The sequence below is a fragment of the Podarcis gaigeae genome (genome assembly GCF_964106915.1).
Source record: "Podarcis gaigeae genome assembly, chromosome: 10".
Classification (NCBI taxonomy): domain Eukaryota; kingdom Metazoa; phylum Chordata; class Lepidosauria; order Squamata; family Lacertidae; genus Podarcis; species Podarcis gaigeae.
Genome location: NC_139686.1, coordinates 37,205,336 through 37,349,514, shown reverse-complemented (window position 1 = coordinate 37,349,514; position 144,179 = coordinate 37,205,336). Strand labels below are relative to the sequence as shown.

At 41.4% G+C, this 144,179-nt stretch overlaps 3 protein-coding genes across 26 annotated transcripts in view; all 3 read right to left on the bottom strand.

The window, feature by feature from the left end:
• DUSP6 (dual specificity phosphatase 6) overlaps nt 1–3,642 on the bottom strand; it is a 7,207-nt gene extending 3,565 nt beyond the window's left edge. The window contains exons 1-2 of the mRNA XM_083699443.1: nt 2,307–3,642; nt 117–554 (exon numbers count right to left, since the gene is read on the bottom strand). Of these exons, the coding sequence (XP_083555569.1) occupies nt 117–554; nt 2,307–2,718 (850 nt within the window). The 5' untranslated portion in view covers nt 2,719–3,642. The remainder of the gene's footprint in view (nt 1–116; nt 555–2,306) is intronic.
• A 32,065-nt stretch (nt 3,643–35,707) lies between these two features.
• POC1B (POC1 centriolar protein B) lies at nt 35,708–61,775 on the bottom strand. 3 transcript variants are annotated; one of them, XM_083699303.1, is made up of 12 exons: nt 61,662–61,775; nt 59,627–59,711; nt 58,384–58,555; nt 57,461–57,640; nt 57,170–57,277; nt 54,943–55,058; nt 50,867–51,000; nt 50,537–50,605; nt 50,085–50,237; nt 47,137–47,217; nt 37,776–38,021; nt 35,708–35,971 (listed from the first exon to the last, which is right to left on the bottom strand). In XM_083699303.1, the coding sequence occupies exons 3-12, from the start codon at nt 58,527–58,529 to the stop codon at nt 35,873–35,875; spliced, it is 1,332 nt and encodes a 443-aa protein (XP_083555429.1). In that variant the 5' UTR covers nt 58,530–58,555; nt 59,627–59,711; nt 61,662–61,775; the 3' UTR covers nt 35,708–35,872. The 3 variants fall into 3 exon arrangements, with proteins under 3 accessions (XP_083555429.1, XP_083555427.1, XP_083555428.1); XM_083699301.1 differs by having other exon boundaries at nt 61,531–61,687; XM_083699302.1 differs by lacking the exon at nt 61,662–61,775 and having other exon boundaries at nt 58,384–58,536; nt 59,627–59,708.
• An 11,840-nt stretch (nt 61,776–73,615) lies between these two features.
• On the bottom strand, nt 73,616–143,737 carry ATP2B1 (ATPase plasma membrane Ca2+ transporting 1). Of its 22 annotated transcripts, none has more exons than XM_083699023.1 (24): nt 143,584–143,706; nt 141,728–141,921; nt 136,595–136,672; nt 114,685–115,115; nt 111,394–111,591; nt 103,506–103,760; nt 103,294–103,419; nt 99,894–100,037; nt 97,288–97,326; nt 95,614–95,769; nt 95,222–95,436; nt 94,558–94,800; nt 92,766–93,007; nt 91,354–91,591; nt 90,157–90,336; nt 89,985–90,072; nt 89,493–89,599; nt 87,387–87,578; nt 86,969–87,182; nt 86,573–86,784; nt 85,487–85,594; nt 80,948–81,130; nt 80,545–80,703; nt 73,616–76,934 (listed from the first exon to the last, which is right to left on the bottom strand). In XM_083699023.1, the coding sequence occupies exons 4-24, from the start codon at nt 114,887–114,889 to the stop codon at nt 76,620–76,622; spliced, it is 3,819 nt and encodes a 1,272-aa protein (XP_083555149.1). In that variant the 5' UTR covers nt 114,890–115,115; nt 136,595–136,672; nt 141,728–141,921; nt 143,584–143,706; the 3' UTR covers nt 73,616–76,619. The 22 variants fall into 22 exon arrangements, with proteins under 22 accessions (XP_083555149.1, XP_083555145.1, XP_083555137.1 ...); XM_083699019.1 differs by lacking the exon at nt 136,595–136,672 and adding an exon at nt 118,834–118,885; XM_083699011.1 differs by having other exon boundaries at nt 80,545–80,631; nt 143,584–143,705.
• Nucleotides 143,738–144,179: the final 442 nt, after the last annotated feature.

The window sequence follows — 144,179 nt, the reverse complement described above, 5'->3', positions numbered from 1 at the left end:
CACTGAATTTAACAGGGATGACTCCCAGGCAGGTGAATTGAGGATTGCAGGCATAATTATGCTACCACAAGACACACCCAACACTCACTTTGCAATTATTATAAACTAAATCTCACCTATAAAAGAGATGGCCTCAGGGAAAAACTGAGACAAGTTTTGGCTCCAGTGGTCAGAGATGGGGATCTGCTTGTATTTAAACTCGCCAGCATTCTCAAAGAGATTAGGCAGGTTGGGGGTGACATTCAAGATGTATTTAATGCCAAACTCTTCTAGAACGTCCAAGTTGGTGGAATCCTTGGCACAGCCCAGGTAGAGGTAGGGCAAGATCTCCACCGGAAAGGAAGGCTGGTTATTGGACAAGGGGCTGCCGTCAGAGTCGGTGGCACTGTTAGGGTCTCGGTCAATGTCCGATTCAATGTCCGAAGAGGAGTCGGAGCTGATTCGGAGGCCACCCAAGCCCAGGACTGGCAGAGGGGGAGAACTGCTGCTACATGAACTGTCCAAGTTAGTTTCGCAATGCAGGGCATACTCTGCCTGGAACTTGCTGAAACCACCTGGGAAGAAAAGAAAAAAAGAAAGGAAATAATTTGGATGAGAGATCAAAGTTTTCCAAACCACCACCACCCCACACACCACCGGGAGTCAGTTCTATAGCTGTAAGATGCAGAAGCAGAAAGCCACACAACAACAGACGTGTTTGTGAAGAGACATAGCTCTGTAGTGGTGTAACTGGTTCAATTGACTTTTGCCTGAAGCCAGACAGTGCAGGCAGCCCTGACCAATGGCCCTGCTCATTAGAAGGCAGCTAGATTCCGCTGTTTCAGACCATTAGAAATAAAACTGGGAGCTAGGGAGGTTGAAAAAAAAAAAGAAGGGGATTCCCCTCTATCACGGCTGTCAGATTAAGGATTAAAAAAATAGTAGTGGCAGATGCTGCTCCTGTGGAGTTCAGTAGAGGAAGGGGGATTAGGAAATGAATGGACAGTCCTGAGAATGACAGAATGGAGATGCTGCAAAATGCAAAGGAGCCATCGCTTATTCCGCCATGGAAAGCAGAATTCTGTTGCCCACCAATAAATACACTGGATCCTTTTACTTGCACAGGAAGGAACATTAGGCAAAGTGAAACAGCCCAGATTCAGACGACAAATTTCAGAGTAATGTTAAAGGGCAGGCAGTTGCCAGCATTTCTGTAATGACACTTTTTAAGGTTTTTTTGCCTAATCGGTGTAAAATGCATATTCCACCCATCATAAAAGAAATGAGCTATAAGGAGGAACCACTGAACAGCCCTAAACTGAAGAGGACAGCACAGAAGGGGTTATAGCTCTTCCCCCACTCCACTTCCTATCCCAAGATTTTGCAAGAGCCTTTGCTCTTCCAAAGAAAGGGAGGGAGGAAGCAATCGGGTTATCAAAACCATCCCTTCAGGGCATGTCTCCTTTGAAGCGGCTGCCTTTTAAGTCCAGGCAATATAAACCAGGCCCTTTTACTGCACCACCGTATCACCCCTAGTCTCCCTATACGTAACACTTTGACCTAGTAACGCCAGACTCATCCCCGGGGTTTTGCCTAGTTTGATTGGAGGGAGGAGGAGCAAGCAGAAGATTTAGAGCCGCCGGCAGATTTCGGAGTGACTTTGCGATAGATCAGCAAGGATTTAAAACGAAAAGGCTCGGCTGAGCTGGGAGGGGGGCAGGCGGGAATGGAAAGGGTGTGTGAGCGAACTGTCCATGAGTGAATATCGGTCTGAAAGGATTGTGAATTCAATTCAGGTGCTAAACATCTCCCGAGAGATGGACCCAGTTCCTTCTGCTAACCCACCCCCGCAAACCCGAGTCGCGGTCGCTCTTTCACACGAGTTTTTTTGCTAGGAAAAAGATCTAACAGCCTTCAGGAGTTGGGATTTTCAAAGTTTGTCCCTCGGATATATTGCCCCATGTTAAACAACTTAGGCAAAGGGGTTTGTGTGTGTCCTGCCCTATGGCTTTCCCTGGCAGGTTTTAAAAGCAGTGAGATTTGCCCAGCATGGGGGTTGGGGGTGTTCTCCTCCTCTGGGATTTCTTTCTCCTTCCTTCCTTCCTTCTCCCCCAATCAGGGGCCATCTGGCAACGCTCCGCTGCGTACAATAGGGGGCGAGGATGTCTTGCGCCCAGACGCAGGGGGCTGGCGTCTAGACACTCCCCTGGCGGCTGGAGGGGAAGGGGCGGTTCCGAAGGCGCCGGGGATAGAGGAAGGGGGGGAGGAAGGAAGGAAGGCAGGACTGGATTCCGGGGAACCCGCTCCCGCTCGGCTTAACCCCTCACCTTCCAGAAAGAAGGCCTTGCAGCCGTCGTCTTTGAGGCGCTTGAGGAGCAGCCCCAGGACGGAGTCCCCGGCCGTGTTCTCGTTCCAGTCGCTGCTGCTCTCGTCGTAGAGGACGACGGTGTCGGTGCCGCAGCGGCGGGCGAACTTCTCGCGCTCCTCCTCGCCGCTGGCGAAGAGGGCGCGCAGGGGCAGGTTGCCCTTCTGCAGGCGCCGCAGCATGATGCCCGGCAGCGCCACGCTGATGGCCGACTCGATGTGCGACGACTCGTACAGCTCCTGCGGGCGGCAGTCCATCAGCAGCAGGCGCTCGGTGCCCAGCTCCAGCTGCTCGTTGAGCCACGCCACCGTCTTGCACAGCGCCATGTCCGACACCACGAAAGGAGGAGCGGCGGGTCGGAGCGTATCTAGCATCGGGGAAGGCGGGCGGCGGCGGGGGGCTGTGGAAAACGCCCCTCTCCAAAGGGCCACGCGGACCACCGGGCACGGGCGCAGCCGGGGCGAAGGCAGCCGCAACTCGGGAACTCCTCGGGCGAGCTCCCGGCCTCCGTTAGCAGTGGAGAGAAGGGACGGAGCAGGAACCCCCCCCCTTCCTCTTCTTTTTGTCAATGAATCCTCGGATGAACCTCCCTAACCGCCTCTGCTTTTTTGCTTTCCCCGAATAAAAATCCAATTAAATGTGCTCAGATGCCTTTCTTCCGTGCAGCAAAAGGAAATGCATTTAAATAACTCGTTAGAGAGAAGAGACAGACCCTACTCTCGCTACCGGTGTTATTGCTTTGCCTGCTTCTCACATCTTGCTTCACGGCCCCCCTTCTCCTCCTCTTTCTTCCTAAGTCCTCGAGATGCGATCAATGTCCCTTTTAATCAGCCCTGCACGCTCTGCTGCTGCTGCTGCTGCTACCGCTGCTCTCCTCCTCGCTTCGCCCCTTCCACCCCGCGCCAGGCAGTTCCTCAATGGATACAAACATGGAACGTCTCAATGGATACATTCTCTCGGCCAGCCAATCAGCGCTCGCGGAAGGGGCTGTTTCCGTGGAGACGGGCCGGCTGGAACAGGTTGTGTTGATGAATTGTTAATGAGTTTGTCATTCACAAAAACGGAAAGGAATTTCCGCTCCGGATAAGCCGAGTGCAAACAAGCAGCAACAGCAGCTCAGCGGGAGGAAGGAGGGAAAGGAAGGCGCGGGGGGAGAAGAGAGGGAGGAGGAGGTGGAGAGCTAAGAGGGGAAGACACACAGCCGCTAGAGCTGCGCGTCTGCGGCTCGAGTTTCCTTCTGTTGCAGCTCACGCAGAGCAGCCCAGCGATTACACAACAAATGGTCCAATTAGAGGAGGAACAAAAGGCAGCCTCTCCTCCTCGGTGTTTTCGCTGCACAAGCGCGCTCGTTAAGGGCACTTCGCAGCCGCGCTTTTCCTCTTTCGGGCTCCCTTCGCAGCGAGGCGAGGGAACATTTGGGACACCCCGCGTTGCTTTTGCAGAGCTGATAAGATGCAAGTGCCTTTTGCAAGCATTAGGGGACCCCCCCCGTCCCTTCCCCTTGCCGTGGATTTTTTCCCCCCGTGGGCGAAACGGGAATAATGACTGACCCACGCGTGCGCGCTTTATTTTCCGCCCTCTACAAACACGTGCGCTGATAGTAACCACAATACATGCGGGCACACAGGTCCTCCAAGTCAGGAGACTGGAATTGAGAAAAGGAAGCGGGGGGGGGGGAGCCCGATCGCGCCAGTGAGTGACCTCAAAAAGTCAGCTACGAAAAAGCGCGCCGCCGGCTTGCTGCGAGAGCCTCAGGTTTTATTCTCCCCTCCGGGCAAGCCGAGTTAATTGTGGAAGAAGGAGCCGGCTTTTCATTAGAGCGGAGCGTGGGCCGGAGTTAATGGGCAGCGGAGCGGACAGAGCCGCTTGGCATTTGCAAGGGTGGCTGCTGGCGCTCGGTAATTGTGACCCATTGTTCCCACAGCCTGAAATCCAGGCCGGGAGAGCGGCTCTTCCTCCCCCTTCGGCCCGGGCGCTTTTCTTGCTATTAACCCTTCCTGGGCTTCCAAAAGGAATATTTCCCACGCATTAAACCCATTTCCCCGCGGAAGTGCCGCGTCTGCCACCGCTTCCTCGAGGGGGCCTTGGGGGAGTCCTCGTCGGAGTCCGATCCCCCCCCCACGCGTGTTTACTCGGAAGGAAGCCCCGCTGGCTATTCAGACGGGGCCAGCTTCCCAGAGGGTTCGCCTGCTCGAAAAAGAGGAGCAAGGGCGAATTCGTTGCGAGGGAGGCGAAAGGCCAGCAAACCACCCCTTAAGTTCGAGTAGGCACCTGACGAAGTGGTGCGTTAGCTCCGCGGAAGCTCCAGCCACCATAAGCTCATCGGTTAGTCTTTAAGCACACGGGGCTCTCTGCTCTTGGCTTTGCTACACGTCCTAAGGGCTGCTACACAGAGTCGTTATTGCGGGGTTGGCTACGTTAGCCCCTGCCAAGGATGCACCAGGTCCAGGCTGGGCGCAAAAAATCCGCCTCTCCGCAACGATCTAGCTCCTTTCTAAGGGCGCAAGTACATCCCTGCTGCTGCTGCTGCTGCTGCTGCTGCTGCTGCTGCTACAATGCATGTCAAAGATACAAGGGTGACAGGGCTACTCTCCGCCATCAAGCTTAATGCAAGCATTTACTGGGCTACCCTGGGAAGCGGTTTTCTGCTTTTTCTCTACTGTCCCACAGTGTTAAGGGGGGGGGGGGTTGAGTTGAGATTTTGCTAGGTATTACAAATGGAGGGAGCTGACCAGAGTGGCTGGGGCAGTCCACTAAGATGGGCACCATATATTATTATTTATTTCATTGCATCAGTGTGGTCTGCTAGGAAAAATGCCCTTGGGTAGCCAAGTCAGGTGCACCTGGGTGATGTTGGCCTGCGGTGGGACACAAACATCGCTATATGGATTTGGCTTCTAAACTGCTGTTGTGATTATGATGGTGGTGATTCATTTGTAAAATGAAGTGAGAGGTCCCTGCAGTCCCCTGACAAGAAAGGCCTTGAACATGGGTAGGCAAACTAAGGCACGGGGGCCAGATCTGACCCAATTGCCTTCTAAATCCAGCCGACGGACGGTCCGGGAATCAGCGTTTTTTTACATGAGTAGAATGTCTCCTTTTATTTAAAATGCATCTCTGGGTTATTTGTGGGGCATAGGAATTGGTTCATTTCCCCCTCAAAAAATATAGTCCGGCCCCCCACAAGGTCTGAGGGACAGGGCCCCCTGCTGAAAAAGTTTGCTGACCCCTAGCCTAGAAGATGGATCATTTCTTTATTTGGGCTGGCTTTTAAGTCATTCCCAGGCAGAAACATAACAGCACTACAAGATAAAGCAACTTAAGATTTCTTGCTACACATGCACACCCTTGTGCTTTCCCACTCTGTCCGCTTTCCTTCCTCCCCAGAGCACATTAGGTCACATCAAACACTAATAGCGGAATATCCTGTTCCCACATAATAGGAGAACGTGTGGGAGCTGCCAGGATGATTGTGTTGTCCATGACATCGGCTTTTATTGCTCTGATAGAAGTTAGTTTCCCCTGCCCCTTCAGCACAGTATAGGAAGGAGGGGGTGTATGCCACCAGGAACTGCTACCATTGTGTGTGTGGCCTGGGTGATAAAAAAAGTTGTGGGAGGGGGGGGTGGGCAGTTGCTTGAAAGGAATGTTGCCCAGCAAGCTTCAACTGGACAGCTAACAGGCGGAGCAAGTCACAAGGACTTTACTCTGAAACAAGGCATATAAATGACCATCCCTTTTGAGACAGTGACAATAGGGAGAAGACCAAACCACCAGGCTGCACAGCTCCTTTGAATAATCAGCATGAATTATATCTATGGGGATCACTGTGATATACAGTACTGTGAACACATAGGATCATTCCAGTAAGCGGTATGGTATGTTGCAGGTCCTAGGATATGCCTCATCTGTGATACCTTTGGGGTAATATTAGGTTAGCAACAGAGAGACAACAATAGCGGGGAGTATAGGAGCATGAATCTGGATTTGTAATAAAAGACCTGTGACCTGACCCAAACCAAATGTTTCTAATTCGCTGAAATTTGCTGAAAAGCTTACACTACAGGATGGTGGGTTTTTCAGCAAGTGTCTATAGTTTCATCAGAACTGATTCTTTATTCAAACTAGGTGTTTTTACCTGCTGAATAGAGGCTACTTAGATGTTTTAAATGGTTATGGATGAGATTAATCAGGGCTGTAAGAGAAAAATGGTATTGGCAAGTTGTGCAATGGAAAGGAAATGACCTAACTCCAATATCACACCCTTTAAACAAAAGTTTCCTGGGTGGTTGATGGGTTTATGAAGTTACAAATAAAATTTGCATCATATATCGGATGTGATGTTGCTTTGTTATTAATTTGTATATCGGCCTTCTTCCAAGGAGCTTAGAATTACGACATAGTCCTGTTCATATCTACCCAGAGGTAGTCCCTACTGAATTCAAGTGGATTTACTCTCTGGTACAGGTGTATAAGATTGCGACCTTTGCCTCACAACAACCCTGTGGGCAATAGTAGCAAGTCCGAAAACAGCCAGTGAGTTTCATAGCTGAAGAGGAATCCAAATCTGGGTCTCCGCAGCTCAAAAACCATGCTCTAAGCAAGGCTTTCTTCTTTCTTTCATTGCTGCAACGGGTTCTGTAGAGCAAAGAATATTTGGAGGTGGCATGGGGTGAAGGAAGACTCAACCAAATGGCACTTCTTTTTGTTCTCAGAGTCTGACTGATTTACATTTAGCTCTGGCAGGGATGTGATGTGACAGGCAAGCTGTCGCGCCATTGGCAGCTGGAGGATGGGACGCTTGGGCAGTTGACTTGCTTTTTAAACAAAAAAATACCCCAGAGGTACAGGTTGTGCTGGAGGCGATGGGTGAGTAGCTGGCTTAGACTGAACCGCAGGATGATGCTGGAAGCCAATCGGAAACAGCGTGTTCTAATTATGAAACATGCACAAGTCCTAACACTGAGGGGGAGGCATATCCACAACAGTCCATAAGATCATAAGAACAACTCTGCTGGCTGAAAACTCATCCCAGCCAATGCTCTGCTTTCAATGTGGCCAACCACATGCCCATGAGAAGCCTCCGAACAGAACCTGAACCACTGCATCACAGTCCCCTACCTGCAAATTTCAGTAACTCGTGTTCACAGCTATATTGCCTCCAACAGGGGAGGTACAGCATCATCACCATGTTCAGTTGCTGTCGCTGGCTCATCCTCCATGAAGTTGTCTCATCCTCTTTTAAAGCCATCCAAGTTGGTTTTTAAAATTCATGCACGTTTACTTGGAAGCCAGTTCCACTGAACTCGCTATTTTGTAGAATTTGGGTTGATCCCTATAAAGCAAGTGAAGAAAATCTTTTGCCCTCTGGTCATTGCTGGACTACAACTTCCATCATCCTTGACCAGGCTTTGCTAGGTTGATTGGTATTATCGCTCTACTATAGATCCGTTGCAATACAGTTCTGTCATTTTAACCCCTACCTTAGAGGGATGTGGCTTGCTCTTCTTTCACCTGGTCCTCTCTAAAGATCCCCAAAGTGTAAACTTCTTCCTCATGACACAGCACTAAAAACTCTTACCTGTTCTCTCTGTAAAAGAGTTGTTTTCTTCTGGGTTTCCAGGCTCCTCTTATTCCAAGCCTCTCTCTAGGTAGTTGCTCTGACCCCTCGGGACTTAAGTCACAAGAGAACTGAAGGGTTGTTTTATAATCTGAAGAAAGTAAACAACTTCCAGTTTTCAACACCAGTGCAAAAGTTAAAATGACAGGAAAAAAAGAAGAATGTCTCAAATGTTGCTTTTCTGGAGTTCACATTAGGGTTTGTGTTCCAACAAACAGGCATTGCTGTTCCAAAATGGGGGCAATTAGGATGCCATCGTAGATAAAATAACCTAGTTTTCATGTGGAAGTTTTCTGTAGGGAGTTGAAATAACGTATATACAGAAGTACAAGCCCAAAACAACCAAGAGCAGGTGTTCAGGGTTGTATAAAACCCTGAACCAGATTGTACAAAAACCTGCTGAATAGGATACGTATGAAACAAAGTTGTTTTTGCTCACCTGTTTATTGGAAAGGACCAACACTCATAAGTTTAGGAAGACTTTTTACTATCTTTAGATTTTTATGGGCTATGTAGCAAATGGTGCTTTATGACAAGTAACAAGATTTTTCATCCCCATTACAGGTGGTGCTGTTACACTGCTCTTAAAACCATTCATTTTTCTCAGTTTATTATATTAATATAGTGGGCTAAGTGCCACAGGTATTGCACAATGACTGGTTGAACTGAGTCTTCTTTTCCCTGTGGATTTTAGCCTAGAGTCAATTTTAAAAAGACAAACTTGTGAGCTCCTTCCTCTGCTCTGCTTCATGCATGTGGCCAAGACGCAGGCCTACCTTACTAAACCCTGGTGTCTCACATCCCAGGGTGAGCCAGCATGGTATAGTAGCAATTAGAGTGTCTGAATAGAAGCTGGGAGACCAGGATTCAAATCCCTGCTTGGGCATGAAGCTCACTGGGTAACCTTGGGCCAGTATAACCTACCTCACAGCTTTGTGAGAATCAAATGAGGGGGAGAAGCACATATGCCACTCTGAGCTCCTTGAAGGAAAAGGTGAACATAACTGCAATAGATAAGTCACAATTAGCTCTTAAATAGGGGGGTACACCTGGTATAACCAAGTGAAGAAAGGTAAAGGAACAATCTGTTTTAGGATAATCTGCCATTCCTTGTTCCTCAGGTTCTTCCACACTTCCTCCTTCTTCCTCTAATGGTCAAAGCAGACAATTATATCACAGTGGGGGTGGGGAGCTCCCTCCTTCAGTTTGGGTTCAAGTGCTCTGTGTGCCCATTCAAAATCATCAGCGGAGATTATGAGGTCTAGAAGCAGTGATTTAAGCCAAAGGGCAATAAATTGTGCAGGATTATTCTCTTCCATTCCCTTGTCAAAAAATGAGTAAATATAAATTCATTCTCCTGTTTCGATTTTCTGCCATCTTCAAGCTTGTTGCATATCTCTATCTCTGTCTCTATCATCTATCTATCATCTATCTTTCTATCTATCATCTATCTATCATCTATCTATCTATCTATCTATCTATCTATCTATATCTATCTATCTATCTATCTATCATCTATCTATCTATCTATCTCTCTCTCTCTATCTATCATCTATCTATCATCTATCATCTATCTATCTATCTATCATCTATATCTATCTATCTATCTATCATTTATCATCTATCTATCTGTCTGTCTGTCTATAATTCTTTGATCTTTTTTGTCATGGATTTTTGGCTTAGTTCTTTTGTTGCTATTGTTATTTCTGTTACAGTGTTCTTGCATTAAATTCTGTCAGTTTCATGCTTCCATTGGAAGCATTCATTCCTTCCAAGTATTTTTAATAAGCTTCTTTATGGATTCTTGTTGCACTGCAAATTCTTCTCGTAAGACAATGTTATGAGGTTGCGGTGGTGGGGGAGTAGGCTATATGCAGAGACTCTTCTAATACCTGGGCTCCCCTTCCAAATCTTGGAATAGCCAGGTTAGCTTCCTGGTGAGGCAATGGGTCATTAAGGTAACAAAGGAAGTGGATCTGTGCTAGACAAATGGGTGGGGGCCCCTCCCCCTGAATTGCTGGTAGTTAGAAAGAGAAAGGTCAGAGCTGAGAACAGAGAGTTGAGTGATGTGAGCTAAGCAGCAATGCAAATAAACCATCTATCATAAAGATACCAGTTTCCACTGACCCTCATGCCGAAGGAAACACAAACTCTGGGTAAGTACCTGGAATCTCATGGTGCTCAGAGATTGGGTTTGCGTGCAACAATATTTTTAACACTTTCTTTCCCCAATGAAGATTTTGAGGAAAGGGTGTCTTGGCTAGTGTCCTTGTTGAAGTGAGCCTTCTATCTTGGGGCAGGCAGAATTGAGCGAGGTCTTTTATTTGCAGCTTTTCTGAATCCTCTTGCGTTCACCTCTCTCTTTCTTCATGGCTTGAGGTGGGGTTTTTTTAGACAGCAGGGCTTTTGCTCTAAACAGTTCTTCTGAGCCTTGGAGCAGAGCTTCAAGTTAAGTGGCAATCTTCTTTCTTTCCTGGCCACGTCTCTCTCCCCCCCCCCCCCAGCTGCCATTCCTTGTTGGTCTGTACGCTATAGATTCTAATCAGGGTGTGTGTAATGGGGGAACTTGCAGACCCCACAGCTCCCCGATGTTGAGGATGCATTGCTACAGGAGAAGGGTCACACAGCGTCTCTTTGCTCATTTTTGCAGAAAGGGATTGAAAGAGCTGGCCAGTAGTTCTCGCGACTTCTGTACAAAAGCAAAATGGATGATACAGCCGATAGGCTGCTGTGAACACGCTGCTTTAACAAATGGGCACTGAGGGCAAATTCCTTGAATGACAAAGCTGGAACTCCGGGCCAATCAATGTATCAATCAATTACAGTTATTTATATCCTGGCTTTTGAGATACTTCCAAGGAGACTTATAAATAACACCCAGACACATTTTTAAAGAGCTCAATAAACTATATCAACATGTAACAAGCCAACAGGACTTCCCCTTAGGCAGATAGCCCAGAGGTAGGATTGCAAAGTACAGCAAGTATCGGCTCTGAGATGGTCTTTACCTTCCGACCTATTTCCTGGAATCCTTCCCAGAGGGTAGTTGGTGGCCGATGGCCCTCTGGGTTGGGAAGAGTCTGACTGAAGTAGACTCTGAAGTGGTTTTCACCTGCTTCCGTCTCTCTCCCAGAATCCTTCGCTGTAACGAGACTTTAAAGCGGCATGACTAAACTTCCTTCAAAAGTCATATAAGACATATAAGTCTTGAGGCAGGAGAACGGCATTCTGAAGGCTTCCTCTAGCCTGTACTTCTGCAAAACTGTTCTTCTGCCCCAGCTTTTTTCTTTTCTGCAGGGCACAGTTCAAGTTTTCAGATGGTGGTCCATAATATGGAAAAGGTTGCGGAACATTTGAGGATTTCTGCTCTTGGCCCTACACTTGCTTTTTCCCCTCGTTGACAATGGAAGAAGTTAAGATTACGGTAGTTGGTCCAGCTCCTTTCTTGTTCATTCATGGAACTTGGACAGTTTTGCAAGAGGGCATGAGGAGTTTTCGGAAATGGGGCCTGTATAAGACGAAGCACTTTGCCAAACCTTTCACATTTGTTAGATGAAGCTTTCCTTGAAGTGACACCCACTCCTTAACTTTCAGCATTATAAATCTTTTCTGGGAATAAAAATTTGGATGGAATTTTGCATAATAGGAACACTCCATGACTCACACATGCAATTTTGAATGGTTTAGGGTCTATTCCAGTGCGTTGGTGTCTGTGTAGGGCAATTATGTAAGTGTCAGGATAGCTAAGAACTTTTGACATTTGTGGCAGCTTAACAGAATTCCTCTCATGCTCTCAAATGCTTGTGTGAGGGATTTTACTCACTGAACTTCCCATGCATCTATTAAATGATTAGCAGGATTTTTTTTTTATTAATGTCTGATTTATTATTGTCTCAACACATTAGGGCACATTGGTTTTAAAGAGAAAAAAATATTTTAAAGTAGTGAGAAGAGAGTATTCTTATACAAATTGTCTAGAAACTGCATTCTAGAATAAAGCTGTTCTATATTCCTGACATTTTCAATGCTAATTGAATTCAGCACATATTTGAAAGAGAATGTTTGGATATATTACATGTGGGACCTGCAACAAAATGCTGCAGCATGGTTGCTCACATACACTATTCCAGCCCTGTCTCCTTCCAGGACAGCCTCATTCTATTTTCCCTTCCACCCCGACTACAGACACAGCATACATTTAAAGCACTCTCATACTTACTTAGGATTTGTGGCTCTCCACAAAGTATTTTGGTAAATTTAGTTTGTTAGCCTTCATCCAATTGTGTGTATTCACATTTAAGAGTTTTGGTGGCGTATCTTCTACCACAATGAGATTTCCAGTGTACAGGGGTGATATTTTGGCCCAAGATATGTCTGTTATGTCAGAAGACCCAGAGCCAGAAAAGACATATTCAGAGGAGGTAGACTTTTTCTGTGCAGTGATGATTTGCCCATTTCTGTTTATTTAATAAGCTTGTGGCTTTAATTTTCAGTTACAAACAACAAAAACTATTAAAGTAAAAAAGTGATGAAAATATTGAAAACTGTTTAGAAACAACTTTATTACAACTGACATTTGATATTAATGGTTTTGTGGGGTGCTTTTCTAACCCAATTCAGAAACCTGCAGGAAAATTCTCCTTACTGTAATGTCCCCAAACAATACGGTTATATGGTTTGTGCCAACATGTTGACACCTCCAAAAAATACATTTAATAGTGCTGAGAGTCTGTGCATGTATGTGTTAGTACATTAGGCTCCCTTGGCTTGTCACCTGTTTGTTTGTTTGTTTGTTTGTTTGTTTGTTACATTTAAAATAATATTAAATATTTCCTGTGAAATCTTGGACACAGCACCTAGTCTCCACGAAAAGCAGTAAAGGAAGGAATGATTTGCTGTTGCATCAATCTGGTTTTTATGACTTTAGTCAACTATTTTTACTGAGGCTTTCTCTTGAGCTCTATAAAATATACTTACACTTTCTTTTCATTTGTTCCCACAGCATGTGGCACAACCATGGGACTTCCTAGACAACAGTCTTACTGGGAAGTGAATCATTGCTATGAATCATCATCATTATTATTTAACAGATGAAAAATGGAAACTGAAGTACTGGTCTACCTGTGGCTACTAAATCAGTTCATGGATGAAGGCAGCTTTGACCCCAGAGCTCTCAGGTCTGATTCTATCAACCTGTGTATCCACTGGCCAAGGCTAGCCCTCCGCTAGCTATTGTGCATCACCTTTCACGGAACAACACCATCCCAAAATCTCTTTGTTGAGTACCTGAATAGCTCCCTTGCCTGGAGGCTTTCACAGAAACACACCTGAGACAGGGGTTCAAGACTTACTGTTCAGCGGTAGAGCACATGCTTTGCATGCTTCAATTCCTGACATCCCTAGTTCAAGACAGCCAATGCAATGCTTTCTAGATGTTGTTCAACTCCAACTCCCATCATCCCTGTCCATTGCCCAAGTGGCTGGGATTTGAAGTAAATATATATGGAGGGCATGATGTTGGCGACCCTCTCCTAGTGGAAAGTGTTAGCATTTCACTCCTCCATTGCTGGATGTGTGATTGTTACATTACATGTCTGTGTAAGTCTGAGAATGGAAGTCAGTCTTATTTCTTCCACTGTACTGTACTTTTGTACTGTTTGTGTGTGTGTGTGTGTCTCCTGAAGGAGAAGTGAGAGGACACCATGGTTGCTTTGTCCTGTATATATTGCTTAATAAATCACTTAGAATGTTACACTCACGCTCCACGATTGTTTCTGCTATACTCTGCTAGAGTGAGAATGCACATGCCTTTTAATATGTGTCGCAAGTGCGCACCGGGACCGATTTGTGAATGTCCCGGGCTGCGCTTCATCAGGAAGATGCCCGGAGAGGTCTGTCTCATTCTGAGGGCTGCGTGTGTCCCCCAGGTGTGTTCCAACAGAAAGGATCAAGGGACAGGTGCTGCAAGCGGCTTCTCCATGAGATCCTGAGATTCTGCCACCAGTCAAAGGAGACAAGGTCTGATAGAAACCAATAAGATTGCTTCCAAACTTCCTATCCTTTCTATAAATCAAATTCAAGCAAGTCACACTGACACCCTTGCCAGATAATGCCCATTCTGCATTTGTAAGAACTCGGTCATTTAGTGTGACAACCACTCACACTTTAGAACGCCCCACCTTTTGAGATTAAGAAGGCTCCTTTGCTTTACTCCTTTCGGCTCCTGCTGAAAACATTCTTGTTTAGACAAGCCTACTTAGATGCTTAGAAAGTTGTGTATGGGCAATCTATCCAGAATATATTTGTATTTCGAGGAGTTAGTGATCTGACATGGTTATCCTTCCTGCCCCCTGTTCCTTCCTTTTCCCTATCAAAGCTGTTTGATGGCTGAGAACAACCTTTAATGTCTTAATCAGTTAGGAAGAAATGATAGGGCTAGGTACCTTCTTTGATGTTGGGCATTGTTTGGAGAAAGTGAGGCACTGGGAGAGGGTGGCGAATGACTAATCTGCACGTAGCCAGTCCGGCAAGCAACACAGGCTAACAGGTAGCTGTCTATAAATCGGATGGTTGTGGGCAGAGTGTAAGGGAGAAGCTCATGCATGGACTAGTGGCCACAGGGCCGTGCAACCTGGGGCTACCTGGGAGAGTCACTTCGCCACTTCTTGAGGGCTTCCAAGTGGCAGATTGAAGTGCTTGCTTGGTATGTATATATTGCTTGCTGTTTAGAACAAAACCTTTAATCTTCTCACTCACTTCTGTTTTGTATTACTTCTGAATCTCATTTTTAAAAGAACCACCTTGCATTCGGCAAGACAAGTTGAGGTAATGTTAATCCGTTTTAGTATTCTAACTTTAGTATGTTTTAATGTAGGGCTGTGGGTTTTTTTCTTGATTCTGTGGTCTTATATTTTGTAAACTGTTTTGAGGTTTGTTTGTTTTTAGCAATCAAGTGGTGCATTCATTTTAATAAAATAAAATAAAATACATAAATAACCTGTCTGTCCCTGTCCCAGGATTGGTGAGTTCTGGGTCTTGCTCACTAAGTGCAATTCACTCGGGGAAGTTCTGTGTTATGACGTGCACAAGCCTGCATGGTATTGTTCTTTCTTTGGGAATTGCTATTTGCACTAAACTGACAGGTGGCGAACAAAGGAAGCTTCTCTTGCAGGATATGCAATAGCCAAATAAAGCAGGGACAGGGAACCTGCGAAGCTCCAGACGTTGTTCAACTCCTATCAGCCCCAGCAAGTGTAGCCAAGAGTCAAAGAGGATGGGAATTGTAGTCCAACACCATTTGGGGGGTCACAGGTTCCCCATCCCTGAAGTAGAAGGAAGAGGGAAATGGGGATTTCTCTTTGATATAAAGGTAAAGGTAAAGGGACCCCTGAGCATTAGGTCCAGTCGTGGCCGACTCTGGGGTTGCGGTGCTCATCTCACTTTATTGGCCGAGGGAGCTGGCATACAGCTTCCGGGTCATGTGGCCAGCATGACTAAGCTGCTTCAGGTGAACCAGAGCAGCGCACGGAAATGCCGTTTACCTTCCCGCCGGAGCAGTACCTATTTATCTACTTGCACTTTTATGTGCTTTTGAACTGCTAAGTTGGCAGGAGCAGGGACGAGCAACGGGAGCTCACCCTGTCGCAGGGATTCGAACCGCCGACCTTCTGATCGGCAAGTCCTAGGCTCTGTGGTTTAACCCACAGCGCCACCCATCTCTTTGATATACGTGTGCCTCAAAGGCATTAGAGTTGTAGCTATGCCTTTTAAATTTGTGAAAAAGTTAAAGTGGGCAGCTTTTTAAAAATGGTTTTGCCATTTGAAAATGTGTTCTAGCATGATGAATTCCTGAAGGAGAACGTCATCTCCCAACAGGGTTGCCTGTACCAAAAGCTCCAAAACCTTAGTTACCAGATGTGAACAGATGACAAAATAAACTACTTGGCTCCTTGGGCTTGCCTGTGTTTCAGTGCTGGGCATCGCTGAAATGTCGAGGATATGAATGCCAGGCTATGCAAGAGCAGGCAAGTCCTTCTGAAGTCAGTTTTTATGCCAGCCTAATAAATCCTTTCTCTCTCATTAAAGAATCTGGGTTGTATCAAATGCTGGTGCTACTCAGAGTGTAGACCTTCTAGCGCCAGTGAAGCTAAGCTAGGCATCTCACTTAATTGCAATGAATCTACACTGGATATAGCTGCCCTCTAATATTTTTTTGCACATTAGATTAATTCTTTTTTCAGCTGTGTCACCATCCCTTTAAAAGCAAAAGCAAAAAACCCACACGCAGTTCTTTCCATCAATAGACAGCACTTAAGAGGACCGGCACGGTAGGAAAGAAGAGCAAGTAGGTATCTGGAAGCAGTAGAAAGGCAGTTCTATCAAAATAGTTGACTGATAATCAAGGGGGATAGGGACCATGCTATATATAAGAAGTAGTAGCTCAATTTAAATCTTCACTTACCTGGGAGTAAGCTCATTTAATTCACTGAAACTTACTTCTGCATAGTCAAAACAAAAAAATTCTTTCCAGTAGCACCTTAAAGACCAACTAAGTTAGTTTTTGGTATGAGCTTTCGTGTGCACGTGTATCTGAAGAAATGTGCATGCACACGAAAGCTCATACCAAGAACTGACATAGTTGGTCTTTAAGGTGCTACTGGAAAGAATTTTTTTTGTTTTTACTATGGCAGACCAACACGGCTACCTATCTGTTACTTCTGCATAAACATAGTTAGAATTGCAGCCTAAATCATTTGTTCATGCCAATGTGTTTGTATACCATATGTTAATCATGTTTTAAGGGCGGTTTACATAACATAACATGGTTTTCAGTACTGCTCATTAAACCCAGCTTATGTGACCCGTCAGACTATCCAGCTCTCTGTATGTTGTGATGGGGGGGGGGGAATCAAGAGAAACAATACAGTTTGGGGGGAAAGTCAGTGTTTCCTAGGATCTTGTAGGGTTCTGCATACCATTCTAAATGACTTGGTTGCGACAACTAAGGTAGGGTGGCTTCCATTGCCTTTTATCGCTGCACCATGCCAACTCAAGATGGCAGGGCTGCCAGAGGATGTGTGCAGCATCCTTCAGGAATTGTGGGTGTCCTGGAATGCAGGTCTTTTCCTTTTCCTGCACCCCTGGTTTATAGTTCCCTTATTCCTGGTGAAATGGTACAAGGCTTTGCTGAAAGAGAGAAAAAAATGCATCTCTAAAATAGAGGATAGGAGAGGACACTGGTTAGCATAACATTTGCACATGCAAATCTAGAAATACTATAGTTTAACTAGAAACACAATACATCTCATTGCAGCGAGGGAGACCTGTGTGGCTGCCTAATCTGCTGCCCAGGTTTAAACCTCTGATGGAAGAAAGATGGAAACTAGCAGGTCTCCTTCGGCGACACACAGGAAAAAGGCCTGAGTCTATCTAATGTGTTGATGACGATGACAACAACAACAATAATAATTTGTTCTTTGTACTCCGCCCATCCGGCTGGGTTCCCCCACAGCCACTCTGGGCGGCTCCCAACAGATTAAAAATAGAATAAAACAGCAAATATTAAAAACAGCAGGGCCTCTGACGTTCATTTTTATATATGGGAGAAGGGGGGGGGTTTCTTATAGCAACATGGCCCAGCTATACAGAGTTGGCCATTAAGGTTGTTTTGCCCTCTCCACAAGTCATGCTCATGAAAGTAATATTGAGCTTCATCCTCTGCATTGTAAGAGGATATTTATCTCACTCTTTCAAAGGTGGAAGAGAAAGGCAAGGAGGAAATCAGAAGCAGGAAGCTAGCCTGTGAGAGGAGGCTGGGGAAGAGAGGAAAGTGCATCTGTGAATGCCAGAAGTCCATTAGGTTTCAGGAAAGCGGAAGGTACAATCGAAGTCACTCAGCCGAAGCTGGTGTAAAGCGGTGAGGCTGAATGGAAGCCTGCCAGTTCACACCATTTGAGTGATTAGGCTTGCATCCTTCGCCCTAAAAGAAAAACAATAAGAACTCACACTGATTTCATTTAAACAGTAAGTCAATATGAAGCAACCCATGCCTTTTCCTTTGCAAGGGGGACTCAGTTGGCATTACTGGCTCCTCTGATCTGCAGCACCTGTGCTTTGGGAAGATGGAGACATTATCAGCTTTTTATCACTTAACAGAGGAAGGGATCCCTGGCCTGATGTTATTTATTCAGCTGGATGTATTGACTTTGTCTGAGAAGTTCTAAGTGGAAGGCTGGGGGTTGTGTAACTTCAGCCTGTTAATTACCAGAGCTTCAAAAACCTTGATTTATGAGCTTATGCCCATGTATGGTTCAGAGACATGAATCTGAATGCCTTTTGCTTTCAATGGAAATAAAGGCATCAGGACCTGCAGTTAGAGAAATTGACATTGTGACCTCCCCAATAACATTACACTAAACCACATTGTTGACAGGCTTGTTTCTGGAACTGTTTGACAGGCAAAGGTAGCTCACGGAGTCCATTCTGATACAGTGGCCTTTGCCATTATGGGTTGTAGCCAAGGAAGTTTTGCTCAGAGTACAGCCATTCAAAGGAATGGAACTCAGTTTGCCAAGTCCATTAATTTCACTGTGTCTTCTCTGAATATAATGTTGGATCACAACCCAAAGTTTCCAGGTAGCACTCGGAAGTTCTGATAAGTTTTCCTCGAAACAAAGAAACGGAAACACTTAATTAACCTAGGCAGGTAGTGGGGATTTTAAAACAAATTACCTCAGAAAACCAGAGCAGGTTTGTTGCTTTTCACTAAGGTAGAAAGAAAAGCCATTAAAACAAAATCCTCTTCAAAGAAGATGAGTGACTTTTTGTTTTTGTTTTGCTGATATGGTACCCATGTTGGAACTATCCTGTAAATAATTTAAAGCAGGTATAGGCAAACACTGGCCCTCCAGCTGTTTTGAGACTACAATTCCCATAATCCCTGACCACTGGTCCTCTTAGCTAGGGATGATGGGAATTGTAGTTCCAAAACATCTGGAGGGCCAGAGTTCTCCTATGCCTGATTTAAAGCAATTAGTTGTTGTTATTAAATAAAGGTAATAAACTAAACAGGGAAACAAATGTTACTGGTTTACTGCTCATGGTTCACACATCACAACAGGCCGGATTCTGGGCTGTGCAGGGTAGCCTGAAACAACAAAGTCAAGAATAGAGAAGGAGCAAAATGTCCATATGCATCAAACCATTATTATATTATTATCATCAATCATCATCATCATTTTGTTTTTAAAGACAGCCCTACCAGGAATTTGCCCAGCATGTTCATACAGCAGCAGTACAATATCATGCCCTGAAATTGTCTTCTGTGAGATCATACCCACATAGCTTATGATGGTCCATCATACCTTTTGAAAGCAGACTGTTTCAGAACATGCAAAGTGTGAGTGGAGGGGAAAGAGGGATGGGATGTCATGCGGTTTTCAAAAGGTCAGCTGCAGATGCTGTTGGGAAAACACCTAGAAACTATTGTTCTCAAGAAGACAGGAACTTTGTCTGAAAACAGGATGGTCTGCCTCAAAAGACACTAGCAGATCCTAGTAGAGTTTGAGAAGGAAAACAAGCTGGGCGCCTCAGTGAGCTGCAAAGGGAAAACATCCCACTGGGTAACAAGACAGCATGTCGGGTAAACAGGAAAGGAGCAGTCAGCAGAGTGAGAGGTCTGGGGGGGTGAAAAAGGCTGGGGAAAGCTCTGATCTACGAGAGCACGATAAGGAAACTTGAAATGAAAGATCTCTTTGCACAGCCTGGCAAAAAGTGGCTGCATAAACAGAAAGAGGCATCGGCCTTCCGACTTCAAGTCATGTGTGCTTCAGGGTAAGCAGAACTAGTCAAAATGAATGTTGGGAAACCATAGATTTCGTTTGCTTTCGTATGAGAGACATGTCCGAATTTCGCATACAGGAGGGTTACAAGTTCAATCCCTGGCATGTCTAGGAAATATGTCTTTCTGAAAGCTGCCAGACAGTGCAGTAGACCAGATGAAGCAATGGTGTGAATTGGCAGAAGGCAACTTCCTATGATCCTATGCGGTTGCAGCACTGAGGTAATCACATTTCCTGTCGAGATAAGGAAACCTTGTCCAATACCTCCTTGCTGTGTTCTGTTTTCCCTCTGAGTTGGCTATTTAAAAACAGGACTGCTTGGAAGTACTAAATTACTGACAGCTACTTACCGCCATGGGCTCTTTCCTTCCACACTGCTTGAAGCTGAGGCTTGAAGATGCAGCTGCTGGTTAAATAGGAAAAAGCAACTTGAGGGGAAAGGGTTGGAGAGGAAAATGGAGGGGCAGGAAATAGTTAAGCAGGAATAGAGAGGCTTTATTAGACTGAGGGCCACATTCCCTTTTGGACAACATGTTGGGGGCCACATGCCAGTGCTGGGCAGGGCCAGAAGCAAAAGTGGGTGGGGCAATGAATATAAATGTTAGCTTTGTACACTAGGTTGGTTTCTCTCTCTCTCTCTCTCTCTCTCTCTCTCTCTCTCTCTCTCTCATCCATACAGGTAAGCAAGAGGCACTATGAGGGTTCAAGCCAAGCAAAAGCATTCAAGGGTGAGAAGCTGAGCCAATTAGGAATGTGTGGCCTGGGGAAGGGAGTGTTTGCCTGAGGAGAGTCCTGAGGGTGAGTTCTGGATGGCCACATTCAGCCCCCAGGCCTCAGGTTCCCAACCTGTGCGGTTAAGCACTCCCACCCCGACCTTTCTTCCTGTACTAATCTCCACATTCACTCCTGCTTAAATGGGGTTGCGAATCACGGATTTGTCTGCACAGCATCTGTAGAGATGGGATCTACTGAAACAAAAGGGTCTGTCTACTTGTGTGAGTCAGTTCTCCAGCAACCCAGTTCAAAATCGTCTCTGGTGAGGAAAAAGAGATGAAACATGATGCTTCGAAAGAACCGCCTGAGCCATGCAACTGGAATGTACAAGAAAGGAGCCAAAACCGACTGGATAACAGCCGTGCTCAAACGATCCTTTGTCCTGAGCCAAGGCAATATTTTGCATTTGGAAGAATGATGTCAAGAATGTGGCTGTAAATGAAGTACGCAAGAAAGTTTTGACTTGAGAGTGCCTCACACTGTGTTTTGAAGAGTTCCTACTAAACTCCCTGCCCCCAATATGCACAAGGGCTCTATCCAGTACTAGTTATAATAGGGTTATTATCTAGTGTTAGCCATATTTAGGGTAGACCCACTGAAATCAATGGGCATGATTATTTTAGGATCATTGTTTTCAGTGGGGCTACTCTGCTTAAAATTTAGGTTTTGGTCCTCCTTTAGCACTAACACCCTCTTCACTAAATCCACAAATGGTGTCCCAAATTGCACACCTGACACCGTCCCCTCCTTGGTCCCCTTCTCCTCTTTGGAATCCCCTCAGTTTTCTCTGGAGTTTCTTCTCTTCCTTGTCAGAGGATTCTTTTAAGGCCTCTGTGGGTGGCAGCTCTTTCTTCCTTCAAACTCCACAAGGCAAGGCTCTAGCAGAGTAGGCCCTTTCCTGCTCTCTCTCTCTCTCTCTCTCTCTCTCTCTCTCTCTCTCTTTCTTCCTCCACACTTGCTCTGGGAAAACTTATCAAGCGCTACAACTCCCATGACCACCACATTTTTCTCCGCATGACTCACTAGCACTCCCACCTCAGCCCCATTCATCATAATCCACCCCTAAACCTTGCTTGCTTGCTCAGCATCATTCTTTCCAGCCATCTCAACCACATTGCCTCGTTTTTTGGATCTCTCATCACTTGCCCTCCTCTTGCCCTCAACTAATGGGATAAACATCTCCCTCCAAAACACTGCAAAATATCCATCATTTCCTCCCCCTCCCCCTGTTCCTGTGGCCTAACTGAGCTCAGGCGTAGCTTTCTTTCTCATCCAGACTAATGCAAACTTTTTCTTTGTCTTTCACCAGTTGCAGATCCTTCACTTATATTTCAACATCCATGGTTAAAAATATCCACTTTAGTGGTGATAAAAGATTCTCTCCAATACTCTCTGCCTTACTCCAATGTCCTGTGTATCTTTGCTGGGCATCACTCACCATTCTTTCCAGCTTACATACCTGTGTGACCTCCATGAAATAATACAGTAATCGCACGTCAATGTCAATTCAAGTTACACAGGAATAGTTTCTGATTCAAAATAAAGGCATGCTTAACCTACTGTGTAGTTTGACCCCAAGTTTTCCCTCCTAATTTCAGATTAATTGGGGAGACTACCCTCTTGCCATACTTATATACTTTGTAAGAAAGCAACCATGTGTTTGGTTAGTTATATTAAATTGTTTTCATGTTGTTTTATTTCTTTGGAGGATCCAAATATTTGAATCTACTTAGAAGTCTATTCTGGCATTAAGCTACATATAGACATAGAATAACAGCAACAAAACAGTAACAATAAATTAATCATCATCATAATATTATTAGTTGTAAATACCCTGTGTTTCAGAGAACATAGTAGCTTATAAATAGGTAAAGGGACCCCTGACCATTAGGTTGAGTCGCAGACAACTCTGGGGTTGCGGTGCTCATTTCGCTTTATTGACTGAGGGAGCCAGTGTACAGCTTCCAGGTCATGTGGCCAGCATGACTAAGCCGCTTCTGGCGAACCAGCACAGCGCACGGAAACACCGTTTACCTTCCTGCCGGAGCGGTACCTATTTATCTACTTGCACTTTGACGTGCTTTCGAACTGCTGGGTTGGAAGGAGCAGGGACGGAGCAATGGGAGCTCACCCCGTCGTGGGGATTCGAACCACCGATCTTCTGATTGGCAAGTCCTAGGCTCTGTGGTTTAACCCACAGTGCCACCCGCGTCCCTAGCTTCTAAATACCACAGACTTATTGATCTGTCATTAGAGGCCACATAAAAACAGAAGTTTAGTTTAGCTTCAGAGACCTGTGATGCTCTCCTTTCTGCATAATATTTAGAGAACAAAGAAAGGTTGTTGTAGGTCATTCCCCTCACCCCAACATTTTTCTTTTTTTGTACTTTAAGAAGCCTTCAGAAGCTGGTATTTCCTGATAGTGTGTGGGTGGTACTGTTTTGGCAGCATAAGCAATGGCACTCACAGCCTGAATATCAGAAAAAGGAAAAGCAACTTCACTCATAACCAAATTGATTTATTTTTATAGAAAGAGCTACCTGTTATCAAATCTCTTTCTCTTTCTCTCCCCTGTTGTCACTGACTCCTCAGATTGAACTAATTCTGCTGATTAACTTAATTCTGTCCTGGGAATTATATATTCATTTATTTTGCTTTCCCTGGGGGAGGTAAATAAGGCCAGGGTCCAGGTGAGAACATGGAATCCTTTGAAGGGCAAACTATATTCTCTGCTGCTCCAGAAGGTCAAATCTAATGGGTTAAAGTTACAGGAGAGATTCTGTTGGCATGTTAGTGGAACCCTCTCAGGGACAGCAGCAGTTGGGCAATGGAAGCAAGTCTGCAGAGAGGTGACTGGGATCTCCCTCACTAGAGGTCTATTGCATTGTTGGACACCCATGTATTCTAGCTCTCGGTTTTCCCCAAAACAATCATTTATTATTATTGATTGTAAGCCATTTTGAATATGGCAGGATATGAATTATTATTGGCAATAAATAAATAAATAAAGTGGCTAGACATGATGGCTTATCTCTAATGGTGGTGGAATGGCTTCTGCTTACACCATGGAGGGCACCTGAATTCCACCCATTCTTCCTTTCTGATGCAGAACTCCCATTGCCCAAGCTTCTCCTTGGCACTGTGAGATCTGCTGAAACAGCATGGAGTATGGCACAGAGCAGGGGTGGCCAACTCCCAAGAGACTGCGATCTACTCACAAAGACTGGCCGTGATCTACCCCCTTTTGGGGGGGTTAAGGTCAACATTTTTGAGCTCTTTTTTTAAGGAAGGAAAGCCCTGTTATGTGGGGTTCAGGTCAAACTTTTTGAGCTTCTTTTAGGGAGGAGGGAAGGCCCGTTTTGGGGGGTGAAGGGCCAAAATGTTGAGCTTTTTTTAGGGGAGCCAAAGTTGTTCAGCTTCTTTAGGGGGAGCCAATGATCTACCAATGATCTACCACAGACATCCAGTAATCTATTGGTAGATCGTGATCTACCTGTTGGACGTGCCTGGCATAGAGGACTACAAGTGCTAGGGGCATTGATGGAAAGAGGCTACTGCTCTTTTTAATATTAAAAAAACCCCCCAAAAACGCAATTGTGCACCAGAATACCTTTATCAACCAGATCTTCTTGGCTCAGGTAAAGTCCTTTTACTTTGATTTTTAAAATTTATTTAAATCGCGCTAATCTCATAGCTGCACACCCACGCTGCCCAACTTTAAGCAGTGCCAATCGCAAGCACCCGAAGTAGTAAAGGCAGGCACAATGGGACTAACGCTCTTATGGCAATTTGGAGCAAATAAAATATTTGGAATCAGCTATGAAATAAGAGCTGGGAAAATGTGCAGCCGTGGTCACAAGCATTTTGTGTCTTGATGTCTCAATGTGACCGAGAATCACCCAAATGATCTTCAGCTTATAGAGCATTGCTTGATATATTCAGAAGTACATCCTGCTGTATTCAATCCAGCTTACACCCACTGGCGGAGGAAGAGGGGTGTGGGGGGAGCGCACCAGCCCCGCTCCCGCCTGCTCTCCACGCCCCCCCCCCACTGGAGCATGAAGCTCCACCACTGCTTACTCCCAGGTAAGTGTGCAGAGGATTGCAGCCATTATCACCTTGAGTTTCTCCAGGGGAAGGGGACCTAATTTTTTATACCTATAGCTCTGGAAGAGATAGAAAGAGCTGTTGAAGGGAGAAATTGGCCATTTATTTCAATTTCATGCAAAGTGCTAAGATGACTTTCTTTGTAAATAGCAAGTACCCACTTGACATTTATCTAAGGGAATTCAAAGAACGCAGAGAACAGAACCGAGTTTGACTAAGAAGAACGCAAACCATCCGTAGGACTTTTGTTTAAAGTGGATTAAAGTGATTGCAGCTTGGCTGCTCTCTCTTTCTATGCTAATAAAACTATAGCGCAAATTCATACCTTCTCTGTAGCTCAATATATGGTGTTCAGTCAGTGCCCAGGTGTCATCTAGTACAAATTTGCAACACAGACTTCCTTCCCCTCCCCTGTCCCAGGGCAGGCTAAGAACATTGACAGTGATCCTGCAAAATAGTCCGGTGAGAATATTGCACAGGGCCGGCTCAACCAAGAGGCAAGCTGAGGTAACTACTTCAGGTCACAGGATCCACAGGGGCAGCAGGCCGCAATGTCAATTTTCATTCTCAATGTAGCTCTCCCCTCCACGCTTCTTCCCTGGTGGGGAGGGGGCCCACCTCAGATTCCAAAATGCCTGATATTGCAGGTCAGGGGTCAGACCAACATGGGTATCTCAAAACCATACATAATTTCATAAACATCATAGCACATTCTCCTTGTATAACATTCCCCCCCCCCATTCCATATATACAGCCCGATCCTATGCATGTTTACTTGGTGTCAGGGAACTGCCATTGGCTCAGGGGCGAGAGGGGAAAAGGCGGATGGATTACAGAGAGCCCCCGAAGAAGGTGGGAAGCAGCACTTCCTCAGTGGAGGAAGGAAGCCACGCCTCTAGGGGGGAGGAGATGCAGGGCTCGGAGGATGCAAGGCAGCGCCAGGATACCTTGCCTGAGCACAGCGGGGAGGAGGGAGGTCCCCCTTAACGCAAGCCTTCCTTGCGCAGTAGGCTTTCGAGTAGAGAGGGGAGGCGCAGACAGGGGATCAAGAAACTACTCTGCTGGGGAAGATTTAAGGACTGCCCACTCTCAGATTCTGCCAGTGAATGAGCAAGACATGGAATAGAGGCGCTAGGCATTGTAAAGGTTTTCTTAGCACCAATAAGAACAGACTAGTGAGGCATCTTGCCTGATTGCTGTCAAGCAACCACCCGATACCCTTAACACTTGGAATAAATCACAGTTATTTAAAAGGGGCTTCCTCCCTACCAAGCACATTTTGGATTGATGCCTAACACACACACCCAAATATACCTTTCAATAAGGGGAAGATACTTCAATTCCCCATTTATCCAAGTTGCTCTTTTCTGTACCTTTTCCAGGTGTTATTGGACTATATCTCCCATCATCCCTGATATGGCCATGCTGGGTGGTAGGTGACCCCACTTGGGGTTGAGCCCTGAGTCCAGAGAGCATCTCCCTGCCCCCACCCAACCCCCTGCTCTACATCATCATTTTTTAGCTGGGGCATTGAGAACAGGAGTATTCAAAATACAGCTGCCCTCTACATTTTTTATAAAGGGACCATGACATTGGCAAGTTCCATCCCATCCCTAACAATTCCCAATATCAAACTTCCTTTCTTTCCCTGCAACTGTTCTCTGAGTTGCCATTTTCAGTAAGCTGTCTGTCACAACCTCAGTAGCTCTCTCCTGGGTAATCATAGCCAGTTTGGAGTCAAACTGGTATATATGAAGTTGGCACGTTTTGACCAAACCTTGTACTGTACTATATGCCTGCTAGACTGAATGGATTTTGCCAGGTGTTTATCAGTAAGAATGTACATTTTCTTCCTATCTGGTGAAACTGTTTGGACTGCTTCTTGCTGGATAGGTGGGAAGGAATCAATATGATCAAGATTACTGCAGCAAGACTCCCAATTTCCATCAGTAGGGATTTTATTGCTACTTCCCCAATATTCGATCTACTTAGACATTGTCTTTGTAACTTTGGCAAGGCGCTGCGATGTTATCTTTATGACGAAAGTGATGCATTATTTTTACATTTGTCAAGGGGAAAATATAACTCAATCATTACTAGAAATTGGGCAACCCAATATTTCCAAATTTTCTGGACAGCTTTAATGAAGGGCATAACAATTCCATATAATATAATATTTTTAAGCTGTACAAATTGAATTATGTATGCTTTTTAATGAAATGAATAATAGTAATAATTATTCTACTGCTGCCCAGACTGCTCTTTTGTTTCTACTGTAGTGTTTTGTTTTGTTTTGTTTTGTTTTGTTTTGTTTTGAAGCAGAGTTTGTGCATTCCAAAGTTTTCTTTATTTGGACAAGTCTTGCACTTTTCAAAAGATGCAATCCTTTTATGGCTTCTTTAATGCCACTGTTTAACCACACTGGTATCTTCTGGGCTTTTTCATACTCTCTCTAATCCATTGTCTTCATTTGTAGCTGAAGCTCTTTTATAGTGGTTTAAAATAGTACCCAACCTCCCTGAAGGGAATGGACTTTCCTGACTCCTCCCTCCACCTACTTTTTAAACAAAGCCCCTCAGTTTAAAGGATTCTTTCTTCTGAAATTGGATACAACTCTGTCAGACTTTTAAGGCAATTTTCCACTTGTATGTTCATTAAACTGTGCATCGTTGGGGGTCACAGTTCCCAAACTGTTTTATAACTGTTGGAATTTTTGTTTTGTATTTGGCTAAGAGGAAATAATACAATAAAATGGTATGATAAAAGGAGGATTCCCTGGTTGCCTAAATCCAGGTTGGGGCAAGTACCGTACTCTTTGGTGAGAGATGTTCCAGGAGAGATGTAAAATCACAAAACATGCAGCAAAGTAAAGCATGAAAATATAGGCTGTTATGCCTCAGGATATTCCCTTCTAAGTTGCTTCCAAAGTACCTCACTTCTCTGAGCATAGAAAGAAACCACCTTTGGTCAGTTAAAATGGTTTGCTTCAAATGGTTTCTGGGAGACAGTGGGGGAAAGCAGACGTCTCTGAATTAAGGAATGGCTTGTTAAAATGATGTTCCCCGGGGTCAAATTTACCTCTCCTCCTGTGCCTTGTAGCCACTGTGTCTGGGGCAACAGACACTTAACAATAGTTAATGTTTGAAAGGTACAATATGTTCTGTGTAACCAGACTGCTCGTTTCCTCTTCCTAATAGCTTGATTGCTATTGCAGGACGTTGAAGGTTTTTATTTACCTCATTAGACCACAAGAAACAATGTCATTAATATTTAAGCCCTGACACATTTTTAAAGTAAAGACAAAAAACCCTTAAGCCTTAGTAACCCATTAACTATTCTTTTTCCTTTTTTTAAGGTCAACATATTTGATTCTAGTGTGAAACAAAGGATGTTGGAAGCACCTCATCCTTGATCACCACTAGATATCACAAGCAGGTCCTTCAAAAGGTTTCAGGGTGGAGAGCTCCTGTCCAGAGTCCTAGGCCAAACAGCCGTGCCCATTTCCAGGATACTCCATTCTACCACCTTCCCTCTCATTTCCCCAATTTCTCTCTCCAAAGTGGCACTTGGCATTCCATGCCCACTCAGCATGCACATTCTTCATTGAACTGTTTGGAGGATTTGCTCTCTAAGGTCTCCCAGTGGGGGGGAAATCTGCAAAGTTTTGGGTTTTCATGACCCTGCTGCTATCTTCTTCTTTTGTATCTTAGACATCTTAGTGGACCAAAAGCTTCACATGAATCAAAAGTGAGATGCAGCAGCAAAACAAGCTAATGCTATTCCAGGCTGCGTCAACAGAACTATAATGTCCAGATCAAGGGAAGTGACAATACCACTTTTTTCTGCGTTGCTCAGACTACATCTGGAATACTGAGTCCAGTTCTGGGCGTCACAGTTTAAGACGGCTATTGACAAGCTGAAACGTGTGCAAAGGATGACAACCACGATGATCAAGGGTCTGGAAACCAAGCCTTATGAGGAATGGTTGAGGGAGCTGGGTATGTTTAGCCTGGAAAAGAGGAGAATGAAAGCCATCTTTAAATATCTTAAGGGCTGTCACATGGAAGATGGAGCAAGCTTGTTTTCTCATGCTCTCAACCTGAACCAATGGTTTCAAGTAACAAGATCTGAAATTCTGACTAAACGTCAGGAATAACTTTCTGACAGCAAGAGCTGTTTGACAGCGGGACTCTCCTTCCTTGGAGGTTTTTAAGCAGAGGTTGGAGGGCCATCTGTCTTGGGTGCTTTAGTTGAGATGCCTGTATTCTAGGAGTTTGGACTAGATGCCTCTTTGGGGTCCTAACTCTACAATTATATGATTCTGGCTACAAGAGGAGCTGCCCTCAGAAAACTGATTACAGTGGTATCTCAGGTTAAGTACTTACCATATTTTTCGCTTTATAGGACGCACCAGACCACAAGACGCACCTAGTTTTTGGAGGAGGAAAACAAGAAAAAAAAATTCTGAATCTCAGAAGCCAGAACAGCAAGAGGTATCGCTGCGCAGTGAAAGCAGCAATCCCTCTTGCTGTTCTGGCTTCTGGGATAGCTGCGCAGCCTGCATTCACTCCATAAGACGCACACACATTTCCCCTTAATTTTTAGGAGAGAAAAAGTGAGTCTTATAGAGCAAAAAATACGGTAATTCATCCCGGAGGTCCGTTCTTAACCTGAAACTGTTCTTAACCTGAAGCACCACTTTAGCTAATGGGGCCTCCTGCTGCTGCCGCACCGCCGGAGCTCGATTTCTGTTCTTATCCTGAAGCAAAGTTCTTAACCTGAAGCACTATTTCTGGGTTAGCGGAGTCTGTAACCTGAAGCGTATGTAACCTGAAGCGTATGTAACCCGAGGTACCACTGTATGTTATTAATATACATGACAAAGTATGCACACAAGTTTATTTTGTTGCTAATGGTCAGCGCCATCCTCAAGGTTTAAGAATGAGCATCGGCTACCACAGGGTTTCTGCATCTCTCTGCCAAATGAGGCCTATTTCTCAGTTTGTGTATTCAAGGGGAGCTGTCACTTATCACTTAGACAGAATGCAGAACAAGAGACAGGGGCCCACTTACAGGCACAGGCAGGCATAAAGCAGACCTGTGTTATGTGTCACAAGTCCAGTTGTCATGCTAACATGCATCACCAGTGGCTTCTCCATGTACAAAATTGCTGTATCATCATTTTGTGTCATGGACATTTTTTGCATAGTGTGGGATTAACATTCTAGTACTGTCATTGGGCAGTGAATTTACCTACTGAAAATGGAAGCATGATCAAAAGTGGGCTTTAAGAATAAGCTTGTGAGAGGAGGCTCGCTTACATATCGTGGAAGATTCCCGCTAATTAAAACATATTCTTCTAATTAATACCACCGTAAAAGCGGCATAGCTGCACTCAACTTAATGAGCCTCCTCTGGTTACATTGGGCGAGCTGGCCCATTTCGATGAACCTTAAAAATACTTCTCTTGTTAAGAGCACTATCTGTGGCAAGGAAAGTGCTCACAGGAGAGCACTAGGAAATATTCTATTGCCATATGTTTACTAATATGGGCCTTCCTGAACATTGCTTTCTGTTACATTAGAGAATCCCATCTTGAATAATTGCCTGAGCACATCCTAAATGGTTGGTTAAAGCAGAAGAGCGCAACAGATACAGCAGGTAATTAAAGGTTTATTTCTTGTTAACCCAACCCAGCAGCAGCACAACTGGGGAATGGCTTCTAAACAGCTTTTAATAATCTTACAATAGGAGGCATGTTATTCCCTTCTTCTGTATGCCCCAAATAGCTGAAGCCAAAGACTGAGAAGAGTGAGTTTGACAGAGGCCTGTACAAAACTTGTGACATATAAAGGTTGTGTTGTCATGAATATCAATACAATCTACCATGTCTTAATGCCCCTCTGAGATAAATTATGATACACTATAGCCTGAATTTACTCCATGGGTGGGGGAGTATGAAAAAACATGTAGAGAACCCCAGCTTATGGCATGAGACTGAAGAAGACGACGTTCCATTCCTTCCAGCCCTATAATTCTGCACATGATGGTCACAGCATTACCGGATCTGCTTCTGAAAAATGGCAAGAGCCATTTCTCTCATTTTTCACTCCAGCAAGCAAATGGGTTTTGACAACAAGATGCAGAATTTGTAGTTCACTGAGCAGATTGTTTGCAAGGATGAAAATAGCCACCGGAGGCAGATGTTCCAAATACTCTCCAACATTCATTCATACCTACTTCCAAAACAGAGACTCTCATTTCCTTCCATCATGTCTCAAGGCATAGAGGGTTGAAAAGAAAAAACCCCCGAAACCCTACAGTCATTCTAACTTAAGATGGCAAAACAAATACTCTGCCAATCCGACAGAAACTAGGGGACTAGGTCATAGGTAAAGGTAAAGGGACCCCTGACCATTAGGTCCAGTCGTGGATGACTCTGGGGTTGCGGCGCTCATCTCACTTTATTGGCCGAGGGAGCTGGCGTACAGCTTCCAGGTGTACATGCTTAGCCAGCATGACTAAGCCGCTTCTGGCAAACCAGAGCAGTGCACGGAAATGCTGTTTACCTTCCCACCGAAGTGGTACCTATTTATCTACTTGCACTTTGACGTGCTTTCGAACTGCTAGGTTGGCAGGAGCAGGGACCGAGCAACGGGAGCTCACCCCATCGCGGGGATTCGAACCACCGACTATCTGATCGGCAAGCCCTAGGCTCTATGGTTTAACCCACAGTGCCACCTGCTTCCTGTCTAGGTCATATACTTGACTAAATAATTCCATCTACAAGTGTGGACAGAATGCTCACAAGCTCCAGGCACACCTACCAAGCAATGTAGCCATGTGTCTGCAGGATTCATAGGGATGCCATACGTCTTGGAGTTTAAAGGCGGAATTGACGTTGGGGGGAAATTTCCCAAAGGCGGCACTTTGTTGTGGATCTTAGATCAGAGAATTGCCTTTTTTTGTGTTTTTGAAAAATAAAAAAGCTCAACAACTTTCAGGGTGTTGTGCGTGTGCACACAACATAGATGTGATAATGCATGAATGCTTTCCCTCCACAGCTATCTATGGTCAGCGGTGAACTAGCCATAGCATTATAGAGATGGAACAGATTATGGACACAAACCTGATTTTCTACAATGGCTGAATTTGCTTGACCTCAAGAGCATCTCCTCATAAGAAGGTGGCAACTAAAAACAAACTCTTGTTGTTGTATTAGGATCTAATGATGGGGAGAAATTACAATTACAAATCAAAGCATTTCTGCAGCAAAGTCCCCAAATCTGCCCACTGCATACAACTGCAACTCCAGCTTCACTCAATCAATTTACTCCTTGGGCGCAACTGAATTAGTATTTGGCAGTCAATTGGGAATATTACATTTTATATCTGCATTTAAAAAACAAAACAAGACTTCTATCCAAGCCTGATGATCCTTCTAGTCATAATATAGGCCCCAAAATATATTAAAAAAAACAAAACTGCAAGCGTGACAGATGTTTTCATCGAGAAAGAAATACTACCTGCCACAGTCTGTCCTGTTTCCTGCCTCAAAGGGGCCGGCAGCTTTAATGTTTTGTTGACAGAGATGTGAGAGGAGGGAAAGGAACATGAAGCAGCAGGCCTGTTCCATGTGCCTCCACTGGAGTTTACCTGCTTAAAAAAAAACAAAACCCAGCTTACAGATGCTTTAGCACCTTTTGAACTTCACGGAACTTTTTCCCTGACACAATTGCTCCCAGAAACAACCGTCTGGTGCAAACATGCTTTGCTGTGCTTTCTAAATGATTTATCTTGCCACAGACCTTGATATTCAATACAGGTGAAGCAATAAAGACAGTAAAGCTTTCAGGTTCGACCATCAAGGGTTGGAAAAGCTTCAATGGAAATTAAATAGCATCAAGGTGATTCCTGAGCCTTTCCTCTTTTGTTTCCCCCCCTTTATCTCTTCTCAAAGAAAAAAGGATTTACACAGGGGATTTGGGAAACAACCTTAGCTGGAGGTACCTTTGCTTTGCAAGATAAAGCACAACCCTATGAAAAGATGACTCAGTCGCTGCTCCTGGCATTGTCTCTGATTTCTTAAAGCTGGATAGGAGTTTATGGGATTCATTTATCTCCCTGATCCATTTTCTATGGCCTCCTTATTGAAGCTTCTTCGTGGTAACATCTGGAAACTGATAAGCATCCTAAGTGGCTGAAAGCAAGGGTTGAACTACATATTACATGCAAATGGCAGCGGTGCGTGCTTCTGGACATTGTCAAATGGATTTTTTGCAATGTGCTTCACGTGGGGCTGTCCATTGGGCTTGGTTCAGAAGCTGCAACCAGCGCAGAATAGTGTGGTAAAGCTGGTGAGTAGCAGCTAGTGGCAAATATGGTACAGTGGTACCTTGGGTTACATACGCTTCAGGTTACAGACTCCGCTAACCCAGAAATAGTATCTCGGGTTAAGAACTTTGCTTCAGGATGAGAACAGAAATTGTGCTTTGGCGGCGCAGCGGGAGCAGGAGGCCCCATTAGCTAAAGTGGTGCTTCAGGTTAAGAACAGTTTCAGGTTAAGAACGGACCTCCGGAACGAATTAAATACTTAACCCGAGGTACCACTGTACAACAGTTTGAGGAATTGTACCAGTTGCCAAGAACAGCTGGGCAAGGCATGTTCCATGGACCTGGCCTCCTGGAAGTGCTGCTGCTTACTGGAGTGGTGTGGGAGCGACGTGGCAGCAAGGTTGCGGTGGGCGCATCTGTAGGATGAACTCCGCCAGGGCGTCCCTACCGCCTTGCCCTCGCCACACTACCCCAGAACTACTATTGTTGGAGGCCAGGCCTGCAGCACTGCTCCTCCCCCCTGGCCTCTTCCGCTTGTTGCCAGATAACTATCAAGCCAGGTACTTGTGTTGATCCGTAAATGGCTTGGGGCCCAGGAAGGCAGTTGCTGTATCACCTCCTCCTTCCCTATGCCAGCCAACTCCTTGAGATCAAGTGGACTGGAGACACCCTCCAACAATGCCATGATTGCCATTGGGGTGACATGGGAGAAGACATTCTTAATAGTGGCGCCCCAACAGTGGAATGCCCTCCCTTTGCAGTTTGGTTGGTTCCAACAGTGATGAGCTTTAAGCAACTTGTAGAGACATAACTGGCCTTTTTTTCCAGGGGGAACTCACAATAACTCAGTTCCAGCACCTCTCAGGTAGGCACAGTTGCCATTCGTAGAGAACAAGGGAGGCATTCATGGTGAGTTCCAGCACCTCTTTTTCTAGAAAAATAGCACTGGACATACTGAGGCATTTCCTTAAGTTGACTGGAGATGTTTTGTCGCTCTCCTGGTGCTGCAATGCAAGCTGACGCATTGTTGCCGTTTGATTCTTCAGATTTTATGATGTATTATATATTTTATGTTGCATCCCAATCTGTGAGGGGGTTATAAAACCTTCAAGACTGCTGCTTTTCCACTACCATTTCCCTCTGCCATAAAACAGAGGCTGCTGCTTCTATGGGTGGCAATGCAGCTACAGAAGGAAAATGGTCATGGTGAAACCACCCTCACTTCTCTGCTGACAACCACTCCTATTGAAGCCGCTGGCACTTTCTTGAGCACAGGTCTGAACTTCCGTGTATCCAGGCAGAAGCCCAACACACACCCCTTATTCTACAATATCTTCTCTTTACAATGCCTCCAGGCCCAAACAAACAAACCCAAAGGAATACATACGTAATTTGTGCATGTGTGATAAGAAGAATCTGGTGGCATACGCAAAGAATCTCAGATTTAGAACACAAAAGGGCACTTTTCTAGCCCATAAGGTTTCAAATACAGTGGTACCTCGGGATACATACGCTTCAGGTTACATACACTTCAGGTTACATATGCTTCAGGTTACAGATTCCGCTAACCCAGAAATAGTGCTTCAGGTTAAGTACTTTGCTTCAGGACGAGAACAGAAATCGGGCTCCGGCGGCGCGGCAGCAGCAGGAGGCCCCATTAGCTAAAGTGGTGCTTCAGGTTAAGAACAGTTTCAGGTTAAGTACGGACCTCTGGAACGAATTAAGTACTTAACCTGAGGTACCACTGTAATTAAGAAGTTGATACAGATTTCAGTTTCCTGTAGTCAGTGATTAAAATATCCATGCAACTTATACAGCCTTTCCAGGCAAGCTCCTTTTAGTCTGGTGGCGCCCAGCCCAAGGACTTTTCTGTTGACCCTATGTGCAATAATTATCCTTGAATTAAAGACCATTTATCCAGTTCCTCTTGAATACTTTAGTCATTAGCGGAATGAAAGAAATTTGGGGAAGCAAGAATTATGGCCAATGTTCCAGCTAACAACTTGGTATGAAGTATTGTCTTATTTTGTTCCTCTTTAAGGCAGACAAGGGGAAAGAGAAAACACTCTATTTGGTGCAGAAATGATGTCACTGCAGCATTCTTGCATGCCACATTGTTCCTGCTCTTATACCATGGGTAGGCAAATTAAGGCCCAGGGGCCGGATCCGGCCCAATCGCCGTCTAAATCGGGCCCACAGACAGTCCAGGAATCAGCGTGTTTTTACATGAGTAGAATGTGTCCTTTTAATTAAAATGCATCTCTGGGTTATTTGTGGGGCATTCATTCATTCCCCCCCCTCCAAAATATAGTCTGGCCCTCCACAAGATCTGAGGGACAGTGGACTGGCCCCCTGCTGAAAAAGTTTGCTGACCCCTGTCTTATACTAACTCAGATCTGCTCGGGCATCTAGCTCAGTATTGACTAGTAGTGGCTTCCAATGGGTTTCCTACCTGACAATGCTGGGTATAGAATATGGCACCTTCTGCTGCAAGATGCAACCTCGTTTTTCCCGTGAGTTAAGGAATGCCCTACATAAATCAACAAGAACTCGCACCATGATGCATGGGAAACGAATGGGGCAGATCCTGTGCCAGCACCTGGAGAACATGCACACTGGAGATCAGCAGAGTTTTGAACTGTGCTCAGTATGCAAAGGATGGGCAAATATCAGAAAACAGATTGGCTATTCAGAAAAACACAAATAGATATTTAATAAACGCACACACACAAAATTACATATTCAAAATGTTATCAATGATTTTTAGGGAAATCACTTACACCAAAGAGGCACATTTTATTTGCTTCATGTCACTGTTTTGTCTTCCTGAGAATGCATTTGCATTGTTTATTTTCAATCTCTGACAGAGAGTAACAGTTTCTCTTGGTTCTCTAAGCACTCTTTCAGTTTATCTTCCGTCAAAGTCAGGCGCTGCTCCAAGATTGAGACAGTCTGTTAGGAGAACAGGGCAACAAATGCTTGTCATTGATCGTAATGTTTTATTTACAAAATAACTTCTCTTAATACACTAAAGAAACCAGAGAACTGCAAGATTTGATTCAGATATTCCACCATTTCAGTAGCTCATGGAAACTTTAAAAATACATGGGTTTTTTTGCCGTGCTAAACACATCATGGCCTCGGCATCAAAATAAAACCAACTATTGGAGAAGAACTCTAAAATCCAATTTATTTTTTTCTGGCAGAGCATCCCTGTATGTGCTGTGTATTCATTTGTATCAGACTAGAGTATTGATTCGGAGAATAAAGCCTCCAGCTTCTATAACTCTGGAAACTAAAGTGTTGAGCGTTCCCCTTTCAAAGCTGATACCCAAAGGGCCACATGAGATGTTCTGCACACACGCCAGGGTTTTTCCAAATCTCTCCCTTCCCCCAAACAGGTGTAGCCCTAAACAGCTGCAGGTAAGGCATGTGATGTGGAGACTGCAGCTGGGGAAGAATGAGTGACACACGCCCTCTGTACCCTTGGAAGCCCCTTCTCACGGGGTCCTCAGGTCTTGGCACGTAAATATTGTGAGTTCTGAAGGGACTTCAGAAAGGGCTTGGATGGACATCACAAATGTCTGAAATACTTTGTTGTATCAGAATCCAACTTTTCAGTGATATCTGCTTTCAAATATATTCTCCACTCTATTGTAGAACACATTAAATTGATAGGAATGGTGTTACTGAGAAGTGTTGAGCAAGTTTTTGTGGATCTGAACACACCATGTAAGACACGTTCTGTGTTTCTCGGGTACTAGTAGAAATTGGGTAATGCTCTGATAGACCTTAATTACATTGACAATAACAAAAATGATTAAAGGATGTATTTTTTTCTTTTTCTTGGTCATATTTTTTTTCTTTTCGCAAGTTTTACAAATTTACTTAAGTTTCAAAATATGTTTTTCTTAAAATTTTGACTTCTCACCCAAACCACAATGATGTATTTTATTCCTACCTTATACCTACTGCTTTATATAACATACTTTATCTAATACAATTATCCTCTATTTCACCCATTATTGTTTTCATTCTGCAGCTGATATATTTTTTCTAGGAGCTCAAAGTACTTCACATATAAAGCAGTTTGTTTTAAATCAGTAGATCAATCTACTAAGGCATTTGCTAATTGGGGTGGGGAGGAATTTGTTATCCGTTGGGCTGAGCAATTTTTTTTTTATTGTGGAAAACTTCTTTTTCGACACTATTTTAGCTCAGGTATGTTAATTATGGTGGGATATCCATCTGATAAAGAGTAGCAACTTTTATTAAATTTAAAGTGCTTCTACTTCCTTCAATATCTCAGAAATACATCTATACTGGCATTGACATATGATATGCATTTTCTTTCGCTGACTGACCAGAAGTCCTACTTCACAAACATAATATTGGTAATTATTACAAATCTGTAGATAGTATTATTATACATTTATGACAGACGAAGGGCAGAGAGACCGAGTGTAGCCTGCCTCAGGTCAATGAACTTGTGAAGGAGTTACCATTTGCGTAGGCCCACCTGAGAAAGTTTTTGAAGGCTGGGATGTCAATCTTTAAAAGAGATAAATTTTGAATTGAGGGCCCAGAGGCGTAAGGAGACAGGAAGAGTCCTGCTAGACCAAACGCAAGGCCCAGCTGGCCCCTGAAGGAGGAACAGGGCTATTTGTCGCTTCACCACTAGCCCCAAGAAGCCTAGTGATTTATTATTTACTTGCAGGCAATCCAGTACATGCAATGGTGTTGGGGATTTACTCACAAGAGTAAGAACATCCAGCTGCTCCACAATGTGTTCCAAGGCGTTAGTCAAAACTGGAGAAATGCCTACTGGCTCATCCATGGCGTGTGCAATGTATTTACTTCCGTCTTCCAAACTTGTCCTTGTTGCTCTTGGTGAGGATAAAACTGAATGCTGCTGCATGTCTTGGGTGTTCATTCCATCTTGCTGCATGATCACTCTCTCTTGTTGCATGGAAGGTTGAGCTAAAGGGATGCTTGGCTTTGTCTTCGATTAAAAGGAAAAGCAGAGGGTAGTAAGCTTGAAAATCTTCAGCATCCTTTTTTCCCTTTCGGGAAGCAAACCTGAGAACTGCAGTTGTAACCCTGCCATACCTGCTCTCACAAAAAAACAGAGGAGGTTCCTCCTCAGCCTGCATCTTTTCTCTCTCACATTTCCCCAAAAGGACTTACCATTTTTAATAACTCGTATTCATTTTTCTTTTATTCTCCGCTGTTCTGGAAGCTCCCAGAAGTATTTTACTTGTAGCCTTTCACTATCATGAAGTGGTTTACAAAATAAATCTCCCTGGTGACTGCTAGCAGGAAGACTCGCCTTGAGACTGAACTAACACACGGTGATTAGAAGCCTAGTTTTGCATGCCCTTGAGGGTTGGTTCCCAAGGCCCCAAAGCAAGTTCTTTATGAGTTGGAGGGGCCTACTAGGCAAGCCCAAGCTCTCAGGGCCACCTCAAGTAGCTCTTTAGATCTCAGCCACAGTTAGAAGTGTTACTGCACCAAAGCCGTTTTTCCTGCGTGGAAGCAGTTTCGGCAGATTCCAGCCTTGAGTGTGGCAACATTTGAACCTGCCAAGTGGGCTGAGGTTATTACAGACTTCAATGCAAAATCAAATCAAATCAAATCAGGACTCTTCTTAAATAAGGTTGTAGGGGTAGGGGGCAGAGGTATTCTGTATGTATGTTGAAACACATATGGAAATAAAAGGAACATAAAAGTGAATTCTCTGTAGCTTAAATGATGAAAGCTAAAAAGATAGAACCAAGTATTTAGCACCACAAAGCATCACAGACAGTGGCGTAGCGTGGGGGGTGCAGGGGGGGCCGGCCGCACCGGGCGCAACATCTGGGGGTTAGGGTTAGGGGGCGCAAATCCACGGGTTAGGGGGCGCAAATTACTTGCCTTGCCCTGGGTGCTGACAACCCACGCTATGCCACTGATCACAGAAAAACAAGTTCTCTTCTCCACATTAAACCAAGGCTAAGTTCTTATTTATTTATTTCTTTGTTTTGTAAAACTGATATACTGCTTGATTGTAGAAAAAACCTCAGTGCAGCAGTCCTGAACAAAGCTTGCTATAGTCAGTGCCCCTGCCATTTGACAGATACATCAAGCAGGCCTAGTCAAAGAGACCAGGTGCTGCTCTCTCTGAATATAGGCAAGAAGGAATTTATTCTGTGTAGATCTGCCATATAGCTAATGACATCAAACACTGGTACAATTCAAAGGCAAAACCACATCCTTAACAGAATCTATTTAACTCCAAAGTATATCAGTTGTAAGAATTTTGCCTGCAAATAAACTAAGTCATGGTGTTCTGGAGAAAGTTCATGCCATGTTATCCGACTCAAAAACCATCTGCATTTAATCTCTAACCAGGCATCACACACATAAAGCATATCTGACAGCTTCCTGTGGAATACCAGGAATGATCTCATGACAAACAAGGATTTGAAGATAGGCTTTCTAATGAATCATGACGTTGGCGAGGCATGTACTTTAAAAATAGGATGGCCAGCTCCCAGTTTGCCTTCTGATGTTGAACTTTTTTGTATTGCTCTGTTGCATGCAAGGTGAAAAACACACACACACTGCCTCTTATTTAAGAACAGACTAGATACGTAATATGGGAGTTCATTAAGAACTAGATCTTCACAGTGATATATACTTAAGGAGTAGCTATTATAGAAATAAATATCAGTATATCTGACTGCATTGTTTGGGAGGAAACTTATGCATTTTACTCGACAGTCTAATAGTTTATTAAATCGCAAAACCAGTTGACGATAACTGAATTGAATTTTGTTCAAGCAAAATAAATACAAATAGGCAGTTTGTAATCATTTATTATTACTCCTACCATATTACTTCCTTTGTAGCCATTTGGTTCTAGTCCTTTGATATTACTTTCTTTTTTCACACATTTGAAGTGTCAAAACCAACCATATCTTTATTATAGTGCCATCAGAATTCATGACACCTTACAAAGAATGAGAGAGCAGGTCTCTATCTTCAAGGCATATACAATCATACCTTGGTTTTCAAACAGCCTAGTACTCAAACATTTTGGCTCCCGAACAATCAAAACTTGGAAATGAGTGTTCTGGTTTTTTAATGTTCTTTTGGAAGCCGAACGTCTGACAGGACTTCCGCGGCTTCCGATTGGCTGCAGCAGCTTCCTGCAGCCATTCAGAAGCTGAGCTTTGGTTTTCAAATGTTTGGAAGTCAAATAGAATTCCGGAATGGATTCTGTTCGACTTCCAAGGTATGACTCTGTGTGTATATATATATAATTACTATGTACGTTTTATGTATTCCATCCCAGCAACCCTATCAGCAATGGCAGCAAGACTTGGTGGGCTGCACCCTAAGCAGGTTAGGCTTTTAGTTGATGTCTGACTTTTGTACAATGTTACCCAGGGTTGGGACACGTCAGTTTCTGAAGTATAACACAGAGTTTTCAATTAAAGTTCATATTCCCTTGATTGATACAGAGTTCAGAAAAGTGCCTGAATATACAGAATAATAAAATTTCAATTTATAAAAAAGAAGTGATAAAAATTACTCTCTTAAGGTTAGGTGTTTTACTATGTTCAATTAATAATAATAATAATAATAATAATAATAATAATAATAATAATAATAATAATAATTTATTATTTATACCTGCCCATCTGGCTGGGTTTCCCCAGCCACTCTGGGCAGCTTCCAACAAAACACTAAAATACAATAACCTATTAAGCATTAAAAGCTTCCCTAAACAGGGCTGCCTTCAGATGTCTTCTAAAGGTTTGGTAGTTATTTTTCTCTTTGACAGTTGATGGGAGGGCGTTCTACAGGGCGAGTGCCACTACCGAGAAGGCCCTCTGCCTGGTTCCCTGTAACTTGGCTTCTCGCAGCGAGGGAACTGCCAGAAGGCCCTCGACGCTGGACCTCAGTGCCCAGGCAGAATGATGGAGGTGGAGACGCTCCTTCAGGTATACTGGACCGAGGCCGTTTAGGGCTTTAAAGGTCAGCACCAACACTTTGAATTGTGCTCGGAAACATACTGGGAGCCAGTGTAGGTCTTTCAAGACAGGTGTTATATGGTCTCGGCGGTTCAACAAACTGATCCTATGATTCAAGAAAAGGCCAAGCCTAAGGATCTTTCTACTAGCTTTACACTACAAAGACTGTTTGGCGCAGGACAACACAAGGACTTGAGTCCTCCTTGAGTCCTCTTTGCACATCACAGCAGTTACACACAGTGAAGTTTTATTGCTTTGGGGAAGTGGATGAGAGAGAGAACATGACCACCTTTTAAAACGTGCACTACTTTCTATTTACGTTCATAATCCACAGAAGCTCAAAGTCTGGCACAAATGTACCCTGCCTAATTCTATAAAACAGGGACTGAATAAGTACTCAAGGAAAGCTTCCCAGGGAGACAGAAGTAGAAGTCGCCTCATATATTCTTGCAGCCTAAGCCCTAGGAATGAGCTGTAAATCTGTGGCAATGCAGGGACCCCCCCCCCCAACCACAAGGGGCAAGACTAACAGGATTACCAGCTCCCTTAATGAAACCAACATTTTCACAGCTCACTTTGTTATTATTACTAATTTAGCATGGTCAAGCTTCTGGAGGGCACTAGGTCATTTCAGAACAAGAAAAAAATAAAAATAAAACCTCACCGACTTGATTATATGATAACATATGCAAGGGAAATAAACTCAGCTCCCCAGTTGCTGCCTTTGCAGCTGTGGTTGGGGAAGCTGGTTTTATTTATTTATTTGCTGAGGTTGACAGCTGTGCTATATTTAGCACAACTACAATGGCATTAAATAGCAGCTGCTTTTCAGCCATGGTTGATTGGAACAGTAAGTGGGTCTATATGGTCTGTTTGACAGATCTTGGTTTGGGGTGCGAAATATGGAAAGCCCCATGAGTGTTGTGCTTCAGACTGCAAATGGTCTTAAAGGAATAGCTCGTAAATCAATGGTTTAACACAGGAAAAAAAGATCTAGCCTATTACTGGTGTGTGCAAGGGCTGCAGATGCGCACAACAGGAAATGCCAATATTCACTAGTTCTGTGAGCTTGATTAACCTGTCCCATCCTCTTCAGTGTCAAGCTATGCCCCAAATATGAGACGCTGGAGAGAACAAGGCATTTTCTACCCCAGTGAAGAAATGTGCTCTATTAGAGCAATGTGTAGGTATTGGTTGCATATAATCGCTTGCATAAAATTATACTTCTGTGTAGATATGAATGTTAAAACATTGCATTTTTATATTAAGCCAATGTTTTCCATGACCTTTTCATATGCTAAATTTAATTTACATTTAAGAATGCAAGCTTAATTTTCATCTATCAGCAAAACAGGTTGAGTTTAAAAAGAAAAAAGGGGGGGAAAGAGGGCACCACCAGAGACTAAAATCATCAGGCTCTGGGCTCCCAAAGGTGAGAAATTCCCTGACAGGAAGTCAACTCTAAATATAAATGCTTCAGGAAGGAGAACATACAAGTGCCTTCATAAACTACAAAAATTCTTGTGAAGACCAGAGGCGCCAAAAATAACAATATGATCTCTACAGAGAGGGGTAAAGAAATGTCATAAAGGCTGGTTTTCAGTGTCCCTGCAAACAGCTGCTGCAGGAAATGAGAAGGACAAATAACTCAAAACTGCTGAAACATTCCCACTATTTGCTATCAAAATAAAAATGAGCCAAGTTTTATTTGCAGCAAGTTTTTTCAGACCATAGTCAAGACCTTATAGTGAGGCCTTTTGGCAAAGGTGCAAAGCAACCTATCTCTTTCCTGGTGTGGAGTTCTAGCACCTTCTCCAAAAACAGCTTAACAAGCTCTACCCCTCCTTCCTGCCTTCCCTATCTTGTCTTTGATGTACAAGAGGACATGCCACATGAATACACCACCTATGTCAACTGGATTTTCAGTCTGAAATGGTGCAGAACTGATATATATGGAATCTACTTCAAGCTAAACAGTTCACCAATGCTGACTGAACATTTCCTTTCCTTACAAAAATGATTAGTTGTGGTCCACTTGAAACACAGAGAATACTTAGGGAGCAATTTCACACTCTCTTAATAGTGAGCCATCTTGGTTGCAAGTCCTGAAAGACCTGCTCCCTGCCTTGCAGGCTTTCCCTCACCTGGCCTGGGAGGGCAGCACCTGGACTGACTCCAGCTACAAAAGCTGAGTGTTGGACCTTCTCTTTTTAGCATAATGGTTCCATGATTGCTGCATGCAAGCTTATATTCAGAATGGCTTTGTTCACAAGGAATAATAAACTTTTAAGCTTCTTCTTTTTTTTCTACCGGCAGTCTCGCCAGACTAATTTTCTATATATACACACAAACACCAAAATCCAGCAACAAGGAATGTTGAGTGTCAGCTAGAAATTTAAAAAATGGAAAAGGTGGAGTTACTAACAATTCAAGTTCCTAACAATTCAGAGAAAGGTACTCTGAACAGAACACTACCACTGTGGGGTGCAGAGATGATATGCTGTAATATTTTGTTGTAGGTTGAAATAATATTTTGCATAGATAGGGATTTTGAATGGTCACACTGTTTTGCATCCAATCACCCTGGTAAACCTTGCAATAGCTCTGTAAGACTGGGAACAACAATACTAACCTTATTGCAAATTGTGGGAGGACAAGATGGAGATGGGCAAACAATAAGGTACGAGGGGAAGGAAAACTCTAGATGTACATTACAAAAACATCGGGGCTCTTTGATGGAAAGCACACATATTGTTGTCATGTGTGGGACTAAGCTCAGGAGGAACAAGTTCTGCTAGTCTGAAGAATAAGGGACAGTGAAGAGCACCGACTATCTCGGTGCCTGAGATATCACAGGTGATGTTTTCTAGATTGTACAAGCTTTCTTTGACAAAAGCGATTTAAACATGTGTTTCTTTGAAGGCATAAATGTGCAAATAGCAGACAGCTCTTCAGAGGCCTGGGGGAGACAATAGTGTGTTGAGGAAATGAGCATCCACTACAGGGTCAGGAATGCATGGCATCTGGAGAGTGACAGCAAGGGAAAGGTCACCCTTCTGAAGCTAAATACTTTGTTAGCTTCTGCTTTGATGTAGGTCTGTCAAACCCCTGGTGACTTTTGAGCCAGAGGCAAGATTTGAATCCAGCACCTCCAGATTCACAGGCTCAGCTTGGTTTCTTTCCTGCTACACCATAAAAGATTGCAGTTTGTCTGAACCAGTTTTCAATTGTAATTACGGCCCTACTCTAGAACCACTGAATTTCTATGCCTTAGCTTTATCTTGACCCAGAATCTTACCACTCTCTCCCACATCCTTCATAACACCACAGTGTGTGTGTGTGTGTGTGTGTGTGTGTGTGTGTGTGTGTACCCTCATAGATTCCAAGAGCCTTTTGGCCTTTTGTTCAAACAAGTGCATGTCTCTCATTTACCAAACACAGACTGCATGTCTTTCCTCAAGGATGCATTCTTAACATAGGGACACAATCCAGCCAGAGAGTTTAAACTGCCAGGCTGTTTTCAATGGGTTGACTTCAGAGGAAAACGGGCATAGAATTGTTCTGTTAAAGTGCTCAGCTTTAGCTGGAACATGCACAAGGGGGAAATGCAACAGGTTTTTGCAGGCATGGGCGTAGCCAGGATTTTTGTTAGGGGGCAGGCCTTTTGTTAGCAGGGGGCAAAACCTCAGTTTGCTATGTATTTTTATTGAATTTTATTGATGGGGGGGGAGCTGCCCCTCTCCCACCCCGGCTGCGCCCACGCTTGTAGGTCAAGGCAACACACACATTCCTGTTTTGACTCTGCCCATTTTCAGGGGATGGGTGCTTTTGGTGGCATGATTTGCAACGACTGGGGGGATGGACATCCCGCTCCCCATCATGTATGTGACATTTATCCTTGGCTCAGCTATATCCTACTCATTTTTAAGTCATCTGAAGGCTGTGCACTCCCATATGCGGTGTGTAATACACATATATCTAAGATTTCCAAAAGGAGAGCAGGCAGGCAGACATACACATGGTTATTCTGCAATGGCAAGGTTATTTCCCTTATCACCACCCATCTATATTACGTGTGGGTAAGTAGGGACGTGGGTGGTGCTGTGGTCTGAACCACAGAACCTAGGGCTTGCTGATCAGAAGGTCGGTGGTTTGAATCCCCATGACGGGGTGAGCTCCCGTTGCTCGGTTCCTGCTCCTGCCAACCTGGCAGTTAGAAAGCACGTCAAAGTGCAAGTAGATAAATAGGTACTGGTCCGGCAGGAAGGTAAACGGTGTTTCCGTGCACTGCTCTGGTTCGCCAGAAGCAGCTTATTCATGCTGGCCACATGACCCGGAAGCTGTACGCCTGCTCCCTCGGCCAGCAAAGCGAGATGAGCACCACAACCCCAGAGTCGGTCACAACTGGACCTAATGGTCAGGGGTCCCTTTACGTTTACCTAGGTACGGTACTGTACTATTGTCACTGAAGAGGAAAGCATAGGCTGTTGTGGAGAAGCTCATGCTTTGATTCCCCCAGAAAAATGGTCCTTACAAATATTCCTTAAAAAGTCAGCTATACAATTAGAGCAAGAGCAATGCTCCAGATTCAGATCCAGCACTGCTTCTCTCTGACTTCCTTTGATTTCAATGGGGCACATCAAGATGGCTGATGGAAGCCTTCTGTGTCCTGTTTCAACTATTTGTGCTATAGGCATCAAATGCTTAAAAAAGAAATTGTTTACATTTAATGTTTAAAAAGTAAAATTGTTTGTAAATGGTTCCGTGATTCGCAACAACATTTTCCACTTTGGAAAGCAGGCACAATTTGCTACCTAACCATACTTGATGGAATCTGAACAAGCTTGGCCAAAGATATGTGTGCCTACCACATTCAAGTTTAAAGCAGGGCAGTTACAGATTTACAGAACTGCTGATTGCCAGCTTCATTAGCCGCTGGTTACGCTTACGGACTGGCAAAGGCACTGAGATCAGTAGTAAATCATCTTGTAGGTCAGCAGGAAGCTCATTATGGGCAGACAGTCCAAGTGACAGAAGCACTTTCTGAGAGTGCTAGAGTAGTAATTTCCTGTGTGAAAGGCCTGCCGCTGTTTCTGCATTCCTCAGGGTATGGCTCTCAGAGAATGTTGCTTTTCTACAGGAAGAGGAAGGAAGCAGTTGTTCGTGATGGCTGTGAGGAATTTTATATATGCCTCAGAATCAGCTGTGAGAATAATGGTCACAGCTTAGATTCCCAGAAAAATGGGGGAAATGAGAAGGTGTGAAGGAGAGAATTGGTGATGGAGGCAGGATGTCACAGTTCACAAGTAAAATACCCTATGAAGGTACTATGGGAAAGGAATACAGAGTGAGCGTCCATGCTCAAATCCCACAGAGTCACTGGGGTGTTAATGCAGTGACAAATAAATCCCCCTTTCACACAAAGAGTTTGGTAAAGACTATTAATGAACAACACAGTGGTGCACATTTTCACTTAATTTCAGAACACATATTCTAGATCTCTAGGATCTATTGGTTGCTATAACATATACTGAACTATTATTTGTCTTTTCAAAGTGAACACCTTTGGTCGAGAAAATACTCCCTAGCTGCAGTATACAAAGGGGAGGTCTCACCCAGAAAAGTGGAGCAGATCTTTACATACTTGTAGTTCACTGAACCAGAGTAGCCACCAACAGCTCTTGCCCTGGCATATTTGGCAACAGTCTCACAGGGCTGAATTAAAAACCCTAGCATGCAGCATTTATTGGTGATGGTCTACAAAAATCACATAATAAGAAATCTGAGAATAATAGACCCAATGTTTGAAATATATAGTTGCTGAGGCATGGACATCGGAAGTCAAAGTATTTAGGAAGCAGCAACATCAAAACAGAAGGAGAGCCTTTGGGCATAAGGTAATCTGTAGCGTTGGATACCCTTGTAATTTGGCTGTAATGAAATAAATAAGGCATGAGTACCAGATGCTGTGCAGGATTTAGAAGTCAACCCTATCCAAACATATGTACAGCTTTTTAATTGCTCTGGATTAAAAAAAAAAGTATTAGAATCAATATTTGGATTATATTTTAGTTTGTAATTCATCCTTGGAAAACTTACCAGTAAAACAGAAGGTGAGGTAATATCTACGACAGGAGGGTCAAGTGTTTGCATATCTGTGACATCATAGCTGGGATCTATCTGTTGAAAATCAGAGTTGAAAATATTATGATTGTTTCATCTACAGAAAATGGACACAGGATGAAACCCTCAAAAACCACATGTCAATATAATATTCTCCTTGTCAAACTATTAAATGTGTATCAAAATCACAGAACTGAAGAGTTGGAAGGGACCCCCCCTTAATGTAGGAATCTCAACTAGTAATCTCAGTTAGTAGCAGCCATTTACATACAGCACAATTTTCTTCTGTATGGCTTGGTTTCTGCCAAGGTAACTGGATTTCTCCTCAAGGTGTTTTGAGCAATTACTAGTTATAAGCCACATTCTTACTTCTAAGATGAACCAGTGCTTTTAAAAACAGTAAGTAAAAAAATGTCTATTGGAAGCCTTATCCACAAATGCAGAGTGCTAACAGCAGGACTCTCACCATGACAAAGCATCCTAAAATCACACAAAGCACACTAAAATATATCTGAGAAAGTCAAGAACAGATCAGTCACAATCAACAACATGATGTTAAAATATCCCTCTGTCACATCAAAACCTTTAAAAAGCTTGCAGACATAAATTTTTAAACATCAACAATTATGTGCAGATGCACACCTCACTATCAGTGCAGCAATCGGCCTGGAAAGCCCCATTCTATCCTGACATTGTTTCAACTTCTTCCATGGATGGGACTTCAAGCAAGGCCTCACAAAGCCTAGAGGAATCTAGTGCAGTAGCTTCTGGATAACTGCCAAACAGGGTCCATGTGCTCCTGTCTTCATTTAACTTGTCAGGAGAGGGGCTAAGGCATTTTGTACCAACTGAAGCTTCAAAATTTTAGCAGCTTCTGGATCATAAAGCTATTTCAACTCTCTTTTCCAAGTCACCAGATTTAAAACAGTTTTACAAAACTGGTGTGTGCAAAATAAAGGATGGCAGAAGGAAACTGAACAGTTTAGGAAATTGAGGCCCGGAGAACTTTTTATGGTAATCTCTTGCCTGTGGCTGTAAAATTAATCCATATCTTGGTCCTTCATCACATATATTGCCCAGGTAAGATTGAAACTATAGGACACAGTGTGTCATTTCCAGTATTTAAAAACATATTCATTCTGGGGAGGAAAAATCATACTGTGCTGTGCAAACTATTATTAAATTTTAGTGCCATCTAGTGTCTGTTCGCCTTAGATGATAACTATTGATTTAAAATTTCTATGGAAAGCATATAGAGTAGGGGTCAGCAAACTTTTTCAGCGGGGGACGGGGGGGACGGGCGGTCCACTGTCCCTCAGACCTTGGGGGGGGGCAGACTATATTTTGAAAAAAATAATGAACGAATTCCTATGCCCCACAAATAACCCAGAGATGCATTTTAAATAAAAGCACACATTCTACTCATGTAAAAACAAGCTGATTGTCTGACTGTCCGTGGGCCAGATTTAGACGGCGATTGGACCGGATCCGGCCCCTGGGCCTTAGTTTGCCTACCCATGATATAGAGCTATCCTATACTGTACAGAATCTTGGATGATGATACAATGATAACATGACATGGCCTGCTATCAGCATTATTACTGGGCATCAAGAAGATGACTGAGAGTATTATAAACCATCGGTCCCAGCTCCTGCCCACCTAGCAGTTCGAAAGTACGTCAAAGTGCAAGTAGATAAATAGGTACTACTCTAGCAGGAAGGTAAACGGCGTTTCCGTGCACTGCTCTGGTTTGCCAGAAGCGGCTTAGTCATGCTGGCCACATGACCCGGAAGCTGTCTGCGGACAAACGCCTGCTCCCTCGTCCTATAGAGCGAGATGAGTGCGCAACCCCAGAGTCATCCATGACTGGACCTAACAGTCAGGGATACCTTTACCTGAGTTAGCAAAAACATATAAGACAAGTACAAATACCTGCTGGAAATGTAAAGAAAAAGAAGGTACCATTTACCATATGTGGTGGTTGTGTAAAGTAATAAAAGCATTCTGGGAAATGATATATAATGAAATGAAAAAATGTTTAAAATAACTTTTATTTTAAAAAACCAGAAGCTTTTTTTATTAGGAATTATAGGTACTGACATCCCAAAGGACCAGAAAAGACTGTATGCGACGACAGCTGTGCGGATGCTACTAGCCCAGAGAAGAAGACAAAGTCCCGACCAAAGAGGAATGGCAAACTAAGCTAGTGGACTACGCCAAAGTGGCAAAACCAACCAGAAAGCTCAGGAATCAAGAAGACAAAAACTTTAAGAAAGAATGGGAAAAAATTGTAATATATCTAGGAGGCCACTGTAAGCAGATGAAAACATTAGCAGGATTTTAATAACACTTGTAATGTAACAATCACTATGGACAATATGGGCAGATACAAAACATGGATCACGAAATTATATGAAGTTGAAAATGTTGACACTAAGAACCAAGGAGGAAATTGGGGGGGGGGGGGGAGTCGGGCGAATCAGAGAAATCTCAAAATGTGGACATTCATTTGGTATTGTTATAACTTTATGTTTGTAAAACCAAATAAAAATTATTTTCAAAAGGAAAAACACAGACTTGAACTGATGTACATTAAAGGGAGGGGTGAATATTGGGGTCTGTGCTGGTATTGATTCAATGTTTACAGATTTGAGTTACTGGGTGAACGCATTAATTCTTTACTGATTTGATAACAAGCTAGTTTTTGTTGGGCTTATTTAGGAACATGGGGAAATGGATCATATAAGACCTCAGGGTCTGTAGAAGAGCAAAAGAGTAGATTGAGAGGGAACGGAATGGAATAGCCTGGAAGAGAGACTGGTTGGCTGACATTCCAGGAAGCAATATTTTGCTGCAGGTCTCACTTGCAGGCAACTACTTGTTAACTTGTAAATAGTTAGATGTTAGAAGCCATAACGTTTACCTCAACAGACTGTGGTTTTGCTTCATGGCGATGAGGTGATCGAGGGTAAATATCAAGAAGGTGAGGGGGTTCATCCCCATGTAATTTTCGCATGTGATTTTTAAGAACTTTCTTGTATTCAAATGCATCAAAGTTTGTTTTCCAGAACAACACCTGTAAAAAGTCATAAATAAAAATATTGACTGAGGTTTAACTCCCACTGTTTTGGTTTTGCGGTCCTTGCATTTGGCACGAGGACAAAGGAAAGATACTGTTAGCTACTTTGCCTCTCTTAGGCAGGGAGGCATCTCAAGGCAAGACCTTGCAGATGCACAAACAAAGGGGCAGGGGCTCAAATTATAATAATGAAAGTAAGACTGTTAAGAAAGTATTAAAACACAGCAAACTCTTAATTGTTTAGAGCATCTAATAAAGTTATGTTTTACGTTAAGAAATCAAAATCTTTAACAAACCTGTGCATCCACACCACCAGAGACAAATGTTTCTCCACCTTTTGAAAAGGCTACAGAGAGAACAGGTCCCTAGTCAAAAAGAAGAAGAAAAGCCAGATTAAAAATAAAATTAAAAGACACCTATTGAACATTTTGTGTTTGCTAGGTTTGCTGAACGGTTGTATTCACAGCCCAAGCACATACATTGCCACACTTTTCACATTCCAGTAACTGTATTTCCGCTCGAAGCAATTCCACTTGAAACAATTTCTTGCAAGAAAGCAGCAATGTATGAGGTGGTTCTTAGAAGCAGAAACAAGCAAGAAGGTAGAAGAGAGAACAACATGCTACCTGATGCCCATGAAGCGTGTACAAGAGCCTTCCTCCTAAAAGATCCAAAATCTTAACCGTACTGTCGCTGGAAGCTGTGAGGAGATAGTTGCCAGAAGGATGGAAAGACGCGCAGTTCACGCCGGATCTGTGAACTGATTTAAGTAAAAAAGAATTCAGATTTTGATGGCAAAGAAAGGAGCCAATATCTGCAGTGGCTAACACTGCAATCCACAGCATGCTTACTAAGAATTGTTTTCAAAGGCACTTACTCCCAGATACATGTTCATAAGAGTGCAGCTGATAACTGATTCATCAATATAAATGAAGTTCATTCTCTAATGAACAACACCTTTTGTTTTAATTCTGCAGTAATCATTAAAATATTTTCTACCTATCCCTGCCTCTAACCTTCCTGACTCACTGCCACTCTATCATCCCTAAACCAGGCATGGCCAAACTTGGCCCTCTAGCTGTCCCATCATCCTTAGCTAACAGGACTAGTGGTCAGGAATGATGGGAATTGTAGTCCCAAAACAGCTGGAGGGCAAAGTTTGGCCATGCCTGCCCTAAACTGTGCCTATAGTTCCCTCTCAGCTGCTTCTCCTTTTGTGTTGCATTTTGGTTATGACTGCTTCATTCTGTTGAGCAAAACCCAGCAACCCTGTGTTCTTCTGCAGAATTGCACACAAAGTTGTTAACAGATGCCGCTTAAGATGGAGGCATATGATCATCAACTGAGGCCCTTCTCCTTATGCCTCCTCTGCGAGAGGTCGGCAACACAAGAACAGGGCCTTTTCTACAGTGGCTCCCTGCTTGTGGAAGGCTCTGGCTTGCGTGGCACCTTTGTTACATATATTTAGGTGTCAGGAAAAAGCATTCCTCTTCTCCTAGCCCCTTGGATACCTAAACATCCCATGGCCTTTTAAACTGTTTGTGTCATGGGGCGTGGGTATTGTTTTGTTTGTTACTATGTTTTGCATTTTTGTGTTTTTAAATTGTAAACCTCCCTGCAATCCTTGGATGAAGAGCAGTAAATAATAATAATAATAATAATAATAATAATAATAATAATAATAGAGCTTTGTGACTCACAAATCCAAACAGAAGGCACAAAGTTATCTAGTCCTTGGGCATGGCCTTCAAAGAAGATGCTACCTTGCTTGCTATACTCCAGGGCAGGGATAATCAATGTGGTGCTCACCTGATGCTATTGGACCACAAATCCCATCATTCATGTTCACTGGCTATACTGGCTAAGACTGATGGGAATTGGAGTCTGTCAACATCTGGAGGGGAAAATGTTGCTTACTGTTCCAGGGTAAAAGTCCAGATCTTACAGCTGAATCCCTGAACCAGATGTCTAGAAACAATTTTTAAGAAGGCTGGCTAAATGAGTGATTTGGAAAACCACCCATTTTCAAGGGGTTTCAAACCATGTGTAAGGGATCTGACATGGGTTTCTGACAGAATGGCTGTACTTTCAGATTCTCCTGCCTTGGTTTTAACTGAAAGAGCCTGTAGACCAGAGGTGAGGAACTTTTTGGGTTCCATGGGAAGTATCCATATTAGATTTAGCCTTGTGGACCCACCTGTCAATCACCTGACATCCCAATGCCATCAGGTGATTAGGACCTTTGAAGCGTTGAAGTTGAGACTTCAAAGCACCACACAGAGCTTGCATAGAGACCTGCACAGTGCTCTAAAGTGCCTGAGACTTCAGCTTTCTGCAAGCACTGGTTATGCAAAAGAGATCCAGACAGCTCCAGCTCTGCTACCCATCCGCTGGTGGTGGAGCCGACATCAGCTGTGTGAGCCAATCCTATAGGCTTTGGCTCTGCTGAAGGTGGTACACAATGAAATGGATCGCATAACATGAGTAAACAAGAGCTGTTGGCTTCTGAAAGAAATGAATCTCCACACACTAACAGAATGGTTACAGAGTTAGGGATGGGTCTTTGGGTACAGAGAATAAGAAGCTCAAAATCTGAACCCCTTTAACAACCAAATGCAAGAAAAGCAGAGCATAGAAACCCAAGCTCAAAGTATCTACTTTATTAGGGGATTGAAAAAGATACTTGTGATTTTATCTACATTACTGTGCTGCCATCCTGTGGCTTAAAGTAGCAAGAACATTTAGTTCTTATTGAGGGAAAGCAAATGGATTCTTTTAAAGCCTTGATCAAGAGTCCCAGCGGTCAGCAAACTTTTTCAGCAGGGGGCTGGTCCACTGTCCCTCAAACCTTGTGGGGGGCCAGACTTTTTTTTTGGGGGGTGAACAAATTCCTATGCCCCACAAATAACCCAGAGATGCATTTTAAATAAAAGCATACATTCTACTCATGTAAAAACACCAGGCAGGCCCCACAAATAACCCAGAGATGCATTTTAAATAAAAGGACACATTCTACTCATGTAAAAACACTCTGATTCCCGGACCGTCCGCGAGCCGGCTTTAGAAGGCGATTGGGCCGGATCCGGCCCCCGGGCCTTAGTTTGCCTACCCGTGATCAAGAATAAGGGCTCATCCAGATTTCTGCTTGCCCTGCCACTTTTGCCTGGGAAACTCTGATCTTTAGTACAGAATTGGAGCAAACATCAATCGGGTTTTCTGCAAGCTGGTATTTGCTCTGATTTAGCACAAAAGAGCAAGTTTTCTAGGGGGAAACAGCGGGACAAGCAGAAAACAACTCTGACCCATGCTTTCTAGGTGCAGTACTGAGGAAGTGTGGGTGAGCCCTGAAGTTTCAGAAAGAACATGTTGGTCAAAAAGGAATGTTTCATTAAACAAACAGCAATATCCAGACTATGCACCACTTTAAACTATAAGCAGAATATATAGCAACCATAACTAATTTTACAAAGGCATGTTGCTACTTGGCTACACGTTTTAATTTTTTTTTTCTTCTTATTTTCAATGCAGGGCCATATGAGAAAAACTGAGTGCATTTTTATATTTATATCTTGCCATTCCTCCAAGATGAAGGATCCACAAATTCAGAAAACACATTGGGTAGCCCTCCCTGTTGTGGCATGTTTGGCAAGCTCCTGTCCTCCCCCTGAACTTCAATCTGGAGAGGAGAAGGAGAAGTTCTCCCTATGGTTCAACTGTGCATTGGAGGCACTCCAAGTTACAGCACAGTGTATCACAGACAAGCCCCCACCTTTCTCCTGCTCTTGGAGCTAGGAAGGGGTGTGTGGGATTGTTCCTGCATATGGACTGTGCTTCTCTAAAGCTCAGGGTAGCACTCTAAAGTTCAGGGAGGGAGTTGGGGGAAGGGCATGGTTGTGTCTGCACGTTTTTGCTAGCTACCAAGACCAGCCAAAAATCTGGGGACCACTGACACTAGAAGCATACAATGGGTTATCCTATAAAGTAAAATAGGTCTGAGAGGTTGCAGATTTTACATGGCCACAGAATGAGCTTAAGAAGCGAGCTGGGATATTAATTCCAAGCATTGTGGTCCTCTGTTGTTTATCATTGCTATAGAGTTGCTATCTTTTCATATTTACACGCTCAATGCTTTGGGGATCGTCATTTACTATGGCCCTAAAGTGGAAATTGTGTCAGCATTTTGACCTTGCTAAATGTGAATTTACTAGAATGGTACCCATGGCAGTCTACAGATTGAGCTAATATGTTTCTCAAGAAGATTTAGTGGGCAAGAAAAAGCCCATACTGATTCAAGGGCAGTGTTGACACCAAATAAAACCGAAGCAACAACATAAATGGAAGATAAGGGAACATACTTTTAAAATGGCTCATGCAATTTATATAATTACATGTTGCTATATTAGCCATATGCTTATCAAACAGTCCTCTTTTAAAATATTAGTTTTGCATTAATGTATGCTTTCAGATGCTCAGAATGCCAGATTTAAATTCCTTCTGAAATATTTAGGCCAAGTCTGTAACATAGGCTTGCTTTATTATCCCCAAGTAAAAGATAAGAGACAAAGGCTTGGCTAGTGAAGTTAGCAGCAGAGATATGATTGTAACTGGAAACTTTCTGGGACACAGCCGGCATTCTTAGTTACTAAGACCTCTACTAGCTTTTAGAGAAATTACAAAAGGAAGAGGTTTAGTAACCTTTTACCTCGGTGCTGCTGCAATAATTTGTTTATTCGAATGTCCCAGATCTTCACTGTGTGATCGGAGCCTGCGCAAGCTATACACGTACCATCAGGACTGAAATCCACATAGTTGGCAAATCTGCAAGGAAGCATTAAAAATAACGATTTGTCATTTGTTACAAGAACAATGCCATCCACTTGGCTTACATTATTGGCCCATGTTTTTTAATGAGTTTTCCATCACATCCTAAGGACTCAGAGCCATGCTGTCTGCCCTCACTATTGCCCTGTGAGGTAGGCCACACTGAGATACGTTTACTTATTTCATAGTACTTATACAATGGTACCTCGGGTTAAGAACTTAATTCATTCTGGAGGTCTGTTCTTAACCTGAAAGCACCACTTTAGCTAATGGGGCCTTCCGCTGCGCCGCCACTGCACGATTTCTGTTCTCATCCTGAAGCAAAGTTCTTAACCCAAGGTAATATTTCTGGGTTAGTGGAGTCTGTAACCTGAAGCGTATGTAACCCGAGATACCACTGTAGTACGGTGGTAAAAAAAAACAAAAAACCTCAAAGCAGTTTCCATAAAGAATAAAATGAAGTTGCTAGCAGAAGCTATCTTACTGAGCAGAATTTGAACCTAGATACCCCTTGCCAAGATACAATACTTTCTCTTGACAGCCATGCTGGGGTCACTTGTATGCCAGAAAGTCACAGCAGTGATGGGTTGTTGCTTCCCTAAATTTCTGGCCTGTTTAAGCTCCTATCTCCTGCTTCCCAAACTCATGTCCCACTGAGTGAGCCCCTGGAGACTACTACTGTCAGTGTTTTTTTGTGGCTGCCTTTGTCATATTTCCTACCCCTTTCTCTTGGTTGCCTGGCCAAAGAGTCTGAATCTCAGATGCTACCCCGGGATGGCTGTGTGCAATCTCAGCTTGCCTCCTGTTCAGGGAGTAATGTCCTCTCCTTTCTTTCTTTGTGCACTAGGTTGCATGCAAACACAGTTTTGGAGCTCAAGGAAATCTGAACTCCTGCCTAGGAAGTGGCAGAAAGGAATTGTTGATATTGGCTGTATCAGTGGGGCTGATGGTTAGGGGCACTGTGCACGCCTAGCCTGGGCTCATCATTGTGAGCTTATTGACTCCCTCCATCTATGGGTGACATGTGCATGTTGTCACCAAGAGCTCCAGACTGGTGAGCGTCATGCTAAGCTAAGTAGACTCTGCATGCCTCTTTAAGAAATCCTACTGCTGCCGCAGAGATTTTCTTCTCCATCACAGAGGCACAAACACAGATTGTATTTCCTGCATGTCACCTCCATCCACAAGGACAAGGCTAAAGTCTGTTTAGTCTTTCCCAATGGAAAATGGCCCTGATTCTAACCACTCCTTTCTGCCCACCTCTTAAGGTGCCTGAATTTCACAAATATGTGAAACATATGCTTTTGATCCCCTGCCATCTTTCCAATGGCTGAGCTCCTCAAGCTGTCAATTATTCACCTCCCAAGTCCCACAACAAAAATGGAACAGTTTTGGCGATGTTTTTGCTTTCACTGTTGAAAACCCAAGCGATCTCCACCATGTAAGAGAATTTAGCTTGTGCAGTTTATGCTAGCTTAACAATACTTGGTGTTTCGTACTGTTTTGTACTGTTTTAGTGTTGTTAGCCGCCCTGAGCCCGGCTTCGGCTGGGGAGGGCGGGATATAAATAAAATTTATTATTATTATTATTTATTTCATTTTGGCCTGTACTCTGTTTATTTCTTTCCTAAGCTTTTTATTTTTAAAACAAACTCTAATTAGGAAAACTAGGGATTGGAATCATCCAAATTATTATGTGTTCCATATCTAAACAGCGTACCTTCCAGAAAAGAGAAGTAGTAAAGGAAGGTATCTAAACACAGCAGAGTGGATTGTACTAGGGTTATGTTATCTGAGACCAAGGGCTTTTCATTATAGCCCAAACAAGGCTATAGAGCAGAATGGAAAACTAAAGCACACCAGAAGCACATCTAATAGGTTACAGCACAGTAGATTACTCCGAAGAGCCTTAAAATACAGTGACAAACATAGTTACAAACCCCCTTTGGGCCTTGTCTCTGAGTTTGGAAGATTGGTCGTGGAGACAGTGCAAATGGTGCTGCACCTCCAACACTTTGCTTTTCACAACAACTGAAGAGGCCTCTAGCAGATCTGCAAGTGTCACCACAACACTGCCACATTTCTTTTCATATATGAAGACTGCTTACCCTTCATGATCTATTATATCATCAACACAGGTTTTGTTTCTTAAATCCCAGATTTTAACAGTTTTATCATCGCTGCAAGAAACTATTAATCTTCCATCTGGTGAGTATCTAGAAAGGAAAGAAATATACCGCAGCTTTAAAAACGCCGACATCTAGCATCTAAATCAATTGCCGCTTGCAAAGTTAGTGACCATTTTATCCTGAATTGAACAGACATGTGAAGCTGTTTTAAAAAGAGGAAACTGCTACTGCTTTTCAAAAACCAAGAAGGCAAAGCATGCAAACACTCACTTGGCACAGCGCACCCAGTGTGTGTGCTGGAATAAGGTAAACAAAAGACGTTGACTGTAAACACTCCAGACTTTTACAGACTTGTCGTTGGATGCAGTAGTTAGAAACTGACTGTCGTACGAGAAGTTCACGCTACGGACTGCTGAGGTATGGCCTTTTAATGGTGTGGATTCACCGTGACTGTATATAAAATATGTTGCACGTACATTAGTCCCACAACCACATAACAGATTAATCCAATTTCCCCGCCCCCCAACCCAAATCAAATTAATTTGTATCCTCAGAGAGACAGCTTCCCTTGCTTCTTTGTCCCAGTGTGAAACCCAAAACCTTTGGCACAAAGTACAGAAGACGAGATCAGAGCTGGGGGACTCAAGGGCCAACAAGGGCCAAATTGAGTCCTCCAGAACTTTCTGTCTAGCCCTTGGGACTCATAGGCTGCACCCGGTTCTTTGCCTGCCCTGTCCAACAGCCTCTTTGGCTGCTTTTGCCTGACTGGAATGTGTCTGCAAACTGTCATAATGCATTTTGCTTGCCTCAATGGAGATGTGTGGGGGGTGGAATATAGAAGCCTCTGACTTCTACGTGGATAGAACACAGCCTATTGTAGAAAGGTAAGAATAACATCCATGGCTCCACCCATATTTGCCTCTGGCCCCACCCACCACTTGCATACAACCTCCAGAAGGTTTCCATTGAAGGAATCCAAGTGGATAGCTCAGTTGGTTAGAGTGTGGCACTGATAATGCCAAGGTTGCAGGTTCGATTCCTGTATGGGACACCTGCATATTCCTACATCGCAGAGTACCTTCCCAACTATGAATCTGGCCTCTCTGAACTAGAGGAAGCAATACAATGCCTAAGCCCAACATCCCTTCAGAAACCAAAAACCCTGGAAATGTTTAATTTTCAGTAATACTTACATACATGGAATCCATAGCCTGGCTGTCCTATCTTGAGAAGCAGATGCCAGCAAGTTTCCATCTGGTGAAAACTGTACACTGGTCACACCTTCCAAGTGACCCACAAATCTGAAGGCTTTGGTGTTTGGCTTCAAGTTCCATATCATAAGAAACCTATCCAAAGAAGAGGTAGCTGGCAAGAAATAATGATAAAGCTCCACACTTAGATATCAATTTTGTGTTCCAACATAAAGGTCTCAGTTACTTTTACTACCAATTTCATGAACTGATATAAAAATGAGATACAGAATCTAATGAAATCCAATCATTCCAGTTTGAGATCTAGGACAATAATTCCACAGAGAATTCAGCCAAATAACAAACCATGTTACCTATTTAGTGCTTGGATGAAGCATGGAAATGGGTAAGCAAATAAGATTGTCACCACTTATTTGCATATTTTACAAAGACATTATTGTAAGGTGACCATTGTTAAATGCACTGTTAAATCCTCTTGTCATGGAGCTGTGATACCATAAGCTTATCCTTGGTTAGATCACCACCCAAAAGGCATTAAGAGGCCTGGAGCTGCAAAACGCTCAGAAGTGTTGGGGTCTTGCCTTAAGTTGCCAGAGAAGGTGGAGGGCATCAAAGCAAAACCAGTGCAACTGAAACAAAGCCTGCAATTCTGTGTGCATTTCCTTGAACTCAACTGAGCTTATTGTTTCTCAGTAAACAGGGTGTGGCACACATTGCAGAGCAGCAATCCTATGCATGCTTATTCCAATAAGTGATTCACCCTCAAATAAAATGTGCATGGCCTTACAGCCTTACAGCGCATTCTCAAGGTCACCCATAGTGCAATCCTAAAAACATCTACCAACAATAAGTCCTCCTGAGTTCAATGGGACTAACTCCGAGATAAGTGTGTACAGTATTACAGCCTTAAAAGACTAGTTACCCAACACTTGCACTACCCTCCCAAACTTGCAATCAAGGCAAATAAAAGTACCCCAATAAATGCAGAGGGAGGGCTCTCATTTTGATACCTGGTGTTTTTGTTGGGAAATATATATTTGCTGTTGATACAGTCCTTAACTCTGAAGTGTTGAAGACAAATTATTTGGGGCAGAATTCCAAGGCATTCAGCCTCAGATTTACAACTGCCCAACAGGCAAAAGCTGAATAAGTAACTTATGGAATATCCAAGAGACCACAAATGAACAAATCATTTGTTCATTTATGCTTCAACAAGTAAGCTTACCAAGTGCTCTAGTAGTTGGATTGAAGGCAACACAGGTGACTGCATCTTTATGGCCTTTAAAATGACGGATCAAGACCGGATCCTCCTAGAGGAGAAGAAAACCTACTGTAGTTTTCAAAGTTTATTTTAAACAGTCACCTAATCTGATCATTGAATTGCTTAAATCAGTCAGTCAAATAGCACAATCAAGCTGTTAGTGCCACAAGAGTTGAAGACCAGGTTTGCACATAACACTTAGCACAAATATGAAAGCTCCTGGAAATGAGATTGCAGCTGTTTTGTCCTCTTCCATGCCTGCTGCTGCAAGCTCACCTGTGGTTTGGCTTAGTGCGTTGTCTAAACCCAGGGCTTATGGTTATAGCCAAGCCTTGTTCTATGGCTTCTCACTCTGCTATTTTTAAACAAGCCAGCTATAGAAACAGAACAATGATACCTTGTAACAATAAACTTAATACATGAAATAAATGTGTTAACCTCTGTAGAAGCATGTTTTCTATTCTGTAAAAAAATCAATAAAGGTGTCTGTTCTATTCATCGTCTCCCTTCTCTTACTCTCTAATTGTCCGGTCAAGTCATTTTTGAAGATACAGTAGTGCAATCCTAACAGAACTTTCTGAAAAGTAATGTTTGAATAAGCATATGTCGGACTACACTGTTAGGCACATGCTATCAATGCACCTTTCCAGTCAGCCAGGTACAAGATTCTGCCCAGCAAGGCTTTCTGTAGCTGTCCAGGTGGTCATGTGCAACAAGAATTGAGGTGTGCATGGGGTGTGTGGGATGGAAAAGCACAGTTCCGGGACTCCCCACCGCACTTCAAGCAACAGCAGTGACATAATATGACCGGCCCTCCTTTCTCTGGCTAGTGAGTGAAAGGATAATGAATATTTTAAGTTAGCATAAGAGCATAATAGCCCTTCAGAATCAGGCCAGTGTCCCATCTAGACCAGCACCCTGTTTTCAGAGTGACCAACCAAATGCCCGCTGGGAAGCCTGCAAGCAGGTCCTGAGCGCAACAACACACTCCCTTCCTGCGGATTCCAGCAACTGGTTTTCAGAAGCATTATAGCCTTATCCTCCTTGAACTTGCCCAATCCTCTTTCAAGAGCCATCCAAGTTGGTGGGCCATCACCACTTTGTGTTCACTTCTTGCAGGGAAGCGTGGAGGAAGCCAGAGGGCGAGCGAGGTGGGGGGGGGGGGCATCCATCCATCAAGGGCTAGGCGCTCCTTCCTTTTGGTGCAACTCCTACCCCAAGCTAGCAGCTGAAGCGCCACCACTTCTTTTGCAAGGTCGCTCACATTTATTTTCTTTTTCAATAGTTTTTATCGAAGATTTTGTGTGTGTGTCTTACAAAATAAAACAAATAGGTTGTTCGCATTTCTGATCAAAAGATGCACTTCAGCTGGCTGCAGATCTTTGTTTTGTGTGTGTGTGTGCGCGCGCATAATTTTTATTAAACTTTCTGTTTTACAATTTAGAATACTCATTTAAAAATCCTTAAAATATCAACGACTTCTCTTTCCACGGTTCATTTTACAAATCATAAATCCCTTTCCATTTTTACATCCATCACAATTTATTTACACTGTTGAATTTATCTTAATGCTGCGTTTTCAATGGCTGGAGATCTTTGTATGCGTCTCAATGCTGCACCTCCTACAAGCCACGAAGAAAGCACCGAGGGTTTTCCCTCCCAACTCATCGCAGCCAGCAGCTCTGCTAACATCGAGGGGCGGGGTGGGATTGAACCCGGGGCTTCCCGTGAGCCCCCGCGCTTCGTTCACTACACCCGCCGACGGAACTCCCCGCGACAAGGGAAACAACGACGGGGAAGAGGAGCCGCGCCCTGAATGCCCAGCGTCGCTGCCGGCTCCCCAGGGGACCCGCCCTAGACTTTCCTACCAGCGCCGCCGCCGCCATCGGACTCCCGGGGCCTCCGCTGCCCCGGCCAACCACCTTCCGCGGCCCTGTCAAAATCCCCGCTCTCCAGACCATATCAGTCGAGTCCCGACCCAAGGCTGGCCCAGCCTCACCCGCGGAGATACGCGGGCGCTCGAGGCGGGGAAGGGAGGAGGAGGAGAGCGAAGAAGCGCCGCTCGGCCTCTTTTCGAAGCCGAGCTCGCCCATCCATGCCATCGGCGTTCGACGCGCCCTTAAAGGGGCCGGCTCTCTCCGAGGCAGCGGAGGCGGTTGCCTAGTGACGGCGCGCGCGTCGAGGAGCTTTCGCAACGGGAGGGAGAAGAACGCAAAGAGGAAAGGGAGAAACGTCACCTAGAACTACGGAGAGAAGCGAAGGGAAGAGTCGTAGGCCCCGACTAAAGAGGGTTTCTGGCAGGTGCGCTTCGGCCTGAGGAGCAGGTGAGAGTGACGTTAGGTCAGTTCAGAAAAATCGTACTTCATGGATCTGGGAAGGGGGGCAACTTTTTCTCAGCTCCCCGCTGGGGAAATGCAGACGCATCTATGTATATATGTGCATATGCACATCTGTGTCTACATGCAGAGGAAGCTGGAGAAGTTAAAAGGTATGGTATCACAGATGTGCAAGGCTTTCTTTTCTCTTTGCCTTAAGCATGCAAACAAACACCACCACAACCCACTTCTGATATGTGGGAAGAGCCTGGAATCTTGCATGCAAAGCGGTTGCTGTGCCATTGAGCTTAACAATCTAGAATTATAAGTAAGGCAGAAATTCACCAGGACCAGTTTTCCCCCAGAAAAAGCACCAGCTCTTTAGTTCTTGGCGCAGAAGTTTGCAAACACGGATTGGGGAGAGGGAGTGGCAATCCCCCCCCCACAACTGAAATTCTATGACCATTGTGTTAAATCGAATTAACATTAATATTTTCCATTTCCAAGCTACGTTGGGTAAAGTTCATCGCAAAATCATTTTCTGAAAGAACAAGGGCTTTGACACCAAGAAAAAAGTGATCGCAACAGCGGCTTGCTTTGGCCACCACGATGCACGCAGGGTTTAGATTAAGATTTGTTATTTCCAGCTCATTATATAAGTTTTTAAAACTTAAAACTGTAGTGTAGTTAGCCTACCCGAGTGTCTTGCCAGCTGGAAAGGCTGAATTGGTGTTCATCCTCAGAGACTCACTACACCAAGAGCAGTGATACTAGGGGACCCAGAGGCAATCTGCTTGTGGGGCATGACAAAGAGCTCACTCACACCAATCCTGTGAGGTGGGGCAAGCTGGGAGGTGCTGCTTCTTATTTTTAGTCCTTGATAGGCTAAAAGGAAAGGTGGTGTAGAGATCAGACTTTGAGTAGTTATAATGATCTGAGCTGGTGATGGAGATGCTATCCCAAATCCCAGACTTGTTACAAGTAGCCAGAGCCCAATCTTCAATTCCCAGCACCTCTCCTTGAAAGTTTGGAGGGTGGGAAAGCAAATTTGTTGGGTAACATTAACATGAGCAGCTCCTGCAGCTGGGCAAAATATCAGAGTTCAAATAGAAAGATCATGTTTATTTAAATCAGTAGAAGAGTAGAAGGAAGGGGAACAAGCTTTAAAAGAAAGCACGTATAACTAAAGCAGTCCAAACTATTTACAAAAACTATATATTCATGCAAAAGCAGCATAGGTTCATCCTACGCAAGTTAAGGCAGTTTTCTTCAACCTTTCGTTAGGTCCCCAGATGATGCAGGATAACTTCTTTTATCTCTGACCATTGGCTGAGTTGGCTGGGAATGATGGGAGTTATAGCCAGCCCAGCAATATCTGGGGATCCAAGGTTAAAAAAGGGAGAGACAAAAAAAACAACAACAACACTGGATCCTTACTCCTTTTATCACAGGAGATATTTGTGGCAGGATCGGACTGGTAGGGTCCAGGATCCTAGCAGCAGGTGGAACTAGAGCAAATGGAAGGCAGAGCAAACTAATTCTGGCTTTGTCCACATCTTCCTCCATGGTGAGTTTTACAGGGATTGAGGAGGAGGAAGATGACAACCAGGCATCCCACCCCCAACTGCTTGCAGGAAAGAAGACAGGCAGGTAGGGGGCTGGCTGAAGATATTTTGAAGGTGGGGCAGTACTATATCTGCCCTTGTGGACAGGGCAGAAGCCCACTGGGTTCTATTGAAAGGCGTTATAATTTCCCTACAATTCCTGAAAATTCTCAGCTTGGTGTCCAACACTTTGTAGCAGCAAGTCATGTGAAATAGCTTGGCCAAGTTCCACCACTCTGTCAGCTTACACAGAAGACTCCTGTACTCACTTCTTCCTTCTGCTGACAATCATCAGCATGGGATTTTGATGAGGTGACTCTGCTCCTTTAGGAACAGCACCATTCAAAACTTAAGTCACCATCTCAGCAGGAAAAGTTTCCTCCACTGCTCAGATGTCATTTGACAACATTTGCCTTAAATTAATACATCATGAAATTGTAAAGAATTGCACACTTCCACCTCTTTTCACGCCACCAATTCTTTTGTACAGATTATGGATAATTTCAAGGTGCCCATTCTGAATGGAGAATTGCCAGAAAGAAGAATGCTGCTTTCTGTACACACGACTGCAATGGCAATGCATCTACAGCAAAATTTTAGTTTCAAATGAACTTAACATTAGGAGATCGATGTCTATACAACTGAAGTAAGACGTCCTAATATAATGAGTCTCTCCCTCCCCCAAAAAACAACCTGGGCACAAAGTAAAAAGAGTACCCATTTTACTGCAAGTTCCCTAAAGCATGCTGGAATAAACCCTACAAAATTTACACTGATTTAATCATCATCGTTATTAAATTTATTACCCACCCTTCACTAACAGGTTCCATAGCACTGCATAGCTAGTCCCATTGACTATTCACTGCTTCATACATTGTTAACCTAAGATCATGAAACATCTGAGAACTGTTGCTGCTGCAGATATACCTGCCTGTACCAAGCTTGCCTTTGACTGTGTCGACCACGGCAAACTATGGCAAGTTCTTAAAGAAATGGGAGTGCCAGATCACCTCATCTGTCTCCTGAGAAATCTCTATGTGGGACAAGAAGCTACAGTTAGAACTGGATATGGAACAACTGATTGGTTCAAAATTGGGAAAAGAGTACGACAAGGCTGTATTTTGTCTCCCTGCTTATTTAACTTATATGCAGAATTCATCATGCGAAAGGCTGGGCTGGATGAATCCCTAGCCGGAATTAAGATTGCTGGAAGAAATATCAACAACCTCAGATATGCAGATGACACAACCTTGATGGCAGAAAGTGAGGAGGAATTAAAGAACCTTTTAATGAGGGTGAAAGAGGAGAGCGCAAAATATGGTCTGAAGCTCAACATCAAAAAAACGAAGATCATGGCCACTGGTCCCATCACCTCCTGGCAAATAGAAGGGGAAGAAATGGAGGTAGTGAGAGATTTTACTTTCTTGGGCTCAATGATCACTGCAGATGGTGACAGCAGCCACGAAATTAAAAGATGCCTGCTTCTTGGGAGAAGGGCAATGACAGGCCTAGACAGCATCTTGAGAAGTAGAGACATCACCTTGCCAACAAAGGTTCGTATAGTTACAAGCTATGGTTTTCCCAGTAGTGATGTATGGAAGTGAGAGCTGGACCATAAAGAAGGCTGATCGCCGAAGAATTGATGCTTTTGAATTATGGTGCTGGAGGAGACTCTTGAAAGTCCCATGGACTGCAAGAAGATCAAACCTCTCCATACTGAAGGAAATCAACCCTGAGTGCTCACTGGAAGGACAGATTGTGAAGCTGAGGCTCCAGTACTTTGGCCACCTCATGAGAAGAGAAGACTCCCTGGAGAAGACCCTGATGTTGGGAAAGATGGAGGGCACAAGGAGAAGGGGACGGCAGAGGACGAGATGGTTGGATAGTGTTTTCGAGGTTACCAGCATGAGTTTGACCAAACTGCGGGAGGCAGTGGAGGACAGAGGTGCCTGGCGTTCTCTGGTCCATGGGGTCATGAAGAGTCGGACACGACTAAACGACTAAACAACAACAACACCACCAAGCTTGCCAGCAAACACTGCCCACAGACCTCCTGCATGTTAGGGAAATAGGCACCCTGTTTTCGCCACATGGTCTCCTCCCACCTCTGCAAGGAAGGGAGTTCAGGCAGCACAGGTCTAGAAAGGTTCGTCCTAGACTGAAGCAAGAGACCACTGAAGCAAGAGAGGCACGCTAAGGTGATCAGAGGGAAACAGTATATAACTGCATCATAAAATGACATTGCGCCTTTCACAGATTTTACAGTCAGGAAAGACAGCTTCAAATGATTCATTTCTGGTGTCACGCATTTGTTGCACAGAGCACTTGTAAGCCAAAGAAGAAGAAAAACAGCCTGTGTTCAAATATTATTATTTTATAGATCCCCACCATTCCTGACCAAGTACTGTGGATGAAAAACTAGTATGTATGCTTGTGTTGTGAAAAGAGCTAGAAGTTTACATTTTGTAAATGTGCGGTTCATTTTATTAAAAAGTGCAATTAATATTTATCACATAGTTTCTTTTATTTGCCATACATGCAATGACTTCAAAAAGAAGAGAGGATCGGGGGGAAATGAAACTCTTTCATGACAAGATGCAAGAGGATTCCTTATGAACAAAAATGTGTTCACCACTATGCATTATTTTTAACTTATATGTGATGAAATGGGACAACAGCACCCTGTTTCAATATTTCTAAATTATAATTTCTGAGAGATCCAGCAGAATTTGAAAGCGTAGTGACAAAGGGACAAAAGCAACAATTTCTAAGTAAAGATGTAAGATATGTATAACAAATTATTTGTATCAAAGTAACAGCAAAAATGAGACAGAATATTCTGAATGAATACGGCAGCCTGTGCCATAGCAGAAATTATGCACATTTAAAAGAAAGTTTCCTTAAACAGTTATTTAAACAGCTGTGTACTTTAGTCACACTATATAATTTTGCAGTTAATCTTTGTAACTACAACTTCTGTTACTACGTTTTTTTAAGTTGTGTACGAAAATAGAGATATTTGGAAATTAAACTAAATTGGTAACAGGGCACAAATCTGCAAAATATCCCTTAATAAACGTATTTGGATATGTCAAAGATATAGTAGGATTAGTGGATGCAGAGCAAGTAAATATACTTGCAATAAATATACATTTAATCATCTGTTACAATTAGAAGAAATAATTTATTCTCAAGGTGGATAAGTAAGTAGATTATAAGAATTTGGGAACTGGTCCACAGGGTAAAGTTAACATTGGGAGGGTTACTTGAAGGTAAACAGATTGCTTCATTTTTACTAGTGTAAATAATAATCAGATATTCATCCGTACAGGCTATTGGAAACAAGTTAGTGATTTATAGAGTAACTCCAGTTTGCTCAGCAGTTTTTATGGTTCCCTTTACCTTCCTTTTGTTGTTGTTGTAAAAACTAATTATACATTCTTTAAAACTTTTTTTATATTTGTATGTTATACCAATAAAAACCCCCACTAATTTGAATAAAGATTTAAATTTGAATAAAGGTTTAAAAATAAAGTTCTCCTAAATTAATATCCATGTTTTCCCCTTCAACATGCTCCCACATTTCTGAGAGATGAAAATTTTCAGGGGTAATAATACAGTATTTTGTTTCCTTTAGATGAGAATGCGCTAGAGACTTGGGGCAACATTATTGTTTGTTTTATTTACTAATCTACAGGACGAGCATATCAGAAACACACAAGTAGCCAATTTTCAAGCCCTACAAAAGGTTTTCAGATCATACCCTTGCATTCAAAATTGCTTCACCTTTAGCTAATTTATAGCTCCTTTCTCCCCAAATGTAAAATTGCAGCAACTTGTTTCAAAGTTTTTTCCTATCTCTTCTCCAACCAGGTTGGTGAGTATTTGCATTATTTGTCATTTGGGTTGTATTCATGGAACATCATTTGCCATTAGACAAAGGATAAGATCCCAATATCCATAATACAGCTATGTCCATATATGAAATACAGGACAAGGAAGAACTGCACTTACACCAAATGATAAATGACCTGGGAAAGATAATGATGAGAATCTACTGAGGTTTTAACAAGAGGAAGAGTAGAATGTAAACATCAAACTGCCAGTGTCTTCTCTAAAGTCTGGTGCAATAGAGAGAGCAATTCCAAAAGGCTTCAGAAAGTGATCAAGGGGGTTGAGCAACTCCCTCAGGAGGAACGATTACATTTGGAAATTGCTCTCTAAAACTTAGTAGAAGTGCCAATTACCCAAATAAGTTGAATTGCACCATATGAACGGGGCCACAATTGTTAATATAGCCATACCTGCCTTCTTCAAGATTCTGGCTCTTTCTCTCACATCGTAATTTCTGTTTCTGCGCCCTTACAAATCCCGTTTATCTTTCCTTGCCACCCTCAATTCCAAGGCAAATATTCAACATTTCCCCATCCCCCCCATCTTCAATATTCCCAAACACATGCACGCAACAGAGTGCATCCTGTCCTGCTATACCCAAACATCCCAACAGATCCCAAACTTGTCAGAGAGTAGCTCCTAAGCATGTGCTACTGATTTGGTTCAGAGGAGATTAATAGTAGAAATCGCCAACATGGTGTCCTCCAGAAGTTGTGAGCTACAACTCCAGTCACTCCCAAGCATTGGTCATGCAAGCTGGGACTGATGGGAATTGTAATTCACAACATCTGGAGGGCACCATGTTGGCCACCGTTTCTGTAGCACAAATGTAGGCAATGTCTAGGAAACCTAAGGCCAGGTGCCAATATTTTCCAGTGTCTAGGGAGAGAGATGCACATCCGTGAATTTGGCAGCTGATGTTGACGGAACCTGACTTTGACAGGGCAAAAAACACTGAGGATGATTGCTTTTAAACTCATGGAAGTTAGGTTTAGCCAGTGCGGCATAATGGTTAAGGTGGTGGACTATGACCCGGGAAACCAAGGTTTGAATCCCCACTAGGTGACCTTGGGCCAGTTACTGCCTACGCCAACAGGTGCAGGTAACTCACTGGAACTCGCTGATCCCCATTCATGATGGGGATCAGGGATTACAATTGTTCCCCATGGACAAGGAATTCCCAGTAAGTGCGGGTCATGAGCTCACATTAAGTCCCTGCCCTGACAGGATTGAAATGGGGAGGTGGAGCATGTAACACCTTAACACAGTTGGTGGTATGAAGTACTCTTGGCCACAGATCAAAGAGGAGTAAACCATCCACACTCTCAGAATGCTTCCAGTTTTGCTTAAAATCTGTTACCTGTCTAGCCTACAAATGTTTAAAATTAGCTGACAAGTCCAAACATCGACCCACCAGGTTCAAGCTTCTGTAAAGTTGCTAGATGTTGCTGGTGAGCAGCTACATCCATCTAAGTGTATTGTGTCCCAATTCATGGCTGTGCAAGACCAATTTACAGTGGTACCTCGGGTTAAGTACTTAATTCGTTCCGGATGTCCGTACTTAACCTGAAACTGTTCTTAACCTGAAGCACCACTTTAGCTAATGGGGTCTCCCGCTGCGCCGCCAGAGCCCGATTTCTGTTCTCATCCTGAAGCAAAGTTCTTAATCTGAAGCACTAGTTCTGGGTTAGTGGAGTGTAACCTGAAGAGTATGTAACCTGAAGCGTATGTAACCCAAGGTACCACTGTATAGGTGACTAGCACACACATAACCTGGAGCATCAAAGTAAACCACTGATGCTTTTTTTTGTGTAATTATCAGAACAATTCTGCAAAACAAGAATATGCCTAAGATGTGAAATTAGTCTAAGAGCTGGAGAATGGTTATTAGCAAAGCCAGATAAAAATAAACATGGTTTTCACCTGAACAGAAATGCGAATGCACCTGCCCACACTTATTATAAAGACAAGATTAATGATGGCCAAGTACGGTGGTTTGATGAAATATATGAAATTCCAAGCAAATAATTAAGAATTCTGGGTAACAAAAGTACACAAAACAGAAGTGGCATGTTTCAAGAGGGACTATTAAAGTGAAAGCATTATATCTACTAAAAATAATAAAAAAGGAAATGGCTGTGCTAAGTGAAAGTAACATTCATTGGTCAAATTCATTTGGACCCTAAATTCAACACAAGCACTTTTAACATAGGATTCACAGTAAATACAAGTGGGTCCAGCAAGGAAGTCTTCTAGTGTGGAATTTTATTGTTTAAAGGTTCCAACCACACAGGCCCCTTTCCAAGATATTCCATTCCACCACTGCCACCCCTCCAATAGCCAGCATTCTATGGCCACAGCATGCTCAGACCTCATTAGGGATGGACTAATCTGCCAATTTCGGTTTCTCTCGGTTTCTCATTTCCCCCCATCTCAGATTCAGTTCTCCACATTTCCACAGCAATTTTCTTTTTTAAAAAATCTTCACAAAAAATCATTAATTCAGAACACATTTCTGCAACAATTTCACCTTGTAAATGCTGTACGTTGCTTTCACTAAAGTCTGCAATGACACAAAGGATGGCTTCACAACCCAGTGCGGAAAGTACAAAATAGGTAGTTTCTCATTAAAATGCAAACAAAATTGAATTTCTAACCCTAACCCTCATTGCACTGTTTGGGTTTTGTTATGCTTTTTGGGGGTCTCCTCGGGGTTTCTCAAGTATTTTGCTTCCCCCGCCACCCTGTTTATAGCCCCTCTTGTGCATGAATTATCTGTAAAAATGATTCACACTCTCAGAATGAGTTTGCTATTGGTAGATAAAATGGCTTACATTATAAAGTGTCCTACACTTCCTGCAAGGATCACTTCTGCTAATGGACGAATGTAAAATACAACCAATTTCCACCCAGTCCTTCTCAGTGACAGCCCCCCTCAATGAACCATTACAAGGGGGTTTCCTGGTCCTTAGGAGAAGCAGAGTGAAAGCATGAGATGCTTCATGGGAAGGAAGCAGAAATGCCCCAGTGAATGAAATTCTTTGGAACCAAGGCACTAGTTACTAATTTATATACTGTAAGTAGGGTCGACGCTTACTACTGTTTTTAGACACAGTTTGGGTGTTCAATGGGCAGGTCTAATGAATTTATCTCATACTGATGTTAAGGGAACTAAATCTGTGAGATTTTAGAATATGATGCCACGGGAGACAAGGATCATTCTGTCAGCCGAGGCCTTAAAATCATAGACTAACTGCAAACATTGATACAGTCAACTAATGTAAGATTACCTGCAAGACTGCCTGCCCCCATATACACTTGTAAGAAATTCTGTTTGTGGTGAACTATCGTACGGCAATGACTCCAAAACAGGCATTTCCTTCTGTTGTTCCTGTACTAGGGATACCTTCCCTCTGTCAGACGTTAAGCAACAACTACCAGTTGCTTCAGATGTCTTGTAAATATCTCTTTTTACCCAGGCTGTCCATGATCCATATGATTGGGCTCCTTTTTTTGTTTGAATTTTTGCTTGTATATGTTTTGCTGGTTTTATATTTATTTTTGTATCAAGAAGATATTGTTTATTGTTTTATGTTGTACTACTTGAAATATATGTTTTTAAAGGCTTTTAAATAATAAATAAAAGGTAAGTGGTGCATCAGCAAAATTGAAATATTTCTGAATTCTTTCAGACCATTCTTTGGAGAAATGAAATACATCCTCAACCAATATTGTGGGACGTTGCCCACATCTGGCCCAGATATATAGGAAGAGACACTAAGCCAAGGTTACAAGAGTTTAGAATCATACCCTCCAACATTGCAGAAGGTTGGACTAGGTGACCCCACCAGGTCCTTTCAACTCTACTGTTCTGTGATTCTATGATAGTTTTATTTCAAAGTGTGAGTAATTCAGATGAACAGAGTATGTCTGTAGCTGTGATGCTCTGCATTGTGGCCTGCAGTGTTTTATTTGCAAGTTACTTAAGCTACTACACAAAAGCAAGAATGGTTTCAGAGAAAATACACTGCTGTTTTTGAGACTGAATTTTTATTTTTAAAAATTCAGGACAAATTAAGCAGCTTATGTGAGACTATAATTGGATTAATGATACTTGGATAAATTCTATCTGTTATGATCCTAAATCAGGCTTCCTCAACCTCAGCCATTGATGTTTTTGGCCTACAACTCCCATGATCCCTAGCTAGCAGGACCAGTGGTTAGGGATGATGGGAATTGTAGTCTCTAAACATCTGGAGGGCCAGATGGTTGAGAAAGCCTGTCTTAAATCAAAGACTAGTTGTCTATGAAAAGTGCTAGAATTTCTAAACACTGTAAAAAAAAGAACAAGAGGAAAAATGATCATCTTATGGAGAAAGCACAAATGAGGTCAATGCAGATACAACTGAGTGAAAGTTGTTATGAGTTTTACCCTTTTCTATTGGAACTACCGTATAGTCTTAAAGTACACAATAAGTTTTGCTCTTTATTCACAAAGAAAACCAATTCGGCTGCAGAAAAGTATTCTGCTGAAAAACCAAGGAACAGTGCTCTAAATTAGTCATTACTGGAGCCCACAGGTGTCATATCACCATAAGTTCATTTTGCATGGCATGTTTACAGTATTGTATGACATATTTATAATAGTTAAAACACTCAGCTGGAGAAATCCAACTTCTTGTCTGCTGAGCAACTGGATATTGTAACCATATCCATGTAGCTCACCTGTGCTGGAGGAGTCTTCTAATTTCTATTCCAATGATGGTGCAGCAGAAGAATTCTTGCATGGGGGCATACCTGGAAAAATGAGTTGCCTATATTCTAAGTTCCTAGAATGTCAATTTGACCCTTTCAAGCATGAGACACGTGCAACAATTTTCACTGTGTTCAATTAGTTCTGGTGCTAAACCTGAATCGGAGGCTTCACCAGATTTTCTGGGTCTAACATTATGTGGATTGAGTCCTCCGACCCACTCACAAAAGAATAAAATATTTATCTAAAATTTGGATACGCTGTGCGTGAGATGCAAATTTGTGTCTTCCTTTTGTGAGAGGAGTGGAGAGTCCAAACATTAATCTGTGGTAACTTCTGTACTAAAATGTTTGACGGAATGTGAACAGGTGAAACTTTCCTCACAATTCTATTTCCATACTAGTAAATGCTTAACCTGTTGAATTATGGCCTGCCACACAGCTGTTAAAGGCATAATAATTTACCTCTGATGCCAACCATAAACCAAAACCTAGGCTGCAATCCTGTACCTGAAAATCCTTTACCTGAAAATAAGCTCATGAAACACAGAGACGTACTTATGTGAATATATGTATACTGTACCATTGTACTGTAGGATCAACTATGCAGTGAATTCTAGGCTGCTTTGGGATAAATGTAATGAAATAAATGAGTGTGTGTGTGAGTGCCTGGTGGTTTGGCTAAGTAGGAGATATGCCAAAGCAACTTTGCAAAGTTTTCACATTTTACACTTTCCGTTGGGTGAGTAGAGATTATTTAACAGCCACAGTAGTATTTGCAGAAAATGGCTTATTGTGAGTACCTGATGTCTCACAAACTCACCACAGCAAAACTGCATCCTGGGGGGTGGGGGGAGAGGAATGGCTAACTACAGAGATTCAGAGGACTATTGAGTATGAGACAGAAGCAGAAGAAATGCAGTAACGGAGAGGAAAAGCTCTTTAGGACTCTAGGAATCCTCCTATTGACTATCCAAACAACTCACTTGTTAGTCATAGCTCTGACTTCACTCATAAGCTAAAACACTGAAAGGCAGCAGTAGCACGGCTGGTTCATCTCACTGAAATCACTAAGTACTTACTTACTTTGTAGACTTTCTTTGTAGAAGAGCTAGAGACTTGATAAAAAAGAAAGCTTGTACCCCAGTAACCTCTTTGCCTGTCTCGTGGTGGGCCTGAATGTGGCTCCATTATTTAGTCAACATTCACAAGTCATTAAAAAACTTCTGCAAACAGAAATTCTGTACAAGTTTCCATATTATAAAAATAACACAGTACACATCACACACAACTCTAAGAAACAGATGCAAAGCTGGTTGCTTATTTAGAATAAAGTTATATATTTCAAATAAAATAAATACTTTCAAAAATTTCAGTCCCCATCCAGAGACAGATAAACAGCACATTTATTTATTTAAGTTACATTGAGCAAGCTAAAAAAGCCTTACAACCAGAGAAAGCAATGTGGGGCTCAGCAGTTGAAAAGCGGCAACGATAGTTTGATAACTAACATGTTATGGTATGTTGCTTTCACAGTAGTAACGTTATTGAACAAGTAGTCCCAATTTCAGATTACACTTACACTTGCTATAAGACTCAATGTACTGTTGGTCAACAGGATCAAAATGGATAATTTGTACACAAAGTCTACAGTTCCTTAAAAAAAGGTCTGAAATGTATAATTCACAGTAGATTTTTGGACAGTAGAGTGCAATCATGACTACCATTCAGACAGAAAAAAAACCCCAGGATTGTGTTCAGATAGCAAGGTAAAAATGTAACAAGTACTATTACATTGAATCTCGACAGTTAAATTTCACTTATCTATATCTGTTGCAGGAACACTCTCCTCCTGGTTACAAGATTGTCACCTTCCCAAACTGTATTTCCTCTCCACTTACAAGAAGGAACCTATGGAATAGCTGTTACATAAAAGTACAAATGTAGTGTGACTATATATTGAATTTTCCAGAAGGGACTAGGAGAAACCATTCATAAAATTTGAATGAGTGGTTGACAGTGGGATACAATGCGCAAAACCTTAAGGATGGCTATATATGCCCACTGAAGAGAGTTGGTTCGATACCAAAATCCTAAATATTTTACTTGAACATTTGTACATCATTTCATTGAAAAACTGAAACAATATGCATTTGATTCAGGCATTACCTCCCCAGTATTATGTCAACTCAAGCACTCTTAAGTGTAGCCATTTCATTCTCGAGTTGTTTAATTCTGCACACTACATATATGGTGTGTTCTCTTCTCTTTACCTTGTTAGGTTAGCTTCCCCAGAACTACTCTCCTCCAACTAGGTCAAAACACCACCTACCATCAGAGCTGATGTATGCCAGGTTCCCTTATGAGAAAGGCACAGCTCTTACAAAAGGATTTAAAAACAGATCGCTTTGAAGAGTGAAACCTGGGCGCCTTCAGCCATGACTCAGAACACACAAAGAGCTACTGTCAAGGGTCCTGTTTCACTTTCCCACTCAGCAGTACTTTCATCAAACTACTTATCTGAGTTATTTATTCTTCTCCTCTTTGTTTGGCTTCACTGGCAAAAGAAAAAAAAGTATCCAAGATTTGCAGGAGGAGAAAATGCTTTAGATGCAGAAAAGAAATCCCAAAAGGAGGAACAGATTGTTACAAAACATTGCTTTTAGAAAAATCCAGCTTTCAGAGACTCAAGTGTATGTTTTCCAGCTTCTTGCTACCTGTACTATTTTTGGCCCCCCAAAAAACTGCTTTATAAGGATAGTCAATACTTGCCACCTGACTTTATTTCCAGAATTCCGGTTTTCTTTTTGAAGTAGTCATGGGTAACCTTATAGGAGAACACATTTTGCTGCCAATATTTAGACCTTTAAGCCTTGAGAACATATCCAGCCTGATTTGCAAATCTCATCTGTTGCACCAATGAGAACAGTGAGTGATATTCAGCACTGCAACAGTGAACATGAGACAGGACTTCCCCTTCCCTTGTAGCCACCTCCCATGCCCCCTCAAGCTGCTCCACTGGGACCCCTAATCCTATGGGGCAGATTCTGGGGGCATGCAGGGGGAGGAGAGAATGGTGAAGTTTCAAGTCCTATCGCACAAGCACGGCTCACTTGCAAAAGTGGACTGACACTGTTGGATATCACCCAGTGTATTTTTTTTGAAAAACTTTCATTAACTTCATTCTCAACGAAGCCACCAAAATCTATTTAAAAAAACAACAATTTGTAAAGATGCTGAATCCTGTAAAAAACATTGCCGCATATTTATTTTAACAAAAGGGCCGATTTATTTATTTTTTTACAAATGAATTTCAAAACAAAAAGAAAACATTTATGCTACCTACTCATGACTTTCCAAATGCCAGCAGCCCTCATGCTGTAAAGATACTAAAGATCAGAAAAAATAAACAGCTTCACTCACAGTTCACCAAGACAGCACTAAGCTACTGTGTTTAGACAAAAACAAAAAGGACTAAGGTTCTGATGTATTTTGATTTAATCCATTTTGCCTGAGATAACAAAAGTATTTCAAGCAACTTCCATCACATTGTCCTGCATTAAACAATCCTCTACTAAATTCTGAACAGAAGTTATTCAGTAAGTTTCTCAATTTTTAAATTTTTTACAGTTGCTTCAAAACCATTAAGTAGTAAATGTTTAAGAAACTAATTAGGACAGAGGCCATAACTTCATCAGAACACCACTGCTCATGGTTTTTTTCCCCTGTTTTTTGTTTTTACAAAGCATTAGTGTTACCTATTTGGCTATTAGTAGTAGCAATTTTATCTACAATATTTAACAAGGTAAGTTGCAGGCAAAAATTTAGTACAGTTTCAATAGAAACACCCTTTCCTGAAAATACAGCAGTATTTGATGGACTAATATTTTCTGCATCATTTATAAGGAAGCTTCCCATCTATGAACAGGAACAAAAAAGTATCTACAAACCTTGTAAACAGATCTGTATCATTTATAAACATAAATAATCCAAATTATTAACAGCCAACAGCAGAAATGAAAAATCATCATCAATACAGTGATCCAGAGCTCCCTTGCCCTTTCCAGACCTCTCCTCAAAAAGGAACAAGAAACGAAAGCTCTGCTAAGACATTCTTAAGGGCCATTTTTAAGTACAGCTGATGATCCACAGGTCACTTAAACCAAGTTACTGTTTATCTGTCAGAGTTCATTATTACTCCCACCCCCAAAAAAGCACCCTCAAGTCTGGCAGAAAGCTTTTTTTAAAAAAATAAATCTACATTCGTACAAGTATATCTTCTTGTTGAAGTCCAAGACAAGAATACCATCTTGCCCATCTCAGTGAGTGAGAAGACCCAGTTTCAATTTGTTTCTTTACAATGCAGCTAATGTATTAACATTCGGCTTACAATCAGAGTGATGTTTCCAAACTATGTAGTGGGCTCCCTGGGGATGAAGAGGTAGCAGACTTGTTCAAGTCTGTTGTAAGATGAATTCCACTGTCAACCGCATTGTTATTTTTGTTGGGAGAGGGTGGAAGAGGACTGGAGTTTCGTTTCGTTGGAGCATCATCTTCAGCATCAGTATCATCAATAAGGGGAATATGAGTCTCAGAATCTTCTATGCTAAACTCCGGATGCGTCATAAAATTGTGGATCGAACTTCGTGTCTCAGGTTTTTCTAATCCTTCATATAAGGAACTACGAAATGCATTCACCACTCGGATCTGCAAGGATGAAAAGCGTAAATGTCAGTATACAGCTGATTGTTCTAAAGGGAATACGGTTTTTATGGGTTTGAATCCACAGACAGCTAGACATGAGTGAACTGAATTTGTATGTAATGCAGTGGAACTTGCAATAGACTGTGAAAATAAAAATAAAAATGGAAGAACATTTCAGGAGAGCACTGCCAGGCTTCAGTAGGAATAAAAATGTCAAGTGCCCTGTAAAAAATGTAAAACCCTACAAAGCTGAACTGGTGCTGCACTTATAAATTAAACATGGGCTAAGCGATAAATATATATATATTAAGCCAATCTGAAAAATCTACTCCAATTTAAATGAGTAAAACATTAGACTTCTGAAACCATAAAGATGGCAGGAATTTTGGAAGTTACTTTTCAATCATGCTGGGAATTATGGTGTCTCCTGGATTTATGGAGTGTCCAAGTATGAATAAGTCAATAGTAAGCAGTGTCAAAATTGCTGACATTCTTTCTAATATCAAGAAAGGGAAAAAAACTTTACAAATGTAAATATTTGAGTATATACCACACAGAACACTTGCATAGTCATTTGTATCACAGTTTGCAGAATCAAGAAGAAATACAAATATAAATACTATAAAATACTATCTGTAAGAGGCATGTATTTCAACCATATTATATACACACAAGCATCACAGTCACATTCAAACAACACCAGAACACATGAAACAGCTGGTCCATGATTTATGAATACAGATTTTAACCTTCGTAAACTCTATAGTGTAATTGTCTTCCAAACAACTGAAAAGGGAAGTAATAAAAGACCTCCAATATTTGTTGCAGCTCATTTTGTTTTACAGTGAAAAGGCTACAGCGAAAAGAATTTGTACATCTCAGTTTGTCAAATGAAGTTTCATACTGTGAACAGGTATGAATGTAATGCTATCTTCTAAATCGTAATCCCATTATGACATTTCATATTATAACTTTTCTGCTATGAAAATAAACCATCTGATCCTATTCCAAATAGTACCTTTGCAAAACTGAGAATCTGTGTTATAAAATGACTGGTGTTTTCACTTGTACTGCACGTAACTTTGACATTTATGAAAACATCCTCATTACAAATTGAATGCCAGAACACACATTCTTTAGTCAGAATACATATAGAACCAAGGGGCAAGATTCTATTTTAAACATAAGCAATTTTTAAAATCCATAACAACTTCTTCTAAGTAAGATTATAGATTTTTGAACCATCACCTCCTTAGCTAACCAAATGCTAGGTCAAAATGTGTCAGACCACTTTTGCGAAAAGAATGTTTACATGATCTATTCATATTATCAGTTTGTTTCAGGGAAGGAAATTGTGCAAGTTTCCTCCTCAATGTTTATATTCTAATCTTGTGATATGCCTGTTCATAGAAGAATCTCATACCTCCGTCGGCCCACCCTCTATGTTGCACTAAAATTCTGCATTTCCAACACGACAAGGTTTCCTTTGCTATCAGAAGAAAAGTAAGTCCAAGAAAAAAAAATTCTTGAGCTAATGCATCAAAACTACTAGGCAGAAGTCAACTGCAGACCATTTTAAAGATCTATATTGGAAAGAGGTGTTACCTTTCAATACACGAACAGCAGCAAGCATGTTGTGTACATGTGAGTTTGCATGCATTTTTATTCCTGGACTTCTGTATCAGTATTCATATAGGGCTAAGCAGCATATGGAGGTCAAAAGACCACCAAATTGATTTAGACTGGTCTACTGGGAAAGACGAGGCACCTCATTCACAGAAAGGAGATCGTCACCAAACTATCAATAGAAAGCAACAGAAATAATTGCTCACCCCTACACTTTCAGTATTATGGACACTATTGGAAATACCATTTCTATTTTTGAAATATCTGATGTTAGTCAAATATTTCATGTAATTTCTTTAAGTTTGATGTTTGAAACATACTGAAATTCAAGCACATAAAACTCTTGGACCGGGATCCAAAAACATACAACTCTCACAACATCAAGACATGAGCTGCAGACAAAGAAAATTTCCTCTTACTACAAGAGTTTGCAAACAAGCCTGTGGGGCCTTTCCATTTCTATGGGTATCATCCCTCTTTCATGCCACTCAAATACTTCATGAGAAGCAGTGTTTCTAAGAAAGATTTCTCAGGTCAATGTCAATGTAATTAGGCACCTTTGTTATTTTGAAAACAAAAAACCCACCAGGCACTTTCATTATTGGGGGGGGGGGGGGAGAGAACATCCACTTTTCCAGGTATATACCAGGCTTGAGGTATTTTAACCCAAGTATTTAAAGTTCTAAGTTACGTCCTTTCCATCTTAAAATATTACTAATTTTAGAGGGCAGTTAGCACATAGAATGGCAATATTGTGAGTGAAAAAGGCACAACAAGAAGAAAGCTGAAGAAATAACCAAACTGAGGTTTACATATAGTTGCCAAGATAACCTAGGGGGCAAAATGCATCAAATTACCTGATATAAGTAATTGACTTGAAACAACTACTTTGAATCAATGAAAATATTTAGTTTCAAGTCTCAGTAAGTAACTGAACTCCTGCAACTTTGAAGGAAACCCCATGTAAAAGAAAGAATGCGGCAGCTAGACTGGTCTGGGAGCGGCCACTGAGACCATATAACACCTGTCCTGAGAGACCTACATTGGCTCCCAGTGCATTTCCAAGCACAATACAAAGTGTTGGTGTGGACCTTTAAGGCCCTAAATGGCCTCGGCCCAGTATATCTGAAGGAGTGTCTCCACCCCCATCGTTCAACCTGGACACTGAGGTCCAGCTCCGAGGGCATTTGGTGGTTCCCTCACTGAGAGAAGTAAGGTTACAGGGAACCAGGCAGAGGGCCTTCTTGGTAGTGGCACCCACCCTGTGGAACGCCCTCCCATCAGATGTCAAAGAAATAACCAACTATCTGACTTTTAGATGATATCTGCAGGCAATCCTATTTCAGGAAATTTTTGATGTCTAATGTTTTACAATTTTTTATGTGCTGTAAGCCGCCCAGAGTGGCTGGGGAAACCTAGCCAGATGGGCGGTGTATAAATAATATTAATAATTATTATTAATACAAACCCTCAATATTTTATGCATGAGTTATGCCCAACATGTTTTGTACTTCCCTTTAGCAAGGATGTGAAAGCCAGCTACTTACATTTGCCAGCTTTAAACATTTAAATGAACTGTATTGTATATCTTCCTGCAAACAGTCATTCTTGAAGGCATATACTCAAATATTTATAACGGTTTCCTGCATATTTTTTGAACTCCCCTCTGCAAGAATCAAGGCACAATATGTGCAGGCTCACAGCTTTCATTGTAAATCAATAGTTGCAACTGTTCCACCTGTGTTGTAGCCCTCTACGAAAAAAAAAAGAGTTTCGAGGACTCCATTTTGTGAGAAAAAGTATGAAAAGTCTTAACGATGAATTTAAGGACTGAAGAAGAGAATGAAACGTTAGGTGTGTGAATTAGGAAATGTTAATTTCATGCACTTAGGAACACGCACTCACACCCCACAGTAGTAGAAGCAGTAGTAGTAGTAGAAGTAGTAGAGGAAAACACTACATGTGTAGGGGTAGAAATATTTGTTACATCATGATGCTGGCTGGCGATGGAAGGTTGCCGCCTTAGAGCCCCCTGAATAGAAGTTCCACTCTGGAAAGCATTCACTACATCCATCTGCAAGGAATCAGAGATTGTGACAGCTTGCTCAGCAAGAGAGAGAGAGAACAAGAGAAAGGAGCATCCCATCTATAAAACATATAAAAAGTAAAGAAAAAAAAAGGCACTTTTATAGAGCAGGTAAAGAAGCAAGAGGCGCATTTAGAGATGAAGTAAAGAAGGAATTTGACGGATTAAGGAGCCAACCATTTGACCACATAGCAAAGAGTTCAGTCACACCATTTATAGCTACCCCCCAACCAATGCCAAGAACAATGGGAAGATTTATAACCCCATCATCCCTAACCATCTCCTACCTGTTCCAAGACCATACCTGAGTTTGTATCCTGTTTAGGCCCCTAAACCACAATATCTGACCACGCCGCAGTTCTCTTTCAGCATGATCAATCTCCTCTACATCTTCTGCCAACTCTTCTTCTGGAATCTCTTCCTTCTGGGTTCCATGACCAGCTTCTTTAAGGAATTTCAAGTGGCTGGTTGGAATTGTTGATATCAACTACAATCATGAGAAAGAAGTTAACAGGCTTGTCAAAGCTAATTATAACACAAGCTGTGCTGAGGAATTCTGGGAATTCCAGATAAACAACTGAGATTTCCCACCCATCAGATCGTATCAACTAACATGGATAAGTCACAAAGTCAAAAAGTCACTAAAGATGGCAGACTACCAAAGACTTTTTTCGAATTGACAGACAATATGGACTGGATTGACATATGGAGAACTAAGAACCCCTTGGGAAAAGAAGGAACATTCTTCTCTGAGGCCCAGCTGACTTGGACAAGAATCGACCAAATATGGATTACTAGAGGTCTGGCACCTAAGGTCAGGAAAGTGGAGATCTGCCCAAAGACATGCTCCGACCATAACGCTTTGAAAATGGATATGACACTACTACCAACCGGCTCCTTTAGATGGAAGATGAATGACAACCTGTTCAGAGATCAGGAGATCATCAAGAAGGCCCAAAAAGTTTTAAAGGACTATTTTGAGATAAATCTGAACACTTCGGTGGAAAAGAGAATAATTTGGGACGCAAGCAAAGCCGTGATGAGAGGGTTCTTGATACAACAGAATGTTATAAAGAAAAGAACACAAAATGAAAAGAAAGAAAAGATTTTGGAGAAAATTAAAGAATTAGAGAAGAAGTTAAGAACAAACCCGAAATCACAGCTGATTTTGAGAGAAATTAAACTTCATCAGGCACAATATTCTAAACTGATAAACCAGGAAATAGAATGGAAGATCAAATCAATGAAACAAAAAACGTTTGAATCGGCAAATAAATGCGGGAAACTGCTGGCCTGGCAGTTGAAGAAGAGACAAAAGTTGAATATAGTAACAAATTTGGAAATTGAAGGAAGAAATATTCAGAACCCTGTGGAGATTAGAAAGTGTTTCCAGAAATATTTTAAAAAACTATATACTCAAGGGCCGCAAAATGAGGTCGAGATTCTACAATTTTTGGAAAAAAATGGACTTAAAAAACTGTCGCAAGAAAACAGACTACTCCTGAACAGCAAAATAACATGACAAGAGATCGAACGTGCCATTCAGAGCATGAAATTGGGCAAATCTCCAGGGCCAGATGGCTTGACCTCCAAGTACTATAAGATATTAAGTGACTATTTGATTCAACCATTGTTGGAGGTTAGCAATGAAATTATGGAGGGAAAGAAGGTGCCGGAATCGTGGAAGGAAGCTTTTATCACATTGATACCAAAATCAGAAATTGAAAAGACTCAACTCAAGAACTATCGTCCCATCTCCCTTTTAAATGTGGATTATAAAATATTTGCTGATGTTTTGGCAGGCAGACTTAAAAGAGTTCTAAATGAAGTAATACATAAAGATCAGGCTGGCTTTCTCCCAGGTAGACATATGTTTGCTAATACAAGGAACATTATCGACATTTTGGAACTTTTGCAAACAGAGATAAATACTAAAGCAGTGTTAATTTTTATAGACGCGGAGAAGGCCTTTGACAACATCTCCTGGAAATTCATGAAGGGAAATTTAAAAGAAATGGGAGTGGGGTGGGGTTTTGAAAATGGGATTGATGCGATATATTCAGAACAAAAGGCAAAATTGATAGTTAACAATGTGGTAACAGAAGAGTTTAAAATTGAAAAAGGAACGCGACAAGGCTGCCCGATCTCTCCTCTGTTATTTATCGCAGTTTTGGAGGTGCTCTTGAACTTGATTAGAGGGGACCGGTTGGTGCAAGGGATTCAGGTCGGAGCGAAACAATATAAACTTAAAGCCTTTGCAGATGACCTAGTTTTGACACTGCAGGAGCCAGAATCTAGTACGAAAAGAGTACTACAATTGATTTATGAGTTTGGTCGGGTGGCGGGATTTAAGCTAAATAAACAGAAAACAAAGGTGTTGGGAAAAAATTTGACAGACACAGAGTCAGAACGGTTTCAGAGAGAAACAGAATTATCATTGGTCAAAAAGGTAAAGTACCTAGGGGTAAATATAACAGCAAAAAATCTGAGTCTATTCAAGGATAATTATGAAAAATGCTGGTCTGAAATCAAGAGAGACTTGGACAGTTGGACAAAATTGAAGCTTTCTTTGTTAGGCCGAATTGCTGCTATCAAGATGAATGTATTGCCAAAGATGTTATTTTTGTTTCAAACGTTGCAAATTGTGGACAAAACGGAGTGCTTCCGGAAGTGGCAGAGAGATATTTCCAAATTTGTCTGGCAGGGCAAAAAGCCCAGAATTAAGTTTAAGATATTAACCGATGCGAAAGAAAGAGGGGGCTTTGCCCTGCTAGACTTAAGGTTGTACTATGAAGCCGCAGCTTTCTGCTGGCTAAAAGATTGGCTACTTCTCGAAGACACTGACGTGCTGGACTTGGAAGGTTTTAACAACGCTTTTGGTTGGCATGCATACTTATGGTATGACAAAGTCAAGATCAATAAGGCCTTTAAGAACCATATTGTCAGGAAAGCAGTATTTAATGTCTGGACAAAATACAAAGACTTATTGGAAAATAAAACTCCAAGGTGGCTTTCACCTCTGGAAGCTAAGGCCCGAAAAAGACCCAATATGGAAGCCGATTGGCCAAAATATTGGGAAATATTAGAAAAAGATGGAAATAACTGGAAATTGCAGAGTTTGGAGAAAATGAAGGATAAAGTGCGAGACTGGTTACATTACGCTCAGATTAAAGAAGTGTTTAAAAATGATAAAAAGTTAGGGTTCCAGGTGGAGAAATCGAAGTTGGAAACAGAGCTGTTAGAACCTAAGGCTAAGGTACTTTCAAGAATGTATAACTTGCTGCTGAAATGGAATACACAAGACGAAATGGTTAAATCGGCTATGATAAAATGGGCACAGGACATTGGGCATAACATTATGTTTGAGGACTGGGAAAGGTTGTGGACCACTGGGCTGAACTTTACTGCATGTAATGCTTTGAAGGAAAATGTAATGAAAATGATATACAGATGGTACATGACCCCAGTTAAACTTGCCAAAATATACCATTTGTCTGATAATAAATGTTGGAAATGTAAAGAAAATGAAGGAACATTCTTTCACCTCTGGTGGACCTGCCCTAAAGTGAAGGTCTTCTGGGAAATGATATATAATGAGCTGAAAAAGGTATTTAAGTATACCTTTACTAAGAAACCAGAGGCCTTCCTTCTGGGTATTGTCGGCCAGAAGGTGCTAAAGAAGGATAGAACATTCTTTATGTATGCAACAACGGCAGCAAGGATACTTATCGCTAAGAACTGGAAAACTCAAGATCTACCCACACTGGAAGAATGGCAGATGCAGCTGATGGACTATATGCAACTGGCGGAGATGACTGGCAGAATTCGAGACTTGGGAGAAGAAAGGATTGAAGAAGATTGGAAGAAATTTAAGATTTATCTACAAAAATATTGTGATTTAGTGGAATGTTAATGAGGATGCTTGGTTATAAATAATTGGCCACCACTAAATTGGACTGAAAATTGACGACAAATAAGATTAAGAGAAACAAAATTTGTTGGAGAATTGTTATACTATATCGAATTGAGTGGTTATAAATTTGCAAATAAGATGAGAATTTGCTTGAAAAAAACTTATTAACGATGTAAGTGGGAGCGGGAGACGTGAGGAAGTCCAAAGAAGTTATGAAATTTTGTCAAAACAAAGTAATGTTGTTTATTATTTTTGTATTTCTTTTATAAAAAAACCCTAATAAATATCTTATAATAAAAAAAAAGAGATTTCCCACCCATCGACCACAACATTTACTTGAAACCTTGTTTTCTAACAAAGTAGAACATACAGTGACTAACTGGGGTGCAGGGAGATAAAGGAGGCTATTGCAAACAGTAGGTAGAAAGCACAGCAGCAATAGATGCAACCAAGGCAGTAACCGACAACTCACAGCAGCAGGAAGAGAGATTGCTGGTTGCATTTAACTGTGCCACTCAGTTGACAGCATGGCTTGCATCAGGTGAATGGAGACAGAAGCAATTTTTAGTGATTTCCCCCACTTGCACCCCACTGTGTCCTTCCTAAATATGCTCCAGAGGGTTACCTCAGTCCTTTGCAGCAGGTTTAGGGAGTCAGGGGGGCTGCAGGAAGGAAGACAGAAATGCCAAAAACTTGCTCCCCATTCCACGGAGAGAAGTCTTACCATCAGGTGAGTGACACTGCTAGCAAATTCTTCCTTTCCCTAAGTTCCCTACAAAACTTCAAAGTGGGAGTAATGGAGCAAGTTGCTTACAGGTGGGAAAACCACACTTGCTATAGGAGGAGTGTAGGATGTACACACATATTTTTTCAAACAGAAACACTGATAATTCCAGCAAGTGAACTGCACAAAAAACTGTTGCTTCTTACCTGGCCCCAGAGAAGTGTGCCCATTCCTAGAAAAATTGACCAGAGCCATTGTTCTACTGTAAGCTCTGAACAACTGAAAGGTTTTCCTCCAAACTGCACAATGACGATCTGTTAAGAAAAATCACAAATATTATCACACAAATATTTTTAAAAGTCGGTGATGGCTATGCTGCACCAAATATTTGACCCGTCTATTCTGAAAATAAAACTCTGAGCTATTTTTCTGTTGGATTTTTAGAGCCCCCCAGAAGCTTGCTTCTGCCAATGCATCTGGTCTACTGTTTGTCACAACCACTGGCATATTTTGGTCAACAGCTAGGTCACGATTTGTGAAGCCCCTGGGAAACTGTGATGGGGTGATATTTTTATCTCTGCTTCCTGGAATGTTATTGTTTAATTATAGTTTTATATTGGTACTTTAATATTTTATATTATTATGTTGGATTGTATGTACATTGCCCTAGGTTTCTCCTTTGGGAAGATGGGTGGAGAAAAAATGCAATGAAGTAAATAAATCAATACAAACTATGAATGTGCATTATTTGCATTTTAAAGGGCAGTTACCAGGGCAGTTCTGGTAATTCAGGGCAATTCATTTTTTTAGAACCACACAAACATATTTAACACTCCAGTGCAGGTATCCAAAACACTAATTACTAATTCTGCCACATTCTTACATGGATACACTTAGCTTTAGTTGACAGTGGACAGAATCAGAGTCAAAAGTTCAGTCTTATCTAACATGCAAATATAATGCCCATTTAATTGTGAAATTAGTAGCTGGATTTAAGTCACATATGAAAAGATCAGATTTCCAAATAAAATTGCTTTAACTGATCGTGTTGGATCTATGAATTCATCAGAACAATGGGCAGAGATAAGGACCTTAACTGTCACCTGTATTTTATCTCCAAATTTAAAGCATTTCTAAAGATGTCAGCCAAATTACATACTATGTTAGACCTGCTAAGGATGCTGTATCCTAACATATACATATACATATATACCGGTATATATAGAGAGAAAAAAACTTTGGCAACAAAAAGTAAAAAATTCTTTATCAAGTAAGTTCAGTAACCAACCCACCTGTACAATAAATGTGCCCAGAACTATGGTACAGAATATAGCATTATTGAAAATTCCTTCAAATACATTCCTTTCACCGTGGATTTTTCGGGCATTTATTTCATTAAAAAGCTGCATCATAACAAACGTATTAAACACAATAGTATAGTGCTCTGAAGGAGGTGCGTGAAGAGGTGCATTCCGTCCACTATCAATGTCAAATATTTTTTCACCTGTGAAGGGGAGATTAACACTCTCAGAATCCAGTGCTGATTTAGATTTTCAGGTAAGGCATTACCATGTAAACATCAAATACTGAAGAGTTCATTTGAAAACTAAAATAGCTATTTGAGAAGCAGTCACAAAGCAAGCACTTAGCTTCTAAAAAGTTAAAGCTTAGGAATCTAGAATTCTTACCAGCAAACAGGAGTGTAAAGACAACCACAAGCTGATAGCAAGCATGGCCCAGAATATTCTTCATCATCGTCCGCGAGATGAGAGGTTTATTTCTACCGTAAGGCTTCCTCAGCAAGAGAGCTTCTGTGGGTGGTTCCGTTGCCAAGGCAAGCGAAGCCAGTGTGTCCATTATGAGATTTACCCATAACATCTGAACAGCTTTAAGTGGAGAATCCTACAAAAACGATACATTTCCTAATACATAAACACAAATATCCTAGAAACCAACAAGCCATGCAGCAGTTAAATATTTTCTCCATTGAGGTTTGGGACTGTGGTTTTAAAAATACATCTAGTAAATTCACTCTAAAAAACTAGTATCATCAGTTTATACAAAGTGTGCATTTTCACTAGTTGAAAATGAACACATAATACCTACTTGTGTAATACATGCTCCTGTGAAAGCAACAATTACTGCAACTACATTGACAGTAAGCTGGAACTGAAGGAATTTGGAGATACTGTCATACACATTTCGGCCCCACATAACTGCTTTAACAATGCTTGTGAAGTTGTCATCTGTGAGGATAATATCGGAAGCTTCTTTAGCTACATCAGTTCCAGCGATACCCTGAAAGAAAAATCCCCAAAAAGTCACAACATGATGAACAACATTCCAGCTATACACATTGCAGTTAAAAAGTACACACACAAGTCTTGAAAACACTGGTCCAAAAATTACCATCTTCCAGTGGTCTCATCCTTTGCTTTTAACATATATTTCAGTACAAAAGCTATTATTATGATGTACTATCTTGATAGCAAGTTTAAGTAATATCAAATGGTAAGAAGAATAACTATTGTGTCATATCCAATTGTTTAGGCTAGACACTGTCAGCATTTGTATATAAAAATCAATTGCAACAATTATTAGTTCAGGTTTCTATCTGGAGATAGAGAGTTGTTGACACTAATATTAACTGACTTAATAAAACATGCAATCCAATCCTTTGCACATGCGGAAGAAAGTCTGATTTCAATGAGTCTTAGTCTAACATACTCACTACAGAATTGCAATGCGTAGACTCTACAAATCTTGAAAGTGAATTTCACCTGCTCCCATTAGGGATGATTACTGATGAAGCATGGCACATAAGCTAGTTAAAGCTATTCCAGTACAGTAAACCACAATGTAAGTAACTGAAATGGCACATTTTGGCTTCATTTGCCCTTTATCAACATTTTGCACATTTTTTGCTTAGATGAAAATAGCCTGACGCTCTAAAGCCTCTTTTGTTAACCTCCAAAGCCACTAGGTGGCACAGTAGCACAGCTCCTGAATGTTCCATTCACATTAAGCAAATTCCACAAGTTCTAGCTGAGGAAAGCAATAAGTTTTGGAATCTAGGCATGGTCCCTTACGTATCATTTCAACAAGGAAAGTAGTCAGCTACTTGTGTCAAATGATTATGATCCACAAAATCTGAAAAGCTGCTAGTGTTAAAAACTGTTGGTAGTATAAAGAATGTTACTTATGCAGCAACACAGCTATTTCAACTAAAAAAGGAAGTGTAACCTTAAAATGCTACTACATATGTGAGTGGTATGGAGGGAATCTAAAGCTTCACCTCCCACAAGAGCAACGAGACCAATTCATTTCTACTTCTTGGAATGATCAATGAACCAGACTCAAAAGAAAAAACACACACACATAGAAGCATTCATGGTTCAGCGTCATGTAAGTGACACCAAATTCTAAAGAGATAAGCTAGTCTACACTCATCTTAGTTGCAGTGGCACAATTCCACTATGACAAGGAAAAGGAACAGAAGAAACCTGATCTCAGCAATAAATGCTCAAATGTAGTATCAGCTTAGCATGAACCACATTAACTTCTCATGACCCAGCACGCTTCAGATTAAAATGACCAAAGTGAGTTTCATACAATCTGACCTCAAGTAGCGACAGCAAAATTTCCCTCTGAGGTTTTCTTCACATTCCACCACTATCCAATCAGAACAGCCCCCCGGAATGCTCAATGATGGCTTTATATGTCTTTACACAAACTAAGAATCCCAGCTATTTTAGCTGGTATTATCAAAACAGGTTTATTGTGCCATCTCCACATTAATAGCTTCAGGTTCCTACTTTTCATTTTAGATTCAGAGACACAAGTTACTCCACATCCCACCCTTCACCAAGAAAGCTGCAATATAATATACTGAAAAATCAAGTTGTGCTTCTATCCCAATAGACATGGTGAACAGATGGGAACCCAACTGCAGTCCTGTTTCACTTTTCATACATGTGTAATCCTGTATATGGACATTGTAAGTTTATGCAGTTTCCCTCTTCAAGGTTATTTCGGAATAGGGTTAACAGAAAGCCAAGGGAGCTGCAATCAGTTTTGCTCTTGCCATTGCTGAGTGTAAGTTAGATGTATTCAACCTTTGGTATGAATCCAAATGTTCATCACGATGAAAACTGGCAGTACAGCTCAGCAAGGAGCACTTATCAAAATCAGTAGACAGCAGTTTAAACTTACCATGGCAAAGCCAACATCTGCTTTTTTCAATGCTGGACCATCATTGGTACCATCACCAGTCACCGCTACAACTTGCCTCTGTTCTGAAACTGTGCTGTCTATTATACCTAAAACGGAAGTACAGATACATGAATTGCCATCAAAATACAAATCATGAGCTGCTGTTTGGCCTTGACCTAATATTAACCGTATTAACAAGAGATATGGCCTCCTGATCCTAAAGACCTTTATCCAGTCAGTGAATAGATGTCCTTGAATAAATGGTTGGACAGGTCTTTTCTAAAATACTTTGGTTAACACCTCTTTAATTTTTTGCCCTTTAATGTCTGCAGAGCAGGGTTACAGATTTGAACGATGACCTTGACAGCCCTAGATACAGGATGGATAAGATCAATACAAGTATCATGGGCTAAAATAAAAAGTTTATTCTCCCTGCTCCAAGAGAAAGCAATCAGTTATAGTCAACCCTTCTATTTGAGAATGCTTATTTACCTTTTACCAGTGTGTGTTTGTCAGTGGGGGACGACCTTGCAAGCACACGAAGCTTGGGCCAAATTTTGTCTATTCTCTCTTGTTCTATCTGCAAAGATAATTTAGATTAGCTTTATAACTAAGCAAACTTTCAAAAACCAAAATTCAAGGGAATAATATTAACCAAACTTACCTCTCCTTTTTCATTACGTATTCGTCGGTTGAATTCTTTGCCTTCTAGGCATAAGAAATCTTCACCAGGATGCAAAATGCCACATTTTAAAGCAATAGCACGGGCAGTGTTGATATTATCACCAGTAACCATACGCACAGTTATACCAGCACGCTGGCATTTTTTTATTGCATCTGGTACCTAATTTTTATTTTGAAAAAAGAATAGTTTATGAAGAAGCTTTGCTACATGGACATGCTTGAAACATTATTTATCCACAACTCTCTGCCCTCCAATCTCCTGCTTACTTAATCTCAAATTGTCCTTCAGTTGAAATAATATGGCTTAACACAGTTCCATAGATAATTTTGTATCATCATGTTATTAGGCATATATTCCAAATATAATCATATATATTTGGGTGTTAATGGCAACAATTGGGCACCTGTAACACTTAAGGTCCTATAGCTTACAGTTAACTGATTAAATGCACTTACTACTAAAAACATTTGGGTGACCCATCTTTGAAAGGTTTTAAGGCTGAGAGAGAGACTGGGACTGAAGTCTCCTGTTTAACTAATGTATAAAATGTTTCTTGCCATTTTGAGACAAAGCCTAATTCTCAGACATTTGACACAAGTTTTGTTATCAAACCCTGTACCACAGCAGACTACTTATGAGGGTTCACTTGCTATCTAAGAGAACTACGACTTAAGCTTGATCAGCAGGGCAGGAAAAAACATTCTGCAAATGTCTAGTAACTTTTAGATTAAATGCACATGCTGTTTATACTGAATATTTCTCTCATTTGGGGTATTTAATTACGGTGTGTGGGTTTTTTTAAAGTAGCTGATTTCCACCACCTATTTCGTTGGAGCATGGATAAATACATGTTCTTAAAGAGGCAGAGGGATCTACCCCACCTTACACAAATTCAGGATGTCGTAATATGTTTCCCTAAAAATGACACCATCTGCAGCAGTTACTTTTCACTCACAAAAGGGACTTGAAGACGGAACTCAAGCCAATCAAAATGAAGATGTGAATTTATCTTTATTTGGTTATATTAGGTCTCGGGAATTATTTTAATGCCTTGACATGCTTACACCTGTTTTCGAAGTAAAGTATGGCATTGTTTCCAAACACTGGCAGAACATTAAGTTATTACTTTAGCAAATAATGTTCTAAAACACACTTTAATGAAGAGTTTCCGCCTACCTCAGGCCTCACAGGGTCTTCAATGCCTACAATAGCAATACATGTAAGCCCAGTGACAATGTCATTTTCATTGTCCCATTCTGGCTCAGGTTCTCCAGCTGGGAAGTCTCTGAATGCCAGACATATGGTTCTGAGTCCCTCTGAGGCCATAGGCTCAATCACAGTTTTTACAATATCATCACGGTCCCTTGGCCTGAACACTTTGGGTTCACCATTCGCGCTCAGTATCTTGAAGCACCTGAAAACAAAATAGAAACAATTTTCAAGATTCAGAACACTCAATAAAAAAGGTCATCTGCATTGCAGGTACTTTCTGGGGCTAACATTAAATATTCCTAAATCTTGCAGCAGCTAGATACACATGCATCCCAGCACAGATTTCATGAAGAACTTGGTTGCCTTGTCATCCCACCTCCCAGTATGAGAACATCTTTATGCCAATGCTTGGTGGTGGCGATAGAGAAGGTAAAGGCTAGAGAAGGCACAAAAGTGGGGGAGGGGGAGGGATTCACAGTACAGCATTCCTACCATGTTCTAGGAGTATCTCCCAGGAGTTTATCCTGCTCCCCTTTGCCAGCATCTCACAGCCCAGCAGTAACAAAGGTAAGTCAAATGCACCCAAAATGGGAAAGTTTTCACTCAGATGTTAAAAACATTAGGACAAGGCTCAGAAGAGTAGCAAGATCCATTCCAGTAAGAGGTGCTGTAGTCCTGGCATTGTCATATTTTATATATAGGGTAAGTGCTTAGCAGATCATAAAATGCATATTCATATATTCACAAGAATGTCAAGGCTACAAGTCAACTCTACAAGTCTTCACAAAAGAGGGAACTGTTCAGGAGCTGAATTGTCATGTTTTCCTACAGACCCCCCCTTATCTTCCGCAATCAGTTCAGTGTGACCTGTAAGATAAAGTACACAATAGCCTGAACTGCAAAAGCAAAATGACTGTTTCTACCTCCCTTTTCACCCAGTCCATGTGAACAAGTTTGCCCTAACTGACCACCAAACTTTGCAATTAAAAAGTAAGAAAAGAATACATTTCATTCAATAGGCAGATAATGAAAACTATCATCTTAAAGGGAAGACGAGCAGGAAATACACTGTTTCTATGATTAAGCGACAAGATTATATATCTAATCTCTAGCAAAAAGTAGTAATTGCATCACATGACTAATGTAAGTAAAATGCAACTTTGTATTCACCAAAGACTTGGAAAGTAACTAGCTTAAGTTTGGGTCAAGCTCTATACCAACATCTTATAGGAAAGGTTTCTAAATTAGCTAGTTCTAAGAACTCCTGACTTGGACAATGAAGAAATACAGTGCTTAAAAGCCAAGGAACAGAAGGTACCATTTCTGGAATTTCATCACACCATTACATGATAAGAGACCACAAAAAGTTAACTTGCTTTTTAAGTACTATCTCCGAGGCACCCTTGCTGAATATCCGGAAACTGCCATCAGAGTTCTTTAACACAGTACTCATGGACTTTCTAACAGAGTTGAAGGTGTAGACTTTGTAAAGTGCCTCTTCTGGTATTTCGTTTCTAACATCCTGGTAGTCTCGTTTCAAATCCAGCAGCAGTCCCAGCAAGGCACATTCAGTTTTATTACCAACATGACGGGGCAAGCCACCTTCCTTTTCAGGAGGCTGAAAGACAGAATAAACCCTTGAGAAGGAATTTGCTTCTGGTTCAAGGAAATAAGGAATAAGCAGCAGCTTAGAATTCAGCATCTCAGAAATCATATGCTGAAGGTTTGCAAGTTATATGCTGAAACTGGATGCAATTTTTAGCTTACACACATCTTTAAAGAATATGTCACTGTTTGGGGGGCAGTTTAATGTTCATAAAGTGCAACCAATAGAAAAATTTATATTACGAATTTGTCTTCTCAAGTCAGAGCACAAGCACTAAAAGTCAGAGACAATTTCAGGAGTCATATTAGTTCTTAGAAAGCTGTTAAATTAGACTCAATGAGTAACTGAGTGTCAGTTCTTACAAAGTGGCAGGATAATGGTGCAATGAGAAAGGTCAGGTGCACATTTCAATACCAGGCAAGACACAGAGACACATTTGTAGTTTGGTGTTCAGCATGGAATGGCACTTTTACCAAGGCCAAACAAAAATAAAGGATAGTGTCATTTGTAAACATGTCCTTAAATCAGTACAACTGCTAGTTTGCAGGTATGTGGGACTGCGTAATACAACACATAAAGCCAAACTCAATTCACTAACCATGCTCTGTAAGCTGCTCAATAAACTTGTTTTTGCTGCCTACCTGAGACTGCAAAAACAGGGGGTGTTGAGCACTGTCAGGCCACACAGAGAATGGTTGGTGTTTTGGCTTGGTGAGTCTGCTAAGGCAATTCTTGCATATTTCACTGCTCTTCCCAATCAGAGCAACAGATAAAATACTGAAAGGACAAGAAAGCTAAAATGACAAGTGAAACTTTGTGATTCCAGAACAGTTTCAGTAGATCATATACATTAGTTGTTGAGAAATTTGAACTAATTAAGCCATGAATTAAGTAAGCCAAGGCATAAAATTATCCGTTTCAGAATTAATTGATGCTATTTCATCCAGAAAATAGACAAACTTTTACATTATTATTATTTATTATGCTTTTATTGTTGTTGCTATATCCCAGGAAATGCATGTTGTTGCTATATCCCAGGAAATGCATTTCAACTCAAAATGCATTAGAGCTGAGAAGAGCAACGTAGAGCCATTTGGCATTTCAAAAACCAAATGTCAAAAAATTATATAGCCAAGGAAGCTCAAATATCATATTAACATTCATTTCAATTACCGTATTTTTCTGTGTATAAGACTTCCCCATGTATAAGACGCCCCCTATTTTTGGGGACTCAAAATTAAGAAAACACCCCTCAGCACTACCCGTATATAAGATGAGCCCCAATTTTAAACCTAATTTTTTGGTAAAAACCCCTAGTCTTATACACGGAAAAAATACGGTATATTCCCAATAGTTATTCAGAAGGATCAAAGCTTTCCCACCAGCTTAGTAATCTTTCAGTAATGTACATATATGACATATATGACTTTAGTAAACATGTTTATTATAGAACTCTGATGAATTTAAATGAGAACAATCCTTCCAAAGTTATGAGACCTATTGGTTCAATGGGAGATGCTTTAACTCTACCACTGAATCAATAGTTTCCAATACACACTTACCAAGATTTTGGAAGTATAAGCAGAGTTTACAGAGATTCCTGTTACAAGGTATGACAATGTTTTCTCAGGAATAGCTTGTGCCTCAGGAATTTTTTTATAATGTTTTTCACTGATGTAAGCTTGGACTACCGTCATTCTGTTCATTGTCAATGTTCCTGTTTTATCTGAGCAAATGGCTGTTGCATTTCCCATTGTTTCACAAGCATCCAGATGTCTGACCAAGTTATTATCTTTCATCATTTTCTACAAAAAAGAGAATAAGTCAGTCTAACAGCATTAAACACATTTTTAGAATTCACTTGTCATTGTGCATGCTGAGGTTGAGATTCCTCAATAATAAATATTCAATGGATATCCCATATTTAATCTTTATAATTAGTACCCAGAGGGTAAAGCTAAAATCAATTGACAGATGCATCGACTGTAAGGGTTATTTTAACAAGCATATTCCTTGTGTTTGGAAGAGTTACATTTAATGCTGAGTGATTACTTTATGACCACAGTGTTTGTAAAGATAGGTTGATGCAGAACAAACCAACAGAACAAGCAGATAAACCATTCAAATACATTTCATTGATCCAGTTTCTTAGGAAAAACATCTATGAACATATATCTATGCTACATAATGTACTACCACACAGAAGCATAGGTTTCTCACACATACCTTTACAGAGTAAGCCAGTGAGATAGTAACTGCAAGCGGAAGACCCTCTGGAACTGCCACAACCAGGACAGTAACACCAATGATAAAGAACTTTACAAAGTACTGAATATATATTGGTGTACATTCAGCAAGCCAAGGACGTTTCTGGACCCAGAAGGTATCAATTACAAAATATAATACAAGAATGATGACTGTGACTGCAGACATCAGCAATCCTTTTAGGAAGAGATGAGAACCAGTTAATCATTCATATTATTGACAAAACTCTAAAAATAGGTCTCAAAAACTCATTTCAAAATTTTAATACAAAGTTAAGTTTGAGAAAAGATCTACAGTTGAATGCTTGTTCATTAAGAATCTGGCATTAAGGATGAACACTAAATAAGCCATACCTGCTTTGCCAATCTGAACTGCTAGCTTAGTGAGCTTTCCTTGAAGAACTGATTTTTCTTTCTTAGGCATATTGTTTCTTTTTTTGTCATCTCCATCACCACCATCTTCACTTTTTAGAGGCTGCATTTCCATCGCTGCACCATCCTGAGCTTTTGCTAAGTTTAAGGGGGGAAATAATAGATAAACCACCACTCCTAACACTATAGAGTGAACCTAAAATTAAAGATTTAGTCATTGACATTTATTCTATATCTAGAGCAGCATGTATTTAATATTCTGAAATTAAAGGGGTGAAGAATAGATAGCAAGACTAGCTTATGTGACCAAATTTCCAAAATTTAAACAGGATGTATCATGTTTACTTACTTAATACCCTAGTGACTACCACTGACTTCCACAAACCCACAACCAGTGACTCCCTACTCCATGTTTGCCTGTTTTGCATGCCTCCAACAAAAATCCTATTACCCAAATTCTGCAAACTACAGAAAACTCTAGGAAAAGGAATGGTGTTTGCTTAGCACATGTCAAATGCAGGGGGAAGGCATACATGCATCCTTTCCCCCAAGTTTTTCTCCAGTTCAGAGAACTCAAGGGGTGTTTAGTGGAGTTCTCTTTATTCCTGCTGAGACAAAGACAAACAGCATTCTGCACATGCCCAACACAATGACGAAGGGCACTACTCATTGCCATTCTTCCCTGAGTACTCCATAGGGTTGGGGTGCATGAGAGAGGGGTCCATGGCAAACAAAGATCTGTAGCCCCCTGGATACAGTTATTTGCATCTCAGGCGACAGAGAATGAAAGAAATTGCTTTGAGAAATAGATTTATTGCAGCACAATGCCTTGTGATATTAAACATGGGTCTGTTGCTGAAATGTTCACTGACTGGACATCACAAGCAGAGACAGGGAAAGTACACTAAGGGAAAGTGACAGTGGGCTGCCATTTTCAGACACAATCCTGCATTTATAAGAACAGTACTATACCCTCACAGAACACGGCAATAGAATACTGACTTTTCAGACTATCAACTGGCTTGGACTTGCTATTAAACCATGGTCAGATTGAGAGGAGGCCACAGAATTACATCCTCACTCTGCCACATCTGAGAGTGAGCCACTTGGAACCCCAGCTAGAACTCCGTATTAAGCAAAAGTCCAGCTTAGCTTTAACTTTGGTGACTATTGGCACTGATCGAATTCTTAACTGCAGTTTAAGCTCTGTGTTGGGGGAAGGAGCACATGAGCCTGTGGTCCCTTTTCAATCTCTTAAACATATTTAAGAATATGGGAGGAATTCAATGTTGTGCTTTAACAAGCAGCTTGCCATAAGGAACAATTGTTCCTCCCTTCCCCTCACATGCTGTTCTAAGCATTCTCCTGAGCCACCATCCCCCAGCCAATTTTTTTGGGTACAGACAGCAGAAAGGGGAGAAGGTTCCATTGTGCAAGTGGAAGTCCTTACACAGCGCTTCCACTGGCAGGGGGCATTGCTGAATCCCATCAGTTCCATATATCCTAGCAGAAGATTGTGAGGGCAAGTTACATATATTAGATGCAAGGTTAAGCTATGTCTAGTTTTAAAATGTGATGCACAACTTTTGCCTAAAAGTTATGGTTAATCCGGCTTGCTCAAAACATCAAGTTAATGTTGTAAGTGCTGTTAATTACCTTTGTTACGATTTTCAATAGCCCCATCTTGTTTTTTACCTGCCAATAAAAAAATAGTTGTTTTTAGAAATCTAGGATCAAAGCACTTTTAGATTTGGATAATGAGATCTTCTGCTGAATTATCTAGTCTTAAAGGGCATTGCTGCACCAACAGCATGAAGAGGAGACTTTTTATAATTTCTCATATAATTGCGAAGTCTGCGTAAGCGTTTATTACTGTGCTGGACCAGGCTCGTTCACAGTAATTGAGTAGTTTTCTGGACTTCAGGGATGCATACCAATCTAAAACCATACTAAATGTATTAGCAATTAAATCAGGTTCTTTTAAATGCCAGATTTGGGAAAGGGGCTGGTAGCCACCAGGATCACAGCATTCAGGGAACTGTGGCTTAACCCTTCCCTCCCCAGTCATTATATCAATAAAGATCCTTCCTCACACCCCATTTACCTTAGGGAAAAAAGCTCCCATTGACACTACTGGTGGCAGGGGGCAATTTTCATTTCAACTGTGGCTGTGAAAGAAAGGGTTAAATATCCTGCAACGTTCCCCATAAAGTTCAGGTCTCCCTGTGCCTAGTATTAAATATTAAAAAATTTGACATAATTGCTAATGACACATTTAGAATAATGTCTTGCTTGATACTAAGGTGCAGATCCCAATGTGTTTCAGAAGACAGTTGGAATGTTCAGGTCTAATTTCACTTAGAATAAGCCTGCAATTCTTTAAATGTAACAGTGTTCAACTGTTCAGAGGTGCCATGCTTTGGGGGAATTTTATGCCTCTGAACATTGTGGCAGGAGCTGGAAGGTGATTAGTTTCATATGTAAGTTTACAATACATATGTACAGTGGTACCTCGGTTTTCGAACAGCTTAGTTCCTGAACAACTCAGAACCCGAACGCTACAAACCCAGAAGTAGGTATTAGGGTTTTCAAACTTTGCCTCAGAAGCCAAACGTGCTCCTAAGCTTCCGTTTTCACTGTTGTGCAGCTCATTTGAGTCCCCTGCATAGTAATTAAGGATTATTTCATCCCGTTTTACCCTTGTGCGGCAAATTTAAGCCCCCCCTCATCGTAATAATGGTTTTTTATCCCATTTTACCCTTGCACAACTAATTTAAGTCCCCCCCAATTGTAATTAAAGCCTTCCGTTTCTGATTGCAGTGTTCTGAGGTGATATTTGGTGCTTTTGTTTTTGCTATTTTTTGCGTTTTTGTTTGTGTGGCTTTTTCATTTTTGTGACTGTGGCTTGTTTTTCGTTTTATGATTGATTGATTGATTGATTGTGTGACTGCGGAAATGGATAAAAGTCCCCCATCCGAACAATGACTATCATCAGTGCAGGTAAGAAAATAGTAATAATTTTAATTTTGATCATCTACAATACTGTCTTATTTATTTTATAGGACAGAACATTATTATTGCTTTCATTTTATGGCTCAGTGGTCTTGTTAGATAGTAACATTCATGTTAAATTTCTGTTTTAGGGGTTGTTTTTAAAAGTCGGAATGGATCAATCCATTTTGCATTATTTTCTATGGGAAAGTGCACCTTGGTTTTGGAATGCTTTGGTTTTGGAACAGACTTCCAGAACAGATTAAGTTTGAGAAGCAAGGTACCACTGTAGTTATAAGCTCAAAAGTTGAAATCTTCCTCTACCCCCAACCTCAAGGAGTTGTTATTCTATTCATGAGAAACAGGGGAAGTGGGGGATGATTATAACAAATGAGATTCTTTTATAGCTATAGTTCAAATGAAATTAGAAGAATGCTTCTGCTACTCCTTTTACTGGTTTACCCAGTATAAGCATGGAGTGCATACAGCCCTAAACCTCCTCACATTATAGTATTGCTATTAATGCAAGTCCTGACATATCAAGATTAGTAAAGGTGAGTTTGACATTAATTCAAGCAAATGTGGAGAGATTTCTCAGTATTGACTAGGTTCACACTAAAAAAAATTCTTTTTCTGAGCTAGAGCCAGGTCATCTATGAGGTGCAATACAAAAGAGGTGAATATCAGTTTCCAGGTGAAGCAGTGTAATTTTAAACAATATCTGAATACTGTCCTCCATGGCAGCTGTGGTATTATACCTACCTGTATAGGTATTGCAAAATAAAGAATAAAAAAATCTCAGGGGCTAGAGGAGAGGGTTAACTTCAAAAGGGACACAACAAATGATATGGCCTTTCTTCAAATAAAAACAACAACAAAAAACACCATTCATGTTTTTTCCTTTAGTATAAAAGAGTGAACACTCTATAATCTATGGAGTTTACTAATATCAGACAGGCCTCACTTAACACATCCTATTTTTGTGATACTGTTAAGAGCACTTGAGTGATTGTATTAAGTGAGTAATGAAGTGTCAGCTGAAGCAAGTTGGGAATGTTAACTTGAAAGACTTCAGAGACAAAATTGACTATTTAATTTTCAAACTTAACCGCTTGGACAATGGAATAAGTGGAAGCAGGAGTTCTATGTAGTTATTTTGTACCTGCCTACGTTGTCATTCTGCATGGTCAACACCACTTGCAGACATACTTACAGAAGAGAAGCCAACTACAAAATGTATCTCTAAAGTCCATCCAAAACTTCATGCTTACTTTTCTTGTCCTTTTTCTCTTTTTCTTTCTTTTCTTCTTCGTCATCACCTCCAGCACCAAGCAAGGTAAAGATAATTCCAGTTTGTGAGTTTACACCTACAGCAGTAACTACCATTCGTCCAGAACCTTCCATTACATGAGTACCTGAAATGTGAAAGCATTCATATTCATGCAAAGTTCCAGACAGACGTCTGCTACAAGTTAGCAAGAAACTTGTTACAATACTTCCATTAATTTCCTATAGCAGAAACACACCTTTGATCAATCAAGGATATTCAGAAAATATAAAGAAGTAAAGGGTTTTATAATACCAAAGAAACACTAAGCCAATAAAAACCATTAAGACAGACTATAGCCATTAGAAAATTTTGTGCCTACCAACAGCCAGCTACTGGCTAGCCAATATACAGCTGATGTGCAAGATCACTGGTAAATGCCTAAAAACTGGCACTATTGAATTTATATCCCCCTTTCATAGCCACCTTTCGACTACATTCTCAGGGCAGCATACATAGGATTACTCCCATTTTAGCCTAACAATCTTTCGGGAATGGATGTGTGTGCAATTTTAGGAGTAAAGGAGTGCACAAGTAAACCCAGAACAGTTACCCTTTACATTCTGAAAGCCCCCCTGCAACTATTTCTGCCCCAGCCAAGCTCCTCCTATGCAAATCTAGCTGAAGGAAAGTCACATGGGGGGCAGGCTGCAGAAAAATAAGCTGGCAGGTGAGCAGGATTTGTGCAATCCACATGTGGGCTACATTTGTGCTTATATAAGATGCATGCCTACCAAGTTCACATGCACACATACATGCACTGGGATGCATCCAATGTAACACTAAGTTAAAGTGACTCCACTGGTGAAATGCTTTGCACCAACAGAATGCTGTTGCACAATCTACTGAACAACAAAGTTACAAACAATGTGATGTGCAACACTAAAACTCATGCATCTTTGGGACAGCTGAATATTCCTGCATCACAGGGGGTTGGACAAGATCATCCTCAGGATCCCTTCCAACTCTACAAATCTATGGTGTTAGTTTCCTGTTAATTGTATTGCTTATGTTTTATTCTAGATTGTTTTGTTTAATATGTTATTGTGCTGTAAATATCTTTAAGAGTTTTTTCTTAAAAATATAAAGCGCTATAGAAATGAAATTATTACTATTATTATTATTTCAGCTACATCTGGAGGGCCAAAGGTTCTCCACACTTGATGTAAAATATAGTGCTGTACTGTACTTTCTTCTTGTAGGAGAACCACTAAACACACATTTCGGAATGAAAAGTTAGTGTAGCCATTTCTGGTTTTTGACCACAATATTTTAAGAATGTGGCCAAGAACCAAAGGCACATGCACTTGACCCTTCCTTGCCAGCACTATAGTGGGGCACCCTTAAGTAGCCCAAAACTGCTTTGGATAAGGTGCAGGAAAATATGAGCGCTTCCACTGCACCTGTCTACCAATTTCTCCTTTAACTACTTTCCCATTCCCTATGGGTTTTTTTTTTGGGGGGGGGTATTAAATGTGAGATGGGGCAGCTGAAAGAAATGTTTGAGATTCTTGGAGATGTACCTTCTGAAAGGATATCTCTCTCAAAATAAAATAAAATCCATTGTATAAACACCTTTCTCCACATTTGTAGAAATAGCCAAGGCCTATCTAAGCTGGAAGTAAGATGGGAGTAAATCTGCCATATTATGCCTGTATTATTCCTCCCTTCCTGGATTCAGAGTTTTGTTCTAGTGATCTAGCCAGCAAGCCAGGCTGCCTTGGCCACCTGTTCCAGATTTCCCAGCAATTCATATGCTGAGGGGAGTGAAAGTATTGTGCACTGTTGCACAATCACAATAGATCAGAAATAAGGGGTGAGATGAAATGGAAGAAATGGAGCAAATGCTGAAAGAAAAGGAATGAACAGATGGGTTGTGAACTGCAGAGGTACATAAAGGAGAAAAATGAGTTGGTAACATGTTATGCAGACACTTGCAAGTGGGGAAACAGATGGGCTGCACACTTGTAGTGGTGAAGACACAGCATGTGCTATGGGGCACACAGAGAAGGAGGGATGTTTAACAGAGGTCAGAGAAAGAAGAAACAGTACTATGGGAGCAAAGCCAAGAAGGGATTAGCAGAATGCACTGAACACAGTTACAACTGTAGCAAAAAAATGCTTTTCAGTAGTTAATGCAGCTGCCATGCAGTCGTGCTGGGTTAATAAACGAAAGTGGCCCCTGGAGGAATTTAAGTTGGGCTCTCCAGTAAAGTCCTTTACACTAGAACTGCTTTTTATAAGACATTTTATTACAGTTAAAGAAAACTGCAGTGTAGCATTAGATAGAACATAACATTCTTACTATTAACACACTCATGTATTATAATAACATGTTGCATGATATCAAGTTGATTAGGGAAGAAAGTTTCCAAAAGAAAAAAACAAATTCCAAAGAAAAGACTACATTTCAGCATTCCCATAAGCCGCTAATATATCTAAATATTGCAATCAGTCCTGTATATCTGGAGCACATCTGAGTTTCTACTGGAATACTTTAAATCTTAGGCCATGATACACACTCTGACAAGCCTCATTAGGCTAGTTAAGGGTAGCATTCTAATAAAATCCATTATTTTTCAAATGATTTGTAAATATATTGTCTTGCAAAGATAATGCCTATCTACCTCAAGTGCACTGAACTGAGCAGCTGTAAGTATCACCAACAGCAAACTCAGGTAGTGAGTGCTGACAGATATATAGCCAAACAGGCCCACTGAGAAATAGCAACATGCTCAGGAGACCGCTCAGTTTGTTATTGTTCATGGCTATACTATATAAGATAGTGAATCAGTTTTCGAGACTGGCAATAAAGTTTAAATCTGCATAGTCTCTGGGGTATAGTGGAAAACAATAGCTGCCTATTTGCACAACTGAATTCTGTCAACTGGAACACTCTGCAGTACTTCTGCAGTCTTAACAATATAACTCACTTCAGGCTTTGAATAATTTCATCTTTTATTTCATTGATGAGGAGCTAAATGAGGGCATGCTGACTTAATTCAGGGGGTCACCGCATCCATATTACTAGAGTCTAATAAAACTACCCTATGAACAGTGTTTAATAAATATGGAAAGTTGAGACATTTCAGCGATGCACACTAGCTTAAAGTAATCACATTAAAGGATGCTTGTATGTCTGAAATCCTACCTGTTGTTAAGACCCATCTTTCCGGCCCTGAGAAGGTTAAAAGCATGATACATAATACATAAGAGTACTAGATCTTAGCATGATGTCACCTAGAAAGACAGTGTTTCACATAACCTAGTTCTTGAAGTAGGAAACTTTGTCCAGTTTCCAAAATACCTCATGCCCAGTTCTTCGCTATCATTTGATCACTCACCTGAGAGCAACATAGGATCTCGATCAGATGTTTTCTTAACATGATCAGATTCTCCAGTCAGTGAGCTTTCATCAATTTTGAGGTCATTTCCTTGTATAAGTACACCATCTGCTGGTAAAAGGTCACCTAAAAAAGAAAGAGCCCAAATGGTACTTTTAAAATACATTCAATAAGAAGTTACCAGAGATGACATCATAAATAAGTATATTTACCATATTTTACTTGTGCAATATCACCAACAACTATGTCAGCTATAGGTATCTGGATGACTTGGCCACCCCTGATGACAGTAAACTTCTGCTCTTGTTCAATGCGGCTTTGCAATCCCCTAAATTGTTTCTCTTTACTCCAGTCATTGAAAGCTGTGACTAATACCACACAAACGACAGACAGGAGAATTGCAGCTCCTTCGATCCACCCTGTTTCACTTTCATCCTCATCTTCACCAGCTGCTACTGTTCCACATACTGGAAAAAGTAAACAAATAATCAGCACTGCATACTCAAATTTTAATATTGTTCTGCATTAATCTGAAAACTGAAATTTATCATCCAAACTTTATTACACAAGAAACCCAATAATACTGACTTAGGCCCCATATGCACACCAGCTTTGACAGCTTTCCTAAGGTTACAACAAAGCTTGAGTTTAAAAAATATGGTTAATGTTCATATTATGTGGCTGCAATTAGGCTACCATGACAGTGGTATCCTACCACTATTATTACAAATGCTATAGGATTATTCAGATTAAATGTATCGGTCCACAAGGGTTATATATACACAGCAGTTTAAAGTGCATTCAATGCATTCCACATGGGCATACTTTTCATGTCATCCACATTATTCAGTCGTCATCCAAGTGGCAGTCCACATTCCCCCCAATATAATTTGGTGTTTCCACTGTGGTACAACAGACATTCTTTTCAACTCACAGCTTGTTCAAGTTTAGTACACGGGAAAACTTGCACCTCAATAATAAAAATAAAATTACTCAACGCACAGGTAAACATACCCACAATGGACCTCAGGTTTCTGGAACTCTGAGACAAGTAAGGAAGTACTAATTGAGGGGAGGGGACAACAACTCACAGTGAGAATAAATCCTATCAAGCACACCACACTAGTGCATACCCGTGGCTCCTAACTGGTGGTCTGCGGACCCCAAGGGGTCCACAGCACCATTTACATAACAAAAACTACCATAACATTTTCAAAAGTAGGGTGTCCATGGCTTGGCTATTCAAAAACAGGGGGTCTGCAGAACATAGTTAATTGGGAACCACTGGCGTAGACAATAAAATACTTAAAAAGAGTTCAAATGAATGCTCATGTGTAGATGAATGTGAGCAAAAGCACACACGGAACAATCAGATCTGTGTGACACACATGTGCATTAAGTCTCTGGTATGTACACAGCCAAGGTATCTATGCCCACGCAGGGTGTGTGGGTGTTTCTGGAGAAATATCCTTAAACCTCCCCCTTCTTCTCATGCTGGGCTTGGAGCTTTCAACAATTAAAGCAGAAGTGGGCTGGGAAAAACAGAGGGGTTTTCACACTGCATAGAGCTTCCCTGCCTTTCACCTTTGCTCACTACAGGGGCCTTACACCTTTGCCCACTAGTCTAGTCCATAACTAAAAGTTCTGGTAGCAGAGCTTACATCAATACTTAAATTTCTTTTCTTGTGATCATAGGATTTAAAGTTTCTACCTTTTCCGTAGCATGTAACAGATTCCCATATTCACTTTTTAGCAGCTATGGGCTTATAAAAAGGTAGCATGATGGGGACCAACTCTTGGCAGAGTACTACAAAATTTATGGATCAATATGTAAGCAAATTTGATCAACCAAGAACATCGCCCCTGAATCTGTTACATTTATTTCAAGATAAGAGTCTGATCCATTCTGTCCAATAATATATTCTAGGTTCTAACAGATTAAAGCCAAGGATAAAAAGAATGTAACAGTCAGTATACAACAAATTAGAGAGGTGGTTAAGTTTTCATGTTTTGCAGCAAAATATTCACCATGAATAAGTCTGATACACACACCCCACTAGTGGAGGTCACGTCAGTATTACTCATTTTCGTGGATTAAGTCTATTTTGAAGTTTTGACAAAGGATAGTCCTATTTAGCCCAAAGAACTGACTCAACTGATGTCAAAGAAGAAAGAAACGAGAGAGAATGGGTATGTTTTTAAACTCTCCAACTATCTATTAAATGATTCATGCAGAACTCTAGATGTGAGAAGAATGGCAATAGTTTGACATAAAAGGTACACTGATGGGCAGTACATTCATTATGTTATCTTTTTCCAGTGCATGTATATCTGGTTCAGAGTTTAAACACATCATCCAGGTCAGATTACTTTCTGCCCAAGAATAGGGTAATGATGGGAATGCCAGGACAAGAGAACTGCTAGTCATGTTTCAATTCTAAAATTCAGTCTTGAGCCAGTTTGGAACTCTTTGGCTGAGGTTATTTGTAGGTGTGGCATTGGATGTCTCCAATATACATATGACTTCTTGTTGTTTCTCTCCTTTCTATCAAAACTAGGTTAGGCAGTGGACATTATGAATCAGTGCTTGGGCATGGTAATGAACTGGGTAAGAGGCAATAAACTGAAACTCAATCTAGACAAGGCAGACATATTATTAGTGGGTGGTCTATCCAACAAGCTGAGTGGTGCACAATCTGTTTTGAAGGAAGTTGCACTCTCCCCAAAGGAACAGAAGCTCAGTCTGGAGGGTGTTCCTGGATCCAGCACTGTCTCTTAATGTACATGCATCCTTGGTAGTTCAGAGAACCTTTTTATCAGCCCAAAATGATATACCAGTTATGATATTATCTGGACAAAGATAGTCTTGCTATAGTCATTCATGTTCTGATAACTTCCTGTGGGGTTTGCTCTCTTCTGCTTCTGAGCACAATTCAAAGTGCTGGTATTAACATTTAAAGTCCCAAGTGGCTTAGAGCCAAATTACCTGAAGGATCATTACCTGAAGGCCCACTTCTATATGTCCCTGCCAAATCAGCTGAAGTGGAAGCCACAAGGGAAAGAGCATTTGCAGTAGTGGTACCCATTATGGAAACTTTCCACCCCCCAGGAGTTTACTTACATTGTGGTCTTTTTCAACACCTTGTAATGACCTTTCATTTCCCCAGGCTTTTTGTGTTTGTTTTATTACTGAAACGTGTTGCACTATTTGTTTTCTGTTGCTGGTTTTATTATGTTGCTGTTTTGACTGTTTATTATTTTAAAACCAACTTCATGGTTTTAACTTGTGTGAACTGCCTGAGGAAATTTTTTATTTGGCAGTACAGGAATGTTGCAAATAAATGAGTTTTGGGTCAACCTGAGAAGAAATTTTTACTTGATTGTCCTGGATCTCACAGCTTTTGAAACCATTCAGCACAGTATACTTGTGGATCACCTGCTCAAGCTAGGACAGGTTTTGACAAATCCATTCACTAGGTTTAATTATGATGATAGCCTTCCCTGCTCTTGCAAATGAGGTGGTGACACATTTCAGCTTTACTATTGTTTGTGATTATTTGCTGGGGATATCATCTGGCCCATTTCTTCCATGCCTATGCTTTTTCCTTGGTTTCCTTTTGGCAATGGCCTAAGTGAGGCTCACTTACACTATGGGTTAGTAAAATAAAAGCAAAGGAAAGGGTAAAAATCCAGTTGCTACCCCACCCTGGCCTAGTAAAAAGACAGGATGGGGAACAGATGTCCTGCAGTGCAGCTAAGCAGGAAGTGAACTGGGGAGAGGTCCTCTGGCCCAATCAGATGACTCCTGCTCATTTGCATCTTCTTGTCCAGTGATGTGAGTGGGTGGAAATACCCCATTCAGATTTCACTCCCCTTTTGTTGATGGCATTCTTAAGTTTAAATTATAAAATTATTTTAAAGATTGTTCAAATTTCCAATTAAACCCTAAAGGCTGCATTTCAGCTGTCTGAGAAGCCTTTGCTAAACTAAGGTTCATTGTGTTTTACAAGCTGAATTTTTCAAAAACAAGCAGCCTTAGAATCAAATTACGTAATTGGGAACAGCTAGAAATTAGGTAGTGTTTTATCAATTAAATAAAACAAATTTCTCTCATCTCCTCCCCTTTAGAACACTGTTCCTGAGAGGCATTAAGAGCACAGTGATATGCTTGACATTGCATGATTTAGTCAGATCACTTGCCATAGTGGTTGGTGGAAGAAACAACTCACCATTCTGAGAACCTTAAATCAAAGACAACACACACCAAAATTTGTTTCATCATTAATTCCATTTAAAAGCAACAACCCCATTCAGTTGGGGGGGGGTGACTGCAGCTGATAAATACAATCTAGTTTGTGGGGGAAAACTTTAGGGTAATATTCACTAAGTTTTACTCAGAAAAAACCCATTTAAATTAACGAGCATGATCATTAGGTCCATTAATTTCAATTTTTGTAATAAAAAATTAGGTAGAAAACAAATAAACATGTTATTGGTCAAATTCCATACTTTCCCCCGTATTCTGCAGTACAGTAGAAAACAATGCAGTAGAAATCCAATACTTGAACTATAATTGTGAGGGAGGAGAGAAACCATTTAAATCAACCTACGTGAAGCCTGAGCTACTTAATTTTAAGACGACTTCTGCTTTGATAAATTTGTATGTTATTGTTCTGTCTAAGTGTGACTTAGACAATCTGCGAAGTCATGGCTTAGAAGTTACACTTTATTACAGTGACTTCAATACCTATCAGGCAGGAGTCAGCTGTGGAGCGAGGTATGCTGTATGATATTCTACAAAGTTCCATCTTCTGTCATACTTTTGAAAATTTGCATGAAACAATTGAGAGATAATGTAATATGAAAAAGGGGGGTAATTACATCCTATTTCTCCTTTTTGGTAGATCCATGAGGTACTAAATTCTTTAAATGGTACCTATGGATAACAACTGAATGCATGATAAAAGGAACTGAAAGAATAATAAATGATAAAGAAATCTAGGTTAGACTGATTTTATTGTTGGAGATAGCTCCTACAGATGTAGGAACCAGCAGTTCTGGAAAGGACTTAATTTCCTTGAAGAGCTGGGCATGCAAGAGATGCTATTCCTAGAATCTCAGTTAGTTCCCATAGCAAAGAATGCATTATACCTTCTTGGGTTTGTAGGCCAACTACACCCACTCATAGAAGACAGTGTCTGCTGCATCAAACATGCTTTGATAACCATCAGGGTAGACTCTGTTACCATGTTTAATCAAATCCTGGCTTAGAAAGTCAGGATATGCATGAACCTCATATAGCCCATTTATGTGATCCAATCCTGGCTTCTTCAGAGGTCACTAACCACCATAATTCTTGGTTCGCATATAATGGAAAGCCATGGTTAACTGCAGCTGCCTGGTTTGTTTTTCCACTTGATCAAAGAAAGAAGTGGGAGCAAAAGGGCTTACATTTGAGTGCATGATGGTTGTGCACATCCAAATTTATTAATCAATGATCTGATTATCTAAACTAGACCATCATATGGGTGCATTCAGATAACACCCAGAAACTTCAGTTAGTTCCAAAAGCAGCAGTGCATTACATAGCCATGGGTAACACATTAGCACCTGCAATGGCACAACTGCAGTGACTTCAAACCTATTTCAGTTCACAATTTGAAGTGCTAGTTTTAACCTTTAAACCTGGGAATAGCTTTGGTCCAGATTACCCAAAGCAACAGTAGAAAACTTGTAGCTCTCCATATGTTGTGGGACTATAACAACATCATCCCTGATCACTGGCCATGGTGGCTGGGGCTCATGGGAGCATGAGTCTAATGATATCTAGAGGGCTATGAGTTCCTGACAACTGAACTAAGGAAATGATTCTCCCCACACCCAAAAATCGTCAGGAGCAACCCTATTCCAAACATATTCTGAGACCAGATTGATGTATGAGCATTAGTTTCTTTTCAACAGTATTACTGCATGCCGTCCCAGTGCCGAAGTCATAGTCTCTTCTTCTAGAAATAGGGTGAAAACCTTTCCCACTGCTACCCTTCAGATCTGTGGCAAAATAAGGCCTTTATTCAATGAGTAGGCTTTAAAGCAATACTGCCAGACCCCTGCCCCCGCAAAACATTTTGCCTGCTGCTATGCAATATACAAAGCAAGCATTTTAGGATGATTTCTGATGCTTGGGCATGGTTGTATCAAGTTAATTGGAGTGCTTATGCTTTATTGTAAATAGCTGTGAGGACTCTCTAGAGCTACATGGCTAGGCACAACTTCCACTCCACCCCACCCCAGGAAAAAAAAGGCAAAAGAGATTAAAGAGAAAAAAGTGTAGGCACTGATTTTAAGAAGGGCAGCAGTTAATTTTTAAAAGGACAAGTGACAAGGTGACTTATCTGAACTACTAGCATGCCAGTTCAGTCATATTTAGCGCACCAGCCTTTGCCATGGTAGTCAACATGTAACTTCTGAAACCTGAATCTCTAAACAGAGTCTATGGTGCACATTCACTGCATGCTTGGAGACACTTATCCTGTCATCAAGATTTCATGTTAAAATGTGGAAAATACTGGGGGGGGGGTGGAATGTATCAGCCTTGGTACAATTGTTAAACTGTTAAGACCCAGAATTTAGCAGATTGGTTTTATGCCAACATTTGCTTTTTACTGGAAGAACAGGAAGTAGTGCTTATTTATATGCTGCTTCTGTGTCAAAAGCTCCTAAGCAGTTTACAACTATAAAATCAATTATAAATTTTATACATAATTAAAATGCACAACACAACTTGAATGGAGCATGAAAAGATTCTTAAAGTATGCAGTCAAGCAATCCCATTAAAAAGTATAACAACTGAACAGTTAAAATATAGCTAAAAGAATACGATCAGAAGCTCTGTTCAGGGGAATGTTTGCCTAAAGTGGTATGCCTTTAGAAACTGATGGAACACCAATACTGATGGGGCTTCTCCTATTTCAGCAAGGTGACCATTCTACAACACTGGTGCCACAAGTAAAAAAGCCTCCCCTTTTCATTGGTAAGGAGTGAGCCTGCCCCCACTTCTCTTGCTCTGGTTCCTTTCTCAAGGGATAGTTCAGTGCTTCAATTTAACTACAGTGGTACCTTGGTTTATGACCTTAATCCATTCCGGAAGTCCGTTCTTAAACCAAAGCGTTCTTAAACCAAGGTGTGCTTTTACCATAGCAGCAGGGGACTCAATTTACAAATGGAACGCACTCAACAGGAAGTGGAACATGTTCTGCTTCCAAGGCAAAGTTCAGAAACCAAAACACCTACTTCCGGGTTTGCAGCGTTCTTAATCCAAGTTGTTCATAAACTATGCTGTTTTTAAACCAAGGTACCACAGTATTTACATTTCTCCTTAATGAGAGCAAGGAAGAGAGAGTATGAGCTGAGGTTCGCTCCAGGAAAGAAATCTGAGTACACCTTATTTGGGGAAATTAAAGAGTATACCTCAAAATTACAACAATCTCTTAGCAAATACATTGTGACAGAACTTTAAATATTTGGTTCAAGTGCTGACTAGAAGTCATTCTACTCGGCACTTGAACCAGAATTTGCTTATCATACAATTGTACTATGAAGCAATTATAATATGAAGCAATAAAACAACTTAATGGCTTCATGCAGACCAATTCTGCAGTATGAAGATTACTGCAAATGAGACATGAAGGCTGGCAACATCAAGCCTGCCATGTGGGAATCTCTTGCAGACGACCGCAGTGCCTGGAGACAGACAGTCAGGTCATGTAACCACACCAGAGGAGGAATGACCACTGGGAGGAGTGCAAAAAAGAAAAGAAAAGAAAAGAAACGCCATGCTGCATCTGCAGCAGCACAACCAGACACCTTCATCTGCCCCAGCTGCAACCAAACATGTCTCCTCCATATCAGTCTCTACAGCCACAGCAGCTGCTGTAACTTTCCGATGTTTGACTTCACCCACAAAGGCACATGCCTCCATTGTCTCCCAAGACAGAAGGGTATAAACAACAACATAACCAATACATAAACTGGCAGACAATACCCAAACTCTGAAATACATTTTGAGGTACACAAGTATAAAGAAACAAACTCTTTACTTACATGCTTCATTCCCTCCTGGTGGTTGGTAAAAAGAAAGGCCCAATGATACTATGGCTGCAATTTCTAATATAATTAATGTAACATCCTGTAGTGCTTCCCATACTAACTGAAGAAATGTTTTTGGCTTTTTAGGAGGTATAAAGTTCTTTCCAAACACAGCTGCTCTCCTTTCTATATCTGCTGGGTTTCCACTTAAGCCTAAATATTAAAAAGAAAAATACAATTTTAGAGCAATTTCATTATCTATACATCACTTAACAAATCCGTTTTTGCTACGTAATTCTACAAACACCTTAAGTATATGCTGCACAGTTGCTCTATTGGTATTTAGTGAATTTAACAGGACTCTTTATGTCCTATGCTTTCTAGAAGTTACAATACAATCAAGTGGAACTCTACTGTAGACGTTTCTAACATGGGGGAAAGATAGCTGCAGATTTCTCCTACCCACAGTGTTACTTGACTAATAGTGGTTTTATTTGAGTTTTCCCCACAAATATATGTGCTGCAGAGTCCAAGCAAAGCAATTCCCAAGAAAGTCAAGCATTTGTTTTGGAGCACATCATTCCAGTATATGCTGAAATTCCTAGTCACTTCAGAAACTTGAATTCAACAATCACGAGAGTTAAGCAGAAGTCTGTTTCTGTTTTCCCAATACAAAAGTAATTCTTTTTATAACCACAATGCAAAACATGGCAACACCCATCTAGATGCTGAACATCAGGAGGAAGCAAAGCTACATCTCTAAGGGGTCTTTTCCTTATTACATATTACATAGAAGCCCATAGTGCAATAATAGGCAGGGCCAACACATAGGCTTCAAATACATTTTTATTTTAAGGATAGCGGAAATTGTATATCTGGCCTTAACAATTAGATCTACATGGTTCACCTTTGAACTAATCCTTCTCATGTAGGAAAGGATCACTCAGCAAGTCATTCAGTGAGCCAGATTTTGCATTTCTGCTAATTCATTAGTTCAGTACTAGCTGGAACAAGTCCAGGTTTCTCCCTTACACATCTTATCACTTCCCATCTGTGGTATTTCAGTACTATTCAACTGGACCTCATACTCATCCACATTTCAAGATGAGTGTAGTACATATAGAAGCAAGTTGCAGACTCACTGGTAACCTTCACCATGACTACTGAAAGCTTCTTGGGTGTTTAAATAGCTCTTCAGTTGAAAGCTTCAGTTGACAGCCCTCTCACAAGAATCATTTCTTATCCAACATGGATGATATTTTTAACACAATTCAGGCCAGACTATGTATCCCTATTGAAATGAGTTTACAAGTTCCATTCTATTATTTTCCAATGAATTATTAGAGACACACAAAAAGGATTCTCCCCACTTTTTAATGTAGAAATCCCTGCAAGCTGGGATATCCTGCCCTACTCTTTCATATAAAACTTAATGGAGCAATATTTATTCATCACATTGTGTCTCAAAATTCTGCTCCAAGGATTAATGAGAACAGGAAAAAAATACAAAAGCTGGAACAGCAATCACTACATTTTTTTCCTGCTACAGGAAGGAATTATTCAAAGAAGTAATTATTAGCAGCAGGAAAAAGGAAACACTTCTCTTCCTTCAGGCTACTATACCATAAAAAGCAACGGTCCATTTGATAGAGATAAAAGGGTTTAGCAAATGATACCTAAGCATTGCAGGGTGCTAGAACCTGGAAACAGATACTACCTTGCAGAGTTTGGTGCCTGTACATTTCAAGACAAAATTCTTTTCAACCAATCATTAGCGATATCTCATTGGAGGCACTCTGCTCCAAGAAAAACAACAAGCACACACTCATTTTCATAATTCTGTGATTTACAAGGTATCTGTTTTAACACTTTTGCATTTGTCTTGTCTTTCTGGCTGTTCTGAGTAAATAATACAGACTACTAGTCCCAAACAAAATTCATTTAGGGAGTTTCAGATTCCACAAATTTTGAGGGGAAACAAGGTAGTCTGTGAACAATAAGTTTAAGAACGTTAAAATGTTATCCAGCATGGCACACAACTGATATTTAACACAACTGCAACTAGAAGTGTTTACAGAAAAACATTTGGATTGCTGGAAGTGCAATATTGTACATAAAAGGTTTCCCTCCTTTTGTCTGGAAATTAGTGACTGGTGGAATTTTAAAAACACGAACAGTGTTGGCATTAAAATTGCCAATTATAAAGTCATTTCAAATCCTGCTAATTACAGAAAGGCTGGGATAGACATTGGACAAATTAATTGCTTTACTACATATTAAGAAGTTGGGTAGTTGTGAAACCCTTCCCACAGGTAACAAAGGTTTTGCAGAAAAGCACCATCTCACTATCTTGAATGGTTTATTTAAATCTATCTTATTTTTTTCGTCAAAAGAAAATGTTTAAAATAGAACATTTAAACATATACCACAAACTAAGGTTTCATTGCCTACACACACAGGTTCCCTAGACTGAAAAAACAACAACAATGTTTTCCTCAAATTCAGTGCATGTGCCTCTTGCTCCAAGGAAACCCCTTCCCCAAACCTGGTGGTCTCTGGATGTTCAAGACTACAACTCTCATTGGTACCAGTCAGCATAACTAATGGGAGTTTTAGTCCCAACCTGGCTGGGGAAGACTGCTTTAACAGCTCATTTTACTTTGTTAACTTTACCAACACGCAGACACGCAGGATATAATTTGAAGCTCCTATCAACAACCCTAGGCGTCGTTCTAACAACCATCCCCTTAAAGGTTGAAATAGCATAAGATGTAACTTCTGAGTGGATTTGAAGTACAGCTGATTTAAGTTACAGCTGCAAGCTGCAAGGCATTTGTGCTAGGTTAACCTTAAATATTCAAGGAAGTTGTGATATATATTTCTACAAAGTTTGTATGTACAACACCTTAAGTTGTCTAACATTTGTAACTTCACAAACTTCTTGTAAACTAATGTGTAAGATAACAGCAGGCTTTAATCAACATCTTATTAAAAACCTGGTACAATCAAAAAAGACTAACAAAAAATGAAAATGTCAAATTTTACATCAAATGTTTTATGTTCTTCTACCTCAATAACTATTGTCCCAAATTGTGTTGCTATCTCTTAAGTGGTGTCCCATTGTATAAATGTACAGACAATTTAAAAAATATATATAGTAGATGCAGGCCAGGAATTGCAGTCACTGACCAGTAAAACATCTTAGGCAAACAATCAACGCATCTATACAGACCTAAATATTTTTCAATATAAATTTCCCATATAAATGAACACACATTTTGTAACTTTTTGAATTGAGATTCTTACCTTCATTTGGAGAAGTTTTCAATCTTGTACAGATTCCATGTGCATCTCCATAGCAATCTTGTATTTTATGCAAAGCATCTGCAGCACGCAATTCCATAAGATCACGAAGCTCTTCAAGTGTAATGCCAAAGTCTCCATGATTGGAATCTTTTATAGTGTATTTTACACCACTGTATGCTACCGAGTTGTTAGCCATGTCTCCCATGATGTATAGCGTTCAAGGAAGAAGTTATTTCCAAGGAGGAACAATTTTTTTTATTTGAAATATTTCCAAAAGGAAAATCCTTCAGATATGAAAACCATCAAAAGTGCAGATATAAACCACCAAAAAAGATGAGAGCCATTAGATACCCTTTTTCCAGGAGTGTTATCTTGAGTGCAATCCCATTGTTGGTTCCTTCATACCAATCCAAATGAAAGGGGAATACAATCTGCAAAAGAAAGAAGATCATAGCAACAAGATTCAACATTGCTCACAGAAGCATCACAGCCTTTTATTGTCTGCTATGCATCTGGCTAAGCAGCACTATGACACCTCTGATACACAGTGCCTCTTCTCTACCTCTGATGTTCTGCCAAGGCCTACCCCATCATTTACCCATCCACTCCTTGTTCTCTTACCAAAACTTTGCCTCCTTGAGGCTTCAATACCAAACTAGCTTTCCAATCCACCTTCCTGCCCCCTACCAGTTGCCCATCTTCCTACTCTTCCTTCTACCCACGATTTTGACTATAGCCAACTAACTAATCCTCTGTCCTCCCATTTCCTGGTTGCTATCTCCTAACTTACCATTATCATTCCTCTTGTCCACATAATCAACCTCTTTGCCCACTGGCTCTTTCCTTCCTGCATTCATTCTCCCTTATAAAAACACTCCTTAGTCTATCTTCCCTCTCCACATAACCCCAGTTCCCTTTTTCCTTTGCCTCCATAACTTCTAGAATGTGCTTGCCTGTTTACTCTGAACTTTTTGACTTCCCTTCCAAATCTACTCTTGATCCCCCCCCAAAAAAATCTGGTTTTCACTCTGTGCATGCCACTGAAACTGTTCTTTTGCTCTTTAAAGCAAAATCTTCAGTCCTCATTTTTATTTATCTCTCTTGCATTTGATCAGTTGGTCACACTCTCTCTCTTTATTCTCTTTAAGCCATAGGTCTCTGCTATGCTGCCCTTGCTGGTTCTCCTCTTACATACTGCTTTATTGCTTGCCCTGCCTCTCTTCCTGTTTCCACTGTGCCAAAATTTTAAATTGTAAATGCCTCTCGATCTGTCCTCTCAATCATCAGAATGTACCAAGCATACCAACGGTGTTATATAAATAATAATTCAATGAGTTAACAAATGCAGCACTAAGGTGGTGAAATGAAATGCTCAAGTTTCTTAGTAGTAAGGTAATTGAATAAAGGACGCTTTAAGACTCAAATTAATATACCATTTAAATCTTTTAGTCTCACCATTCACCAACATGCAGTTTAATTTTCTTGGTATCAACTTGAATAACTTTACATTAAACTGAAAATATTAATTAAAGGTACTCAATGGGGACAACATGGAGATTTTACACTGAGATCTTGCAGATCCAAAGCACACTCACTCAGCTTACTCAGTTGTACCCATATCCTGAGCATCTGGCTATAAGCTGAAGTCAGGACTGAGCTTCCTTTATGACAGGGGTATGAAGGGGTTCGCAGAGATCGTTTGATCAGCCCACGAGCCACCCCAAATTGAGCTACCAGTGCAGAGCGGAGCAGGGACTCACTTCCGCGGTGCTGGAAATCGCGTCTGCGCAGACGCTGAAAATCACAGGGGTGCACGAAGGGATCTCCGCGGAACTGATCTGGCTCAGGCAAGATGAACCTTGCTGACCCCTGCTTTATGGACATGCTCTAGCTACCATAAGCCACCATGCTATGTAAATAACTAACTTAAAGGCCACGTTAACCAAAGCAAGGCAGTCTTCAAGCTATTTTACCTCTGAACAACATATCTGATATAATCAGTCTTAAAATTAACTCCAGAAACCTTCCTCCCAGCAGAAATGCAAAAGGATTCAAATGTTTTAGCATTTTCAACTAGCCATATACAAAGAAGAGACACCACTCACAACATCAATCTCTCACAGCAATCAACAGATACTACCTTATCAAGAGTTCCATTGTGCATAATGCTGGAATCAGGTCCTCAGAGTGGCAACATCTACCCTTTGTGACTCCTTCCAAATATAATTCAGCCAAGTGTCATCTCTAATGTCTTTTCAGCACCTGCTGAAGACTTTCCTTTTTCAACCAACCTTCTAACTGGAGATTGTAATACCAGCTGGTATCTCTATTGGATTTGAAATTGATTTTATATATGTAAATGCTGCTGCTGTTGTTTTTAAGTTGATTTATACGTGCTTAAAGGTAAAGGTAAAGGGACCCCTGACCATTAGGTCCAGTCGTGGCCGACTGGGGTTGTGGCGCTCATCTCACTTTACTGCCCGAGGGAGCCAGCATACAGCTTCCGGGTTATGTGGCCAGCATTATTGGCTGAGGAAGCTGGCGTATAGCTTCCGGGTCATGTGGCCAGCATGACCAAGCCGCTTCTGGCGAACCAGAGCAGCACACGGAAGTACCGTTTACCTTCCCACCGGACTGGTACCTATTCATCTACTTACACTTTGACATGCTTTTGAACTGCTAGCTTGGCAGGAGCAGGGACCGAGCAACGGGAGCTCACCCCATCGCGGAGATTCAAACCGGCGACCTTCTGATCAGCAAGTCCTAGGCTCTGTGGTTTAACCCACAGTGCCACCCGCGTCCCTTATATGTGCTTAGCTGGTTTTATATATGCAATTGTGGACCAGGTGGTAAGACAGTAGCTACTTTTTTGAGCTTCGTAAGGAGAACACTACTTTCCCAGATGCTGTATGGAACACTCATGTGGGCCCACTCACACATTGCAGTATTGCAAGCAGTGCAACATAAGTTCTTATCCAAAATATTGGGGGTACCTAGATCTATTCTAAGGACCTAGACAATTCTAAGGAAATTGCCTAATTAAAGATGGCTTTTCATTCAGTGGGAATGCTTACCAAGAAAGTGGCAATCACCTGTTGGCTTAAGACAGACATTTGGCTTCACTTTTGGTTTTATTGGTATCTGAGGATTTGAGAAGGGATTCCTGGGAAGCTATGATGTATGTACTTTTTACTATTTGGGCTTTTCATTAGCCCACTTGATTATGATGGGCTGCAACTGTGTTCAGTTCTCCAGATGACTTGTCTGATGTCAATTTTCAGACCACTATGGAACTGACTGCTGGGTGCTGTTCCAATACAATACATGAAGATTTTGTCACTCTTCCTGGGAAAGTGCCCCCTTGCTCACATGAGCTAAGATGGCTCCTGATTAATCCTTACAGCTGACGATGGTGAAAGGAACTATGGGACTCAGTATGGTGTGGCTAGAAATTGCCCAGCTGGATGCCCCAAAGTAGAGGACTTGGCACACTTTTTAACACAATGCCCTTTGTATTCAGATTTAACTATTTGATATCTCAAGCCCTTAAATGTGGGGATGAATAACATTTCTCTCTAAGTATAACTTCATTCCTATTGGCCACTAGAGATCACAACAAGTCATACAAGGGCAGCCAAATGTGTCAGATTGGCTCACGAATACACTGAAAGCAACTGTGATCACCCAGCAATGGCTATCAAGTTATATAACCAGTCATCAATACCCCTTTATTGGCAGAGCTCACAAAAGATTCTGGGGATCGAAAACAACATTGGGACAGCCTGATAGCATCGATATAACTGGAGGCATCTAACAATTTTCCAAGAAATTACAAAAATATGCAGTGTATGATCAAAAGGACAAAAGTATGCAAAACAATAAAAAATAGCTCTACATACGCATCAAGAAAGCTGATTCCTACCCAGGAAAAGATTTTGAAAGGTTCACTGAAAACATCAACTTAATGTGCTGCAGTGGAGAAAGAAGTAAATCCAGTTTGGGGAATGATTAGGAAAGCAATTAAAATGCCAGATAATATCATAATGCCATTAGATGAGTGCTGTCCAGCCACATTAAGAATACTATGCACAATTCTTGTTCTATGAACCATAAAAAGGAACATATAAAATTATCAATGAATTACAGTACCTTTACACTGAACAATGGTTGAAGAGGATGGTTTAGTTTGAAGAAGAGACACCTAAAAGGGGGGGGGGTACATGGGAAAGGCTTATAAGGTTACAGAAGCAGTAGGGCAACTAAATAAAATTAACTGGCAGTAGGCTCAGGACAGGAAAACAATACTTGCAGAACTTACAGAGTTTAAAAAAATATTGTTATTATTGTTATTTCAAAAATGGTAAGACGTATTCATGGAGGTTTAGCAATGACCATTAGCTATGGTAGCTAAAAATACAGTCTCCGTGTAATAAGGCAGCATAAAAAGACGTGTGAGCAACACAGCTATGAAAGATAGATAGATCTCCGCGGCAGCACATTTAGGTATTATGCCCCATTGTCATCGACAAGGTATAAGGGGAGTTTACTACTCCTTTTAACAGGATTACGTTTTAAAGCAATGTATTACTGCATCTCATCTGGAAGGATTTGAGAGACAAAAGTAGTGGCACAGAGTTGGTAGTGCCCACACCATGTCACTTAAGCTGCCTTACATAGTTCCCAACTGAGAGTAATCCACCTCTTGGAAAGTACCCCAGACTACTTTATTCACAACAGTAATTTGTTTTCTTTTTGACACTGTAGCATAGCATAAGGTTTACTTTTTAGTCGGTTTGCTTAGTGATGCACTAATGCAGAACAGAGAAATATTTGCATATGTGACAGGAATTTCTGCTCAAATATCACAGTGCTGGCCTTTACTGCGCAGTTGGTAGTATGGAAGAAACACCAGGAGCAGCTGTGAAATTATTATTTTGGAGACAATTTACTTTAGCTGTGGAGCCAAGAAATTATCTCTTGAAGTGTGTACACAATTCTGCTGATGGACTCCAATTCTGCTGATGGACTCTAAGGAATCCATGTTCAACCCAGGTGATTGTAATAAAGTATGAATGGGGGAAGATACAGGGTGTTCAAGGTTGACTTTGTAGCACATGTTTAGTGATGTAGCAGTTTGGAACCCCCAAAGGTGGGAGATGAAGTGTGCATCTGTGTGTGAGGAATGAGGACTTAAAATACTTAAGTTGCGTCTAAGCCTTACTAGCTCATGCATTCTGCATGTTAACAATATTATATTTAAAGTTTAACACTACCCTTCTAAAGCCATGTCTCTTCCCACATAGGGATAAAAGAGATCCCCTTAAAAGCAATGACTAATTTCATTTGTAGCAGTGTCATTTTAATATATATTTCATAGCTAACCAGAATCCAGACCCTATCCATAGACCCTGGCTTCACATCTTGTCAATATCGCCAATTCTGATGACAACATGCTGCAAGCTTACGTAAAGGTATCAAACTTTGTGCTCCCAAAATGAATTGTACCACTACAACATGCTATTTTGCTGACTTTAGAAGTAATGTGCTATCACAAGTAGGTGAAAAGTAAAAGCTTTTAACGCGCACCACTACCACCGGTGTCTGAGCTGCAAAATATTTTTTGAAACATTCAGGAATTGAAATATTCTAATAGTTCATTTCATAACCCACAGTTTAATCTTTGGAGAATACTATGTAGAAGGTTTGACCTTCAGCTACACATTATCAGCAGCCCAGCTCCGGGGAAGGCTCCCAAAGTGATTATCTTAGGAAAGCCTTTGCTTAAATCTAATTAGCTCAAAAGTCCTTACAAATCTGTGAAGCACCACATTGCAGCCGTCAGATAGTATCTTAGTTTTGCTTTCTTCTTAGTTTTCTAGCATTACTAAATACAACTGCTTACTCAACAAGTGTTTAAACAATGTTTTATTAACATTTAAGACTGCCACAGGGCAGCCTCAACACAATTAGTGTTTTCAGCCAACTTCTACAAAAAATAAAAATAAAAATGAGAGCCTATTCATTACTTCCAAACATGAATCAATTTCTATTGATGATTCCACTACTGAGCAGTATAGAAATTTAATAATAAATTTGGTAAACACTGGCCAATTTAATAGAATGAATTATATAACCTCTCCTTCACCTGGTGCCGCTTATATCATTCTTACTGAAGCATGACAGTTTCATTGAACAAATCTATTTTGTGCAGACAGTAAGGTGACATGAGGTATGTGATATTATCAATACTACTAAAATTAATAAACTTGTGTACATCTTTCATTGTCCCGTAAGTATTTACAAAAGCAAAATGAACCTGAAGTGCTCGATAAAGAAATCATTATTCCACCAAGTAACGTATAGACTCCTATAGTACTTCGGAAGGTTTTCAGATTGAAATCAATCTGCTTCCATTTCAGAAAGCAAACCAGGAAGGCCCAAGTAACTTTTTTAAGAAAAAAAAAACACTGGGCAAGGACAGTTACATTCTTTGTCACTACTGAAAATTGCCGAATCCTAGCCTAAAGGTAATTTAATTATGTGAAGGCAAAATTGAACTCTTAGACCCAAGCGTTCAATCCCATGACTATCTCCCAAAGATGCTGGTACTCAGATCGAGGCTTCTGGAAAATCTAAGGAGGCGCAATATGTTTGCCTGTAAGCAGTACTTTCTGTGACAGGACTCACCTATACGATGCACCAGCACTTCAGGTTTTTTGCTGCCTTTTTAAGCACTACTTTTGGCTACTGCTTTTGTCCCAATGGGCAATGTTTTAGAAGACTTAAGATTGTGATAAGCAAAAACCAAGAAGAAAAATGGTAGCATATAGTAATTCTGAAATCCATATTAGGCTACAAGAGTAGTTAGCTGGCTGCCTACATTCTGTATGTCTATAATGGCACACTATACTGTGCCATCACAGGTATCTGCCAATCACCCATTCCCACCAGCCTTCTGAGTAATACCCCTCCCCACCTTCTCACTATATAGAAGGGTCTGGAAACTTCTGTTTCAGTGTATCTGAAGAAGTGTGCATGCACACGAAAGCTCATACCAAGAACTGACTTAGTTGGTCTTCAAGGTGCTACTGGAAGGAATTTTTTTTGTTTTGACTATGGCAGACCAACACGGCTACCTATCTGTAACTGACACTATACTGCCATTCTTTTATTTGCAAATACTGAGCTTTAATATTTTAACCATACTTGTTCCTAGCCCTAAAAATCACAGACTAGAACTTCAAAAAGTATACTAAGCCTGAAGAATCCAAATTGAAGTATTTTTGTCACCCACAATCTTGTTCCCTGTTCATCTGTACATCTGTTACTATATTCCTCTACCAAGAGCAATCATTCCAATCCAACTAAGTGAATTTTATTCTATATATTTATGGTATATACCACTTCTATTATGGTGCTAAAACATTTTCCCACATTAGTCAGAATCAAGATTACCCTGGAGGAAGAATACCAGTGTAGCCTCTGCTCAAAGCAGCAAGGTTAATAAAACAGAAGTATTTGGAAAATGTGCAGTAATCTCCTCTCAACTAGACACATTACTGAAAGCTAAACTTAGCGATAACACTGTTGTCAATACCGCCTGAAAAACACTCAAATGCTAGGTAAGCAATCTACAAAAATATTTCCATTTCTGCATCTAAAAAGATGGAAATTTATAAATACTGATGTATATAAGGGTCAAATAAGCTCTCATACCCAGCACCAATTTTGTCATTGCCTCTCAGAATCTCTGCAATTCCTTTACCAATGAACAACCCAAAAATGCCCCTGTCCTGGAACAATATAACTGAACTACTAGACTTTAAAATCCAACAAGGCAACACAATGTGGGTTTACCATTTTTTCTGAATTGATGCAGATATGATTTAGCATGTTTATCTGAATTACTATTCTACATAGCTCTACAGTCACGGTTCCTTCAGCACAAGGATTTTCGTTTCGCGGCAGTTATCTCCTCCTCTCCATTTCCTAAATCTATTCTGGCAATTCCTCCAACCTTCCAAAGAAGATTTGGTGATGGCACAGAAGGGGGAAATTCTGATTTGCTATTAGGAATCCTTGTGGAATAGGCTTCTCCTATTAATACAACAATTTAGTTGCATACAGCCCTGATATCATGTTACATTAAAACTCCCCCCCCAAAAAAGTTAAAAGTGGTAGACTTAAATACGACTGGGGAATCAAAGTACTCTTTAATGTAATGCTACATTAAAACCCGGGACGCGGGTGGCGCTGTGGGTAAAACCTCAGCGCCTAGGAGTTGCCGATCGCATGGTCGGCAGTTTGAATCCCCGCGGCGGGGTGCGCTCCCGTCGTTCGGTCCCAGCACCTGCCAACCTAGCAGTTCGAAAGCACCTCCGGGTGCAAGTAGATAAATAGGGACCGCTTACCAGCGGGAAGGCGTTCCGTGTGCTGCACTGGTTCACCAGATGCAGCTTGTCACGCTGGCCACGTGACCCGGAAGTGTCTGCGGACAGCGCTGGCTCCCAGCCTATAGAGTGAGATGAGCGCACAACCTTTACCTTTACATTAAAACAAACTCACTTTACTTTGAAATTTTTATTAGGATTCTTGGAAGTATTTTAAACACATTTAAATAGGACACACTTCCCTTGCATGATATTTTATGTGCATAAATGAGGAATAATTACTTGATTTAAGTTAACTACAACTTTGATTTTATATTTGATTGGATATTTTTCTATTCTAGCTGTCAGATCCTGCCTGTATTCAATATGTTGTATGAAATTATTAATAATGCATCTTTCCTACAGAAATCAATATTTGTTGCAACATATACAACTTTAATGCAGACTTATCCAATAATTCTCCATTAAGCTAATCATGCAAGTTCCCACTCATTCCAAACAAATGACTTGACAGATTAACCATTTGGGCTGGTTCAACCAACTACAGTCAAACAATGTCCAATATTTCATGAAACAGAAAGTAATGGTTACCAGCTTTGGAATTAAAAATATTTTTGTTTAACTTCTTTATCTTCCAGTTTCTAAAACTACATATAACAATTATATATCCCTTCCCACAAGAAATAGTCCATGCATATACAATGCAAATAATATCTCCAATATTGAACAACCAAAACCAGGGCACAGTGATTTAAGTCAAGATATATATGGTCATCTAAATACAACCAATTACTCTCAGGTACATTGACTGATTGCCTTGAAATAAGCAAAAACGCATTAAAGTGATCAAAATTTTACCATGGCTATTCAAGAACTGACAAAAATGCAAAAGTTAATTTCTATACCATACCAAAGTGCAGGCATCTTTTCAAGTCATTCATCTGTAAAGCAACTGAGTAATGCACGCTCCTTTACAGCTTAATATAGTTAAAACAGGGAGCATCTGCACAGGTATCACATAGTTGTAATTGTAGCTACCCAACAGCTTTTAGAGGATGTCAATGGCAACATGTTAAAATTCAAATAAAGCTAAGTGGTTCAGACAAATGTTTCAGACTATTTTAGAGGAAGAGACTCGACAGCAGGCTTCCTCAACCTCGGCCCTCCAGATGTTTTTGGCTTACAAATCCCATGATCCCTAGCTAGCAGGAGCAGTGGTCAGGGATGATGGGAATTGTAGTCTCAAAACATCTGGAGGGCCAAGGTGGAGGAAGCCTGTTTTACAGCATCCAATAACCTTCTCAATACACTATAAGAGTAATACAAAAGTACAAGCCATGACATTCCCAAATAGTTCAACACACGCTCACTAGAGGTGTACAATTTAGCTCATACATTATATATTTATTTGCTGGATCTGTATTCTGCCTTTCCATCAAAGGATGCTCAAGATAGCTTTGTCTGTAGACAGAGCTGGCAACAGCAAAATTCTGTGATGATAATATGTAAGAATACTCAGCCATTGTGTGTGTCTATATTTCAACTGGGGAGAAAGGAACACTGCCTTCCCAGAATTAGTTTGCACAAGATGGGAACATAGAACTTTTTCACATATGCTAAGCAAAATGAACAGCCAATGGGACTTCATGTACTCCTAGAAACTAGAATCAAAGTCATCTGAGTGTTTTGAACATCCTCAGAAAGAAAAAAGGTCCATCTGGGAGGGAGCAGAAAGCAACTGTTTTAAGGGAACTGTGTTGCACAGTGAGCACACAGTCAGGTTTGAAGGGTTAGATTTCTATTAGTAAGTGGATATAAATCTTAAAAGTACACAGCTTTCTAAAGAATTTTCATCCTTTAAAAATGTGGAAGCGAACAAGTGCTGGCACACAGCTTTAACTTCCCAGGCTCCATTGAAACCTAATACTATCATTGGCAAAACTGAACAACCTGACACTTCATCTTATTACTAACAAAACTTCTCTATTATGCTTTGGTTAGCATATATTCTTAGCTGATATATATTTAGATATATTGTCTCCTAACTTTCAAAGCATAACCAAAATTGAAGCTCACTGATGTTACCTATTATATATCATTGTAAATATATGCCACAGCAGAAACTGAACATTTAGTTATCAACTTTTGAAAAGCCAATAAGAGGGAGCACACACGTTCTATGGTATTTATGTCCTACCAAGAGGTTCCCTTGAGGGTAGATTTCAGCAATATACGGGACATGCAAATACACACACAATTCTAAACTTATTGGTAAGAATGAAATGTCAAAATAAAGTGGGTTTGTGATCTAGTCAACAAAAAATGAAAATAAATTTCTTTATCATGTTTTATTTTCTAATAGTCATAAGTTAATAGTTTTACAAAAATCCCATTTGGCTATAAAGCTGAGGTTACAAGTTCCCCTTTGAATTAAACTCAAAGCAATTGCAGAAGCCACTCTCTACAGCTTTGACCCTGCTTTAAACCCAGTTACGTTATACAGCTTGCCAATTTAATTAAAGATACTAATTTCAAATTTGGTTTTAATTAGGCCAGACCACCTCCCCCAATACAGATCAAGTCAATCTTTAAGATTTTCAGAGAAGTCTTTTCACTATCGGCAGATTGCCATATGAAGAAAAGTCAGAAGTAGGCCTTTGAAATACCCTCCGAAATGCCTTCCCTCAGGTAATTCATGGGGTGAATCATGACTCTTAATTTGTTATTTCTCTGTTCTGTGCATTGCTCTGTTTTATATTATACATAGTTTTGCTTCATCTTGACTTTAGGTAGTCCAGGAAATTTTATGGACTGTTATGGTTGCGCTTTTATGTAAACTGCATCTTAATTGCCCCATGTCTGTTGCTATAGTAACCAAATGACTCAAAAGTTCTAAAAGGTGGTTGCCAAACTATAGTCCATGAGCTTCATGCTGTTGGTCCTCTTTGTGACTGAGAAGAACTGTGGGAGCAACAGCTCCTCGGTCATTCTAAGGCTTTGCACTGCATGCTGTTGGAGGCAGAACCTGTTTTGCAACCCAATTCTTCTGTGGCTAGTGGAACAATTCACATTCCCCTTCTCTCACATTCACCCTTCCTTCTAAACTGATTTCATTTTCAAAGTGTGGAAGGTTACTGGATGAGAGCAGAGGAGAGGTAGCAACATATTTTACCCAGTCCTCCAACTCTAGTTGCAGTAGCAACTGACATCAGTTCCGGTAGCCCTTTCCACCTACTCCCTCTTCTGGAGTATGTGCCTGTGCACCAAGGATGTGGCAGTCACAGAATATTAATCAGCCAAAGGCCTGGTTGAAGAGGGATGTTTTCGTCTGGTGCCTAAAAATATATAATGATGGTGCCAGATGAACATCGCTGGAGAGAGCATTACACAAATGGGGAACCACTGGGGGGGGGGGGAGGCAGTTTTCATGTTGCCTCCCTCCAGACCTCACATGGAAACGGCACACAAAGAAAGGCCTCAGATTATAATTGCCACAGAAGAGTAAGGCTTACTTTTAAATAAAAGTGCATGAGATCAAGCTTCTAAGGCTGTAACCCTATGCATATCTACCACTGATCTCAGTGGGGCATGGGAACTGCTACAGGATGAGATGTAGGGAGAAAGAGAGCCAAGTTGCAATTATGTTTAGAAGGGGAAAGCGGCAGGGGAAAATAATAAGTTTAAAGGGATTTTTGCAGATAACACAGATTACATCTGGAGTGCTTTGAGTAGAAATCTTTTCAGTCCTTTCCCACCCACTTCACAGATGTCTTGCCTTTTGCAACCAATCCCATCTACACACAAATTCTTCAATAAATTCCACCCATTTCTGTTCCATATGCATCCCTTGAATTAAATATTTGCATTGATTACAATTGTGTTCTATTGCTTCTTTCAATACTTGTATATTGTATAATTAAATTCCATGAAAACTGTATTACAACAAAATAAATAAATAAATAAATAAATAAACAAGCAATTAAAAGACAATTAAAAATCATACAGCATCTGACACAATGAATTACAACTGTTGCAGCTGGTAGAAAAACCCATTGTGGCCTGCCAAGACCCTCAGCAAGTTTCCAAGTGGTTCACAGAAAAAAAATGTTGGGAACCACTGTTCTAAACTCACAAAAGAGTCAGAGACAGAAAGGCAACATCTGTAAACCGATGAAGCATGAAAGAATAATAGCATTTAAGAATCTAGTAATTAATTTCCAAGAAATATTTTAAGTGCTCACTATGAACAGGTGACCTCTGAACTAGAGCTAAAGTTGGCCTTGTTTTACCCTTCACAGTAATACACAGCTACTGATGTAATCAGGATCCACCTATGGATGTGTGTCCAATGTGACACCAACAGGTTGATAAGTAAAATTCTGACCATGGAAAATGTAAAGAGCTCAGATAAGTGTCTTATTTCTATCAATTCTATAGAATTTTATAGAACAAAACGAAATTTTGTATTATATAATGAAATTTTACACTACAGTACATCTTAAAACTTCTGTGTTGGGGACTTCCTATTTTTTTCCTACCAAGCTAAACAATATTTTCAAGTGGTAACAGCAGCCAGTAAATTCATGTATACAAGTGTGTTGTTTGTACCAGATTTAAACATAACCTCAAGATAAAATAACATTATATTTTATCACAGCAAGAGACTTTTTCTATAGGCAACTAATGGTAGGATTAGAGTGAGATGTTGCATGTTGTTCTATGTAGATTTCCTCTACAAAGTCCCACTTTTTTTAAAAAAAAGCCCCCCCCAACACCCCATCCTCTTGCCTTTCTCTGCTCAGACTGCCAAGGCTAGAGAGACTATTTAACTCTTTCCTCTCTCTTCATCCACCTTTCCCACACTCAAGCGGCAGTCTGCAGAGGCTAATTTTGATTAAGTGATAACAGAAGACAGCAACATGGAATTCTGTATAGTAACTAGTCTGGCTTTTAAGGAGCTTAAAAACAGGATGAGCTGTAGTGTCGTATTCGCAACTAGGACAAAGAAGGAAACCAAGCATTGAACAGGTGTCCTAGCAAGTTCTAACTGTGAACGCTGAGTTCAACAAAATTGCTGTTGAAAATATGTAATAAACACAGCCATTTTGTATCACCCTTTTAAATACCACCCCAAAACAAGTATTACAGAGGGCTTATGAAAGCTTTCTAGCTGTGATAAAAATATATTTATTTCTACCAATTTTAAGACACAGTAAACAGTTCTGAACACACTGGAGGCAAGAAAATTCAAATTCAGCTTTGTTTCCACTTTGTTGGAGGACACATGATTTTCATGTACCCTGACCAAACTGGAAGAGCTACAAAAACATATAATATGGAGTGGCAGCCGCTGGCTTGGTTGGCTTTAAAAAGCAGATTAAAAAAATTCTTGGATCATAAGGCTATCAAGAGCTACTATCCATGATAGCTGTGTATCAAGTATCTCCCGTATCAAGAGGTGGCAATTGTCTAACTAACAGCTGCTGTGAGAATGTTGTGATGCTCATGTCCTGCTTATGGACTTGCCATAGGCATCTAGCTGACCACTGTGAGAATAAGATGTTGAACCAGATGAGGTTTTGGTTTGGGTTCTTATGTCTTTAATGGTAGGCATTTTGGTAAAGGTCTGAGAAACAGCCTATAGGAATAGGATTGCATGGTCCTTCCCAACACCTCTTCAAAACAATCTCCCACACACCTTGATCATGGGTTAAATGTTCACCACCAGTTGAACACCTGCATTTTCCTGGATTGCCTTGTTCTGTTTTGTTATTGGTGTTTTTCTTCTCCACTTTCTGAGATTGCATCAATGCAAGATTTAATTGGAATACATTGGTTTCTGAGAAATGGTGGATAAGAGGAAGTACTCTCCCCACAACCCTGAAGAGTGTTACTTGCTCTCAAGTAAAATCAGGGTATTGAAAGAGATTACATAGGCTTTTCTCTTTTTAGAAACGGATCTAGAGATATCTCTTATTACTTCTGTGGGAAGTTAATATAACTAATAACACAAGTAGATTTTATGATAGACGATTCTATGATGTACCACCTTAGATTAATTTATCATTATTAATTATTTTTAAATCAAGACATTGGTAACAATTTTTATTAAATCTTATTGTGAGCTCCTTATATCCTGTTAACCTCTTATATTTCAATAAAATAGTTGATAGAACTTTTTTATTTACTTGGGAACTATAAGTAATTAATTACATTTGCTATACCAAAGAAAGCAAACAGAAGGTTAACAACAACTAATGCAGCAGTGGAGAATTTCCAGGCTGCAGGCCTCAGGTCTTGCAGCCCCTACAGACTATTCCCCCCCACCAAAAAAAACCCCCACCCATCTGTCAATCCACTGACATAAATTGCATGGGCTGAAATGTGGGAAGGAAGTTCATTTCTGTGCTTGTTGCACATGTTCCCTACAGAGAACTGGCAAACACACTACATGATTTAACCCCTGCTCATCAGCTCACAAAGGAGGTTGAATTCTGCTCAGTTAGGGTGACCCCACACACTTTGCAAATCTGGCCCACAGTGTGAGATGAGAAAAAGATCTGGCCCACCAGGCGAAAAAGATTCCACACCTCTGAATTAGCAGAACAGAATAGGGCATTTCTATGGTTTTTTTAAACATAACCATGCTTTGCACTATTTAAGAAGATATTGTCTAATATGGATCAAAGACTGGTAATAAAAAATCAAAGCCACCATATAGATAAATTAGAACAATGGTTTGTGAAAACCCCATTAAATGCCTTAAAAGAATGAGCAAGAAAGTCTTAAAACATTTTAAATGTTGTATTTGGGCTTAAACCATACAACCAGTTATCTGTGTTTTTCAATCATACAGCATTTAAGTTGAAATACACTGTAAATGCTAGGAAACTGAAGGATCAGTCAGTATAGTATATTTTTGAAAATAAAGGTTGGGGTAACGAAATGACTTTTATAATACATACACACACACACACACACACACACACTGTTTACTTGACAGAAACTTTTAAGCAGATTTCTTATAACGGATGTTTAACACTACGTTTGTTTGTTTTAATTTGTATGGGAACTGTTGTTACTTGTTGTACAATATATTTCAATTCATAATAAAACTGAAGGACACCAACGTATCTGTCATGTGAAATGAGCACATGCCATGAATTCGAAAGCTTAACGTTTCACAGGTTCCACTGATGTTTTTGAAAGCTTTCAAAATATGAATCCTTAAGAAAGGCATCAACAAAACTGCTTGCCACATTCAGCAAGGTGAGTGTGACTCTGCTGACTGGTGAGCACAATGAGAGAAGAAAGCCTCAGTCTCAGCACCGAAGTCGCAGAACTGAATAAAAACTAAACAACCACCTATTAATTACAAAACATGAAATGCTGGAGTTAGTTTGGCAGGTACCCCAACAGCTTTGGTGATACAGGTCCAAACCACAAAGTCAGTCCCTGCCTAAAGACACTTATGATCAATGCCCAGCAATGCATTCTCCCCACTTCATCTTTCCTTCAGGAAAGGCAGATGTGCTTGGGACTGGGCCCCTGTGCTTAATTTACAGACATAACCCCCCCCCAAAAAACCCTCATAGATAAATATTGCTAGGGCTTGTTTCCCAGCTAGATACTTAGGATGTGTGATATCAGAAGTATTCTACATCTTTACGTGTGGATCAGTAACCACCACCAGAGAGTACTAATCCATTTCTCATTTCTTTGCTTATTTTCTATCCCTTCATACTACAGTGGTACCTCAGGTTAAGTACTTAATTCGTTCCAGAGGTCTGTACTTAACCTGAAACTGTTCTTAACCTGAAGACCACTTTAGCTAATGGGGCCTCCGGGTGCTGCCGCGCTGCCGGAGCCCAATTTCTATTCTCATCCTGAAGCAAAGTTCTTAACCTGAAGCACTATTTCTGAGTCAGCAGAGTCTGTAACCTGAAGCGTATGTAACCCGAGGTACCACTGTACTATGAAACTTCAGCAATGTAGAGGCAGTGATCCTCAAAGGCTGCATTTTAAAATGTTTCACTAACTTTAAGCAAAAAGTCAACACAATTATGTGCAATTCAGGGTTTTTCCTCTGGGACTGATGGGGGCTATAATCCAAAACATCTGAAGGTCACCAGTTTGGGGAAGGCTGCCCTACATTCCCTCAAAGCCACACACAAGACCAGGAAAATCTTCACAGTAGTATTCAAGGGGGTATGAAGAACTGCAGCCAGCTACCAACTTATGTGCAAGTATTTTGAATACACGGGTTCCTGTGATTCTAATTATACCTGTATACAGAACTAGCAAAAAACCAACCAAAATATTTCAGTTTCTGAGTGAAAAAAATGTCAAGACTGAAATAAAGCTAAAGACTCCTGTGCAAATATCCTATTATAAGGTATAATAAGGTAAATGACCCCTGGACGGTTAAGTTTAGTCAAAGGCAACCATGGGGTACAGTGCTCATCTCGCTTCAGGCCGAGAGAGCTGGTGTTTGTCTGCAGACAGCTTTCCAGGTCATGTGGCTAACACGACTAAACCGCTTCTGGTGCAACGGGACATCGTGATGAGTGCCAGAGTGCATGGAAAACCATTTACCTTCCCGCCATAGCGGTACTTATTTATCTACTTGCACTGGTAGACTTTCGAACAGCTAGGTTCACAGAAGCTGGAACAGAGCAACAGGAGCTCACCCTGTTGTGAAAATTCGAACTGCCAACCTTCTGATCAGCAAGGCCAAGAGGCTCAGTTGTTTAGACCACAGCGTCACCCGCACAGTGAGGCATGTATAAATCAGTTTCCCCACCTACTTAAGTATCAGAAGGAAAAAATTCTTGCATTAACTTAGCAACATCATTGATGCATGTACAAAAGTTTAAAAAGTTCCACTGTTTAATAATCTGAAGATTACATTCAAAAGTGCTTCTACATTTGAGATGTCTCTCTCTCTCTCTCTCTCTCTCTCTCTCTCTCTCTCTCACACACACACACACACACACACACACACACACAACCTAAATATTAAAGTTACTAAAAGCAGATTTGCCTGCAACAAGCAAGTTTGTAGGAATGAATGTTGTTTGATGCCAGAATACCAGTATTAAACAGTCTAGTTACTGACTTCAGCTGAAAACATGAGGTCTCACTAGATGGCATCATTTGTCTCCATTTCCTAAGATTGCAATTACTATATTGATTTAAGCACTATTTGTACTACTGAAGCAGGTTCTAAAACACAGCCATAATATACTAAAACCAGTTGCTGTCCATTACCCCTTCCCGACTATTAAAGGAGTACTGTGATGACCTGGAATGTTTGCAAACATCCAGAAGCTTAGGAAAAACTTGCCAGGAGAAAAGTGTTCATGAACAGTGCAGTTTCCATATGGAAAGATATAGTTACACTTGAGAGAAAGATTTCACACTAGGCCTACAGACCAGAGACATGCATGCTGTTGGCAGTAGAGGCAGAGACAGGTGTGCAGAGCAGGTAGTTTTAAGGCTGGAAACCAGTGTGACGAACACTGGAACTACAGCAAGGAGGTTCAGTGGGCAGTGAGCTTCAAGACAGAAGGCCTTAAGTTCAGGTTAGTCATTTGACCATTACATAACTATCGAATAATGGTCAAGAATTTAAAGCACCACTTTAGAACTACAAGACACGCTATGAGCCCAGGTTAGCTGTGATATTAACTATTTGCAGCTATCAGTGATACACAGACAAGGAGTTTTGTTTAAAATGAAATAAACACATCACATTTCTTATTCTAAGGGCCTCGGAGCAAATTTAAAGGTAAAGGGACCCCTGACCATTAGGTCCAGTCGTGGCCAACTCTGCGGTTGCGGCGCTCATCTTGCTTTATTGGCCAAGGGAGCCAGCGTACAGTTTCCAGGTCATGTGGCCAGCATGACTAAGCCACTTCTGGCAAATCAGAGCAGCGCATGGAAACGCCGTTTACCTTCCTGCTGGAGCGGTACCTATTTAACTACTTGCACTTTGATGTGCTTTCGAACTGCTAGCTGGCAGGAGCTGGGTCCGAGCAACGGGAGCTCACCCCGTCACGGGAATTTGAACCGCCGACCTTCTGATCAGCAAGTCCTAGGCTCTGTGGTTTAACCCACAGCGCCACCCGCAAACTTAACAGCCATTAAAAAAAAATGTTGGCTTTTAAACATGTTTATCGACCTAGTACAGTGGTACCTCCGGTTGCAGACGGGATTCGTTCCAGAGTTCCAGTTGGATCCCGAGGTTTCCGCAACTGGAGGGACCGCTTCTGTGCATGGACGCACGGCGAAACACTTCCGGGTTTGCCGCTTTCTTTTTTTAAAAAATTATTAAAAATTTTGTTAATACAGTAGATAAAAGACAGAATAAACAGATAATAGACAGAAAAAAGAACAGACATAAAATTTAACATCTTATAGTAGCCATCTTTTCTTCATCCCCGGGTTTGCCGCTTTCGCAACCCAAATTTTACGTTACCAAGGGTAATGTAAGCCAAGGTGCTACTGTACAGGGAAAGGATCACCTACACCTAAGTAATGCATGTAACACAAGACTCCTCTTGAATTGGTCAGCAGGCAGGTTTTACACCTATCTTTTCCATCACATTATGCCACTACAAGGTGCAGATCTCCAGCTAGAAAAATCATTTTGCTTTATGACATAACTTATTAAAAACACTCTAACACAATAGGCAATATTTGACCAATTTACAAGGCTACCCATCTATTGTAGCATTGAGGAAAGTAGGAATGAAAGGGGCAGAGGGAACTAGTGATACACTGGGCATAGCAATGGGGGGTGGGAGTGCTTTGTGCTACAAAGAGGAAGGGGATTGCTTGCTTTTAAAAGGGAAGCAGCCTTCAATTAAAATACTTGTCTCCTACCCAAAGTTTATAAAGATAACCAGCCTCTCAAACACAGAAACATTCCATAATGCTTTAATTTATCCATTCAACATGAAAGGTAGTTTTCCTTTCTCCAAACCACTTCTAAACTACAGCTTTTTGAGTCAAAAAGAGCCCAAATTATTTAAATGTTTGTACTGACAAGAGGAAAACTTCTACCCCTAAGGTACAGCCATCCAGTTTAAACCAAAATTAAATTTCTCTTCTGCTTCAACAGGGTGTATAATCAAAGAAACCCTTTTCAAGTACCTACTACTACTGATGAGCTTTGAGCTACGGCTGCAAATACACACACTTTTCTAGTTCCCTTTCTTACAGAAGCCACATCCTGTACCCCAAAAAGTTGCTATTCAACCAAGATTCAAACAAAGTGCATAAGGATTCGACCAGAGGTTTTAAATCACTCACAGGTGTGCTACGATAATACACTGGAGCAGGATTTGATACCTACCCAGGTATTCTACGCTCTTTCCTCAGACTACACTAGTCTGATTTTAGAAAAGCCATTTTAAAGACTGAAAGAAATTAAGGGCAAGCAACACATGCATGTACATTACTATTACTGCAACATCAAGCAATGCATGCTGAAGTGTTCCTTTATCACCTCAAACACTATTTTTCAATAAAAGTAATTCACACACTAAGCTGCAAGTCAGAGACAAAAGAGTTATGAAAGGATTCGCAGGTGTTAAGTGGCCCTGATGTCAGAGACAAACATATCACCTCAAATCAGTATAAATTGTACTACAACCTTAAATAGTTGTTCAATTAAATTTAAAAGGTACCTCCAATTAATCTGCAGATTTTAAAGAACGAATGCGTAACATAAACAGCATTCTTAAACAAACAAAAATTACAATTGCAAGGAAAGTAACAGCGCCATCTTGATTCTATTTAAACATGTTGTATACAACTTAACTACAATCATCTATAAATACTGTACAAGAAATACAATACAGAGGCATTCCTTTCTATACATGAGAACGTTGAGATAGAAATGATAACTGATACATGTACGTTTGTAGAAATTCTGACTATTACCGTAAGCGGACTAAGCCAAAGGCCCATCTGGTCCAGCAACCTGTTCTCACAGTGGCCAACCAGATGCCTATGGGAAATCCACAAGCAGAACCCAAGTGCAATAGTATTTTTCCCCCACTGTGTTCTCAGCAACTGGTATGCAGAGGTATATTGTCTCTGAGCCTGGAGTGGTAAGCTTTAAACTGGCATGTGGAAACCTGAGTATTTTAAATGTACATATGGCCAAATGTCTGATTCGGCTTTCTCAAATGTATAGTATACGGCAGTTAACCCAATTAAAGCAATCATAGTTGGTCATGAACTTGTCAGTAGATGAAGTATGAATAAATTTGCTAACAAGGAAAAACCCATTGTTTTTAATAATGTATTTCTGGTACCACTTAATAGTCACTCAATAGTCAGAATGCCGATAGCAGGTGTGTGTACTATTGACCAAACTGCCAATTTAGACTTTATGGTCATTGAAGCACCTTTCAGGTAGCAGTCAACACAAAACCAACATTAGTACCAAGCCTGATTAAAAAATCCAGCACAAAAAACTTTAACCATCTACAATTTAAGATGTGCAAGCGTATATAGCCAACAGAATTCATCTGTCTTCAAAATACTTTGAATAGCATTTTCCTTAAGGAAAGCATCCAACCATGATTTAATGGAGTGTTTCCCAAACTTGGGTCTTCAGCTGTTTTTGGACTACAACTCCCATCATCCCTACATAGCAAGACCAGTGGTCAAGAATGATGGGAATTGTAGTCCAATTGGGAAACACTGGTTTAATGTGATATGCTAACCAAGCCACTGACAAGTATTCTAACATGGAGGTGCTAAAGCTAAAAAGTTGCTTATTGTAACCTTATTAAAGAAAAATACAAAATGTAAGGGATTAGGTGGCAAGATCAAAGGTTCAATTCACTCCTTTAACAAAGATCACCTCTGCCTTCACCACCCATGAACTGCAGAAACATAGTGGAAAGCAGGAGTGTTTGTGGTGAGCTTTTGCAAAAAGCAGTAAAAAGCTGCATATGCCTTCTGTAGGAGTTTAGCATGATGGCCACATAAAATGCCTCTCCCTTTCCACAAGCCTCTGCTGATGTTTGACAGGCACCAGGACAACCACATATAGTGGCTGGCTATCATGCAAAATAAAAGTTCTGTGGATGTCTGCAGAAAGATACAGCGGTACCTCGTCTAGCGTCTGCCTCGTCGAGCACCTGTGCCGTTGAACGTCCGTGGCATACCCAGAAGTACTGGAACGGGTTACTTCCGGGTTCACCACTTGTGCATGTGCAGAAGTGCTAAATCGCGCTTCACGCATGGCAGAAGCGCAATTCACTCCGCGTGTGTGCGCTTTGTCCCGCGTCCTTTTCGGCCAGCAACCGGGGCTCCAGAACGGATCCCGGTCGCAAAATGAGGTACTACTGTACTTTCTTCAGATTGAAGGGACCTGTCATCCATCTCTGGATCTTTGGAATCTTTTGAAAGGAAAATGCAACAGACTGACAAAATATGCTTTGTTCCATGGTGCCTTCCAGTAGAAAAAGAGCATTAGACAGCAACTCGCCAAAGGCTACCTGGAAATCATGGTTGAACAGTCAGTTGACACACTGAAGCAGGAAATAACTCAGTATGACTTAGGAGGGCCTCAAAGACTAGAGAAAATGAAAAGGGGCAGGTACAATAGTTATTAGCTGGACACAAATGGATAGTTGGGTTATCAGAGAAGACTTTAAGTGTAACATTTTTGTGATGTCTCAAAACAACTACACGTCAAGGTTGTCAGATCTGAGAAAAAAGGTTTTAATATTCTTATCTGATACATTAATTAAGACCCACAGGCCCCAAGCAAGGTCTACTCTCCAAGCCTTTCCTCTTTCTCAGGAAGGGTGTGGGGACACGTTTCAGTGGCAAAACCTGCCTAACGTACATCATGCAAACCAACTACATCCCACTCCTTGGATATGTACAGCCCCAGACTGCCAGGGAGATTCTAAAATTCATTGTTTGCAGTTTTATTTGTGAGCCAGGCTTCAGTGTCATATCAACACACTTCAGTTATGTTTTGTGTTTCTCCAAGCTCAGAGTTTTCAGTAGAGTTGGCATCAGTTTTTCCATTGTGTTTCAACCAATCAATTTAACTATGTGCTCTACCTGTTATATGAAGATCTCACCATGTGATCTGCTGTAAATCTAATCTGCCATTCTGGGAAAGTAGGGTTTCTAGCTCTTCAACTGCTCAGGCTAGCTGTACCTTTAAAGGCAGATATTATTAGGTGCCATTGTTTATTTGCATGCTGTAAAGATATTCAGCCTAGTTCACTAGATTCTGCAGAAGCTGCTGTTCAAGGCTGAAAAACAGGCCAGCATGGGTTGTCTGGTCAGTTGGCAACCCTAGAAAAGATAGATTTAAATATGTGAGTGAAGAAACCAATGGAAGTACAGAGATATAAACAACAATGTAGATGTACAAGAAAGAAAAATGGGTAGCAAGCTCTCAGAGTAGCACATTAAGGAGTGAACAAAAAAAAAGAGTAAATGTTAAAAGATGCAGGTGCAGATAGACTTTGCGGTAGAAAAAAGGGAAAACAGAAAGGGTGTGCAGAAAAACCTGCTGGTATGGAAACATGAGAGTGCCACAGAGCGCAAAGAAAAAAGAAGGATTAGACGTAGAGGCACAGAGACCCCAGGTGGAAAGGAGATGGCAAGTGTGCATGCTTCAATGTGTGGAGAGAGAAATATAGGGAGAGAATGTTTTAATAGGTAAGAGTACAGATAGAATCTGTTATGTGCAAAAGATTGGCAGACTGAATTGTATTCAGACAGACTGTTCTGAAATTAAAATAGCTGTGCAGCCCTCTTTTAACAAAAATGAAAATGGCCCTCAGTGCTCTGGGTTGTCTCTTCCTATTCCAAAGCATCAGGTGCATCACAACTGGAGATGGGGGTCTGATCTATGACTCAAAAGGTTTCCTGGGGACAGATGTATGACGTGGGTTTTCCTGGACAGTTGATATATTATGCCACATGGACATGGTAAAGTATATGATCATCTACTTGCTTGAACATCTTGACCACAAGTTTGGAGACAGGAATTTATGCCTAGGATGAAAGCACCTAGCGCAGCCATGCAATTTCCCACTCACCTGCTTGCTGAAAACTGCACACTGCTCCATCACTGTGAAGAACTACTCCTGGCACTTTAAATCCTGGAGTACAAGAGAGTATATGTGCAGCCAGCAACAGAATATGTTTTCTATACTTAGAAATGAAGCAAAGGTATGGGCAGCAGCTCTACAGAAGAAGTGGGGCAACATGAGGTACAAGTAAAAAGAAAAGAGAAAGGCAGCTGGGAGAAAGAGAAAGAATCCTGTCAAGTGAAGGAGGAGGGAGTTGGTAAGTGTTGCTTCAAAACTTAAAAGGCAGAGTTAGGAACTCCGAAGGTATTTGCATTTCTATTGCAAGGCCTGTCAACTTCTGCTTTTCAATTTTATGGTATATTTGAGATTATATTTTACAACATCAGGAACGAACAGGCAAGACGTTAGCATAACTAGGTACCAAATGAATGAGATCCACAAATGTGTATCTGTATACCCATTTAAATTTAGTTCAGAAAGGCTTCCATAAGAGTGCAGAGCACATAACATGAGAAGTTATTATGTACATAGGGGGGAAACTATCTAGGTCCCAACCATGTTTAAAGCGTTATAGGTCCATGACCGGTACCTTAAGTTGTCTTATACTCTAAAAGTACCCCAAACCTATGCTCCTACTTGATTAAACATTGGATCCAATCTTCTGGACTACAAGATCTGCCAACTATTATTACCATGATCCAGCATCCAGTACCTTGCCAGCATCCAAAATGGCTGACTGAGACAGACAGACAGATACACACACACCATTTTAATATGAAGTTCAGATTAGATATAAGGTTTTCATTAGCTCTGATAAATGGAAGTTACATGAAATATAAGAGCTACAGCTTTTATACTTATAATATGTAGCATCATGGTGGTCTTTGGTGCTAGATAAGCTGCCTCCTCCCTAGATAGAAACTACACAACAGTGCAACCCTATGTATGCTCACTCAGAAGTACCGTAATTCCTAATGTAATTCAATAGCACTTACTGCAAGGTAACCATACATAGAATTATGACACAATTTGCAAGATCCAAACATACATGGATAGCAAGTACTTTCTATAACTATCACCAGTTGTATAGGGTGTGTATGCCCATAAACTCCAGTGTTCAAGGTAAAATGAAACCATTTTTAGCATACAAAATATTTTATTTTAACGAAAAGTCTCCATTACAACCTGCAACACACACACACATATATGTGTGTGTGTGTGTTTATATATATAGGTTTATTATGCAAAGGATAAGGGACAGCATGCCTTATCAACAAGCAAACTAAACCATTAAACAAGTATTTTCACATGTACAGGGTTAATCTTTTGCACCACGCACCTAAAATATATAGTCCAATCACTACCAACTATCCAAGAAGAAACACTGTCTCTTGCCTTTATTAGAAACTGAATCCTGAGGCAGTTGGACAATAACCTACCAATATGTGTGCCCAATAATAAAGTGTTTAAATCTTCATGAGAGTCACTTTTGCTGGTTTTTAGACTCTTACAAGATTTACCACCTGCTATCTTCACGCCAAGACTAACTGTAGCATGAGTAAAGTATTTCAAAAGAAATATTGCTGAACACAACAGATAAATCTAGAAGTTTTTTCCTTCAAAAAACAGAATTTCAATTCATTGTGGACAGATCTGTTTTTAATCTCATGTCAAAAACCATTCGGAATGAGCCACAGTACTCAAGTTGTCACCTGTGAAACATTTATAAATGAGGTTGCTATAACCATTTCAGAACGGATCACCTAAAATAATCTATATTTACAAACCCAACAACCAATGACTGCTCACTATTACTTAATTTCGCAATACACAAGGATGGGATTTCAGCGTATTCAGTTGCAGTTATAGTCTGTGGAACACAGCCATTAAATAGAAGCAAAATGCAAAGACATCTGCTTCCCTCTGGCTTGATTTTAATAGAAATACAACTTGCAAGGTAACATACATTTTAGTACAAAGTATTTGCAACACCAGTGGTACTGCCCAGAAATAACTACAGAGATGATAAGTATAGATCTCATGTAGCTTATGTGTCATTTTTGAAACACACCATGCACCTTGTTAATTCTGAGTTTTAAACTTTGACAGATGAAAGATAGTGAGTTCATGCTAACCAGAAACAGTCATGGGGTTTCATATTGGAAATATGTTGTAGAAACTTAGGAAGCTGCATTATGCCAAATTAGATTACTGGTTCATCAAGCCCAGTCTCTTTTAGACAACTGAGGGACCCCAATACTCAATGTTATAAACTCAATAAGCTTATTAAGAAAAAGTAGTACTATAATATTAGAAGGGGCACTGCTAATCAATAATATGAAATGCTCCCCTTGTCATAATCAGAGCATCAACACACATAGCTATGCTCCCCTTTCTCCATAAAGACAGCCATCTAGGTGATAGATTTGCTACCACCACATCAATCCACACAAGAAACTGTTTTACAAATAGATCAGCACCTAATTCAGAAGCAGTTTGATCCATCTTTTATTTCAACGCATTTTTCTATTTGCATCCACTACGCCATAAATACTGTCAATTCTGATGATCATGTAGACTTCTACAATTGGAACTGAAGTTCTAAAATGTTAAGGACCATAAGGTACTGAAAGGTACTTATTTCATGTGTGATTATTTCTTCATACTTAGCCTGCATTACTATAAGAAAAATACTAAATATTAGTATTTAAGATCAACTGCGAATGGGGGTGGGGGTGTGTGTTTTGACCAAGACAAAGAGACAACATAGGGTATGGATGTAGTGTGTATTTCTAGTATTCCTATGGTATCTCTTGTATGAATATAAATTCTACATAGTGATGCTAAACCCTTACACTGTGCCTTTTGACACCCTTGGCTTTGTTCTCATTGCCACAGGATCTGCATTTGGTTGTATACATATACTATGTGAGCGTCATATCTATCCCCAGTTTCTATGGCTGCCTTCCGCAATGTGTTGGCCTATGAATTTCATCCAACATTAACTCCCATCAGCCTCAGTCAGCATAGCCAATGGTCAGAGATGATGGGGATTGTAGTCCAGCAGTATCTGTAGGGAACCACACTGAGGAAGATTGCTTTATGGCATAGTAATATTTTACATTTCTGTTTCTTTTGGAAATTGCTAAATAATTATTAACCTCACATACTTCATATATCTTTGGCAGGGGGTAGGCTGAGACTACAATAATAGAGGCATGTTTTAAGGGCAACAAGTGAATTAATGGCAGAGATAAATTTTCAACCAGGGACTTGCAGGCTCCCAGTCTCAGCCACCAACTCTTAAATGGATGAGAAACCTAAGCTTGATTTACAATGATAAAAGGCAAGGCATACTACTCTGTGAATCAGCAAATACCTTGAGTTCCTATACTTGCATTTGTAGAATGCGTGCAAAGCAGTTCAGTTATCTTAAAGATCTCAAAGGAGTGGGGGTGGGGGGATAAGTATAGCACAAGGGAAAATGACATTATTCAAGACTCTTACAACAGAATTTTATCAAATCCGCAGACCAAGAAGAGATAGGTACTTCAACCAGGAACCTCCTACCTTGTTTTAATGAAACTGGATCTTTGCCAGCATAGTCTTCTACATTAGGAGTGGTTACAGTAGGTACAAATTGGCAACAACAAGGTCAGATACTCCAAACGTTTATCAGTTAGTTTCCAGGTAAGTTGCTCACAAAAGTTTTTCCTCCAACTATATCCAACTTTTTACATCCAGGAAGTATACGTGCCAGCTGTCTGGAAGATGAATGTGAAGATATTCCTGGTCACCCATCTAAGTTCCCTTTGGGCAGGTAGTAGAGTGGCAAACAGGCAGCGCTTTCTTCCTATGAAGTACATGCAGCATTCTTCCCCCTCAATCCCACACCTCATCCCACTACTGGCACCGTGAAGGCATCTTCATGAACTCACGTGGTGGTCACATCCAAAGCTTAGGAATACCACTTGGCGGAGAAGACAGGGTCATGAAAACTTTCGATGAAATGGGATAAATCCTAACGCCACCTTCCTCACATACAGACGCTTGCCCCGGGGAGGCTGCTTTGGTCAGCCTCGCCGGCCCACGCGGCATTCGAGGGCGCTTCCAAAATGTTCATAAGCGACACATGCAACTAAGCCATTAGTAAATCACTTTAACGTCGTGATAAACCACACAGAGGGGCTCGTGCAGGGAGAGAGGGAGAGAAACCTGACATTCTGCTCTATTCCCAACCACAACCCCCGACTTGAAAGGAAGAAGTCAGGCTTAGCAGGTAGGAGCAGGAGGACCCTCGGCCGCCAGCCTACGGCTCCCGACTCCCTTCCCCAAGAGGAGAGAGGGCGGCTGGGCGCCCCGCAGGGCGGGTAAATAGAAGCTCAAGGCTACCGAGGATGATAATGCCGTGCATTGGCGGCGGCGTAATCCCGGCTACTTAGCCCGGCAGAGCAAACCGGAGACCAAGAAGCACCTTCACCTAACGGGCGCCCGGCGGCCCATTCTAAAGAGCAGCAGCCGCCGCCGCCGCCGCCGCCGCGCGTCGGCGGACGGGGAGATGAACGCTGAGCAACCGGAGGGGCATGAGGGGAGAGCTCTCTCCCCTTCCCTCGCCCAGCTGCCGGCCCGGCGAGAAGGTGGCGGGCAGGCGGGCGGAGGCGCTGCTCCCGGGCTGCCCTCAAGGTCACGCCGCGCCTGGCTTCGAGGCGGCCGGCGTGGGCTCCCCGTGGGAAGGAGGGGCGCGGGCAGGGCCCAGGTCTCCTGCCCCTCACCCCCACCCCGCGGCCGCCTCCTTCCGGCAGGCTAATCCCCAGCCCGCCTGGCCTGCGCTGCTCCGCGGCGCCTCGCCACCTGCGCCTCCGGAGGTGCCCCGTCCGACGCCCTCGCCGCGTCCTCTCTTCGGGCTGCCCGGCCGCACGCTGCCCACCCTTCCGCCTCTTACCTCAGGGTCCGCCGCCGCCAAGCCCCACACGCGGCCAGCGCCGCCGCCGCCGCCTCCACCTCCAGTGCCTGCCTGCTGCACAGGGTCCCCCCACCCCGCCCCAGAGCGCGCGAGCCCCAGCCAAGCCCGCCTGAGACCGGGAGGGGACGGAGGGAGAGAGGGAGGGAGGGAGAGAGGAGGTGGCGGCAGCAGCAGCAGCAGCAGCCGGAGCGAGGGAGGGAAGGAAGGAGGGAGGGGGAGGAGGAGGAGGGAGCCGGGCGCCCTGCCCCGCCCTCCGCGGTAGCTCCCCAGCAGCAGCGCCTCGCCCTCGCTAGTCAGCGGCAGGCAGGCGTGCAGGCAGCGTTTGGCTCCCTTCGTCGAGCCATATGCCGCGCGGGGGGAGCCGCTGCCTTCGCCGCCTCCCAGCCACAGGCGTCCCGGCTCGCTCTCCCTCTCCGCTGCCCGCACGCTCGCTCGCTCTCCACCGCGAGGGTCGGCCACTTACTAGTCCCTTCGCCCGCTTCTCCTCAGGCGAGCCCTCCTCCCCAAAGCGACGGTAGCCACCAGGTTCCGAACCGGCCCGACCCCCCCTCACACACTCACTCTCACTCTCTCCCCGGTCCCCGTCACGTGACAGGGTCTCGCTTGGGTTGGAGGAAGAGGCGGGGGTCTGAAGGCGCGGCGCCTTCACGGGTGAGGGGGGGCAGGCGGGGGAGAGAAAGGGCGGAGCCTCCGATTGGCACTGTCGCCTGAAGGGGCGGTGCGTGCCGCTTTCTCCGCCTCCCCGACCTCCCGCTATTGGTCGGAGTTGCCTGACGTGCTTGTTTCCATGACGTATGTGGGTCGGGCTGAGGCGTTTGATGAGGCCCGGCGGGCTCCGGGTCGTTGACTTTGCCACGAGCGTCTCCCTGGGGAGGGGTGGGGGGGAGGCTAAGGCGCTTTTGCCCCTCCTCTTCCACCTTACTTGCACGTCCCCGCCTCCCCCCCCCGCTCCATTGGGCCACCCCCACCCCACAAACTGCGGGCAGGGGGTCGTCTGGCGCCCGCGCGGGTCGCTCTGGCCGTTGACTCACTTCAGGCTGGGAAAGGCGAGGGGCGTGT

Excerpts from the sequence above, each read along its gene's own strand:
- ATP2B1 (XM_083699008.1), bottom strand. The coding sequence starts at position 114,889 with ATGGGAGACATGGCTAACAACTCGGTAGCATACAGTGGTGTAAAATAC. Across the intron at positions 103,420-103,505 it reads TATTGCACAAGTAAAATATG|GTGACCTTTTACCAGCAGAT; the intron begins GTAAATATACTT and ends TTTCTTTTTTAG. Across the intron at positions 87,579-89,492 it reads CAGATGTTGGCTTTGCCATG|GGTATCGCTGGAACTGATGT; the intron begins GTAAGTTTAAAC and ends TTTTTCTTTCAG.
- POC1B (XM_083699301.1), bottom strand. The coding sequence starts at position 61,623 with ATGGTCTGGAGAGCGGGGATTTTGACAGGGCCGCGGAAGGTGGTTGGC. Across the intron at positions 38,022-47,136 it reads CCTCACCTTCTGTTTTACTG|ACAAAGCCAAGCATCCCTTT; the intron begins GTAAGTTTTCCA and ends TTTTAATCGAAG. Across the intron at positions 35,972-37,775 it reads AGCTGGATGTTCTTACTCTT|ACTGTCTCAATCTTGGAGCA; the intron begins GTGAGTAAATCC and ends TTCTCCTAACAG.